This window comes from Solenopsis invicta, chromosome 8 (assembly GCF_016802725.1).
Source record: "Solenopsis invicta isolate M01_SB chromosome 8, UNIL_Sinv_3.0, whole genome shotgun sequence".
In the NCBI taxonomy this organism is placed as follows: domain Eukaryota; kingdom Metazoa; phylum Arthropoda; class Insecta; order Hymenoptera; family Formicidae; genus Solenopsis; species Solenopsis invicta.
In genome coordinates this window covers 1,498,057-1,635,915 of record NC_052671.1, presented here as the reverse complement: position 1 = coordinate 1,635,915, position 137,859 = coordinate 1,498,057, and the positions used below count along the sequence as shown (strand labels likewise).

The following is a 137,859-nucleotide window of genomic DNA, read 5'->3' as shown; positions in this document are numbered from 1 at the left end:
TTCACTAATTGTAATATATTGTCGAGATTCAATAGATCATTCAATACGCGTAAAGTATATCAACAAATCATAATAAAAGTCAAAGCTTGGTAGGCTAATTATAAATGATGATAATGACAAACTAATTGTGAATTATAAATGTGACCCGTAAAAATAAATAACTTCTAGTCTTTTCAATCTAATTAATAATGGCAACATTATCAATTAGACATAACTTTGAAATTTATTATAAAGTATTACTAAATATATTTAAGAAAACGAAAAATGTTATATTTATATATTTTGTAACTCTGAGAACTTGTTCTGCTATTTCATACGCGCACGGTTAAATTTAATTGCTATTATAAATCTATTTTTCTCTTAATTTCTGTTTTATGCACAATACATTAAAAATTAACCTTGTTATTTCGTGAAATATCATGATCCAATTTCGTATAGTTACATTCATTCCGGAATATCGATCAAACATAATTTACAGCCCCCATGTCAGTTGTGATACGAGGGAAGGGAAGAGAGTAACAGAAGGGAAGACTGGGGAAGGGAAGGTGGAAGATAGGATTGATGAGATCAATATGCAGTAAGTCTGAGCACGGCGTCCGGAGTTAATGGCGGAGATGCGTTGCGGAGAAGCTTTAACGTCCCACTAGGTGTGAAATATTTTATTAGCGATATCTTTGCGTTACGTTCAAATTGAAAATTTCACAACAATAAACAATGTACATCTGTAAAATCTATTCTTTATATTAATAGTAAAAATTGTTACATGAATACATAAGAACACAACTAATTGTGTGATTATAAATATATACATATGGTATAATAAAAGAAAATTTATAAAATAATATAATAAAATTTATTATATAATATTTTAACTAGGTTTTGTATTAGAAAGATTGTTTGAATGTTTTTTCGTAATTTAGTGGTATGTAAAGCAAGATTATATTTTCTTTCTGCAAGATAAAAATAGCAAGCAATGGAACTTTGAATCGTATCAAATTTAATTCAATCTTTATGACGTGAATAAAAAAAAAGATGAAATCTCGATTTTTATCGCTGGTACCAGAATATGACAGAACCGGTTTTACGATGCACATCCCGATAACATTCGATTTCGCAACATGAATATATGTAGAGCAAAAGCAACAAATTTTCATCAGTGAATTAAATTGGAACGTTTGTATATTGCAAATATTATATATGTGAGCACTTTTAATTATATCTTAAGAAACGGAAATATGTTCAAAAATATAAAAGCTTTTCTTTTTAAAAAAATGAATACAAAATTTTAATATCCATAATACTATTAATTTAATTTATTTAAATAAATAGAATCGTTAAACAATTATTTTGTTATACATGTAAAAAGACGTTTACATTAAAGTCAGAAACAAAAATCAAAATCAATGTGATTAGAATTTTCGTCATTTCTTAATTAACAATTATAATACCTTTTTAATTTGATTGAATTTCAATTTTTAAACAATTTTGAATTTATGGCAAAATACCAAAATCGGCTTTATATCGCAAGAAATAATAAAGCCTGATACTCAAACCGCAGTAGTAAAGCAGCCATTCAGCCATGAATGCGACAGTCATTTTAACGATTCTACTTTATCGTTTATTAATTATCTGAAATGCATATCGAATCAGTCTGGTTTAAAATGAAGCACCATATATTTAATTTACATTTACACTAGTCGCGATGATATAAATTAATGGCATTGGAATACTATCAGCGGCATAATAAATGCTAGCGTTATCGAACGTTATACACTCACATTACTCTGCCCTCCGTAGGTGAAAGCAAAGTAATTATCCCGCGAGCTTTTCAGCTCCCTACATATCGTTCAAAGCCATAAACAGATTTATAAAATATTTGCAGCGAATCGAATATGACAAGTTTATGGCAGATCTTATTTGTTCGTAGCAAGATCTTATTGCGAAGTTGCAATGCCTTTGATATTGAAATTTATAACTTATTGTTACATAACATTTTTCATAGGCGTAAATGAAATATCTTGAATTATTACCTCGTAATTTAACTATACAGTATAATTTTACATGGTTAAACCATTAAATTGTACAAAATATTGAGTTATGAAGCGCGCCTAGTTGTGCAATAAAATGGAAAGTCGTAGGCGATAACGCAAATTTGAGATTGTAATCTAAAGATAAATGTTTTTCATTCAGAATTGTTCAAAGTAGATTGACCGTTAAGTAGCCAGAACGTGCTTTAGATTTGGATCGCGCCATTAGTATCGCACTTCTGCTGGAATCGGCCGGCGGCACGTGTCAAAGGATGGGCGAAGTAAAAAGAGAAAAAGGAAGATGGAAAGAGGAAAGAAGAAAACAGCGCCGCCGAAAAGGAAGGAGAAGAAATCCAGTGGCCCTGTCTCGCGATACGCAGGCGCGGGATGCGACGGAGGAGCGAAAGGCGCATATGTGAGCGAGAGATAGGACGGGTACGAGAGTAGCCAAGATGGCCGTACCCACTTCCACGGCTTCCCTCACTCGGTTCTCGATCCGGACAGAATGCCCGCCGCGACGAAAACCAGCTTTGTACCGCCAAACGGAACGCACGCACACCACCGCGAGATCTCACGCGCGTATGCCCACACTTACCACAAACGTTTCCAAAGTCGTTTCCGACCTCCCTCTCCCCCCGACGCCGCCCTCTCTTCGACTCTTCATCCAGCACCCGGTTGTTAACGCCTTGACTTTCGATGATCTTGGCGATCCGCGACGCTACGCGAATTTCAAAATTGTCGTCACCGTTGTTCTCGTCGCCGTCGTTGATTTTCCTCGCGACACGCACGCTGACATCCCTGTATACTTTCGTTCGGAATGCCTATAATACTACGTTGCGCCGTTGTGCCGTTGTGAGACGAGTAGCCCTAGAGATGTATGGGGGATATATAGGCGGGCCGGGTCGAAATAGGGGAGATACGTAGAGGGGCATCCTGATGCTGTTTTGGCGATGCTTTACTTCGTTAAAATTATTGCTGGATACTTAAATCTAAATTTCACTCTTACAATTTTATTTCGCGGTATTTTTATCATTTACATTTTTTAAATAAAATCTCGAAATGGTTACTGCACTTTCTATTGTGTTTGACACATTGCAAAAATGGTTGATAGATACTATACAGCGTTAAGTAAACGTCAAATAAAGATTTATGCTGAAACGTAAAAATATAAATATCGAATTTAGCAAATACACGATAATCATCTGATAATATCAATTACTCAAGACAATTGCGTGCTGTAAGATAAAAGAGAACATTCTTAAATGGTGCATCAGTACAGATTGTCGCGATTGAATATCGCTCTCGAGATACAGAGAGGCAGACAGAAAGAAACACAACGTGGAGTGGAGGGAAAGAGAGATAAAAGACAAGCGACGGAGGCTGCGACACGAGGACCGCGCGCGCATGATGGAGGGAGTATCAGCAAGATGGCTGCTATGGAAGCAGCGGCGTCTACATCGCGTGCCGCGACAATCACGTCAAGTCAAGCGTTTCTTGAAGTGGAAGTGCAAAACGCGTCATAGTGCTGCTTTTCTACTTATTAATTCCATATTGATCTCGAAAGTTCCTTAAGTCATATTTATAAATCCAACAATAAAAATTTTTAATTGTTACGAAACGACCACGCCCAAGCTGCGAGCGGCCATCTTGTAATGTCAGCTGAGCGCAATGCATCATGGTAGTCACTGATGCAACCCTAGCAACTGACGCTCATTTTTACCAACCTTTATTGAAGTTTATCAGGTATTTTCAAAATATGTTAACATTTTTCAGCATTTTTTATTATATCCTTTCATCTCTGTAATGTATTTTTGTTCGTCTTTATATGTATAAAGACATTTTCTATAACATATTTATAATGAACGTTTCTTTAAAGATGCATATATTGCATTTTTAAACATCAAAAATTTTTAAATATAGATTGTTCTATTATTATTACGTTTAAATTTTTATGTAAAATTTAAATATAATTTTCTTATTGATTTAAAAGTTATTTAGTTTTTGCTTTTGTGTATGTGTGTGTGATTCTTATATAAAATCACATTTTATCGTAATAACATAGGTCTACAAAATTAGAGGGTTCTTATGCTTTGAACTTTGAATGACGTAAATATTTTAAATAATCGCAAAGACAACTTTTTGGAACTTGACTTTTTTATGAATTTTTTTTTATGAATTTTTTCTGGTTAAAGAAAAAATGATAGCGAGGTCAATTTTACGGCATTTTATGCAGAAATGTTCCCAAAATACAGAAAATATTTTTTCATAATTTATACAAATATTTTATGCAAACCGTAAACAAAAAACTTTGAAAAAATTGTAAAAAAATGAATTTTGAAATATAAAACCAAGTAATTCAAAAGAAAAAAATCTTAAAAAATATTTGATCATTTAGGCTTATAGCTGTATGTTTCTAATTTAAATTTTTTTCTGAAAAATTAATTTTCGAACATTTGTTAAAAAGTTGTTGAATTTGAAGCATAAATGCATTTCTCGCGCGGCGTTACCTACGGTCTACGAAATTTAGGAGAGGTCTTGTGTTTTGAACTTTGAAGGATGTTTCTATAGGATTTTGATGCGCTGAAAAATGACTACGTTGTCCGTTTTTTAAATAATAGCAAAAACAAACACCGTAGGTCACGTCGCACGCCGCACGATGCATTTAGGTTTAAATTCAATAACTTTTTAATAAATGATCGGAAATTAATTTTTTAAAAAATGATTTAAACTAGAAACATACAGCTAATTTGCCAAAAGTGTCAAATATTTTTTAAGATTTTTTGTTTTTTAATTAATTGATTTTATATTTTAAATTTATAATTTTTTACGATTTTTCAAAGTTTTTTGTTTACGGTTTGCATAAAACATTTTTATAAGTTGCGAAAAAATATTTTCTGTATTGTGGGAACATTTCTGCGTAAAATGCCGTAAAGCTGACCTCACTATCATTCTTTCTTTAGCCAGAAAAAATTCATAAAGAAATCAAGTTTGAAAAAAATTGTTTTTGCGACTATTTAAATTTAAAAAATGGAGAGTGATGGAAAAAAATAGACAACGTAGTCGTTTTCAACCCATCAAAATTTTATAGAAACGTTATTTAAAGTTCAAAGCACAAGACCCCCTCCCCTTAATTTTGTAAATCTGTGTAATTATTTGCAAATTTTATGAAAAAGTAACATTACGAATTAAATCAAGTTTTATACTAATAAAAACTCTAAGAAAAATTTGTGGAAAGTTTATTTAGCTACACTTATTTATTTGAAACTTCAACAAAATTAAGACATTTTCAATGTATAAAACTTTGTAAGCCAAATTTTTTTGTTTTTGATTTCTGTTTTACAATTGATTTTAGGACTAAATTTGCAACCAAAATTTTTTTATTCTCAATCATTAATTAATAAAAAAAATTTTTTAAAACTTGTAAATTTTTAATTTTGGTAACTTATACCCGCTGGTATTATAGAACCAAAACATCTATAAATATTAGTAATTGTCCACATAATTCATAATTTCATAATTATTGATATGACAACACATTTAATAAAAATTATATCATAATATGATAACAGTTATTAACAATATAAATGATTGTTTAAAAGATGAATTAAAATTTAATAATAATTTTTTTTTAAATTTAATATTGCATTTAATATGAAATAATATTTTCAAGTCTGTTAATTTTATTTTCATTAAACTGAATCTCTACTGCCAAGCTGAAACAAAAATAATATACGAAATTTATTTGTTATAACAAGTTCCTTACTTTGATTTATTTTTATATAAATTATATTTTGCTATTCCACAGTTTCATGAATATTGTTTGCTCTTGAATATTTATATCTGTAACTTACAAGTTCTCGTAAATAACTGACCAAGTTCTCCACCGTTTTTCACCATAAAAGAATACTGATATCATCGCATTTTAACAGATCACAAAACGTATCCACTTACACTTCATTGCCTAACACACTGAGTACTTTAGCTCGAGTTTCACGGTATGTTTCGACTCCGCGCACGTTATATAAACGTAGTATATATCAGATAAATGTTTTCTCTCCTTTCATAGTCTCCGCCATATTTGCTTACAAGTAGCGAAAAACCGAGCATAGTAAGTATTCTCAGATTTCTGATAAACTCGTCAGCGAAACTGAGATTGAATTATGGATTGTAAAATTCTACAATTTCTACCTAACAACCTAACTGATATCGTTTCAATGTGATGTAATCCAAAAAGGTAAATAGATTATAACAAATTTGACTAAAAATGAAAAACATAGCATACCTTGTGTAATAAAATATCAATTTCGTACTATAATAAAATATATAATATTGTAAGAAAATTTTTCTAAAATTCGTAAATATATTAATCATAAAGAAATCTGTACAAAAATAAGTAGAAGGTAAATATGGCAAGAGAAATAACAATACAGTGGGAAAAGTGATTCGAAGAAAGAAAAGAGAAATTTTCCGATTAAAAAAGACAAAAAGTAAGACAAAGGACAAATAAATACTTATCATCAGGTTGAGACAAAAATAAAAAATGACAAATATTGCTGAGAGAAGGAAAGAAAGGAAGTGTACATAGCAAAAAAGAAAAAAAGTGCAAAAGAAAAGAGAGAGAGAGAGAGAGAGAAAGAGAGGAATAAAAAGGATATGGCGTGTTAGGATAAAAATAGAAGGTGAAAAATGGTCGCGAGGCGATGCAGCAAAGATACCAAAATGAAAGAGAGAGAGAGAGAGAGAGAGAGAGAGAGAGAAGGTGGGAGATTACATTTCTAAATAAAAAACCGAAAGAGAAGCATTCCTATCGTCTTAAAACGTTTAAGAACGGAACCACGAGAAACAGATACAATGAACTTTTATTCTACATCAAAATAACTAAAATGAAAGTAACAAGAAAAATTGTCCGTGCAGAAAAATATGATTATTTGGAAAAGGAAACGCAAATGACGAAGTTAAGATTATAGAATACAGAAAAAAATAAACAAAAGAAGATAGAAGCGAAAGATCGTGTTCTCATTGGTTTCCCGCATAGTTCTCCTCTCGACTTGGTCATCTCGGCACTTCTTCAGAACGTGCGCATTCCCCAGATCTCGCTCCGTGGCCCCGATGAACTTATGTGATGAAAAGCTCCCCAGCCCACGTAGAGCTTTTTTACACTCTGTACCCCCGCATGACCCTGTCTCAGCCTACGCGCAGGATATCTAGGACTAATCCGCGACTTCTGTTTCATATACATACACACACACATTCACGTGATCTTATCTAGTTCCATTGTTCCTAAACTACAAAGTCTGTCTTACATACGCTTGGTCGTATAACAAGAATCGTACACGTACAATTCACTATAAAAACTGTACATCGCCACTAGATATTATGTAACAAGGAAGAAATACTTGATTCCTGATTTTAGCGCCCGTGTGAACTCAATAATATATGTAAATAATATACTATGTCTGCACTCTACATTTAGTTAGGATTATGCATTCAGTCACTGCACATTTTATATGTTTACGATAACATACATATATGTTATTGATATAATTGGACAAATCAACAATAATGCAAGAAATATCCAACGATCGCATTATTGTGTCCTTTTCGAAAAGACGCGAGAGTTTCAGCGCGATAAAGTTTTTTGTTTACGTGAAAATAGTCTATTCAAAGTGCATTTAAATAAAGTTTTCTTGGATAATTATTCTGCTGCCATTTCAGTGTTAAACTTTAATGAGATATGGCTGGAAATTCTTGTTGACGTAACCTATGGTTGATAAACCTTTTATCATTTGTCAAATGCGGCTACCGCAAAGTGTTATTATCATTTCTGACACGTTGCACATTTCAATTGATTTAAATGGTGCTATCAAGTGGTAATCGTTGTGTACCAGTGTGCTAAAAGTGTCAGAATCTTTCGATTAAGCTATCGTAAGTTTTCTGAAAAAATTTTATTTTTTTCACACCGATTTGTCACAGAAATGCAGCTATAGGATACTCGCTATCGTTTCTTCGATCGTTTATGCCATACCGTCACACTGCTACATTATGTTTGCCGGCTTTACATTATTTATACATGTATACCGGAAACTTATTTATACATGCATTTACTTATCTTTTTAATCTAATACGGTTTACACGTGCGCGTGCGTTCAGTCATTGGCCTGAACTTGTTAGCGCCTAAGGTTATCGTGTGTAATACCGTTTACGTTCATGCTCCGTCATTGCTTTAAGTAGGTAGAGATTGGCAGTAGTCGTGGAATTGGAATCTCCTCAGAATCTTCCCAGAAGTTATAATATTTTTATAATTATCAATTTGTGTTTATTCTGCTTATATAATAATTACAATTTGCATTTAATCATTCTTTCAAGGACTCTTTTCTGAAATAACAATTCTATTAAAAATAATTATAGAGTAACAATCTATAATTATGAATAACGCGTTGGCTTGTTATTCATGCTTTATGCACATTATTAATAATTTATTCTGTTAAATATAGTAGAATGATTACATACATTATTATATATACATATTATATAAAATATAACAGTTTTTTGATAAAGTTTATTTAGATGTATAAATGTTTTCTTTTTGTTTTTTAATTATATTTGTTTCTGATTTTATCGTACACTTAGAAAAAGATTAAATGGATGAAATCTTTCTTTAACTTTGTTTTATTAAGTTGAAGTGAAAATACCTTTGAAAAAAATAAAAATTTATTTGATTTCAAGAAAAGTTGTTATTAGTTTTTTTTAAGTAAATTATTTATTTAAATTATTTGTGTTATGTAAACAAATAATTTTTTAATTCATACAAAGTGTTAACAGAAATGTAAGAAATAATTTAGTTGTTCTTATTTTAAAAATATATTTTTTGAAAAGAATTTGCGTTACACCAAACTATTTCTTTAATTTTATTAAAAAAGACGATCAAAAAGTTTTTTCAAATCTGAAGTACTTTTTTTAATCGTTTAGCAACGCACAAATTTCTTTAATTCAAGCAAATATTTTTTGACTCAAAGAATTTTTTCTTTTGGTGTAATTAAATCAAAATAAATGACGAATATTTTGCTTACATAGCTTTTATATATAATTTGAATGTTCTATACTAAAGCTCATGATGATGCTGTGTTTCAAGTGACCACAGCAAAGCCAAGAGCTAATGTCGTTTATTTATGCAGCAGATTAGGCAAATTAGTGTGTACCTCTTGGAGGCAATTTTCTCTAGTATTATGCCTGTTAAGCTTCACAGTACGACATATCTATCTATTTATAATTCTTCAGTACAAGAACTATGATTATTTGAACAACTTCAGCTTTTGTTTTGCGATTGAGGACTAGATTATTTTGGCATGCAAAATTTTTCATAAAACTTTTGTTATTATTTTTGTCAATCAACATACTCTGACAATAATGATTTTGTTATAAAACGAGAATCTTGGTGCACAAATATTTTTATCGGCTAGTTAAAATCAAGTGTTTTTTGGAATTTACAATATAAATGGTATAATAAAAATTAGATTTTATAATTTAGTTGATATTTATGACATATAACAATTTAAAAAAAGCCGCTTATTTTTTACCACGTAATATATATAGGACATATAATGTAATTTTTTCATCATATACTGAAAGAAGAGATTGGTAATAACAATAAAGCTTTAGTGAAATAATATTAATTAAATGTTTAATTTATATAAATATACATTTTTAGTAATATTTTGTTAATTATATAAATATAATAACCAAACATAATAATAGTAATCAAAATTAAATATTTAGTTATATTAATCAAATATTGAATTGAAATTATTTCAAAGCTTAGTAATTATCCTTTAGTCTTTATTATTATTATCAAACTGTTTCTTCAGTGTACATTAGAGTAAGCAACTATTTTATTGAATACATCAATGATTTTGAATACATCAATAATGGAAAGACTCTCTCTTTACATATATATTTCACGATAAGTTATCTAACATATGAGAAACTTCAATTAAAGTGTAACATGACATATGATATCATTATCGTTTCTTATGCTTAATATAAAACTCAAGTTGCATTTTTCATTGCAACTATTTTGATATTAGTTTACCACGCTTGACATAATCATATAGGCAGAAAGTCGCATAATAACAGAGCGTTTACAGAACGGAGCATGCCGATTTCATTGTCCCTGTGGTTTACCAATTTACGGACCATTACGGCTAACTCCTACAGGCCATACTGGGCGCGAGATGGTCACGTCGTATCATCCATTATTCATCACCCTCTTCCCCAGACTTCAGTACAATTTTGTCCGTTGATCCTGCTCTCTGTCCATATTCTCTTTATAAATTTTTTCGCAGTACAAATTTTTACGCGTTGTCAAGCCTTTCAATTAGTGTCGCGGATCTCGCCATTATCGAAAATAAAATACAAAAAGATTTTGACAGCCCAATTTCAACGTCTTCAATAATCCTAATTTAACAAAATGTAAGAAGAAATATTTTACGAGATTAGATATGCGAAATGGAAAAACAAGATACATATAATTTACTTTTTAAGTAACAATAATATATTCATAGATATAATATATATTTTTTTGATGATATTTACGTCACATGCTAATCTTCTCATATATTTTATTTTAATCAAAAATAAATTTATACATTTAATTTAAAAATATTACGTTTTCCTGTTTTGTAAAAAATATTTGTATATACATAAAATATTTTTGCATTTTTATTACGTTTTTTTTTACTTTGAAGAACGAAAGAATGTGGAATTTTATCGAATATTACAATCAGCTAAACAACTTCGCAAAATCTTTACTCACATTTTAATCAAGGCAATATCGCATCTAGCATATAATTTATTCTCGTCACATGTTACTGTGCTTAATATCTCAAGATCAAAACAGATTGTCCGCCACGCCACGAGCGGAATGGAATGTCGAGGAACGTGTACAATTTTTCTGATGCAAAGGGTACCATATTTTCCTAGCCAGTTTTGACCTTGATGTCCACAAAAGGAATGTTGTGCAAGATGGTCCAAAGACTATTTCGGAGGCGGGGTTGCCGAGAAGGATTCCGGGGGTACAAATACCTGAAGTCACTCCCCTTTCTTTTAGAACGTCTCTCAGTTTAGGATCCGCCCGATCCTCCATCCTCTCCCCAATTCAAACAACCTTCATGAAAGAAATCATCATGGTAGTTGCGTCGAAAACGACTTTCGTGATGGAAGACACTGACCTAAATTCGGTACAGACCGCTTTAATAAAGACATTCTTCATTCAGCTTTTGTATTAAAACGTCGTTGGCTGTAAATCGTCGTCAGCTTTTGTAGATCTTACGCTATTACTGCTTTTGCAAGGGTTCTGAAGGGTTGCGTCTGACACATTGAACTTTATTACTAACATAAAGGTATTATATCCTACGCTGTTTCGTTACGCGGCTGACGCGGTTCTTCATGGAACGAATCATATAATCATATTCTTATTAAAAAATAAAGATCTGTGCTCTGTGTTCTTATATTTACAATAAGAAAATTGAAAGACGTTTAAAAAAAAACAAAATTATTACATCTATAATTATGATTTTACGAAAAAAAATTATGGTGTAATAAATAATATTCAATCATTTAAAAGTTTATAAAATGCGTGCATAGCACAAGTTTTAAGTTCTAAACAAAATTATTATGAAAATAGCAAATTTTGCCAAACTTTGTGTTCTTTGTGAAATAATTTTTGTACTGTTGCGATAATTCTTATATTTTATATATTTTTATATATTTTATATATTTTGGGTTCTCAGTTATTGCATTTTCTTTTATTTTCTATTTTCTATTATCGATTTATTCGTGTTATGTTCGTGAACGTTCAAATTGCAAATTCACACCGTTCAGTCAATTGTATAGCTCATTTTGCCAAAGCTCTGAGTTGCGAAGAAATGTGCGTTACTGCTACAACGCGATCTTCAATGATTCGACGAGATGAGTATTAATACACACGCTGTTACGTAATGTTATCTCCTGTGGTCTTGTTGCTACTAGATTCGCTGATTGAGACTTTGCAGATTGGTTATCTCGTGTTGTACGTAGCGCAGTTTCAGTTCATAGCGCTTGTGTTTCAACACATTGAGAAACCTATTTTCTATATTTCTTTATCGTAATGTATGTTAAATGAAATGAAAACTTATTATTTTTTATATTATCATGGATCTTATACATATATTGTAAAATGGTATGCGACACATAATATTTTTAATAAATTAGAATAAAAAATAACATGAAATAATAGTATATTAAAAATATCTTTAATTTAAATTATTGATAAAAATTACAATATTTGATTAAATGCTTTTTTTTATTTTGGCAGAAATTTGTATAAAAATAAATTTAAAAGAAATAATTAATGTTATAAAAAAAATTAATGTTATAAAAACTGAAATCTCACGCAACGAGAGCATGATCATCTGTGATAAGTGCTCCGCCAATCTTAATGTGACACATGATCAAAGCACAAAGAGCATCAGTGTTCTTATCAAACAGAATATCATTGTAGGGCTCAGAATCAGGCATTCATTATTCATTTGATACAAACAGCGAATTCAGAAGCTTATGCTTCGTTGATCGCATATATACAAAGTAAACGCGTTCAGTGTCCAGATATTCATAGAATATTACGCCATACACTTTTATATACCCATTTACAGTACAGTGTACTGGATTCTTTGTATTACCTTTTTATAAATCTTTTGTGGAATAGCTTTCTTATTAAGTATCTTTTAAAATAGCGTATTCATAATAATTTTATATAAATATTGTTAATGAAACATTAAAAGTTCAACATGTACACTAAAAAAGGATATTGATGCATCTTATTGCATTATTTTATGTGGCATATGTTTCTGTTTTCAGATTGGAGACCCAACTTGCTGATTTGCGAAGAGACGCCGTCTTTTTACATTCAACATGGTAACATTCGGCAAGGTAAGATATTAATATAAATTTTGTTAGCGTAATCTTATAAATTACTTGATATCTGCAAAGGATTTATCTATTAAAAAGAGAAAAATGTGAGAAAAATTTTATTTGATTCTAATCAATCGTGTTATAATTAGAAAAATTTTTTTTGACTCGGGTAATATTATTCAGAAATTCCTTATAGTGTTTTAGATGCATTATCAGGAACATTGTCATTAAATTACAATTTAATTTGCCAATTTAATTTGTTTACTACTGTAAATTTTTCTTGTAAAGTGTATATTCCATAACGGACAAATGTCGTTTATTACAAGGAAATAATGCGTGTTTTCTTACAATGTAGTATAATTAATGGTCCCCTAGCAAATAGCTTACCCGCACCCTAACATTAGCTCTAAGCTAATTTATAGTCTCATTCATTTCGTTTTATGTTTGAATTTATACGTATTTACACTACTTAATTGTCTTACACATAATAAATTTAAAAAATCTACTCATAATTTATATTTCATATATTTTAACGTCTGTATTTATAAATATTAAGTTTTGTAAAAAAAAATTACATACGTATATAAATGAGTTTTTAAAATATTTCTAGAAATCTATTATAGAATGTCAAAGATATCTAGAAGTATGAAGGACCATCAAAACCTCTGCAATAAGTTAGAGACCATTGCGTATCATTTAATTTTTTTCATTAAATTTATTAATATTTCTGCAAAGTGAACTACTTAAGCCAATATTCTATTCTTATTTTTTTCTGCAATTGACTATCGATTGCTTTGACATCAGGCTTCCAAGAACAAAGAGATTTTAAAATTGCTTTGTTAATTGCACTATCAAAAAAGAAATTTAATTTGTTTATTTAAATAAAACGTTTAACAATTATAAACGAACTACTATTTTTGATATTTAATATTTTAATATTTTAATATCGAAGAATTTCTGCAAACAGTTATCCTTTAACGTTTGACTCCATTTACGGGAGGGCTTCTCAATCGGTAAAGCAGCTCACTCTTAAGCTTAACGAGTCTTGAACATATTAAATAAATTGGTCATCAATTGCTACTGGATTATAATAGCTGTTCTCGCGCGTCTCTTTCTTCTCATTACAGTCGTTTTATTCTAGTAGTTTTCCAGTTTGTCCATACTCTACGTCTCGAAAGAAACTCGTTCATGTCTTCCAATCATTACCATATTCACAAATATCGATGTTCTCGTTTTATTTGTTAATGTGTATTATAGCAAGTAAATTTATAAATATACTATATCTTATTTTATAATTTTTAAATACATCTTTATGCATTGCGAAAATTGAAAACAACAATTGTGTTATTTATAACGATACTACAGATAGTTTGGACATAGAATTTTTAAGGCAAAGATTATTTAAAATATTTTGTTTATATTTGTATGCATCGATGATTATTGTAAAATTCCTATCGACTGCGAAAACTACAGAAAATTCGATACAACCTTTACAATCAAGTGATGACGTAAAATGCCGCCAGATGGCAAAGGAAGCATCTTCCAAATCCTTGCTACGCGATTTTATCTTTACTCTTGATGCGCTGCCGATCAATATATAATGTGCCCTAATGAATAAAAATTTTCAAAACTTGTAAATTTTTTATAGACATGAACATTAAATGACATTGTTTATAACTGGAAAACCTATCGTTAACAAATTGCCATTATTCCTTTTTGAGGGTTATTCCTTTCTGTGGATCAATGTAACTTAGTAAAAAATTATTTTATAGTTAAAATAAGTTGTATATTGTTAAAATTTTAGTTTTTATATTAATAATAAAATTTTTTTTTGTTTTTTATATTATAATGTCTTCAAATTAGATATTGTATTTAAAATTTTGTTAAAAGATTCAATAAGAGATAATTCGCTATTCTAAAGTATTATGTAGTTCTTTATTCCTTTTGTTTTTTCATTTTGTATTTTTACAAAATTAATTAATATAAGAAAGAAGAGCAGTAAAAATATTTATCATAAAATATCAATGTTTATTGATTAAATATTATTCAATTAAATACACAAAAAAGAGAGATACAAAAAAAAAGAGCGAATAGAAATCTACAAAACGAAGTAGGATGTTAATAGAAAAAGAAAAAAGATTCAACCAGAATGAGAGCCCAAGCAGTGCGTTGAACCATTGCTTGAAGGAGCCAAAGCTACCAGAGCGATGAGGAATGAATGCTGGTTTAGCAAGAGCGCAGATTTGCCAGACTCGGGTGCAATGGCCCCGTCGCTTTCGTGTTCTTCTCGTCGTAGCTATATCTTCTAATTCTCTCTTCGAAATTCTTGTCATTACAATAATTTTTTTTGGAGATCAATAAAGTGGATGTAGGATTTTATCATTTAAACAGATTTTAATCGATAGTTTTCTATGTTAAATGTCAGTATATAATAATAAACACGAAATATTCAATTTATACAGCTTGTAATTTTACAAATTCTAAAACTACAGTACACTATTATAATGACAAAAATTATCGATTAAACTTATTTTTATTGGTAGACTAATTAAATTTAAATCATTGAAACTATGTTGGCTACTAAAGAGATATCTTTGAAACTAGCCGATCGTTGTAAATGTCGTTTTAAGGAAGGCTTTTAGGCCCATTTTTGAGTATCTATATGGCCCGTTACACCTTCCCTATTCATACGGTAACTTTCCTCACGCCCCCACCATATTCGACACGCGCCCTTCTACGCTATAAGCTTAAAGGCCCTGACTTTTACGATTCTGTTCAAGTGGTCATAAAACCGAAGTTTATTGCCGTCATGATTTTCAAGCAAACTGGCTGCCACCTGTCGGAGTCTTGCAAAAGCGAAAACTGCATTGGGTCTTCATCAACGGCACTATCAAATTAAAAGCTTAATAAATTTTTATATAATTTGTAAGTTCTTTTCAGCGTAGCGATCAACGATACTTTTATACGTACATACTATGAAGATGTCTATCTAATAAGTATATATTTTAACGGCACGCACATTACATTTTTTTGTTTTGAAAATTTTACACTTTTTATTTATTATTATCTATATAATTTAATAACTAAAAATAGTATGTAGGTATAGTAGTTATTTGAGCTGATTTTAGCAGATTATTTAAACTTGTAAATGTTATTTTACCTATTTGAAATAACTTAACTATTTTACATTTATAAGATTTATGCATTTAAAACTCAAGTATTCGAAATGTTTTAATTTGTATACATTTTAATTTTGTTTATTTTTAAAGGAAAGTAGGTAGGCTAATACTCTAAGCATCCATAATAACAAGATCGAGTAAGCAAATAACTAGGGTCAGCAGCTTATGATGGGCATTACTCGGCTCGTTACAGAATAATTTACGAGGTGCGAACCGCGGGGACGATAATCCAACGACATTTACATCCCAATAAACACACCCGATACTAACGTGGCGCGCGCCATAGAAGTTACTCGCTTGACTACTGGCCTTGCGAAGCATACTTTTACGACATTTTAATTGTGCAATCGTCGTTTAATTGATTTGTAAAATAAGGATATGCCTCATAAAAGACGTTTACGGTATTCTTATCATTACATTCACTCGCATCATCAAATATCCTCGATATCGGACCGGTTCGATCTAATGCTGTATGAAATAATCGAGATGTTTCATAATGCTTCTCGTTCCTAAACCTGTTTACCTTCCCATTTAGCGTACGACTTGTCGATCAGTTTATTCTATGTCACGATAAATTTACGACGTTGCTACTGCAATAACGATAATCGCAAGATAGCTCGTTGATGTTGGTCGTTTGAATGTCTGAATGGATCTAGCGAGGTTAGTTCGCTACAATACTCAAAGGTGGCGGTGCACGTATCCCCACGAACAAACGCGCAGGAGAGAAAGAGAAGGTAGAAACATTGCGTGACGCGCGTGCCGCGCACGGTCTCTCTTTCTTTCTCTCTTTCTCTCACTCTCTCTCTCCAATACGCTACGGGCGCAGCGTGCCTGTATCCACCGGTACCTCGCGCGCTTTGGTAGTGGGGGTTCGGGGGGCGGTGCCTAGCCGCTCATGGGCGTCGTTCCGACTTGGAACTACTTTCACACGGCGTAGGAACTTTCATACCACACCAGCGCGGTATTCGTGACGAATTCAATTCTGATTGGTCCTTAAGTATAACCTCCTCCCTTAGCGGCACGTTCTCCCTCCTCGCTACTACTCGCAACGGCACTCGCTCCGCTTCGTCTCGCTCTTAGCTGTTGCAATTGCGCATAACGTTCTTTCTTTTCCTCTTTACTTCCCTCTTCCCCGCTTTCTTATCCGTTTCTGCTCATGTCTTTACGTGCTCTCATCCCTCTCTATTTCCTATCTCATCTCTTCTCTTTCTTTCGTGTCGCGACGAGAAGAGTTCTTTCTTCTTCCTACCTCGCATCGTCTTATCTGCTCGCACGTCTCAAATGTGACGCGTACGGCGAGCGAGTACGAATTTAATCTGGCGGTACGTCGTTGAGTTACTGGAACGCTCGATAGGAGGCACTGAGGAATCGTGTCGTGAGAAAGAGGGAGAGGACAGATCGAATGGGAAGGGAAAGGACGAATATCGTTGAGAGGTGGAGCGAGACAGAATCAGAGGGTGAGAGAGCAATTGTGGGGGGAACATTGGGGGTGGAAGAGAGGGACAACAACGACGGTAGACAGAGCGAGAGAGCTCGGTTATCGTACCAGGAGGGGGATGGTATACGAGGGACAAGGAGGGATACGGCACTGCGATCTCTCCGTTAGGACGTAGTACTCTGGAGGAAGAGTATGCGCGAGTGAGAAGCGACAACCGCACGAATGGGAAGGAGTGACCGTGACAGAGAGTAAGAGAGAGAGCGCATGGAGAAACCGTGGTTGGTGGAACGAGGAAGGAAACTTCGGGGAGAGTGCGAGAGAAGTCGACTGCGAAGAACAGAGACAAAACGAGGTGAACGAGCGAGCAAGAGACGGACGACGGTACAGAGTGGCGGTACACGGGGCGCGAGAAAAGCGGTAGTGTGCCGTGGACCACCGCACTGGCATACCGTGATTCGTTACGATCCCCATCGTCCTCTGACTCGTACCGGACCTCACAGTCGTCAGCGAAGTCACAATACGACAAGTGCTAGTGCAGTGCGGACTAACGGAGTCACTTTTGATTCCATGATAGATCGACCGGCAAATCAAGAGAGGCCTTGACCTGATCAAACGCAAATTTTGTTATTTATTTTAAAGAGAGAAGGAAAGAGAGAACCGCCCGCGAGGGTGGTTGTCGCGTGCCGGCTGACCGAATCGTCGTCGGGCGAGCACGCGGTAAAGGAACCCACAGGCAATTTTATAGCCCGTCTTATTACCTAAGTTTATTGCATCGTAACGGTTTAACGATCATCGCCTGTTTCCATAGTCGAGACCACCGGTTTATGCTTTGCCCGTAGCGGTAACCATAACAAGACCATAAAAGCCCTTGCCGCTGGCATGAAACCCATTCTGAATTACACTCTTACGACCTACTGACATTGACACTCTGGGTGTAACCAATTATATCTGCCGATGACTTTTACAACCTTTTAAAATTTAATGTTCGTTTATTTGTTTCTCGTCAATTCTATTACCTATCGCCATCCGTATCAACAGCATATCGCTTTTTCAAGTACGTATTTTATCTTGGAACATAATACAAAATCGAAAGTTTTATTTCAGTTTTATTCGAACAAGTTGAAACTGTATAACTCCGCATCCGGGCTGGAGTACGGACTAGTGAAATTCGACTAGCCGTTTGCACTCCATGTAATTGCGGGCCGCTTAAACTCTGACTTCGCTTTTTTTTAAGTGTCGGTGTTTTAGTGCAAGTGATCCAAAATACCCGGGATAATGAACTCGTACTTTGAGCAGACCGCAGGTGGCTTCTACGGAAGCCACCATCATCAAGCAGGAGCGACAAGTCAGCACCATGATCCAGCCACCGCAGCAGCATATCGAAGCTTTCCACTCGGATTAGGTATGTCGCCGTATGCTTCAGCGCAGCATCATCATCACTCAACATCCTCGTTAGGTATACACCCAGGTGGTGGAAGTAATACAAGACCACCTCAAGACTCGCCATATGATGCGAGCGTTGCGACGGCCTGCAAGCTTTATTCAACAACACCTGAGGCAACTGGTCACACTACATCCTCATATTCGACAACGGCAACGAAAGACTGTAAGCAACAGGATCAAACATCGACCCATCAAAACGGCTATGCTGCGGTGATGGCAGCGGCGGCGGTCAAGGACGTATGGCAGTCAGCGACCTCGGGAGCAAATAGTCAGAGTAATTCGGTCGTACGTCCTTCCGCGTGTACCCCAGAGAGTACAAGGGTCAGCAGCTACGGTGGCCTAGTAGGCGGCGATCCGGCATCGAGTCCTGGTAACAACAGTTCGTCGAGATCCCTCACGTCATCTTGGAACACCTGCAGTTTAAACTCGTCCGCGAGTCAACCGGTCGCCACACAACTGCATCAGCAACCTACTACCAATCATACCTTCTACCCCTGGATGGCTATAGCAGGTGAGTTTGCATTCATAAATGCTCTCTTATACGACTATTATCATAACAGCCGCGATGAAATATAGGAGCCACTATAGTTAGGGGAAACGTGGGGAGCGACGACCACGTGGTCGGGAAGGCGTGGTGGATCAGGCTTGCTCGTCTGGTTATACCAGACTAAATTGTTAAAATTGCTTCCACGCGATCAAATTACCTAGAAGTTGTGCGGGACGAGATTGCAGAATAGAGCGTTTCACACGCATCGAATAAATTCAAACGGATGAAAAATTTTCAATTGCATCCACATGAACAAAAGTTATTTCACCCTTCCTTTGTTTACAAAAAAAAAAACGGAAGGTATAGATATACGTTCTATACTCGTCGAATGCAGCTTATCATACTACCACGTCGAATACGATGAAATTTTTCACAAAGTCTATTTGTGCGCCGTTTTGAAATATGGCATGTCCGTCATGAAACCCGAGATAACAGATTTACAATCGTTGACAAGCTAAAAGCATTCCATTGCCTTCTGGTCGAATAAATACGATGACAAAAAGATTAGTAGCGGCTAAAGTTGACATGGGTGTGTATAAAAGCGATATTACATTATTACTAATATCAATATTAATATTTTGAAATTCTTCTTTTGTACCGTTTCTAAAGCAGCAAATTTTTTTAAGTTCTTAATTGCCATAAGAGCGCGTAAATTACCTTTTAATGACATAATAATATGAATATAATAGTAATAAATATGAGATTATGATCGTTTTTAAATTACTATAATAACCTTGTTCTACGTTTTTATACGTTTTTCCATATTAAATGTAAATTTTACAAGTTTTTTATTTCCGCGTATATGCAATGTCAACGCGCGCGGGCTATGTTGTGGAAAATCGGCCGTGTACCTTGGCAAAATTATGTCTGCTAGATAGGTAGAATGGAGTCAAGTGCGTGTAAAATCGTTGGGTACGTTGGATATAATGGGGAAGTCCTCGTCCAATTGGGGGTTCAAGTGCTTTCCCCACTGTACTCACCCCACCGGAACCCCGAATTCCGGTAGTCAGCTGTTTCTAGCGATGTCTTTGTCCTTTTCATTGCGAGAGAGATACTCTCGAATAACCTTCTGCCTTGCCGTTAGTAGATATATAATCAAGGCTTCATGGGTTATGTCGCACTTTTGGTGAGACTGTTTCCTTTACCAGCTCAGCTGAGACTAGGCCTCTGGCTAGCTAGCGGTTTTTTATGCTATCTTTATTCTTTTTCTTGGCTTCGAATCGCCTCTAGCTCTTCCTTCTCAACGGAAATCTTTTTATAGTTTTTTTTCGATCCGGTCTAAGGGTCATCTATTTTTTTCTTCATCTTAGACTACAATAGATATTTTACATATAAAGGAAGGAATTATTTTAAGGAATATTACCACTGAATGAATTTTAAGTGTATAAATTTTATAACCAATTACTTCCCATAAAAATAATTTTTAATATTTAAATGTATATCTTGTCAATATCACTTTGTATGCTATATTACATAATTAAGACGCTACTCTCTATTTTTCGATAATTTCTGATTATTACGATTTATAAATCCTAAATTAAAGTTTATTCCTTTAAACTTAAGCGTTTGAAGGAATGGTTTTTATTCATCTTTATTTGATCAATTGAATGTTCCGGATCATTGATTACGGGTTGTGAATTGCCTCGATGATACATGGAACGCAGTGTTTGTAGGAATCGTAGAAATGAGAAAAAGCATTTGATCGGTCGCATACTCGTATAACAGGTTCTATGCATTGGCGGATTGAAAGTCGTTGACTCATTTCGCACAGCAAGTGCTTTTCAGTGTTGTTGGTACAATTGAGCGTGTAGGAAAATTTATTGGTACAGGATTATAGATTAATTTGTCGTAGATTTGCAGTTAAATATAGAGCTATCAATGTCGACAATCATCTATCATCGAACACGATGAATGATTCTAGTTTATAGCCTCGGCTGTAGGAAATTAATTTTCATGTCGTAGCTTCCATAATATAGCGTATATTTTGAATAATCATATTTAGATTGGATGATAAATGTAGAACCATATATGATTTATGATTATTATATTGATATTAAAATTTCTAAATTGCATCTAATTGCTTTAATGTATAAAATTTCTAACGTTTTAAAAATCTTTTTCAAATGTATGATGCAGAGGGTGTAGCTGTATATTAGAATTAAATAGTACAACTTATATTATGGCACAATAATAATAGATAGTATTAGTCGTACTACTTAAACCTTTATCGTGGATATTACAAAATTCTAAAAATTAATGTATATGTATTTATGTCTATTGTCTCTATTCATTCTTTAAATACTTATCGCGGCGAAGGTAATTATATAGCTAGAATGCACGCTAGTGTGAAATACTGCATCTGTCGCTTAATTTATCGCGCGCTTTTAACTATACCTTTGTGTATCGTAAGTGTATGATAAACGATTGTGGGATCGATTATATGTCCAATTCATATAAATATGAAAGCAGCAAACATGGCGTACATAATGTAAGTCTAATAATAAACTATTTGATATTAAAAGAACAAGTTTACAATTTTATAACCCTTTTTATTTTTTATGGAAAATATTTCCAACGATATTATTTGAAACATACAAACATTTCGTTGTTATTTCTTTCTTGTTAATATTTATTTTGGAAATTGCCTAGAATGCTACTTTTGGCATGCGCGCACGATAAAATTAATGTATTGTAATTATTTACTTTTATCTTATCACGTATACTTTACATTCATGTATCAATATGATTAATTTAAAATAGATACGCACAGTAAAAAAATTCAAAGTGTATAATTATGTAGTCATTAACTTAAGTAAACAGTATTATTTAATATTAATGTTGAAAAAATTAATCCGTCAAAGACAAAAATGATTTTTAATTTTATTAATTTAATGTCCAGTTTTGTAGATGAAATCTAAGTAAATGATCTTAGTGAATGTAGCACTATTTGTTTTTAAATTTGAATTTCTTTTTCTAATAATTTATATAATGTTAAAATTAACTTTTTCTGTCTTTAATACTAAAAGTAGTCACTCTTTCCTTAAATTAGAAGCAATCTGCTGTTTTATCAGTAAATAATCCGCGATACTTATCAATGGCAATGAGAAATGTATCTTTCTTTATAGAGCCGATTCACTTTCTCGGGACATACCCAAACGCGAACAATATTTATCACTCCTCATTGAGGGGTGACTGCGACTACAGGATAATTAGAGGGCGCGACGATAGAGGCTGGGGTGCTATTTAGCCATCTCTTCATTCCAGCCTATTGAGAGCGAACCGCTTTTATGGTGCAAATCTAAAAAAGGATCCTTTTTAAAGCTACATTAAGGGCTGTATGATAACTTGATATAGGAGTATTAATCAAGATAAATATGCCGGATGGACATGCCATTAATGTAACTTTCGTTTCCGAAGTTCTCATTCTATACTTCCGATGCATTTAAATGTTGCTTAAAAAAAAATAAATATAATGCAATTTGCAATATTTACAATGAGGAATACATCAGTAATCTTCATTCTAGAGATAAAAAAGAAATAAGATGATAATTAATTTATATTAATTTATTTTTTAAATACATAAATTTTGAGGTGATGTTAATTACAAAAATAAAAACAACATTAGTTAGCGCGCGATACGATCAAAAAGGATATTCAACGAACCTTGAATTCCTTTGCCAGATTCCCGCGTAAAAGCCACGTGGTATTCGCGTCGCTCCCGAGTTGGAAAGGAGCATAGTGCTACTTTCTGCAATACGACGGTTGCGAGTAGGTAGGTGTTACGTACCTCGGGGAGCAACCTCGTTCAATATAAAGCAGCTAGGAACAACGCTGTAACCGTAACTTTGACGTTTACGACAACGAAATCGTGGCTCGGCTCGTTTATCCCTCCTTCTCGAGAACCTCCCCACTTGCTGCTATGGCCGTTTACGAGGTTTGCCGGTAATACAGCGCTCTACTCTCGTATCGGCGAAGATCAGCTCCGATCTTCATGAGTCGTAAGATTCCCCTTTTACGGAACAGAAACACTCCAGAGTTTTGCTTTACACGAATTTGGGCTTTCCTTCGTGAGATTTATTAGCATCATTATCTACAAAATGAATAGTATTTATTAGACAAAAATACAAATGATTATATAAATTATAATTGTTTTGTGGAATATCAAATTTATTATCAAAATATTTTACAATATTTTTATATATTCTGTGAAAATAAAAATATAGACGACTAAGATTATGATAAATAACAATAAAAACAATAGAGATAAAAAGCTTATCCGTTAAGGCCAAAGCACAGATTTTTGTGTAAGGCATAATATATAAAACAAAAAAGAATTAACCAATCGAAGCCTTTTATTTTTATCCTCGGGAGGGAAATCAAGAATTTTGATTGATTAATCCTCTTATGCGTTATACGAGAGTCTGTGCGTTGATCTTTAAATATAATTTGTTTACTTTTTCATATCATCGCGTACTTGTCGCAAAATTTATTTTTGCGTATTCTTAAAAGATTATGTGACAGATGTGCGTCGAGCGTAGGCGTGCATGTTACATACAGGTGATCAAACGGTCCGGGTCTCTTCCATGTATAAAGGTGTACGAAAACTCAGGCACATGTAACCTAGTCACTCACACTATGGCATCGCGACCTAAAGAGGCAGCCCAAGTGAATGCGTCCCTCGTATATGGGGAGAACCCTTTTCGTGTGTTGCTCCGTTGGCCCGGATGAAGTATGACGTACGAGCCTCTCCGTATGACTTACTACGCCCTTTTTTCCCTTCTCCACGCCCGCCGCTCGTACTGTTCAACCGAAAAACATTGAGGCCTCCTCAAAAAATGCGCGCTCTTCAGTTACAATATGCGCCTTTCGACGAGGGAAAGTAAGATTATAATGCAAGAAATATTTTTGTACTTATTTTTATTGCACATCATCCCGGATAGTTAGTGATGCTGCATGTTCCGAAAATTAAAATACAATGTTAAAACTAAGTAACATACTGGAACGTTACTTCATAATAATTCCAAAATCTTTTGTATCATATTTCTACTAATTCTCCTGTAAGTCACATACCAAATTCATTTTATTCTTTTTCTACAATTTTTATCACTAGGAATTTATAAAAATTAATGAACGAAATACGAGGATTAGCGGAAATAACAGAAAAAGATTAAGTATAATTCAAATCTGGTTACAATAAAGTTTAAGCTTGTTTCTCGTAACAATCGGTCTTATTAAGAAATATTCACATAATTATTTTATATGGATAAGTATATTTGTTATATCGTCTGTTGACACGGTGCTATACTCAAATAATAATATTTGATTGTACAATTGCACTTGATGTTTTGCCAGTCTGTTTTGCAAGACTGGCGGCATTAGTAAGAAATCATATATGATTAAGCGGAAGTGCAGGATGAAAAGCACACTTGACGAGCGGCGGCGTGACGAAGGATTAGCAAGAACACAATTTTCATAATCATTCCGGCATAATACCATCGCGAGTCGACCAATCGAGAAATTACTGTTGTACTCTGCAAGGTAGACTAGTTTCAAGTCCAACCTCGGCGCCATTAGCCGAGATATGTGCCCACAGGTACACATATACATGTGTCTCGTGGAACTTTCGTATTTTAATTTAAGCATCGCCTCGCATCCAATCACGCTATTCTCGCTATATATAACGTCCGACTTAAGGTATAATCTTTGATCGATCGTATCGCCTCCGTCCTGTCCCACGTCTTGCTTCTTCCTCTTATAACTAGTAATTTTGACCCGCATGGTGCTTCTCGAAGAACTTCGGTAAGCTTGTCATTGTTATTATATTTAGGTTTCGCTTTTGGTAATAAAATAATTAAAAACGCATTTACAACAGAAATCAATGAAGAGATTCGAACAAATCGTTCAATTTGAAGCAGATATATTTAAGTTCAAAAGGGAGTACAGTTTCAAACGAATTTGTTTGATCGATTCTCGATGTGTCTGCAGATTCGACTATTTAAGCAGGTCAAATATCAGGAAAATTTTGAACGAACACATTATTCTTTGCAAAGAAGAATAATTGTCTTCTGTTTATTTTCTTCTCACGATGCACATCGCGTAATTTTATTTTGTTATTTTTGGTTTGATTTTCTTAATGATATATTGTGTGATGAAAGAACGAAGAACATCCTGTTAGCTATTATCTTGACAAAAAGAATTACATGTGAATTTCCTGCGTCTACGAATTATGAAGAGAATGAAAAATTACAAAAATATAATATATATGTAGTCATGAGAGCAACACGCGGAGAGCGTCGAGGCGTTGAGGCGCTGATCGGTGCGTCGCACTGCTAGTATAGCGGCTGGGTTCTCAATTTGATGGACGAGCTGTTCGCATGTACAACTCGTGCGCTAGCCTGACTTTATATACCAACAGCAACCGTATGCTACCTCACCGTTTTGCAAATTTCAGACCGTAGAAATTATTGTTAGCAGTCAGTATTAATTCTCGTACATCGTCGTCAGTGTCCGTTTCGATCAATTAATTGAGCAAGGCATCTAATGTAAGAGACATGTATGCTTCCTGATGTGGACATTATTACAGGATTCTATCACATAGTAATGAACATTCCGGTTTTATCTCTTTAAAATTTGCGTACAACAAATTTATAGGCTTTTACATTTACATTAAAAAAAAAAAAGTATTTTATTTTAAGACTTTAAAATGTTTTATTTCTGCATCCTTTATTTTATTGTAATATTTAAAATTATTTTATGTTTTAATCTTAAACTGTATTTAGGTAAACACTAAAACATTCAGAGCTGCAAAAAGATAAGTTTCAGTTAATAAAAGAGCAAAAATAAAACAAAACACATTTTTATATTTAAAAATTAAACACTTTGAGTTTATACGTTGCTCATATTTTCATTATATGAATTCTTCAAGAATTTAGTTTGAATTAGAAATATTTGTCTCTCAAATAGCTCAACTTTTGATATTTGCAATTACAATAGTACATCACGGACGAGACGTCTATATATAGTTCAAAATTGTATATACATAATAAATATTGCTATGTCGCGCTTCGAGCTGAAATAATATATACTTTGGATCAGTGCTTCGTAGGTATGAAGAACGTGTTTAGTTGCTCGACGATCGGAACGACTACACCGCCAGACAAAGGCCATGTCTAGCCATGGCCGCGAGGAAAGATGGGTACATGGTAAAATAATTGATTCGAAAGCGTCTTGCGTACGTTTTTCACGGTTCTCGGCTGTCGGCTATGAATAAAAATATTACATAGCTACAAGGGTACATCCTTGATGTTCAAATTTGTTGATAAAATCAAAATTTTTGTAATAAATCTTACTTCCATGTAATCTTTTTAAATCACGAATATCAATGATTGCTTGATTGATTTATAAATAAAATCTTCATACAGCTTGTATTTATACATTAATTGAAAATTGTTATATTTGTTGTTTGATCAGCAAAATATGCTTCAACGGTTTTATATAACTCAATTAATGAAATTTTAAACAGTTAAAAGGACATAATTCTTTCTAATTGATGTAATGATTTACGTTTCACATTATCGTCGTGTTACTATTGAAGAATCACTGACAAGGTCGTTCGACATATAAGATACGCGTTGAAATCGAGTCACCGTACTGACAAACGCACGAAAATATTTTCGGAACACGTTTCACCTGCGTTTCTTCCTTATTCTTCTTTCATCTCACGTATCAATGTGCCTGCGAAGTAGGCTCGATGCGTCAATAATACGCGTTCAATTAATACGCAACGACGTAATCGAGTCCGTTGATACTGCCAAATAGTCTTCCACGTCCATAACTCACACACTACTTTTTGTATCAACAAACTTGTTTACCTCTCTTCCCGTCTGCCTCGATGGGCGGCCATTACGGACAGCACCTGCCACTCTGGCTACGGCCTGACCACAATGCCTTTCCTGCTATCCTCATTGGGGGAACATTGTCAGTCTTCAGCTATCTTACCAACGCAATTTAACGAATCTTAAGGGATCATCTGTCTGTCCTTTGTAACGGAGAAATTGATATTAAACTTTTTTTTTTATTTTTATGCTACAATACTTGTTACCATTTTTCTTATTTATTAATAGTTATATATATTTATTTTTATTTTTACACTTATATACATTTTTATATTTTATATTTTATTTTAATAAAACATAAAAGTATCGCGTATTTATATTATTTCATTTGTTACAACAATTAGTTTTTATCAAAGACTATATGAAGGACTATTATTGAGATTCATATTTGTAATTTATTATTTACAGAAAGTTTTATTTATTATCGAATAATTTGTTATTTTCTTATGTACATTAATAGAATTAAATAAACAATGATTAAATTTATCATGTGAAAATTTTGTGATTTATTTTTAAAACGTTGCGATTAAAAGATTTTGTTAAAAGAAGATAAATAGCAAACGAGATGTTTTTTCAATACATTTTTTTAAGAATTATATGTCGAAAACTCAAAGTGAAGACATATATTAAAATCGAGTAGCAGGCAAATAAAAGGACTTAAAAATTAAGAAGTTAGCGCTTGACATCTAAGCAATTCTTTGAAAGAACGGAAGGTTGCGGGCAGGTGAATTATGTCCGACCTATCTGTCCATTTGTCTTCGATCTTCAATAGCTGTGCAATAAATGCCTAAACTAGTTTCTAGCGGTCAGTTTTTGTGTATATAAATAGAAACATTTCTAAAATGAGCATTTAATTGTAGCGGAAGTAGTGAATTGTAGTTGATAAAAATTTTGTTAAAAAATGAATGACAAGTACAAGTACGAGAAACGTTATTACTTGATTGATAAAGGAAATCTTAGCTGACTCAATCACTGAACACATCGTTAAAACCATGAATGAACAATCAGCAAAATGTACTGAGATTCTAATCTGAAAACGCTTTTTGCTAATGAAAATGTACGATGCATGGACATTTGTAGTGAAATTACGTATTCGTCACGTGCACCTATTTTATCAGTATGCGTAGAGAGCGTTAGAGGTAGAAAGAGATACAGCCAGTCGGCAACATTGTGTAGCGATTAAGCGTTCGGGTCGAGCATTATGTAACTCAACGACGTCACGTTGCTCGACTGCCATGCATATGCTCGCGCATATGCACACACATACCTACATACACGCGTGTAAAAGTTATGACGTATTGCCTCCGCGACATATTTATTAAACGCTACGAAGATATTAGACTGGCGCGAACCGACATTATGTGCTCAAGTATGGACAGGCATTTGTTGTGCACCATTAGCTCCGATAATTTACGACTGCTATACTGTCTAGAGCTGTCTAGAGCTACTTTACCTACGCCTCCACTACTACTTTTTCATCTCATTTCTGCCTTTTGTCCTGTCTCAGGCATAATCTTTTACGATTGTAATAAACGGTACTTTGTAATTATTTTTATCATATTAAATTGCATGTATATATGATTCATACTATTTTTACTGTTATTGAGACAGAGAAAGAGAGAGAGAGAGAGAGAGAGAGAGAGAGAGAGACGCATATCAACAAGATGTGTATCTTCATTTTGTAACAATTATTTACAATAAAATGTAATTTTCTTCAGAAAACGGATACAGAGATGAAATAATCTCAAGGATTAAATTGTTTAAGCAGTCTCGATGATACAATAGTTAACCACGAAGCTATAGACCGTTCGTTAGAAATGGCCACATACGTCCGATCGAATTTTTACTTCACGGAGCAGGTTTTCTCTAGGAATGCACGCACACACTCATTTGTTTGATTTATATGCCGGCTAAAAGTGGTCTTGTATCCGAGTGTATACTATATATTTCAATAAATTCTGTGCTGAAGCAATTATGTGTTTAAAACTATCTTTACATTTTGTTCCGATATGGAGAAATCTCAAACGCTTTTAATAAAAATATTCAATAAACGGGGAAGCTCTTTTATAACTACGTAAAAATAAAACTTTTAAAAAAAGTAGGAAAATTTTAAGTATTAATTTAGCGTTAAATTAATTACAGTATATTGCATTAAGGAAAAAAGAATAGGAAGAGATGAATAAATTAGAACATTCACTAAAAGAAAAAATAGTTAATTTCAAGACATTGAAAATGGTTTAAAATTAAATATTTTTAAGTATTTAAAAAACGAAGACAGAAGTAAAACATTTTAATATCGTAAAATTAAATACTTTTTTTAAAAATTGAAAGTGTTAAACAATTTACGTAAAACTATAATAATTAAGTAATACTTTATTATTCTTGTAAATTTACAATAATAAAACAACGCAAACTTATTTTTGCATTTTGTATTATTGGTGATCTAAAGATTAGAATTTTTTCTGCAAATAGCATAATAATAACCCAGAAATTTACGTAAGATCTGAGATAGTACTATAATTCACCTTAGTCGGCAATAAAATTGGCGGGTCGGGCACGTCGGCACGTTCGTCCTTCAAATTGTCGTTTTACACGACAAGACGAGAAGCACAGGTACAAAACTAATACTATCAAGGCACATTGATACTACGGCTTCCCTGACAACTAAACAGTGTTTCCACGACGACAGTGGGAAGAAACCGTTAGGTTTTTTTTTTTACGAAAAAAGTCATAAAATAAGCGGTCAAAACCGACGACAATGAACATAACTTTTACTCTCTATCTTCTTTGGACCTTAGATCCACCCGAGACCGACCTGTCTACGAACCCGCCAGTTCAACTCAATCCGTCGACGATGCCTCATCGATAGCTACCTCTAACGGAACAATGTGTAGTCGCGAATTCAATCTATCTCAGCACTTTTTAATCGATTACGTCAAAGAGCTTGAGATTATATGTGCTTATGTGATGAAATAGTCGAGAGTGTATTTAAAGTAATTTTAATATTATATGCATATCGAGAAAGTGAAATTATACGATTAGTTTTTTTAGTGCAGCATAATTAATTTTATTTCTAAAACCAGCCGTAGCGTCACGTATTTGCGGTTATTCTTTACTTAATCAGATCGGATGTTTAAAAATAATGTGTAATTCTAAATGTGCTTGTTTAATCGATTGGTATATAACGAACGGCAGGGGGGGGGAATTTTTGGGGAGAGGAATTTTTGGAATGTTTACACGAATATCTGTCGCGCAAGCAAGGTTGATTGAACGCGGACCGAGCCACACCATGATCTTGGACAGTACCGACGCAAATACATTGCGCTCCGCCTACGTAGATTTACGACTCAACCCGGCATGTGAGTGCAGTGAATTAGAATCGCGCCAGTCAGCACATGCGCGCGAGAGAAGTGTGAGTCGCAGAAAAACGGGTTTCGCAAATGCGATTCGAATCAAAGTGGAGCTGCGCGGAGCGGCGCTCGGTGATAATCAGTATCGTTCATCGGCTTTGTTCGGCATACACGAATTCTCGCTCCCCCAGCCCGCGAGCGTCGCGGATCGTGCCTTACGTAACTGGGGTGGGTGGTCTGCGGCTCGGAAACACCTCTTTCCAGCTCCCACCACGCGAACCTGCGGCATAATCGGTGCCCGGTAGAGTATCCTTACGGCCTCGCGATGTATCTTCCAAGTAGCAATTTTCTCTTTTCGTACTTATCTCCGTTTGATAAAAATTAAAAACGTTGGACGCGGGCGCACGATAAAATCGCCCCACAGGGGTTTAACGTGCCGCGCCACGGCATGCAGATTTTTGCCCCTTACTTTTGTTAACGGTCTCAGTGGTAGTACACACATTGTACGCGCACACATTTCACCCTACCGCTACATTCCAATTTGTACTTTAAATCAAACGTATCTACGAGTTTGCCGATATTGCGTTTCGTAGGCAATACGCTGCTTGTTGCGTTTTTAGTCGCTAACCGACGGAGTATGGATGAATAACAATCTCAACGATATCTTTTTCCGGATATCCTGGATGACAAGTAGAATACTCGTGCGACAATGCGAACCCAACAAATATCAAGCTATATACAGTTATAAAACTGTTAGTTATAATTTCCCACTTAACAATATAACTGTTATGCAATGAATGTGTAATGTTATATAACTGTTACATTAGTGAGTGGAAAATCATAACCAACAGTTTTATAACTGTAACTTGGTGTTTGTTGGAAAAAAAAATGAGAGTACGCCGCTGTTATTAATGCTCAAATTAAATTGTAAACACTTTCAAAATTTATTACATATAAATTAAGTAAGAATGAAACAAACATTTCAATTCTCTTGGAGTCATCCTCAGCGTACCATGTCACAGAAATCCATTCGATCAATCGTTCATCATCAATCCAGTAACGATTGAATCACTAACAGGTTATCGAATCCGAAATGCCATCCTTCAATTGTAACGTGTAATGTCAGATCAGATGAAATCCTCCCCCCGAAAAGACCGAGAACGCTCGATATTCATGCGACACGCGTACTGAAACACGCATTGAAAAAATGTCATGTCTCGTGGCCTATTTCCCGTGTTTCAAGTTTCACACGAAAATTCCTCACCACATCCTGTAATTTCCCATGTATCGGGGTATATCGATGTACCCGAACGATATTAGAATATACGCGCGTATAACATGCGGTTACAGTGTTGCCCTATGCTGCATCATCGTGCATCGAAATTGGTATTCAGACTGTCGATCGCTCATTACTTACTCTCCGTAACTAAAATTACATCTCTCACGTTTTCTCTCTCCCCGGTCTCCCCGGTCGTTCGCGGTGGCGTTTACGTGTGCACGCGAGGGCGCGCGCCCATGCATACCGGGCGTTTTCCTGACACGCATGTATCTCGAATCCAACCATTTCGACTATCCTATCGACGTTGTTAATAACAAGATCACGAACTGGTTCGGCGCATACGATTCGATTCTTTTCTCTACCTCGGGGAAATATCGGGTCGGACCGTACCGTCCGAAATCTTCTCGCGGATACCGAGATTGAACACAGAGCTAAACGCCAATTTACCGGCGGAACTTGAAATTTGCGTGAAATCACTTTCGTAAATACTACTTTCGATAGGATGCGTTGGGCGCAGGCAGAGTTTCGTGAGTTTCGTTCGCCGTTGTTCTCTCTCCATAAAATTTCTTTAGTAAAATATGCTTCGAATAGCTAATCGCTCCTTGTTTTGTCCTTCGACGTTCTTATTTCTGTACGTAATTTCCTCCCCCGATCACCTGCCCCTTTCCTTCCGTATTATTACCCGTTTTTGCGTTGGCGTCTTTCCTTGGTAATTCCCCTGGGCGCCATCTTCCTCTTTCTCCATTACATTTTCGCGTCGTCGTTCCTTTTTGGTCGCAAAGTACGCTACTATAGGTTTTCTTATATCCTTTTCGTTTTTTTACGCCACTCTGTTTTGCTGTCCCTACGCCCATCCTCTCTCTCTCTCTCTCTCTCTCTCTCGTACACTTCTCTCGTGCACACTCATTATTTTCTCGTCTGCGTTTTGCTTTTATATTCGTCAATTCTGTATTTTCTTTTTCTCGCGGCACAGCCAATCCTTCTCTTCTACATTGTATTTTCGCGTCTCGATTCTTCCTTTTACCAACCGCGGTTCATCTCCCTCCCATTGCCATTTTTATTTCGTTTTCTCTCCGCCGCGCGCCAAGCTTCTCTCTACCTACCGCGCGTATCTGTATGAGAGAATCGAATCTTGGATGCTACGGAAAACACAATGTGTAGAGAAAGAGAGAAAGAGAGGGCGAGGTGGCGGAATGTAAACCAGTTATGCCGTGTACACCCTTTGGTTAAACCAAAACTGAGTGGTTTTATAGCGCCGATCTGTCTTGCCGTGTTATAACGAGTTCGTGACTCGACATAATATGATAACCCCACCCCGAAAGTGTCGGACTCTCGCACAGAATCGCGGGAGCGCGCTAGAAGAGGCAGTAGAGACCGGGGTAATAAAGAGTGCGTGGCGGAAGAAACGACAAACCGCCGACAGTGATTCTTCCTCATAGTAGGTAGAAAAATAGTGATTGCTTCGCGTTCAACGCTCATTGTTCAACCTTGAGATTTCGTCGGGCAAATTTCTCATTTCCCTATCAAATTCATTGAGTTTATAGGCTTTTTATTTTTAACATGTCCAGTGAATCTTGTACCGGGTGATATTATCATTTTAATTTGAATTGAAGGCTATTATAAATTAGTAGCTAATGATAAGTATCTTAATATATTGCGTTCGTGCAAGGTTGCGGAAATTACTACAAGAAATGGGAGGATGAGGGATGTGGGTAATAAGGAATGTATAACGGAAGAGAGGGCAAACCGCCAACAGTGGCTCTTCTTCGACGTTATCAACCAAGGTTCGAGAAGAATATTCTTCATCAATTCATTTATGTATCCGTAATTCCGTTTCTTATCGCTCGTAAAATTACCATTGTACTTTACTGTAATAACTTTATCTTACTTAATCAATGTGTTACACATATGCGATTGAATGTTTTTTTGAACTTAATAATTATAAATTATCTTTAGTTTCTCAACTGTCACAAGTCTCATTATTACATTGAATGTTTTTTGGTTTTTACACGATGTATATGATTATATTCTCTCTTCAACAAAAAATAATTGTATACACACTTAATATAATTATAGAATATACAATTCGTGTATGCAATTATTTTGTTGAAGAAAAATTACATTACTTAATACTTATTATAGCTGTGCATTATGTGGGAAATTAAAAAAGTTTAGGAGTGTGTATTAAAATTAATAATTGCTGAAAATTCTGGATTTATGGTGAAATTATTTATTTATGACAAAATGAATATTAATACTGCATGAGATTATTGAATAATAATGAGACTTCGTCGACTTGGATTTTTTTTTACCTCGTCTTTGTCTTGTAGAATCTCGTAAAAGATTCTTGTAACAGAACATGTAGTATGGTCCTCATAATATAAGAATGTCTAGGCAACACTCTTGATGATAATAATGACGATCATTACGGTAACAACACCAACTATAATAACATGTTATTTCCCAAGGAACTCTGCTCAAGATGGCTTCGATAAATGTTTAGGCTTTGTCAATACTGATGTAATGCAAAATATGTTATTTTCCTTAAAAAGTCTCATACATAATAATTTCAAATTATTGCTTAAAATGTTCATGCTTTATTTATTTAATTATGATAATTATATATCCATTCACATTCCACTGATGTTAATTATGACATCCTTTTACACAATGTAGTACATGGATGTTCCATAAAAGATCTTCTCTCACAGAATTCTAACACTGTGAGCAATAAATAATAAAACAATTTTGATTTTATTTGTGAGATGAATGAAAGATTGGGGGCGATTTTCATATTATCATTTCATGAGATAGCAATGCTAATGCTATATCGACGTGTAACTAGGCACACGTGTGCCGCAAAAAGAATACGTATACGGAGGATCTCGCAATCAGTAACTCAGTGAACGAAGGCGCGTGCGCGCTTTACAGCCGGCATACCAAAGAACACGGACATAAACATTGTTGGAGGATATGCGCGAGGGACAAAAGGGCACGTGGTGGCGGCAGGGAGAGGGACGGGAATTAAGATGGACGGTGCCAATCGTATGCTAATAGAGCGATCTTTTATTTTCTTTCTTTACCAGTTTGGGGAAGTAACCCGCGGACGTTCAGTCGCGCGCCGAAGCGGTCAAAGCTCAGTCTATATCGAGCTAAATATCGTACGAGCGTACCGGCGTGTTTTTTTCTGCAGAAGGAATGAAAGGAGTGTGTGGACCACGAAGAGAAATCTCGGGCGTGAAAATACGTGTGTTCCGATATGCGCGCTTTCGGATTTAAATAATTGCTAATATCTAATATTTATAATAATATAGTAATATAACAATGCATATTTTGTCATAAATCATGTTCTATAATTTAATAATTGATGTCGATATAGCGTTGTGTAAGTTAAAATTGAAATTTGATTCATTAAATTTTCCAAAAAGCAGACCATTAACATTTCACATTAACAGTTCACATTTGAACTCATCCATTTACAAAATATCCAAGTTTGAAAGGACAAGTAAAATTTCTTTCTCTCTTATATCTTTGTAGGGGCGCATTATTTCGTAAGTTAAACAGAATACATGCTTTGTATTAAACATAGTATTATCGTATTACACTGGGTCACGATCCCTATTATCTTTTATGTTCTTTTATATATCTTTTTTGGCGACAGACAAATTATTATAGCCATACCATTGCGTACTTTTAGGGTTAGATGACAAATTCCTTTCATCCAAGATCGCCTTTCTTAGCTCTTCAATTAATTATTACGATGATTCCTTTATATTTGTTTTTCTTTTTTATGAAATGTGAATCAGAGCTGATAAATTATCTACGTTTTATTGCAGATTTTGAGCGAAGTGTGGGAGAAACAATTTTTCACAATACTAATCGGTTTTATTTGTTATCCCATATAGGAAGAGCCATTAGAAGTTATGAGTCTAAAATATCGTGACTATTTATTTCTCAAACGATACTCTTTCCTATTCAACGTTTTTAATTATTCTAATACAAAGACGTATGCGCAATTTGTCTTGTTATATAACAAATAATACCGCGCAGTGAGCATACTTCATCTTGGAAGATTAAATCATCTTGATATTGCAAGTATAAAATTATATAATACTAAATGAACATTACATAATTTTTCATTTAACCAGAATGTAATGAATATAAAGACTATTTTTGTATAATGTAATAATCGGAGACATAAAATATAAAAACAGTTTCTTACGCAATCGAATTAAATAACATAATATTATTTACAAAAAAATATTTTAAATAAAAAAAATATATTAAATATATAAGAGAAAGAATGCACGCATATTCTGCTGTATTCGCTACGTTCCATATAAATGTCGATTCATAAACATAATTGCGCTCTTAGCCGCTGACTTACGATCTCATGCGAAATAATAAATCACCCTTGATGAACACGTTAATGATATGAAATGTTTTCTCATTTGAATGCCAGTCTCTTACGTGTAAAGTTATTGATGCCATCGAACCATCGGGGAAACGATCCGAGAATCCGTCCATCATTGATTTCCCCCACTAGCCGAGTCGGACGATCCTTTCTCCCATAAGCCTCTGGGTCTTCGAAGCCATCGACCATGACCAGACGCAGGCGTTCCTTTATCTTCTCCAATGCTTCATTGCAATTACGCTTTACACGAAAATATATTTAAGCGCATAATAACTTGCACCGCGCCGGCTGATTAATATCATTTAATTTCCTGTCAATCGAAACAGAAACAATTTTCAATTAATTTTTTGTCACGAAAATAGATACTATAATCTCTACTAAAATATTCGTTAATAACTCTCACTCTTTTATGTTTGAAGATTTAAGCGTTAAATAATTTTAGAATAATTTAGAGTATTTTCAACAACATTATTTATTTTATAGCTTAATAAGATTAGCGATTCAGATGAGAATCTTTGGTATTGATAAATTACATTTGTATCAAAATTTTTTACAAGTAAAATAAAGTACCGCGTAAAATAAGCGTAAGCAATTCAGGTCGATTGCAGATCCTGATCCGCACGCCACTTAAAATCGAACACGCATCTTATTATCCATGTCTGTGATATTAATCCTAGGTCTGGCCCATGATGCAGCTACACTTAACCTACCCCTTCATCTCTGGAAATGCGCTGGATGCTTTGCATAATTTTACCCTTATGCGGACGTACTATATTTTTCTTTTATTAGATCCTAACTACGCTATGATATCGATGCTTAGTTTTTTGCCGAGAAAAAAAATGTTTAATAAAATTTGAGTAAATTTAAAAAAATAATTAAAAAGATGAAAAAACATTTGCGATAAAAATAAATAATTTTGCGATTTACTTTTAGCATTATTATCCGCTTTAAGCTAACAAAATGTTTATTGCATAATAAGTATCTTAACATTATCGTTATCTAGAGAAATTAAATTGTGCCAATTTAAACCGAATTTCACCGCTAGATTTAGCATATAAATGAGTTTAAGTGGCAGGAGGAATGCTGCGAATGAATCGGCCAGACGGAGGTGGGAAGATTAATTTGTGACGATATCTGGAAAAGTCGCGTCCCTAGCACGGTGAATTTTCCCACAGACGGGTGGTAGTCGTAGAGTTGAAGCAGTATTATCAGCGCAGGCCGTCCCTTGTATGCCCACTAAATCTGCAAAATAACGGCCGGAATGTATGGAGGTATCTAATGTAGCTGGCCGTTCTTTGGCCCATATTAGGTTGCGTTCGTTGCCCTTCATGTGCGTGATATTCGGAAATTTTAATGGTGTTTGCTCCGTTAGCCCCGGAAACTCATCGCGTATTTATTTTTCCTCGGTAGACTTTCCATTATCTGAATAACCCACCGCACGAATTTACTTACACAAAGTTGCGATAAACTAGAAGATCTGAAATTTTTGTGGGATTTGCTGCTATCATGCGATTTTCGCACCGATATAACAAGCGCACATTACACGATATGCGTTTTAATTCTACAAATTGATTTCGCGTAAAGTTTATAATTTATAATATGATTAATGTCACTGGAGCATGGGAATATTTCTGAACATAAAAAGTACGCGAAAGAAACGAAAGTTTCAATGCACCTCACCCGTAAGACTCGAGCATGGATATTAACAGCTCGTTATCTGCACGTCCGGTTGGTTGATGCCTGTATCTGAAACGTGCATCAAATCAACGCCTCGAATAACCACGCTCGCGCTCGGAGGAACGACGTGACGGCGGAAAGAAAAATGAGACACGAACGCGCGAGAAACAAAGAGGGAAAGTGAAATGTGATACGTTATTTCTTCGGTCACAATATTAACTGCAACTTAGGTCGACGAGATTTAGGTGACTTCCCTCGTGGATGGGAAAGAGGTGGATAAATGGCTAGTAAGTGCGATCGTAGAGTTTAGAGGGGTAGGCCTTCCCTTTAAATTCGCTTAAAGCCGGCGTTGAGTTTATTAGGGTATACGGGGCATCTATGTGTACGGTTCGACAACCATGAATTCATTCTCGACTCGCGAAGCAAGCTAAATTTCTATTGTCTGTTTATTGCTATGGGAAAAGCGTATAACTTTACGAAGGTAAAAGAAGCACATGCCCAATATACACCGATACAAATGTCTTTTTCAATTTGATTCCAACGACCTCTATAAAAACTAATTTTTACTGGCCGATGTTCGAGTGACGAGTGTTATAAATTGCTTTCTCAAGCAAAAGATCAGCGTTACTGTACTGGAAAAAAGAATTCGACAAGGATAATCGAGTTTTGGTGAAATAACTTCAATTAAATATTTGATTAATATATTCAAAAATATTTTACGATATTTATAATTTATTAAATTAATGGAAATCAGATATAATAGTAGTAAGCACAATCGGTTACGAAACGATTACTAAATATTGTAAAATGTTTGATTATTAACTGAATGTTTAATTGAAATTATTTCAAGCTCAGTAACCATCATCTAGGCTCGATTATTGTTATTACTAAACTCTTTTTTCAGTGTACGAACCACATTTCGTTCCACCTATCAATATAATCGTTATTGCTCCAATCTCTCGAATTGTGAACTTTGGGTCGTCGAGAATTACTCGTACGGACAATGGCTGATGGGTCTGCCCTATTATATCCTTCCGATGCCGAAGGTTCCGACAACGGTAACTTTTGTGGTTAAACGCGGCTCAAATTGCTATAAGACCTGCGGCTTTCCTTGCTGCGGCAAGTTACTGAGCGTATTATCAGAAGAAGTACAGATTCTTGTTGGACATGTTTCTGCGTGGCGTAATGAGCGCACGTCGCACGTATACTACCGCGCAGAAAGCGCTTGTGCGTATCCGAACATATTACATCGGCCGCCGAGATAAGATTTCTAAATTTTTTCAATCATCCTCTCTGATCTTTCGTTCTTCCTCATGGAATCCAGAAGTATAGATTATCGGCTGTATCGGTAAATATTGCTTCATCGTTTCATTGTAGACGAGTCTATTACCATTTCATTCATCGCATTTGGCACGGTGCGTAGTGAGCGTAAAATTGCCACTATTTCCGTGCCCAATGTTTCTTTTATTAACCGCAGACGATCACGTTTCGCTTTCTGCTCTCTGTTGATATTTAGTTAATAAATATCAATTAGTGACAATTTGATAATTACGTAACTCTAGAATCCTATCCCTTCATGAATAGATACATAGATGGATCATGGATACAAAGTACGTTCTCCCATCTACTAGTTTTCTATCCATCGATCGTTCCAATCTGCATGCCGATTACGGTTAATTTAATTCAGTCAGTTATCACTGGATGATTACATAGCTGGAGTAATGCATTACTCCGAGCATAGCCTTCCTCCGTTTTCGGAAAATTACTGTCTTTGGAAACGTTCTACCGACCGCGTTTCCTTCGCACATTTACAACGGATAATTTAAGACATTTTTTAAATTTCGTAAACGCGAATAACATGCCAGGACAATCGAGAAGTACATGCTACTTGTCGGTAGTTAAAGATTTAATCGAAATAATGTAACGCTGCGGGCCGATGCCAAGAATATCTCGATGAATTTTAAAAAGAAGTGACTGGGTTCATGCGTTGGATAATAATTTGAAAAACTTGATTTTATGTAATATAAATTAATACATATTAAATGAATACCGATTTAATCTCTTTCTTTTATGTCTTATATCAAAATACCATGGAACGTTAAAGTGGAGTGGAATTTTTTTCAATTTGGTCAAAAAAGAGACTATATCACGATTACCAAAGAGATGCCGCGTCACACTGATTACAAGGTCGCACCGGCGTTTAGCCCAATTCCGAGAGTCGTGTTGTATTTATGCACTGGGCAGCGCGAGCGAGATTAAGCAGATTAGCCCTTGTCCAGGTCGGAGAAACCATTTACGTCACCAACTGATTTTGTAACAAGATTTGAGTGAAGAATATTTACACAATTTCGTTGAACTCTTACACAAGAAGAATTAATAGGAAAACTTTGAACAATACATGTGTTAAGTACCAATTCATTATATTTATATATTTGATTTATATATATATTACGCAAACAGACGTCATAAAATAACGGATGCAATTTATGGCGTTTTCTTCCCGCCAAAAGGCGATCGAGAAGCGTTTCTCTCGACTCTTTATTTTTTCGCATATTGATAAGCCCGTTAGTGATCGTTAGAGTAGTACGTTAGTCAGCGGATATAGGGCTACAGTCCTACGTCTGGAGAGACTATAGCGGCGCGGGCGTATCAACTCCTCTTGGTCGGGGGCCGTCTCATTATCTGTACTCCGATGGTACCACGCTGCGAGCTCGCAAACCCCCTATAGTCGAACTCGTATAGTCGTATTATATTCGTATCTCGAAGTATAAGTTGCTATGTTTTCGGCATCTGACAACAATTCATTGTCTGAATCCAGAGTTAGTAACAGCGCTATATTTATACGCTTTCTTGCCATTTAGTTTCATTAATGAAGAATTATCAAAGAATTATCTCCAACTTTCTGTCGAAAGGCAGTTCTGATTTTTCGTCTTAGTCTTGTTATCGTTTTCTTCACTTTACGATATTCATATGATGATATAACATCGAACAGATTATATAAAACGAGCATTACTTTTTACAAAAATTACACTCGATATCTAATAAACTAAATTGCGGATTATTATTATAATTTCAATAAACATCCACAGTTCTTAACATTCTCTCAACACTTTCTAAAATTATTATAATTTCGTTATCTATGCGCGCGGACAGAATTCCATGGCGCGTTTAAGTGCCTATAGGCAAAGCAACTATAGGTAACGCACCCTGTGGTGGCCTTTGGTTTCTCGAACGAACGAAGGATGATGCATGGCGATACACGCACATATCCCCCCTATTCTCCCTTCTCTCCTCCATCCTGCCGTTCGTGCTGCCGCCCTCCTTTCTGCTCCTACCTGGCATCGGGAACTCCACCTTTTATCGGGCTTATAACATCGAAGCGCAGCCGTCCAAAAATAATAACGATAATAATAACAATAAGAGCAACAAAAAACGAAGGAGACTAGAGAAACTATTCCTGTTACGTTGCATTCCTTCTACAGAAACTCGTCGGACCACCCCGAATACGATACTAACGTGGCATACATGGGACTTTAACAGGATATCATTTACCTTTTTTCATGTTTGAATGCTCCACTTGTCTCTCTTGTATGTAAATGTTGTGCGTAAATGTTTATTTTATTAATCCGTGTGAACTGATAAAGAGCAATGTGCCACATCTTCTCCGAAGAGAAGTATCGAAGAGAAGTTATGTCGGAAATTATTAGTACACACGTACACACACAAACACACTCACACGCACAATTTAAATCGATAGTCAACAGACAAACAGGGCCACTAACTTTCTAAATATCGCTCGTCTGCATTAATGGACTGACGGAATGCTTTAAGTGAGCTTCACATTTCGGAGGACAATTTGGTCGCTTTCCAGAAGGATTGGCGGTATTCCAACGTCGTCGAAATTGACAATTCATTCGGATCAGCGCAAAAATATTGTTTTTCCATGCCAATCTCTCTCTCTCTCTCTCTCTCTCTCTCTTTCTCTCTGAATGAAGCTCTATAATCTTTGTCTGTACATCTCACAGAATTTTATTTCGTTGCGATACTATCGACATTGACGCGAATGCAAAATTTATATTCAAAACAATGTGACGTATTTTGCATTCTCAACTGCTTGATCGATGTTTTCTCGGCTCGAGGGAAATACGAGGGACAGTATTGTTACGTTTAAATATTTTACATGTTTTAATGTATTTCGTTACGCTTCGAAGGGATATAAATATCCTTCTGTCATACTGCTCGTTTTTAAAATATGGAGACTGGTTTGCGCGCGCGCGCAATCTTGATAATAATATATTTTCTGTATTTCGTTTTTTACTGATACATCTCTCCCCACACTTTTTTAAATATTGGATGCAGTCTGTGTAGGTATGTGTGTGTCCTCAAGCGTTTATAATTAAAGTGTGGAAGTGTAACGGGTAACGCAATGCTAGGTGCATAATCAGTATCACCATTTGAATAATGCAGACCCGTGTTACATTGCACCTCTGCCCAGCGTATAATGTAATTTCTTTCATTAATACCAAGAATAAATACATTTGATTTTCAAATATTTTTTTTTACATTATCTTTATGTATGGCACTCAAGTTATGCTGTCATTGTTATTTGCTTGTTTATATGAGTAATTAATTTTTATATGTTTGTTATTTATAATATGTATTTTGCATATTAGATTTATATGGTGCAGCATTTAAAAGAATTGTTTTATTCATACAAACACGTTATAAGAATGAAACATGATACTTTTATATACATATGTATATATTTATATCTTAATATAATAATTATGTAGCGTATCATCAAACAAATAACTTTATTAAAATACTAGCCATCTAAATGTAGATAAGAAGAATAAGTAGTATTTCTTCTGCGTGTCTTACGTAACAGTTATAATTTTATTAAAATCTCTTATTATTATATTTGTGTTAGTATGCATATATAAATGCACTTTATTTTTTTATTTTTTTTTTTTTTTTATCTATTATACTTGTATTATTCAGACATAATTGCAAATTAATTAACTGTTCTCAAAAGGACGTTGATAAGAAGTTAAAATTATACGAGCACATAATTTGCACCGATATGCGCGTAACATGCTTGTGCTTGATTGATTTTTAACCGGGAACGCCAATGTGTTTCGCCTTTGCGTGAAACGAAAATGGTCGAATCACGTGACAGTATTGAGCACGTGTGCATGCATACGTGGAACACGGGAGGTAGGTACCGAGCGACACGCGATCGCCGCTTATAAGCCCTTACGGTATAAATTATTGTGATTTCTTTCGAGTAACCCTTGCTTATAGGGATGCGTCGGCCGATCGGCCGACCGATATGCCACAACATCAAAGGGCTCGCACGATTCTCCGGCCGTTTTCAACCGGATCTTGAGATTTCGGACGAAGACCTTCGCGTAACATTCGGTCTTAAACACATCGACGTTCATATATATATATATATATATATATATATATATATATATATATATATATATATATTTAGCAGTTTATTTATACACTTGGTATAAATAAATACCTACAAACTATAAGCAACACGCAAGTGAGATGTAAGCAAGTACGTTATTATAGACGCGGAAGACGAAACGACTGTGAAATAATAAGGAAGGATAGTGAAAGGATTGCTAGAATGAGCGTAAGGAGGGCGCAGAGAAGCGACACTACCACAGTATAATCTTATAAATTCAAAATGTCCGTGAATTACAATTTAATATAAATTTAAAGACATAATTAAATTATTAATTCAATATAAATTAATTTCAAATTATATGACACATGTAATTAAGATGTTATAAATAATTTTGTTATTTGCATACTACATATCATCGTTTCTCTCGAGTGCTCCATTGGAGCTACTCTCATGTTCTGCCAGTTCCATTAATCGCGAGATCGATTAACGGTGTTTCGATGAGTACCTGATGGGATCTCAGAGTAAGAAGCGCATCGTCGTAGGCAATAACTCGCCATTACAGAAACGATACGTGAGAAAAGGAACAAATATCCGAGGTGTACCTAGAATCACTTTCTTGCCGGAGAGAGGCGGCAGAGTGGTACACATAGAAGGCGGGCTTTAGACGGCTCACAAATCATCCGCATGCATCACGCCGCAATTACACGACGAGGGTTCATTTAAATCCGATAAATACTACGCCGCTCATTGTATCGTGCCATCTGGTGGACGTGTTCTATACTTTGTTCGTGTATCCACGAAATCGGCCCGGAGGTCCATGCCTTTTAAGGAGCATCCTTTAAACCCATATTTATTACTTTGCTACACTCAGATAATAAATCTCGAGAGATGCGATATGTAAAATTAAATTTATTACATTATTTTTATACATAAATTTATTGTATTATTTATAAAATTAAATTTTGGCGCATTCTTCAAATATTCTTCGTATTAAATAAGAAAAGGATAGTCGCACAAGACGCGCGTAAAACAAGAAGGAACTGTCGTACAAGAAAGATATCACGTCATTATCTTAAAATCAAAACTTTTCATTGATGATTTGAAAGATTATTAAATCGATTCTATCACTTAATATAAAGTTATAACACGCGCAATTGAAACCGCGTTAAAAAAATGATAAACATAGACTAAGGCAAATATCGGAGTATACACTTTTTGTTCTCCAACAGATAAAATTTCCGATAGCCAATCTGGTCCCACATGATTTCTTTCATCATCGGGCAATAAGTATCGGATAGCAAATAGCAGCGGAAACAAAAATTGGTGTTTCGATAAGAGATTTGATTTGCCCCGTGGAGCAATTCGTTTTGCCGTGACGCTCCAAACGTGTACCACATGGATGCCCATCGCAGAACGCATAGTGCATCGCGACGGGCGCGGATGTTTTTAAATCTCCCCGGAGCCTGCGTCGGAGATTTATCGCCGTGGCCAGTCCCTTTGGAACGTGCGTGCCTGCGCACATGCGTTAATTGCGCGACGCGAAATGCCGAAGGGTGAGGAAGGGTAAGAGAAGTTATTTGCAGTGGCGAAAGTACTCATGTGCACTGACCGGCCAGTGGCGAAACCTGCGGAAGGTCAAGGACTGGTTTGAGGATCACTGACCGAGACGTGACTATTTTCTAATTTCATTTATCGTCTGTAAATTGGGGTTAATTGCTTCAGACTATTTAATTCTTTCTCACCTGTTAAATATATGTTCAATATTATTTAAAGTGCAACGTAATTTTATTGACAAATAGATACGATCCTTTATTTGTTGTAAAATAGTGTAATCATTATAATTATATTACAAAATGGTTTTTTTTTAAATATAAATTAATAATATTATACATCTGATAAATATGAACGACACCAACGACTCTGGATTACATATTGGTTATAATTCTACTAAAATTTTGATTTGATCTTGAAGATAAGTTGATCAATTAAAGTTCGAACGTTAACGCCTTACGCACGTTACATTAGCTGAGGCCAATAAAATACCGTAGGAAAAAAAAGAGAAAGACACAGGTAAAAAAAAAGAGGAAGCGTAGATGCGTGTAGAAGCGAATATGGGTAGATAGAGAGCGAGGCTATTGCGGATGAAGTTTGGTATGCGTGAGAATTCTGGGTGCGAATGGATAGCCAACGTCACGCCACGCGGTCCCAGGAAAAGTTATAGTTACTGCTAGGCGATAAACGAGGGAGAGAGAAGAGTGTCCGCCTAAAAATAATATTACATTTTATGGACAGCCTAATTTTGTCGTAGGTTGAAAGCGCCGCTACGAAGGCTTATAAATGCCCATAACAACCTCTGTTATACGATCTCATCAATGAATTCTCTACAACCGGAAGGCACTCGGCAGGTCTCGGCGATTTCTAATTACCTCATTAAAGAAGAACGTTTACGAGATTAGAAATATATTGCTACCGGTTTCGATCGCAACATTTTTATTTTTATCATTTCTTAAATGCCGTTGATCGTTAATGGGGCTAATTAGTTAGCTCAAGTCTTTTACGACTGTTGAAATTGCATGTTCCATTTTGACTCTTTTATCACAATTGACCTTTAAAGGACATCACTTTGCTCTTTGCATTCAAAATAAAAACGTTTCCATAATCTGTGATTTTATTCAGGACATTTCAAAAGTATATATTTAGAGTATATATTTATCGCATATATAAAAAATTTTTATTTACATATAAACTGTTTCAAAAAATTATTTAAGTATATAAAATATATAAATGTTATATATGTGGTTATATATAATTGGCAGAGAATTAGATCTATTTCTATTAAATTATTATATATTTATTCTGAATTTTGTACAAAACATTTTTCATAATGATTTTATACCAAGGAAAGTAAGTCATATAGTTAAATAATGTCAAGAAAGAAAGAAGGAATAAATAGCAGACATTGTATATGTGTGGATGAATGTAACGGGTGTGGCCTGAGATATGGGCGCCATCTGTACAGTTTATCATGCATTATAGCAAACTATGTCTTCAAAAGTTTTCAGTCGGTAATATCATATGTAACATAAGAAAACACTTTCTTGAAATATGAAAAGAAAATTGTGATATTTCACATATAATTATCGAATTATTTACAAACTTGCAATTTTTTTTTTATCTTTCCTATATATTTCTTTTTTTTATCTTCTTCTAACTTATTTAAAATTATTGATGCACCGATTTATAATTCCTGTTTTAAAAATTTATATAAAGAAAACATAAATTATTATTATTATTAACATTTATGTCAATTGTACGTACATCTTCTGTTTATTAGAAATATATAATTAATTTATATTTCTAAAAAAAAACCATTTTTTAATGTAATTACAATGATTGCACTATTTCACAACAGAGAGTATGTATTTATGAATAAAATTACGTTGAATTAATTTAAATTGTAGATATTTAAATATATTAGATGAAGAGAAACTAGGTTATATATACTTTCTACATGTAAGAACTGATTGTACACAAGTTTTTATTTAAAGATATTAAACAACTAATTATAGAAAATGCGTTTTGTCGATAGCATTAGGAGAAACGTTAATGAGAATGTACCGAGAGAAAAAATTCCTAAATTTTAATACAATATTTACTTATGATACTTAAATATTTACTCTATAAAAAAATGATACTTAAATTAGTGATTCTTGTGATAAATATATATTTATATTTAGTAAATATTTCATTAGTACTATTTGAATAAATATTTATTAAAATTTAGTAATTTTTTCTTCTGTGTACAAATATAAAATGTAGCGATTGTTTAATGACGGAATATACTTTGAAATTAAAGTACTTGAGCCGAATAAGGCCTAGTACTAAATAAAGCTCACTTTTAAATTAACTATTTAAAAACGCGTTTTATGTTTGAAATATATGCTTAAAAGATATGTTATAGAAAGTAGATAAAGAGGAACTAGAAAATTAAAAACCGGTAGCAACACGTTTATTCAGTGCAACAAAAGCTTATAACAAAGTGGGTAAATCAGCCGTTTTTATAAAAATTTATTGTAAATTTAATAAGTATACATTATTTTATGATTTATTACAACATATTATAATATTATTTAACTTTCTAACTATAAAAAAAAAACAAATATATACATTGATTTTTTGAAATAAGAATACTTTTTTTTATAAATAATGTATTATTAAATAAAGCCCACTTATACATTTATTGTTATAGCCATTGCCATTTGTTTATTATGTATGTGGCTTGCAACAGAGTATAACGATTTTCAATGACGCTAACTTTCCATAAGCTAAAATTGCACTAAAATAGCCAGAATTTCTTAAAGTAAAAATATTAATTATAGAAACAAAATTAAAAATAATTGTAATGTTTCACAGTAAAATAGATCTTAAAATATTTTGTATTTGTGTATTAATAATTATTTTAACAGTGAGTTGGAAAATGTTTACTTTTTTTGTTATTTTCAATTTATTTTTAATTCGAGCCTTATTAAAAGCACAAGAATTTAATAAGGCCCAATGTCAGAGTTTAAAAAAAATTTCTTTTTTGTTTATTTAAAAATGTTTTATATAGAAGATAATTGTATTTTGGCAAGTGGTTGAAATAAACATTTTATTTCTCTTTAATTTATTTCAATATCTTTGTAAATAGAATTTATAAAAATAAAACAAGTTAGGTGGGCCTTATTTGGCTTGGATACCTTAATAAAATTGACTCTTACATGATTAAACGTCGCTGTTTTGCAAGAAGTTTAATGATATTATCGCATAGAAAGTGCAAAGTATCCATAGTATTATGGTTGCGCTAAGAAGGGTGTCATGATAGAGTTCGAAAACCCCTGAATAGAGAAGGGGCAGGCCTTTCATTCGTGGGAAACACCCTTACAGCCATACTTGTATCCAACATGGCTTTTCCATTCTTAATGGAACATTGTGGGTCCTCGAGATTCGTAGGTAAGAATCAACGTGACAGTACATCTCGAATCTTAACACGCGTACAACCATTGGGATTTCGAGAGGCGAGATAAGTCGCGATTGGACACGTGAGTAAGCGACATGGCGCTTCGTTAGTCCGGTTGTCTCGAAAAAACGTCCTCTCCGGGTACAAGATTTATATACGTACGTTCTAAGTAGTGTGATTGACTATCGTCGATTGTTCCGTTAGCGGAATGCAATGACCATCGCCCAACACTCTGATTACTATCGTATAATGTGTCTTGAAACAAGAAGAGGTTTTCTAACGCGGTTTCTTCTAATTTACCCATGATGAAATACAAGGTAATAAATAAGTAGCTAAAGAAAAAGAAATTGTCGAAAAATTAAAATATTTAATTCGATAACGTTGAACTAAATACTGAGTTGGTTTAGTTAATTCTTGATTGAAAAATTGGAATGGTTGATATGGATAAATTATTTGTTTTGTTTAACTAAATAATTATTAAATCATTCCAATGTTTGATTAATCGGAATAAATATTTTAATTTTTCTACCAATTTTTTTCTGAGTGTATTTAAATTTATTTCCTTATATTAATGGATATATAAATATAGAATTAATTTATAATTATGTACAGAAACCAAGTTTTTATGCAAAAACTTAAATTATCTGAACAAATAATTTTGACTGGGAAGAAACTTAGCAGAATCATTAGTAGCTAAAAGGCAATTGTTGTCCATTATTAAGCGAGATAATCGCTCGTTTCAGATGTTTGTTGTTTATTATCACTAGCCATCTTGGTCTGCTTTACGAGCATGCTAACTAACTAACCAATGAGAATTTACATTGCTAATTGCGCGGACATGTGAGTGTAATGGCGCCTAACGTGGACAATGCTTGAAGGGACTCAAACCCTCCCTAGAAGATTGAGTACTGAACGTTGCTGCATTTGATGATTTGAAATAAGTATTTACTTAGCAAGCGAGAGATAGCTTTGCAATGTTTATGTTAATGTACTAAAAAAATTGCACTATTAATTTATGGATCACACAAATGATTTTATATTATTACTGTATTTTTTTTTTTAATACATTGCTCTTCTGTGGTAAAGTAATTTTGTGAAAAGCGTCACGTGCGATTTCATTTAATTTAGTCTCCCTAGTGTGTAAAATAATGCGCCCATTTGGTAGGATAATTACGTTCGAAGAAAAGGGGTTTAGCTATATCGTACTCTAGGAAAGGAATGCTTATACCTTAGGGTAGGGAAGAAGACGCCCACGATTTACGTTACATAAATACAACATGCCTTCCTAACTTCTACATTCTTCTGCAATTAAAACGTTACTGAAAGTTGCATAATAAAGTTTTGATGTAACTTCAATTAAAAAAAGATTTTCCATTGAAATATAATTTTTGAGCACAATAAACTAGTATGAAAAGAGGGTTAATTGTGAACACAAAAATCGAGTATTTTATTTCTCAAAGAAATAAGAAAAATTTTTGAATTTTTGTTAAGAAATGAGGTATGGCGAGACATATAGCAGAGCATGTTGATAAGCATCGCGCACTTACTCTATAATATAACCGAGCTGAGAAGTAATAGTCTAGCTTTGGGAACCGATATGGTTATTTGATAGCGTAATAATCTTGGATGAAAGCGGTTCGTATCTGGAGGCAACCGAAGATGGTGCGGCTATATTCCAGGGTAAACAAGAAGACGCGTACAGTTTACGATAACGCGTAAATATCCCGGGCGTCCCCAACTTTTACGAACCCTTTCCCAAGGCGGTACGGGGGAGGAGGGGGTGAGAATAGAAGTTTGTGGTGACTGGGCACGGCCCTTTATACACTTCTACAGAGTCTAACGCCCGGTACTTACTTCGGTATATCTTTGCCGGCCGGCGGTAGATGCGAGCTTTAACTCTTCCACCGCCTGCAGCCGGGAAATAAAACATTGCGCGAAGAAACTTCGCCCCGGCGTGGCGCGTTTTACTCTTTTTTTTTTTTTTTTATAGAGGTGCATTATGCCTGGGTTTTTACCAAAGGCGACGGCGTTTCGCTTCAGCGAAAATTTTCAGACGCACCGGGATCGTAATTCGAGGTTGAGTTCAGTTGTTTGTGTAATCTGTGTACCTATATCTTTCAAATTATATTCGTTATAAATGTCTTTGGTTTTAATCGGATGTATGGGCTTTCAATACCTGTTCTATAACTCTTTTTATAATAATAATTGTGTCAATTTATCACGGGTTGAAAAATGGGACGCCGGCTACTAAAGAAACCGTTTCGTATGGAAAGCGAATTGCCCGGAGTAGACAAGAGGGAGGCATGCGATAAAAACATCACGGGCCATTAAAGATATTAAGAGTCGACATAATTTTGGCACGCGGCTTATTGCATACATATGTATGCCTATACGTATTTAAACACATACGGTGTGTTCGCGTATACTATGCGCCATAACTTTCAAATACGCTATTCGACGTAATATTGCAGGAGCGGTAGTGTATTATGCGCGACTAGAAGTTCCAGTATATAAAAGTCGGTTTACGTTACATAGAGGGGTAGGTAGACGCAACTTCACTGCCACGCGGTATATACGGCGCTTGAACAGCCTCTCGTCTCCATTCCGGCTCGCTCACCAATGGATCGAGCGTTTCGTTTCTTTCGCCGTTGGTCTCCGTACATTCGCGAGGTATAGAGTAAACCAAAACGTATAGCCGAATGGCTGAAAGTTCTGGTAGTAGACAAAAATGTATCCGGCAGTTCCGGCGTACTTATTTCCACGCGTAGCGGATCATGAGACAAGTTGGACAATGATATGCTGTTTCACCGTAATAGTAACAGAGAAGTTTGAAAAATTGAAGAAGACGTTAAGTTGAAATTTACATATAACGATAGCGATATTCAGAATTTAACATTTATACTTGATGTAGACGCGTTGCAAAACAACATTCGTTTTTTTCCCACGAGATGTTAAAATTCCGAGGTAAAATGGAATTATATGTGTGCTTCGTGCAGTTGGCACCAAATGTATTAAAAAACGTTTTGACGAGAAACGTTCTGCGGGTATTATTGTCACGCATTCAGTGACACAAAATACGATTTGAGCTTACGTATCCGTAAGTACGGTGGCGATGTTGCACAAACATAAACGGTCGGAAACGTGACTGCGCAGCTAACAGACCGCGTTGCACGTGCACCGTCTTTACGCATATCCGTAACATTAAGTGCGTTTCTGACCTACAGATGAAGTTATAATTAGACACGGGGCTTGTGCAAAAATACGAGCTGCTTCTCGAGCGTGCATTCAATAATAATTATACGTATATCAGCGATCTGCACGATAATGAAATTTTCTTCTGCCGTTTATTATCTACACTTTCCGATTTAAAAAATAAAGACGTGATTTGATGTTATGGCCTACCGGTTTAGTACCAATCGATAGAATTATCGAGATCATTTAAATGCACGTTGAAGGAAAATGTATCACCCCACTCGCGAAGACCGCAATAAAGGACGACGGGGGAGAATAAACTTTATACAAGGCGCAAGCGTACAAGAAGATGCTGGGGGTGGGACGGAGATGGATATAAGGAATTGCACGGGGTAGTAGTCACGAACCGCGACGTGTTACCAGTCGATCCCTTGCGAAGGGTAGGAAGCAATTATAACACTAAATTAAGGACGAGGAAAATTTGGTAATTAGGGGGATTCAAAAGGGATAAAGTTGGATGGTCGTTTTTCCTCCGCCAGATTCTTTAGAAGCTACCAGACATTAGGGTCTTCGGTAACTGGAAGTAGAAGAACGGGCAGGGAGAGGATGAGGGAGTCGATTTTTATGGGGGTCCTTATTCCGCGACAATTTTTATAGCGGTTCTTATTTTGCGATTATTTAAGAAATCATCAATTGAAAGAATGCTTTGTGTTATCTCTATCGTTTCTTTATTCGATGCTATTGCAATCATCTGGTATGTCAGATCCAGCCGGTAGAATGAGATAGCCGGTAAAACGCGCATTCTACACATTCAGACCACAGAATTGCGACGTTTTACGCGCTGACGCGCCGCTGTCCGTCATGATGGGCGCCGTAGCGCGAACCACGAATCCTCGCGACCGAGCCCCCGTAGGCAGCAGAATATATCTCCGTTGGATTACACCGGGCTACCAATAGGATAAACACAAGCACACGATGCGCTACAGTTGCAAGAGGAGGTGAGGGAGGGAAAGAGCGAGCGAGAAAGATGCCGAGAGAATGAAATGGAACGAACGAGAGGGAAAGAGACGGGTGACTTGTGTAGTGGGAATGTGTGCAGAGGGTGGTAGATGGCAGAGATGGTAGTTCGGGGGTAGGGAAATCGTTGAGCTACACGGGGATGGGGATTGGAGGTCGATGCGTGCAGGCATTGCGATCCGTCAGACCGGGTAAACCAAAAGCATAAATTTAATAGGTTTCACCCCCTTCTTCCAGCTTTATGGCGTCACCGAATTTCCCATTAAATAAACAAGCGCGATGTTCATTACTGGGCACCGATTCTCGCGTAATTCCAACTGATGTCACTGCGCGACACGAGAAATTGTCTCGAGAACAATTTAGAATCTCCCGACGTTCGACTGTATTTCACGAAAAATTACCCTAACGTTAATTTATAGCAAATTTTTCGGACGTTCGTAGCAGGGCATTCGTATTTTCACATAACTCGTCTGTAATTTATTTGTACGCAATCATTTTTAAATAGTAATTAAATATCTATAGCTTCCAATGCTCATTTGTGAAATAACGTTTTGAAAATATTATTCTTACATTTCTTGAGAGAACATTAAACATTTTTTTCTCGCGTAGATTTTGATCAAAAACAGACAATTATCGTCCGTGCGAGCTTTATGTGCGTGAACCACTGTAACTCCTGCTTGCTGATAATTAGCGCATCCATCAGCCGCAGCAAGCCGCCAGCTAATGCCGATCGTACGTTATCGTTATCACGGCCTTCCCATTTTGCCCCACTGTACTGCAGCACCTCCGCCAAAACCCCATCCTCCCCTTTCTCTTCCACCCCCCTCGGACTCGTCCATTTGTGCGTAGTGTGTACAAGAGCTACCAAACAGTGACACCAGCAGAACTGGTCTCCGATCGAGCCTATGCTCTCCAATCCTGTGCGGCTGGGCAACGCATGAGCTGTCGATACCGTCAATAATCTAATAACCGTTCACCGTCCAGATGCGTCGTAAGTCATCAATCTGTAGATTTTCATTGGTGTCTAGTACGGAAGCAATAACGCACATCTTTTTAGATTTTCGGTTATCGAGGAAGCGAAAAAAGGCCTATAGATCGCCAAGCGAACAAGACGTATCGCGCGATACAAATAAAAATATAAGCCTTCACGGCCGATTTACGACCTTGTCGCGAGCCATTCCGAACGATTAAGGTTGCCCGTATATAATATATATAAATGTCGCGATACGGAATGGTGTCTCGAGTTATTTTTCTTAATATATTATGTGTGTTTAACATTATTCATTTATTTAACGTCTTTAGTAGGAATTAATATTAATTTTTTTTATTTAAATTGCGTCGTAGAGGGCAAAAATTGTAAGGCAGTTTTGTTGCTACGAAATTAAAGAAGTTGGTTTGAAAATAAAACTTCGTATTATATGTGTTATCGACATTTCGTGTTTATGCGTTTCGAAAAGCAATTCCATGTTCACACAAAGCATACATATTTAAAAGTATCTATTTCAATCGGGCGAGATTGAGCTATTAATATCCAATACGTTTTTTTCTCATCTTAACAAGAATCTCGCGTACGTGACGGAACGATCCGTCATCGGGTTGCTAAATTCATTTTGCACGTAAATGGTGAACAGTGTTGTCGTCAATATGGTGAACTGTCTAGACTCCTAGCTGTCTTTTTTTTCGTCTAAACTGTTGACTCCGATGTTAATGAAAGAGATACAAGTCACCCGCAGAACGTAAATTGCGTGCGTCCACGAAATACGAAACAATTTGAGTATGGGCAAATTGCAGAAATGGCCGTAGTCGAAGTGTAATATAGCGGACCACTATTTTTCGCTCTCGCATTCGATGGCCTGTGTACGCGCTAAATTGCCGCAATCTTCTATCGTCGACATTATCTCCTCGCACGCTGCCGGACCATATCGAGTATATTTGCTCACGTATAAGGTAGGGTACGGCCATGCGTTCCCGGGAGTGTGCGCGCGTGTATGCGGATCCCTTTCACCCTTCCCCGCTGGTGGTGGTTACCTACTTAAGTTAGATATTATCGGACAGAGGAGGCGATTCGATTGCGTGTAGTGGAGCATGGTGTAGCGCTGATATAGAACTACTAAACAGGTCGTAGATCAGGCCAGTTAGTTATAACAGCGGTCCTACCCCTTTCTCTCTTCCTCCTCCCCTTTACCCCTGTCTCTCTCCGTCGCTGAACCAATTCCCGCTGGTGTTCTGGATCATTTGGCGGCCCGCGGCCGTGAGATGCGCGCATGCACCGGCAACAATGCGCTATCACGATCATATAATCCGCTCTGCGACAGAGTCCGTGATAACCGGAAAAACGAACCAGATCATCGATATAAAATACAGCCACGTCAAGCGTTTGCCATTTTTTTCTGCATTTTTGTCGAGTAATAATTCGGCGCTACGGACAAACAATGACAAATGGCAAGATCTCGATTCAAAGATCGGAACAATTTGTTGCCACAAATCAAAACAAAAATTATTCTAAATGCAAACGAGAAATAATTTTTACGTAATTTCATTCAAGCATCTTTTTTTTTTGTTGCAGGTAAGCATAATATTGATCGTATTGGACTTAATATTGGCATTCGGTATAAGGTGAGTCCTTTTTTCGGTTTATAATCTGATTAAGAATTCTTTCTGCCTTCTCCAAGCCTGGATTTATAAGTAGAAGGAAAGTAGAAAGTTTTTTTTTTAGTTAAATTTACCCTACTTAAATTCGAACCATGAAGATGTTATATTTCTCTTCCCGCTTTCAAGTTACGTTGAATTCCTCTCTGTCCCGGTCGACATGGGAGGAGAGGTCCCAAGAATAAAGAGTCATGGGGTGAGTTTTCATTGCGGAGAGACAGGCGGAACCCTCCCTCGCGAGATAGAGAACAGAAAAGAGTCACATAAGAACAGCTGCGAGTGCCTTAGCGATGTCACGGAAAGACGACGTCTGTTTTTTTTAAGGGTTTTCACGGGAACAGAGATATAGAGCGCGCGAAAAGAGAAAGTGCGCGGAACGATGCCTTCGAGGGTGATCAATAAATATTGGCTCTCGGGGGTGAAATTGGGGTAGCTGAGTACGGCTACGCCAATAGAGGGTGAAAGAGATGGAGAGAAAGAGAGAGGACAGTCGTACTGCTGCGGTTGCCGCCCCTTTCCTACGGCACACGACGTATGGCAGAAATAACCACTTGGTATAGGCAATGGAGAATCGCTCACGGATCGTAATTCCCTCAGCCTCCGTGATCGATACTTACTTTAAGCTGCTCCGCTACGAACCGAAAGGCAGGGATTGGCTCGATTTATGGAAAAGCTCGCGACCGCGGCTGCCGTAAAAAAATGATGAAATTTTAGTATATCGCGATTTTCCACGTACGAGCAGACTCGTGACTCAGCATTATTATCTGATATTAATTTCATGACATAAAAAAGAGATAATTTCCTCATCGCATTATGACATCATGTATAAGTTAGTTAACGTATCAGAAGGATGATTTCAAAATTGGCTTATAATTGGATTGGATTGTCATGAAACATTTTATGAAAAAACTGCATGGATTATCGATTGCATTTTTAAATATAGAAGAATAGTATTACTTAAAACTTATTTGCTATTTCGTTGAAGCTTCTAATAAATATGATAATAAAAATATAATAGATAACATATAACATATAAATAGACGCGTAATGTAAATAATTTTATTAAAACATGTTCAATGCCATTTGTACAAAGTGGTATCGTTCATATTTCCAAGATGGAAAAAATTCAGTATCTTGCAATTATTTTTTTTTTCCGTACAAGAAATTTTCCATGAATTTTTGTAGGATGATAATGTGCTCATTTCCTATCTTGCTCAATTGTCTCTACCATTTTCCAGTCGCTGCTAAATAGAAATCCTCGTACCCTGGTGGTAGAGTGGTTTCCGTGGATTCGGTTAGAATTTGGATGAGGAAGCTGGATGCTTCCCGAGGCGTGAAATGGCTGCGTTAACCGCTTGCACGAGCGCACCCTGCGCGAGGAAAGGGGCGGATACTTTCTGCTCTTCTTTCCCTCCCTACATGCCGCAACAAAACGCTTGCTCTGTACTTCCAAGATTTTCCATGAGGAATATATGCAAAATAATATTGTCTCCTATTTTGCATAAAACATATCTTAATCACAAAATTAATTTTCTAATAAATTTTAAGTGTTTGTATCAATTTTCACGTTATTTCTCTTTCTCTCTCTCTATGTATAGGGATTAATCAATATATATTAGCGAAACGATAGTGATCACTGCAATCTCTACTGACTGTCTATACAATATATCTTCAATGTTATTATGTTATATTTCAATTTTTTGCTCTTTTGTTAAAATGCATATTTACATTGTTCATAATCTTTTCTGCAAATATTTTAATATGTCTCTGTTAAAATCACCATTTTTCGTTCGGAGCGAATATTAGAATTTTAAAATATGTGCTTTTCTGGCATTGACATTTGGAAGATTTGGCAAGTCCCTTCCGAAAAATTGTCATTCTTCTTTCCTCCCTCACCAGCTTTCTCTGTTTCTTGCTGTTTTCGGGGTTCAGGGCTGCCCCTGAACACGTGGATAGCAATATCATCGTACGGATCTCACGAGGAGGTATAAGACGAAAGTTATGTGCTTCGCTATGCGCGAGGGAATCGTACATCAGCAGTTGGACGTCTGCGGGGACGTAGAAACGAACGTGAACGAAGAACCACCACCGCCGCGTCCCGCCAACCCCCGTTTCGTTCTTCCACGCTCTCTCTTCCCTAGGAAACCAGCCACTACCTCCTTACCACATCCCCTCTACCAACCTCTCTACATCGACTTCATCTATTTCTCTCTCCCATTTTCTCTCACTAACGTTCGCATCTTGCTGTCTTTTCGAATTCTCTGTGACCCTTATTTATACACGTACACAGATCTTTTATATAGCTCTCGGTGCGCCTGCTGATGTGTGCATGCGTTTCGATGTGCTGTATATATTATTGCTATTCCCTACACGTAAAATACCAAAGCAAACGCAAACGGCGACGGGCGCATAAGTATTGTATTTGTGTACACAATACTGGGTGTGGCAGCCGTAGCGAACTATTATTTCAGTCGATAAAGATATGTTATGATCCTTCAAGGACCAGAAAGTCAGAAGTACATTACGTATTCCTGTATTGCGAAAAATCGTCGAAATGCGTGTTGCACGATGCAAAAGGAGAGCTATTTCTTTCAATATTATATCAAAAATCAATATTTATTTCATGTATGTAGAGGGTATTGAGATAATATACAAAATAGATTAAAAGGAATCTTTTGAATCGCATAAAATGGGATTTTTCGAGAAATTGGGTACCTTATTAATTGTAATGGTTATTGGGATAACAAGAATGAAATTTATTTCTTTTCTTTTTCAAAGAAACGTTATCGTACTTCTAAAATCTTTCTAAAATTACATTACATTTTACGTCTTTCAAAATAATGTCGAAATTTAATACGAAAAATACAGAACGATTTATGGTCGCTAATTTTATGCGATCGAGAAAATTAAGAGTAGCGAATGCTGTTTCAATCTCACAGAGGACCATCCTATTTTTCGTTGGTGGCACGTGAATTAAGTCCCTTCGCTATCTTCAGTCCTCACGTAAATTACGCGACGCTCCGTGGAGAGAAATAGCCGCCTCTTCTTTTCCCCGCACCAGCTCTTTCTACTTTATTTACATATAGATACGAAAGCCATTGAGCTGGCAGAAAAGTACTTTCCTTTTTGTGGCTTGATTCATTCGGCATCGATAAAATTTGCCTAGTCGGAATTATCGCCAAGTTTGCATCAGTCGCGAATATTGTGTTGAACTATACAACGTTACTTTCAAATAATATGTATAAAGCTTGGAGTTTGTGCTTATTTATAATTTCCGTATTTTCCTTTAACTCTAATTTTTTTTTTAAATAGTAAATATTTATCTCAGTCATATTTATACAAAATGCTGGAGAAATATTATCTATTCTAAACATACAAAAGAATGTATAAAAATTCTTTGTGTAACAAAAATTTGTTAATAATCAGAATTAAATAAATTATAATTAAAGACCGACGTAAGAGGACGAATATTTTTAATACTGCCTGTATCAATAGAAAATTTGGTATTTCTGTATTAAATTCAGTATCCAAACGGGCAAGCGTATTATGAACACACACATAAACATCCCTTGGCGTTATCAGTTGTCGGACGCCGGGGTGCCGGATATTGTCGCATCCTCCGTTTTGCTCTCTCGACTCCGCAAAACGGAGTAAGGTAGATATGCTGTTGGAACAAAATATAGGAAGGCAGAGAATGGAATAGTGCAAACTAAGTCGCAGATTTAATTATCTGTCTCCGACGATTGTATTGCTAATAAGTAAGAACACTGGTGCAGGTGTATATAATTTATTAGTGACATTTCCATTATTTGTATAAAGTGTACGTGATGTATAATTTGAACGTTTATATATGTGTGTTTCGTAAATTTCCTCGGTTCTCCGAAAAATGAAATAAATTTGTTTTGTAAGAATTTTGTGTAGGAAAATACTTTATGAATAGCAAAAAAATGTGCGTAGCAAGAGAAAAGCATTTTTTTCTGAATAGTACATACGAAAATTCAATTAGCACTTAAATTATATATATATATTTTCTTTTTTTTACCTGAAAGGAGATTTCACTTGGGATGAGCAGACAAAAAACGTTCAACCTTCACTTTTTTTTTACGCTCTTAGAATTTTCAATATTTTTTCCGTTTAAGAGACACAAAGCCTTTTTATCAAAGAACCCATAAAAAACGAAACACATTTCCTGAGTGAAAGTTGCATTCTCTTTATTAGAGAGAAACTTCGCTATTTTTTTGTAAAAAAAAAAATTTAGTGTTGGAGAAAGTTTGGGGAGGGTTGGCTTTATTACTTTTCGGGTATTATGTTTTTGTTGGTCTCACGTTTGAAAATCGCATTTAAAATCACAATTTTATGTTTATTAAAAGTACTGTGTTTTCATATAATATATTACTAACTTTTAATACATTAAAATAATAATGGCACATAGCCAAAACGCTTTTTAAATAATTGTAGTATCCTAATCAAACTGCGGTAGAGTTATTTTATTATTTTTAAAAATCGCATTTTATCAATGCAATCTAAGAAGAGTCACTATCGTTTTGCTTCAAAGTTATACGTTTTAAAGTGTATATATTGAAACAAAAAACTAAAACTACAAATAGAATTTACAACACTCAATGTATCAAACAATAACTAAAAAATTAAAATCGATTTAACTTACATTTGTATTTGTGTGTATAATTTTTTGATTGTTCAATATTATTAATTGAAATTAACATTTTTTATTTAATTTATCGGAATGAATTATTCTATAATTTATATTTTGGCTAAATAGCAGGAAAAAAACTTGAATAAAACGATATAAATTGAAAGATTCCTAATTAATTGATATAAATTAATTAATTCTAATATATAATTTCCTGACAATTAAACTTTCTAAGAACGTGTTCCGAAATCACTCCTCTCTCCCCTCCAATATAATCAAGCGCAAGGATTATTTCATTTCGTGAGTATGTACGAAGCGTGCCGAAGGGTGGGCACACGGGACTTGAAAGAGTTAAATCGTGGCCGGTGTGGGACGAGTTAGCGACGAGCAAATAATCGAGTTTAATTGCAAAACCGTCGGAATGATTTAATTACGCTGTACAACGTTGTCGGATATATATTATGTACTACAGGCATGTACACATATATCTCCAATCTTCCTTTTACCCTTCTGGAATGCCTAATAATAAGTGAAGCGTCGTTCTACAGTATTGCGCGTTCATTTTCTCGTATATCATCAAAGTTTATTCCGAAAAAGAATAATATTAATAGATAGATCTTTCTCTAGATTATTTAAATATATTCTTCCTACATAAATACTATCTTTAAAAATATAACAATAATTGTTGACAAATATTAAAAAAAAAATACATTTTTCAAGGTATTTAATACCAGTAAAAATCGGAAATATATGAAATTTTTTGAGAATTTATCTTTTATCATTGAATTATGGACGTTTTTTTTTTAATAATTTTCTTGATAATGCAAAATCGATTAACAATAAATAGGGCATAAACATCTATGTATATTCTCGTGTGATTTGCGAATTTTTATAGAAAAATTAATAACATTAGAAAACAATACATCATTCTAAAAACGTTATATGTTTAAATACTTTTTCAATTTTGTTCATTTCTTAATTTAATATTCAGAATTTAAATGGCTTCTTTATGATTGTTTAATTAAAAAATGTTAAAATGTATATATAAATAAAATTAATTTATTTCAAAAAACAGCAGAAAACTTTTCTGGGATTTTAAATAAAAATCCTAAAAAATTTGAAACTACTCAGGGATTCTTTTTACTAAATTTGAATAAACACTCTGATTTTTTAAATATAAATTATGATTTTCTCACTTAAAAATTTTACTTTATAGCAAAAGATACATTTAAGATAATGAGAATAACGTTAATCGTTTCTTGTTAATATTTTTACAGATTATAGAATAATTAAGCAAAAAGGATTTTTTATTTTTTTGCCGGTAACGTTCTCGGGAGGGAAATTCTTAGAAAAGTTTTGAGAATAAGATTTTGCTGCTTATCCAACGTAGTGTCTTGCGAAAGAAACTCTACTCAGAGAATAGATGACTTGGCTAAATTTATGACAGCTTTTATGTATTCTGTTCACGCGCTTTGAGTATACGAGTGTATGTACACTTGACATCGAGTTGTAACGTAGTTGGACAATATCACGATGATCACGAGATAGAGGACTAGACTGCTCGGAGAATTTTTCCGGCTGAATTTGTTTACGTCATTGCGTATATTTGAAAACTGAGCATATTACGCGTCTCTCAGAACTCAGTCTCCTTCTGGCAGAATTGCGGTCTTATCTTCCGTTGCTTTTTGTCTGTAGTAGTACAGCGACACGCGAAGCAACGTTTCGCACGAGGCCAACCTGCGACAGGAGATCTCTACCCGATAGCGTTAATTCATAGCACGCGAGCTTAGGTTAAGGAAGATTGATAAGGGGATCCAGGAAAGTCCGCGTTCTTTATGGCGATTCTGACCTGGCGACATAGCAGTTCTATGCATCACGTCTTTCTAAACAACAAAATTAGTAATTAATACGATAGTGTTTTGCAGAACCGCTACTTTTCAGTAAATAACAATTTTTTATTTTTGAACTCGAAAAAAATTTTATTTCGGTTAAATTACGAGTGATTAACTATTTATGAGATCCAAAGAAGTATCTTCTTATAATAATAAATTTTAACACGTGGTGTTACTTATACATATATTTGTCGAAAACCAAATATACGTCACATAAAGATGTTAATACGATCAGTTAATACGATGATAATACGAAGATGTAATATAAGTAATTTTGAGAAGAAGAGAATTAATTGAAGGGGAAGAGAGAAAGAAACATTTTAATTTGATAAATCATATTTCCAAATGTTAAATTTTTCTACATTTAATTATACACAGTTGAAAAAATTGTGTTAAATTTACATGTCTTAAACGGTCTAAAATGATGAATTTTTGTGTTAATTTAACACAAGATGAATAAAATAAAAACATGAATACTATGTAAAAAATTAATTAAAAAATGTAACATTTTGACACAATTTGGAAACAAATTAACATTTATAATACGTTGACACGTATACCTTTATTTATTTGTTTTACAATTTACGATTTAAAATTATATTATTTTTACATTATTTGTTTACCTACCAATAAATGTTTATTTTAACATTAAAAAGTGTTGAGTAACGCAATATTCTAATAGCACAATCACATTATGTTAAATTAACATTTAAAGATACGTCAAAAATTTTAACACAAAAGTTTTAACAGAGACCGATTTTAATATAAATACAAAATGACTTAGACTCTTCTTGAACGTATTTTGAGAAAATAAAACTTTTGAGGAGTAGCTAGAATCCTATCAATTATATCAATATTCTGAAAATGGAGTGCTAACTTAACAGAAGTAAGAAAGTGTAGGAATTGGAAGAGAAAAGAAAAATGGCAAGATTTTCCGAGGTCAGCGTCTCGGAATCGAAATACATCTCCCGACTAAGCGAGCTTCGAATGGAACAGCTTGTCGATATGGTCAATTGCTTTCTAACAATATTCCAACATTATGTGTATATTATATAATTCTGTTTATAAAATTTATATTATTTGTACAAGAATTAAACTAATACCTACTATATTGATTGGACGTAGAAAATAAGCACCAGACATTTTTACATAAGATTTTTTTCTGCCAAAAATAATGTTTCCAATAATTAATAAATAAGGCTTTTATAATAATTCAACATTTAATCTTTGTTAATAATAAATACTTTAAATTGAAAACTTAACGATTACATTCAGCAATGTGTTGTTCAATCGACTCTAGACTCAAATACTCATTTATGAAATATTTATTATTTAGGACATGTTTTATAAAAATGTGACGCTATAATGTCAAAGAGAAATAGGGATGGTAATACGATCTTCCCGATTTCCACAAAAATAGATTTTAAAAGTTGGTTTTTCTTAAACACGATGTTTATAAAAAAAATATTACAAAATTATATATTTATTCAAAGTAAAGAGAAAATATTGCAAAATATGTGCACATATATTTACATAAGTACACACAGCCTTCCGTAATACCGTATAGACTGTAATACTGAAAATCTATAATACATGTAACGTAAACTACAGATTAAACAACAATTAAATAAATATTTGTGAAAACTTCAAAAGAGATATTGTATTAAGACTGATGTGGTACCAGCACTTTTAAGAGGTTACATTGGGAAAATTACTTGCTTTTGTTTAACTTTGAATAGCTCGAAATGTGTACAGCTAAAGAATAGGTATATATAGGTAAATAACGCTGAAGTGTACACATGCGTATTCATGAAAATACGCTCAGGTTTGAACAGAATGAGAAAGTAATTTGCTAAATTGTACCAAGAGAAAGTTTCAAAATGTTCAAAAGACCCTTGTAACAATTGTCGGCTATTGTATATATTGACACATTAGCACTACTGTGTAATAATGGGGTAGTAAACGAATGATTCTATAAGTAATCACTAAAATACGTCACCTAATAATGGAGACATTACGAATAGCCATAATATCACTTTACAATCATCTACATATAAAACAATTTATTGAAATACGACGAACGATAAAAGTCTTGTAAACGAACGTTATATTTCCGTACAATGTTTTCCGTACAGATAATTAACAATATTTGATAATTAATTCATTTCACAAATAATTCCTCACTTCGTATTAAAATAGACATAAGCGTATAAAATGCCATACAAAATAATAAATATAATAAAAACATGTTTGATTTTTGCAACAAGATAATTAATACTAACTTCAGCTTATACATATATAATATAATCTTTGTATTGGCAAAATAGTTGTTTTCTCAACCGAAGCTCTATCGCATTCTAATATCCAGATTTTCGCAATGCAGACGACTGGTGCTTCGAACAACAGCGAGTATTGGGTTTTTCATTCCATGTGCCGTTGGAAGCGAGCGGAAACTGTAATCACCATCTTTTCATTGCCCTATACATCCAACGTTCATCCTTTTTTCATTGTGAATCCGCGTAAATCTGCGGTAACAGCGATAAACCTGCAAAGCTGCGAACGTCCAACATTTATTATTGCTCTCGCGTGTGAAGTTTGATATCCCGGCCGTACATGTATATGCGCGATTGTGCGCCAGTGAATGTACAGATAAATGCAAAGGGCGACGCTACTGTTCCTGGTGGTGGTTTGCTGTTAGTGCGTAGGGGATGGGTAGACGTTGGGGTTGCGGCGGATCCGCTGGGGGAGGGAGGCTGGGAGAGAGATGGGGCAGGTAGGGGAGAAGGGGTGGGGCGTGCGCCCTGCACCTCATAAACTTAAACCCTAATTAACCAGCGCTACGACTACTGTTGCGCCCTACGTGCGTATGGTTCTCGTTCGTACACACGAACGCACTTCGACGCTTTTCTCTCTCGCTCCCTCACCGCGTAGCTTGGTATGTATATGTGTATATGCACGTTCGGCGGTATTCTCTAGTGAGAGACGCGATGTTTATTGCCCGACTTCACGTAAATTAGCTCCGCCCGCGAAACTATCCGGTGGGTTCCGTTCGCGGTGAAGCCATAACCGTTGTTTCCGAAGACGAGTCAGGTGCTCGAATTTTCGCTCTACATGCTCCGACATAGACCCAACGTATCCATCCTTTGGGATAGGTTTGAATTATTCCATCATATATTTTAAAAGCATCAAATATTTGAAAAACATTAGTTTAGCTGTGTGTAAAGAGCGTAAAGCTGTATATATATTAAAAAAAAAACGTACGAACGTCAAAGTTTTGTTTCATCGAACGAAATATAACATTTTTTTTATAAAAAAAAATAATTGCTTATTAATTTTAATAGGCCCAAATTCTGGAGCGCAATATATTCTTTATAACGTACGATTGTCTTTCAAAAGCTAAAATTTATAACATTACGATAAATTAGTTTGATCCAAGTATTCAAACTATTCAAATTTTCAAAGCATAATTTAAAAAGTTAATTTCTAATTCAAGTATTAAGTTGCACTAACAAAATCAATTTAGTAGTTATAATTAAGTGAAATCAAATATTCAGTTAATATAATCAAATATACAAGCAATATTTAGCAACTTTTTGGTAATAGTTTATTAACTGATTGGTTATTATTATGTTGGATTACTAATAATATAATTATTAAATATTATTAAATATTTGTTAATGTTATCAAACATTTAATTAAAATTATTTCATCAAAGCTTGATAATTATCATCTTTGATTATTATTATCAAATTTTTTCAATATTTAAAATCCGGATATTAAATGTTTTAGAAAAGTAAATTACTATTAGATATTTTATGGAGATATTTATATCGAGTTGAGATTGGAAAACGTTGCCACTGTGCGAGAATATTTATTCGTTGAAATCCGCTTACTCGAATCTGTAAATAATCTTACAATGCCTCTCGCGCATACTTAATGGAATGTCAGCTTAGCAGAAACCATGGTTTCTTCTTGGAATTTAAAGTATGTACATTTATAGTATAGACGGATTCAAGGCACGTCAAATTCGTCTTGTCAGATCTTGTTAACATTACATTGTTACATCAATAACAATCAGTCGAGTAAAACAGAACAAAAATTTATGGTTATAAATTTTTTTCTCTCTTTACTTTTGTCACACATACCCATACACTCACGCGTGCTCGCATACCTGTATGCACATACTTATATATATTTTAAAACTTTTTATATCAAAAAGTATCTAAGAACATTTTACGGTTATTGATGAAATAAATCTTTGTGCGCAAATTATATGTACATGTATATGTTATGAAAAAGGTTTGGTAATTATCAAGTTAAAATAATTTCAATTAAGTTTAATTAGTATAACCAAATATATAAGAATATTTATTAATTATTTCCCAGGATTGAATAACTTAATATCGAGATTAATATATTCTTCCACAAAATTTAGTTAAAGTTAATTTAGTTACGTTTACATGAACAAAAAACTAACTATAGTTAAAAGATACGTTGAGATTAAATTAAGTTAAATTAAAAGTTAATTTTGAAAAGCATTATTCATATTAAATTAGAGAAATTCACAAGTTTTTTATATAAGTTAGATAACACAAAACAATTATAATATGGATCTTCAAATTTAATACTTTATTTATGTAAATTAAGTTTATATGAAATAACAAAAAAATATTGTCTTTTATGTAAGTATATATTTCTATTACAATCCCTTTTTTTTACATAAATATATAAAATTTTTAACTTCGGAAAGAAGTTAGTAAATTAAAATTTATGTGTTTCAAAAATAACTAGTTAAAGTTAAAGCTAATTCACTTAAAAGTAATTAAGTTAAGGTAAAAGTTATTTAACTTTTTAACTTTATTATTTAATTTTTAACTTTTTAATTACTTTTTAATTACTTTAACTGCATAAACTTTAGGTATTACTGTTACTTTTATAGTAAATAAACATTATAATAATAGTGATCAAACGGTTACTAAATATAATAAACACGTGGTTATATTAGTTAAACGTTTAATTAAAATTATTTCATTAAAACTTATTAACTATTATTTGGGCTTGATTATTACCAAACTCTTCTTTCAGTGTTTCCATTCCGATAGAAGTACTGTCGTGCTTTTTTATGTATCAGACTTTTATTTAATGAAAAAAAAATAAAATTTTTTTCTATTTTTTGTAGAGTATTTAATCTTTATGAAAAAACGTTTATTCTTCTCTTTTTGATCAGAATTGTTGTTATATATACATATCAAGTTTTTATCAATATCAAATTACATTGAAATATTACACATGTGTTAAAAATATTATTAAACATCTTTATTATAAATTTATTATTTATGTTTATCTAATTTCTTTCTCAGAGAGCTCTTACACTAACATGTTTAAAGGCATTTATTTATTTTTGCTCTTTGGAAATCCTTTTCGGATCGAATAATCTTGCAACTGATTTGCAGATATGAAAGTAATTATTACTGCTTGTGTAATACGAAATTTCATCAGAGAGATTATTAGAGATTACAAGTTACACATATCCTCCTTATTATGTGTGTGTACGTCTCAATGGCGCAGGCGTAATATCACACGTGTAGAAATCATTTGTCCGATCTGCCGAGACAGATGCACATACCAGAAATAATTCTTGCCGATATCAGAGCGAGCGCAAAAAAAAAAAGATTCTACGTACAGTCTAGAAGCTGAATGAAGTCGCGTGCAAGGAAATTATTACGAGGGATTTATCAAGAAAATCACTGTGCAGACACAACACTTTCGGAGTCACGCACACTCTCGGGTATCTCTCCGTCTCGCTCTCACCACGTCACGGCCTTAACCACGACGCGATAGCGCCCAGATGGAGTTTTATAAAAATATCTTCCGTGCATGCGATCACACCGTATTACGAGAACACTAGCGACATTATTTTGTACGGGATTTTGAACGATTCGGAGTGATTGACACGTGACGTAGGCGTAATCCGTCGGACGCTTGGCCCGGACCAGCCGCCCAATCTGCGCATGACGCACCATGCCAATATGGCGACTCGTCCAGTCCACGGGAGAGTGTCGCGAGATGGGAGTGTGTTGCGTGGCTGTACCGTGATGGAGCTTGGTCGATGCGACGGAAAGCACGGGCCGCCGATAGGCGGCAGCGCGGTCGCGCGTGGCTCGCCGCGAACGGTCATCGGCGACTACTGCGGTGACGGGGAGTGGCGAGGGCCGTCCAATATGGCCGTCGTACCGTTGTAAGAGGCTTGTCTCTCGCGGCTTCAATCGTGTTAATTTTCTCACTGTTTCTCACGGTGATTTCAGAAGATTACCGGCTCGCCCGTGATGTCACCGGCTGGACACCGGCAGTGTTACGTAAGTCATTAATTGTTTGTGCGGATTTCCTATTCAAGTGCGAGACGCAACAGCTGTAGCCATCTTACCAAACGGTTCACGCCTACATACGTGTCGCGTGCGTACGCGCGCGCGCGCGCGCACGTGTGTGTGCCTGTGTGTGTGTGCGCGCGCGATAAAGCGTGTGTTTCCATATTAGTACGAAACGGAAGATGTATTGTTGACAAAACTTAGATCAAGACGGTATAAACCGCTTAATTAGCAGCGTGAAATATTAGTTCTTCTGAGCTCGTTTCACCTCCGGAGTAAAGTTGTACCTTGTAATTCAACGTGTTCGTGGTGTGATAGGGGGCAATTGAAATTATTTTAAGCTGCTTTATTATGCATTAGGTATTGTGCGAGCGCGCAAAAGCTTAGCAAAAGTAGGTACTCATGGCAAAAATTTATGATGCCGCAATTTGCATTTCATACGTAATCTCATATAGTAACAACCATTAACTTTTTCTTCTGTGGATTATGTCCACAATTTGTGTACGTGCTCCAGCATTTTAATTGCATAGTTATCGTCGCGCTTTCTTAAATTTCTTAATGTAAATGAAAACGCGTTCTATTTGGACACGCGGAATCGAGGTAAACATTCTCGGGCTATGTTTACACAATTAAATCGTTTCTCCCTGAATATGTTGATAGGCTTAACTGTGCGAACTAAGCAAATGGGTTTTTTTTTGTAATTTTCATAAATAAAAATTAAAATTTTAAATGAACATTTTGTGTATTTTTATTTTATCTTTAATGACTTTAAATTTTATGCATTTTTATTTTCTTGTAATTGATAATAATCGAAGTAGTGTGCCCGATGAATACTAATATTCGAAGAAATGAATAAATATTGAGTATAAATACGAGTATGAACACAAGTTTTTTTGATATTCATAGAAAATAAAAAAAAATATTTTTTTATTTGATTTAAATAATTACATTTACGAATATGATTGCGAATATTTTCGATTTCGCATTCACTTCGACTCTGCCCGATTGTCAGGACGCGGCTCACGCGAAAATCGAATTAATGCAATGCATTTTTATAGAGAGTCATTTATTACACTACTTTCATACTAATATCTGTTTGATTAGTTTTACTTTTTTGCTTAAAATTTGAATTTGGATCACGAAGATGCTTATTTTATTCTTAGCAAAGTTGACAGAGACTATCTACCAGCTTCTGGTACAAGCGTTTCTATTGAACGTACATTTTTTATGATCCTGACTTACGAGTATAAGCAAGCGTAATCGTTTAATTGCTAATACAGTACGTAAAATATTCTGCCTTCGAGCTTGGTTGAACTTTGTAAAGAATGATTATACAAAAGAAAAAATGCTATTGTCAATGCTTTTAAAGGATAATAAAACAACATATTAAATAATGTCATTTTTTATCGGATCTTTTTAGTTAATATTTTATATGAATTAATATAAAATTTATAAAATAAACATAAATTTTATATTAATGAAATAATCATAAGATATTCACAAATAAATGAATATTTTTGAAATAATCAATAAAATATTCTTAAATGAATATATTTGAAAACCTAAAATTTTGAATAAGTACATGAATGAATACTTTTTTAATGCGAAAATTGTGAATAAATAAATTTATAGCCTAATTAGGCATTTTACGCATTCATCAGGTACACTAGATCGAAGTAGCATAATACGAACATTAAATATTTGTGAGATTTTACAATAATTTGCTAAAATAAATTTTCTGACAACAGTAATTTACAGTACAGTAGATTATAAATTTTGTTTACATTAAGAATATATATATTACCCACATGTTTACACTAAAAAAAGTTCAGTAATAACAATCAAGCTTTGGTAGAATAATTTTAATTGAAATTAATTGTTGAACCATTCAAAAAATTTTATTTGTGTCAGATGTTTAACTTGGTTGTTAGAATGTCAAAACCTTTGCAGCAACGTTATCTTGCTGAGCGTTCTACATAATTATTTTGATGGCCCAACATAAAATTATTTTCTGATCTGTATCTTAATAAATTTTTAGATGCTACAGTAAAGTTATTCTTTCCGTGTAGTTTTTATTATTATTACTAAATTTTTTGTTCAGTGTACAAATGTGTAAATATTTGTATTTTAAATATTATACATACGTTTAAGTTGTATTTATAACATTTTATTCTTATAAAACAATACAATTTTATAATTTACATACTTTATTTGTTATTATTGTTTATTGTCATCATATAAAAATGTAATAAATAATGATAAACATCTTAATTCTTTTGTAAATATCTTAAGTATCCGAGACGATTTATATAAGATTCAATGCAAATATTGCGATTTCAAACTTAATTCTTCTGTAAATAAATAAAAAACATTTTGATTATTTACAGAGCAACTAATCTTTACGTTGCAAAATTATAATGAAACTATGTATATCATCTTAAATACTTAAAGGACTTATATAAAGAAAGAATTATTTTTTTTATAATTTCTTAATATCACTTCTTAATACCATTTCTTAATTTCATTAGTACACACTTCTATTTCTTGTTACAATTATTCTTTATTCAGGTAGAAAGTTGCTGCTGCATTTTTGATACAATATTACTTTTGAATGGAATAAAGAACAATCTGTATATTTTTCACAATTGTTTTGAAAATATTTTTATTTGAAAATAAATATAATGAATTTTTAAGCGATATTATACGTGTATTTCGACGTGTCAATCTATCTGGAAATTTCATGAACTTTTGCATCTTATTTATTAATCATCAATTTTGATATTCATATATACGAAACACTTGTATTTTAAATCCGGTACACTTCATCGACTTTGATAAATACGTACAATATTTATCACGTGTGTAATTGACGTGAATTTCTCTGATGGCTATTATCATTTAAATTGGATTTAAATTGTGCTAAGAAATGAAACATTGTCACTAATTGAAAGATAGTTTGATGTAAATGTGAAAAAAATAATTGGGACGGAATGAAATTTTTATTTTGGCGATAAAAATTTGCATGTTTTTACATAATTAGCAAAACCTTACTTTATTATCCGATATACAAATCACGCTTAGCGTAACATATGCGAAAATATCTTGATTTTTAATTACATATAACTTACACATAATTTGAACACGTTTCTGGAAAATTGATTCAAAATTAATTTAAAAATTTTTAACATAGACGCTTCGATCATATTAGATTTTTACGCAACATCTGTTTACTTTGTTTTATCTTTATTAATTTGAATTTTAAAGTTCACAATTGTGACAGTATCTGAAAAATCTGGAAACTAATTTCAAACTTTGTTTAAAATTAAAGAACTCTTTACAATATGAGTATTATCTGATAAATATAAATTTCTATTTAATTAAAAAAGCTAGATTCACACAATGCTTTATTATCGCAATGGGTTACTGTATATAAACAGGAAAAGTTGTCTGGAACTCGCTAAGCGGGAAAAGAAGGATCGATGTAGCAAGGCAAACGTATAATGGACAAAAGATACGCGAGGGATGCAGAGAGATAAGAGTTTCGGATCTTTTCCTTTTAGGGTTGGCGTCGGAATACCTCGAAATCTATTTAAAGAACCTACCAAGATAATATTGTTCCGGCAGGCTATTGATTTTTTTCCCTCCTATTTGATCGGGCTCCTCAGCAAATTGAATTTTTTCAACTCACCGGTTTTCTGACCGATTGAAATTGTTTATTCTTCGATGTAATACGGTTTATCGGATTCTCAATTTAATCAGATTGCACATCTTACATACTTTACATCCTTAGTTATAAATCTTTATGTCCTTAAATATTATAATAACTTCAGCAACTAACAAAAGCAAAAAGGGAAAAAAACGTTCCTTTATCTAAGCATGTACTTACGCAAATGATTCTTTTAAGTTAGAACAAAATGCATGTCACAAAGGTGAAGAAAGAAAAAGAGAAAGAGAACAGCGAGAAGTCTTCAGTATCCAGTATTGAGTTGTAAAAGCGTTCGTTCGCCCTCACCGCCGAGCGGCATGGTCACTTATGTAAAAGCCGGCTACACGCCGCGTGATGAGTGGACGCTGTTCTATGCGCTTCTTCTTTTTAACTCTTTGGCCTCGCTTTTGCACTCTTTACCTGTCGCTGGTTATGTATGCGGGAAGGCTCTATACGCGTTGTACTTACCTGCATATTTGTGCCCTTCCTCTGCTTGTAGTCCTTTCTTCTTCTTGGTTAAGACTATCACAGGTACAAAAATTTTAGTTGTAACCGTGGTAAGCTTGACCAATCAGTTGAGCATTTTAAAACATAAGATCACAATTTTGATTGTGATTGATTGATTTACTTGTCGTCTTATGATTACGATTAAAATTGTTTTACGGGTGATGGTTCTTGCCGAATAAAATTAATAATTTTACTCTTTTACATGCGTTTGTTGTTTACCCAAGATTATGAGATTTGAAATTATGATTAACGAAAGTGTGTCAAAATATGCCATTTTTCGCATATGGTTTTATATTGTGTTCTAACAATATAGACTATATTGTAATATGAAACGTAATATAAATTTAGTTCTGATTAAACAGAAGTTAGAATGACGAACTTTATAAGATAATAACAAATTATGATATAAAATAATAAAATATAGTTGAAATGTTCAGTTTGAAACCAATTTGTTTAAAATAATTTTTACACAGTACACTTAAAAGTTGAATTATATAAAAGCATTGCATATACATATAATAGCAAAATTATATGAAAAGATATAAAATATTTTTATGCATTTGCTTCTTTTCGTCGCAAATTACAATTATTCTCTTATTTGTTTTGTTTTTTTTTTTTTTTTAGTAACGTAAAACTAATTAGAGATTTATTTAATTCGTAATTATTTTTTCATCATATAACTCTTGTATTCATACTATGCGAGGATTTACGCTGTAAAAGTAAAAAAAGGTAGAAGTGAGGATAATATTTACATACAATCACTCTTTTATTGTGTTCATTTTTTTAACGAAACCATATTAATGAGTTGAATCGATTATTAACGCAGTAAATGGCGCAATTCTGTATTAAAATCTAAATACATAAAATGATTATAATTATTGTAGGGTGTGTAAAAGACAGTTTTAGGTATTCATAGTCCATTCTTATTTCAAGATCGTTTTAAGTAACGTCTTAAGATGCTAATACGGCTCTCTGATTGGTTGATGGCATCTGAAAGTGATGCTTAAGACGTTCTTATTATAAGTATAAGAATCGACTATAAATACCGACCATAACCACGTAATTTCGTGATACATGAGTGTAGAGGAATAGTAAAAGATAGCGTACAAAAAAATCGAAATATTTACTCCTGCATTCCTTGTTTGATGTCTTATACATCTCATTTGTCTGGGTACTTTTAGCACACAGGACTAATGCTGCAGTTCTTGCTCCATGATTAGGAAGTAGCGTTTGCGCTTGCGCAGAGCACACAAAGTGCATATATCTGCATTCTACTGCTATCTACACATTAACCTCTTCAATATTGCATTATTATTACTTTGTACATATATTTGCTGTTCTTCTTAAACTTTATAAACACATTTCATGAGCTATTATGTCATTTACGTCTTATTTATTTATTTGTAAATTATTTACGCGCTATATATTCTACACATGAATTGTAATATATTTCACTCCTACGGGATATATGACAAAAATGCAAGAGTTTAAAGTTTGCAAATTTAAGAAAATAAATATTTTGTATTTCTAATTTTTTATAGGCAGTATAAAATATTTATTGATATAATTTATCTTTTTTAAACGTATTAAATAACACTTGGTAAATTAAAATGTGGATACCGGAGTTATTCCGGAAGCATTGTTTTATGTGCAAAAATGTAGTTATTTTGTCAAAACAAAATATAACTATTTACATATTGATTGCAGTTAATGCGTACGCGAATCATAATTTTTTCTAAGATTCAGAATATTTGTAAAGTGATTAGACATAATAAAGCGATTTTATTTCAATCTCTAATGCTTTATCTCTAATGTTTTAGTAAATGTTTAGTAGACCTTTTGTAAAGCTGGGTTTCCAATAAAAGTACGGGACATTTTTAAACTCATTTGTTCACAATAGAGTACAGTGAGAATGACTCGAAACTGAGAATGAGTTTGTTTCGATTTAATATAATTGTTTATGATTGTCAAAATTAAATTATTGCATCTCAATAACTGCGCGTAACTCTCATTTGCCCTCATCTTTTATGTAGTTTTAGTAAATAATGTGGAATAACGTGAGTAATAAGAAATGGGGAACAACATATGCAATTGAGCAAAAAGATTATCTATAGTCTATGTGGAGCAGGTCAACATATTGTAGACCGGCGGTTAGTCGTGAGGGAGTCGGAAAGCACGATGACGAGAGAAAGACTGAACCGGTTATGGGCGAGGCCCTTCGATTCTTCGTCTTCTTGTATCCCATCTTGGACCCAGAGTAGAAGGAGGTGAAAAAGGAGGAGGTGAAAGGAAGCGGTTGGTAGAAAAGAAGACTATACCAAGTATGGTGGCAAACGGGATGATGGGGCAACGAGAATCGAGAAGAAGAGGCCGACGAGGGGTGAAGAGAAACGCGAAGGGGATGGGATGAGAAATTCTCGTTGGCTTCGCTTCGATGTCTTTATACGCGCGGCTCTTGTATGGCCATGGGACATATATCTGTCTTACGAGAGCGAGGGGCGCCGCCAAAAAATCAGATCGAGTGTAAAAATCGCATAAACTCGTCGTGCAAACTCGAGAGCTATGTCTGCCGGTTGGTTCCCTCTCGGAGCTTTCTCTCTTTCTCCTTCTGTTTTCTCTCTCGCTCTGTTCCTTCTCTTTCTTACACGCTCTTTACCTTAAGCCCGTTTGATCCTTTTCTCTTTCTCTCCCGCCCTTCTCCTCTTTTTCTTCACAACCCGGTCTACAAGCCCGCTTGCATGACTCCACCTCGAGGAAAGGCCGATCACCTCCTACATTTTCTTTTATTCTGCTTGTCTGCCAGCACGAAAGTTATGTGGTTAGTCGGGCTTATGAAGAATCCGCTCTTTATCGACAAGTAAAGCGGTCTCCGCCAACGTTTCGTGGAGCGAAAATAATTTTATTGGGGGATACCGATTACCACCTTGATCAACTGTGCACGCGTGAACACTTGACGTTAATAAAGTAGTCGGCATTAATAAGGCAATATTTTAACGTTCGGATTTTATCTCGACCTTAAGACTACCGGACTCTCGCTCTTCAATATTTTCGTGCATCTCGCTCCGGATCGTAAATATATAAACGAAAAATCTTATTTATTTCTTTCATTAAAAAATAATGGTTTCTCTCTAATCGATATCTTATTATTAAAAAATCAACATCTTCAAATCATATATATTACGACTTAGAAATTGATTTCTCTCATTCTCTCTTTCTTCATATTTCACAGATTCTGTAATTCTATTTAAAAAACTTAAATGGATACTTATTTTATTAAGGTTTTTTTGAAAATTTATCATTTATTTTTGAGAGGGAGAAGTATGCAATTTAAATATTTAAAGAATAAAAGAAGACAATAGTCTTTATTTGGTAATGTATATCTTGTAGACTTGATTAAAAAATATTATTTTATGTAATTCCATTCTGTAAATACGTTATGCGATTTTACGACAAAAGACGAAAAAAGAAAGCTCAAACATTGATTAGGCATTTGAGACAATCATCCTTTTCTGAATAATTTATATGATTACATGCGGAATCAAATCGTGTTTAAGTGTAATTTTGCACCTATTTGCGAAAAACATTCCAACAAGCAAGTCCAACTAAGTTGAGCAAATCGAAACCGCAGATCGACCCGGCAGTAGAATGTACCAAAGAGCAAAGAGTGTAGTCGTTGCAATGCACCTCTTAACGAGCTCGCTTTGTTTTGCAACGCATGCATGTGCATGGTGTATGCAGGTATGGGCTACATACAATATATAGGTATACAATGTATGCGCATACGGAATATAAGCGTGGCCAGGTGTACGGGGTGTCCTGCTTAAAGAATAGACTTGAGTATTTTTATCGCTAATATTGTTTATTCCATAATAAATATTGATGAAAAATTGTAGATAGTTTTTCAACCGTTTGGCTCACAAGTTTTAGAACAACTCTGCTCTGAAAGTTAAAATATTAAAGATCTATCGTTACGATATTTATCTTTTCGAAGAATAACTAAAACGAAAACTGAATAGTAAAATTAAGCTATATAATTAAATTAGCAGTTAGATAAATTAGTTGAAAAAAGTAGAGATTTATTTCTTAGTAAAAGACGTAAATAGAAAACGCGGCATTCTGGAATCTCAAGACGAAGCTTGGTAGTTTAATCCATTGTCTTCCCATCTTTCGCTTCGTATCCTGTTTATAGCGCATACAAGAATGTTAGATTTTCACAGCTGTCCGTATCGCGAGAAGAAATACGAGATACATGGGTTACACCCGGTATATTACCGCGGGGTATATAGAGGTGTATAGATAGGGAGACAGAAGGGAGACCGGTTCCATACATGGCTTCCGAAGGCTTCCTTTTCTTGCGCTAAGACCAGAAGAGAGACAAGAATCAGCGGCCGTCTCCACTAATGAGATGGAATTGGACGTGGCCGAGATTTTTCTAGACTCGTCCAGTGGAGCGAATCAACTGGATCCTCAAGCATGCTCCCGTCGCCATCTAGCTCGCGACATTCCCGTGAGCGCGATCGGCGGTCCTCTTTGATACGAATCGTTTAATTGCGTCCCATTAGCCTGGCTTGGGGCCTTAGGTGAATGCGGCCAGGAACGAAAGCTGAAAACCGCTCCAATGAGGGTCTGGTCTCTGCTTTTACTCTTTTGCTTCTGTCTTCACTTACCATCGTACGCGCTCTTGCTCTTCTTCATTCTATTCGTTCTCCACTTTTCTTCTGGCCCTTCTTCGTTCTCGTGAGCTAGAATCGGCGATACGATGGTACGCGAGAGGCATCGTCCAACTTTTTCTCACCGGCACGCTGATGGTTCGTTACACCGGGCGCGCCATTGGAAGCCACGGTACGTGATGTGACGCCGGCGGAGATGGCGACCAAACAGGCCCAACCTACCACTTTTTCCACCAAGGGACCAGAATACCTGCTTTCCGAAAGGCTGTGTATTCCACCCCTTCTCCTTCCTTCTGCTGCGCAACGCTGTCCTGCGCGATCCAGTTCCCTCCCTGAAATTGCTCGATACCGATCAACCTGGGATGGGTTTTCCTGAAACTGAAACTGTCAATTTTACCAATATCACTTGTTTTTTTTTTTTGCTCTTCTTAATAACAGGGCAACATTATGATATCCGTATTGAACAAGAATGATAAGTAAAGCACGAAATTAATCATTCTACAGAAAAATAATTTCTGATCATCTCTATATAGAAATATAATAATAATTATACTTCTATTATGTTGTTAAGCGCGAGAAAATATATTCGATGCAGTTTTGTTTTAAACACTATCGATAATGGATAGCCGCAAATAGAAATCACGATCAGCAGTGGCTCGTGCGGTTTTCATCTTTTATCTTTTTGTCGTTAACGATGCGTAACCAAGCTACTGCAATGAAGTTATGCGCTGTACGCGTAACGAGCATATCTATGATCAGAATGGATAATTTATTCTGCTCTATACATGTCTCATTAATCTTAATGATCGCTTAAATAATTAAATTAAAAGATTTACTGACATTTAATGACAGAACGTTTTTGAATATCTGATAATTTATCTTTTATTAAAGCTTAAATTAATACAAATTATTTTTTTTCTCACATATGAACATTTTCACATGTATTTCTTACCAAAATTTTTTTTTTTTGCTTTGCAGGTAAGCATTACATTTATTTGCACAATCATGCCACATGATGCTATCACATCTTGAGTAAGTAAAATTAACGTTTCTATATTTTTATTGCGAAATAAGACATACGAAAGAAACAATACGTTGCGAAAAGTATAATCTGACTTTATAATTGTTAGCTGTAAAAAGTGTAACTGATTATTCTATTTACAAAATAATTAATATTCACAAGAAATGAGAATAATACAATTTTTCTTAATACTAGAAGATACAAAACATAGCTTTGAAATTTAAAAAAAAATCAAATCACGGATTTCTTGACTTCACTGACGCAGATTGAAGAAACTTCTACCTCGATGTAGTTTACCTCGATGTAGTTTATCGAAAGAAACGCCGTGTAATGCGAATCAAGACAGTAGTCTAGACTTTATAAGGGCAAAGGAACCTAGTTCGTTGGTGTTAGGACTACAGTAGCTAGTGAGGATTTACGGCTGCCTCTATCTTAGCACGGTTTCGTTGAACAGCGCAACACGTCGGATCCCATCGGCAATGGGATTATATCGCATAGAAGGTGGTTGCTTGTATCGCATCAAGATAGGTAGATACCACTCCGCCCGCCGCTTCTCGCGGTGCACCAGCAACAGCAACAGCAGCATCAGCAGCAACAGCGATCGTGCCTTAGGTCGACTCACGCTGCATGAGTTCCGTGACGATCGTTCCCTCCGTCCTCGTTCCCTTTACAATCCTCCTCTTCCTCTTTATCTCTCTTTCTCTCCGTGCTATACTCCTTAGAGTTTTATTTTCACTCAATTCCGGGAAGTATCGCGCACCAAGGCGAAGGGATAACGGGCAGGTGGTGGGAAGGGAAAAAGAAACACGTACACAAAGTTAGCCGAAGGACAGGGATAAGAGGAGGAAGGTAGGTAGATATACCCGAAGCAAAACGAGGAAAGATAGTTGGGACAGTGGGGAGCCATAAAGCATCCTAGTAATTTAATTCTATGCAACACCGAATAATCTTTTGCTTTTCTGTAATATACAGCTCAGACGCGGCCTGGATAAATTAACGATTTAAAGAGTATCTTTGGAGATAAAGTAGTTTTACAAGACAGTTCGCTATAAAGTTGACGATAAATTGCGTATCGCGACGAATAATTATCATGTTTTACAAAAAAAAGAAACAAATTACGTCTTTGTTAAACTGAATTATAATTATTTTTGTTGACTGTAGTTACTTTGAATTATAGATTACAATTAGATGTTGTCTTTATGTACAGTAAAATTTAAATATTAGAGTTTTAGATAGATGCAAATAAACTCGAGCTATCCGATGAGTATTCTGAATACCGAATCCTGCCTAAATTTCGTAGACACCAGATAATTTGAACGATTGCCGGGGAGTAATAGAGTCATTTTCGCCGGCACGTCGGCCGCCGGTCCCGAGTTAATTAATGTCTAGCGAAACATTAGATCTCTGTCCGCGGGGCAATGCAATATAAATAATAATAATTTGAGCGAAAAATGCCGGAACATCCCTCCGATGATTATCTGCTCGTAAATCCCAGCATAAAGATATCGCGACTAAATTGCCGCGGAAGGGTTTCGAGGTGCCAAGAGGCGCGACGGAGAGGGTTAGACGAAAAGACGAAAAGGGGGATAAAGGTGAACGCACACGTACGAGAGGTATTACCGAGCGTTTACCTTGCCCTCACAATCGTGGCGGTATAGCAGTGTGGCGACGATGGTATTGCAATATAGACGGGGCGGTAACAGACCAATCACGCGCCGGCTACTAATTTGCTGGGCTCAAACAGCTGCCGTTCTGCCGCCTATGCGAAACCCCCGGTTTATACAGCAAGTATGTATGCCTCGAATTCTCGATCGAGGATTCGATCCCCTTTGGACTCATGCTGGGATACTCGATCGGCCATGGCCTTCTTCATTCCTTCTCGTGCTCTTATTCGGCTCGCGTCGCGCTCTTCTTCTCCTCCTTCTTGTCCCGATGCCCACTACCTACCCGTGGCTTGGACAAAACATTTCTTAATTGGGTTTCGTCGGAGGGTGATGTCTGTCCGTGCTCTTTTGGGAGCAGCCGGCTTTTACTTCTTCGATTATTTATTGAACTTCGTTCTTTCGCATTGTCTACTGAATACGTTTAACTTGTACATTATTAAAACTTTTATTACTGTTAACGTTCGTTTCTTCTCGCCACTGTTATCAAATATAATACATTTATTTATTATCGAGATTTTTGTCGCTTTTAGAGAAAAGCTGCTTTCCTCTTAGGGTGCGTTTGAAAGGATGATTTACATGATATCATTGTCTTTCCATACGGTGTGTGTAAACGCTTAGAGTGTACCCATTTATAATTAATAATTTTGCCTAAACGTTGTCAAACGTGACACGTGAATTGCATTTCTTCTATTCTGAACTTTGTAAAAATTCCCACGTCTAACGATTGTTAACAGTTTTGCACGTCGTAATACCCTCGTAATTTACCTTGTCTGACAGTAGCCCACGCAAGTAGAGATGCGTGAATAATGGCGTTGCGAACGTGGTACGCTCGCTATCACTATATAATGAAATCCCTGAGGCTAAAGGACTGGTCTTCTGTTCTTGAGTCTCCCTTCAGTGCTCTATGATATATGCCGTCCACTATACTTGGACTATACCCAAGAGTCAATAGGATCTTAAAAGACCATCTTTTCACTCGGCTGCTCATGCGCTAATAGTTCTTTTTATGTATATTATGCATTACTACCTAAACGAGAAAATTTTATAGGATATTAATAAAAAGTTTAATAACTTCGCATTGTGACTATTTAGAAAAGTATTCATATTTCAAACTAGATACGTCTAAAAGAAAGAAAGAAAAAAAGTAAACTACAATAAAATTGTGTTTACGAGCAACCTTGCGAATGCGAACAATTTCCGCGTCCATAACTTTAATTTCCATATATTTCTTCGCTTTGTTCACTATCGCGGCTTATCCCTTAATATTTTAAAATATAGCTTACAAACTTGTATTTGCATATTATTAAGTTTAGAGAGATTTATATAATTAATTACGCAAAGCTTAATTCGTAATTTCATTGCATTTGTATCATATTTCTATATAATAAAAGATTCTGTAAAGAAATATTATTAAACAATACAAACACCAACGTAATATTTAAAAGTACTGCTATATTCAAAATAATTTTTTAGATATACTTGACGTAATTCATATGCAATGATTTAAATCAGGTGATATCTTTGCGATAGCTATTATAATTGGATTAGTACCTTGGGTGTTTCTTGTCGAAGAACACGTACGCCGGACCATAGGTAATCCAATAAGCATCTAATAGCATCGATCTCTCAGACATTTAGTCCATTAGATTCCACGTTAGTTTATTGCTTCACATTTTACGGGTTTGCCCAAGAGTATTCTGATTCCCCTCTGCGTTAATCTTTCTTCCCTTAATTTCATTCTTCACTAATTAATGTTTATCAACATTTTTTCACGCAATACGCTGTTGTACATAGTTTACAAATAGCAGCTATTTTCTTTCACAAAAATACGTGCAAAGTTTTTCGATTAACTTTACATTAATATTTTTATTCTTTTTTAACAGATTATGTTGCGTCCTATATTTTACTCCTATATCTCGATACAATGTTTGTGATCCATTGTGTTGGATTGATACAAGGGCGATCTATACGCGAGGCGAGAAAAAGATGATCTTTAAGACTGTCAAATCATCAACATACATCTTTGAATCTGAACGAGTCACGACAGGTGTTTTTAGGCATATTGTGAATGGTTCTTACAGTTTATTAGTTAAATTTTGCATTTTTTTGTAATACATAGAGTTTTACATTAAATCGTTAATCTCCTAAATCAATTTATTTTACATATGGAAAATGTCGCAAGTAAAATCGTGGAATAGTGCTCAGGCGTAACGTATATGAATCGTACACAATAAAGCAAAGCTCCCTTCGCGCGCTTCCGGCATTCCGTCATATACATTCAATCAATGCCTATATTTTGGTTACTCTGAAATATAGCCAATCTCGAGAATGCTCAACCCTGACTTTAGACCCTCTCTTCCCCTTTCGTTCACCCCTTTGCCGCATAGAAACGGAAACGCTGTATTGTAATACTCCGTCGGATATGCAAATCAATCCTATGGTTTCCAATGATTTATCTACTGGACTCAATTCGTTTAAGTGTATCCCGATTCCATTTCAATTGAACGACCGCGCTATGTTTGTTTAAAGCATGCGAAATATATACTGTATCACTAATCCTTCTCTTAGGCGCTTACGTAAGTTGCGCTGGACGGAAAATTTCTGCGCGACTTAGCCAATCTTATAATGTCTAATGATTAATTCTCCGAGTTCAATTTCTCTAAGTGTGCTATAAGTTGGCCGAGAATTAGACAGTTACTTTGATCAAGAAAAGGCGCGCTTTAAAATTTATATGCATGCGCGCGCGTGTGCGTACAGTTAGACTGGGTATTTTCTAGACGGTGAAACATCGGTGAAACACATTCACTCACTCCATGCGCGAATTTAAATATAAGTAAAAGGCTTTACTAGCACAATCCAGGAGTATCGTCTTTCTTTCTGAAAGTTGATTTGCCTTGCATGAAGCTTAGAGAGGGCTGCTTCTGCCGGGAATTCGCTTCACGACGTACAGGTCGGTTTCTCGTTCCTTCTTTCTTTTCTTGGCAATAGAGGCAATGAGGAAAAAGAAAGAGAGAAAGAGAAAGAGAGAGAGAGAGAGACTTCGATCTTGGGTTCAACCTAGACGTCGCGACACCAACGTAGCTTTTTTAACTAATTTTTTTTTTTTTTTTTTTGCCTATTCTTCTTTTACGTGTAGTTTTTCTCTTAAAAAAAAAAAACAAGGAAGTTTTTGCTTGTTTTATTTATCAATTCACTGTACCAACATCATATTCGTTATGGGGAGTCAATTTGATTATTTTTACAATTATTTATAGTATATTTGATTATTATTAAACATGCTGTATTCGATTGATATTATGTGTAACTTTGTTTTTAATTTTCCGTTAAGTAATTTTTATATTCTTAATATTTAAATAACTGTCAACTGTTTAATTTTCTTATTCTCAGTGTAATTACACAAAACTTTGATTGAAAATGTCGGAATGTTAGGTTCACGAGGAGCGACAGTTATAAAACGATACCTTGTGTAATTGGCCTGACCCCATTTGATCACCATAATAGCAGTCCATTCTCAGGTTTAACCTTTTACCTTTTGTGAAGAAAAAACTTCTAGTTCTACACAATAATACACACTATATATACAATATCCTTTACTAAAGAAAGATTCTTTATATAATTATAAAAAAATTGAATTTATTTTATCATAATAAATATTGTTATTTATACAATGTGAGTGTGTTTACGAAATTGATGATAAATTGTAGAAAAAATAAAATAATATAATTGGATGTTAAAAATTTTTAATCTCGGTTTTAACTGTTTATACAGCTCTAGTCTCGTAATCAAAGTAACTTTCATATAAGTTCAAATACAGGAAATATCGGTATTGGCATTATCATAATCCGATGACAGAATGACGCTGTATATCTGTCGAATATCTATCGGGATGCTCATCCGAAATCCCGCAAATCCGTGCGGATGCGGCGTTATCCTGGGCGAGCAATTTCTCGCGAGTTTCTCATTTAATATCAGCAATTTAACTACTTCAACATCGCGCCGCAAAAGCCATAAATATCAGCTACCGTGGACCGGAGAACGATCGTTGTCGCGATAGGGATGCACTAGATCGTGGTTGCACGACTCAGCAATGGAAGCGTACTCTGAAAGGGAGGTAGACGAAGTTAGAGCGCGACAAAGAGACAGAGAAAGAAGAAGAGCCGAAGGGGGAGCGTCGGTGCGGGAGGGGACAGTTGTAGAAGGGGTTCGCGACAGGGGATGGGCGAAAGCGGAGGCAACGGGAGAGAAAAAGAGGTCGGATGAAACGCTAGGCGCTCGAGCTACAAGTACACTCCGTGCTCGCACGCTAGAAGCTATACTTATACCTATAGGCAGTGGTGCATGGTGTGCCATGATGGCAGTAACTCCAGAATCCCAGGGCTTAAACTCGCCTAGCACCGAGGATCAGTGGGGAAACTTCCGTGCGCCCGTGGCTTAAAGGCTTCGTGGTTGCTGCTCCCTTGCTTTCCGGGTAGCGGTAGCAACTTTTCGCCATGTTAATGGGTGCAATATGATCATACGTGGTGCGTCCGCGTATTTATACGCCGCGTTCTTACTGTACTGTTTTCACAGTTCTTGAACACGTAATTCTTTAGGGTTGAGAAACAAAGGCGGAACTAAGTAAAAGCCCGACAGTGGAACAATAGTAGTTAAACTATAATAATTCACTGACGGTAGTTAAACTATAATAAGTTTAACTTACAGAATAATGCGAAGGGATGAGTTGTTCCTACTTGCATATTAAAATGACAGTAATATGTAGTGTCATGCCGTATATGTCGACGACAATAACGTGGTGTATGATATAATACACGGTGTATGACATACACCAAACCTACTTAATTAACTGATTCTATCAGAGGCAGAGCGTACGCGTTTGCTTAATGCAGCTGCTCTTTTAGGTAACGTCACTCAATTGTTATCGGTGAATCTTGCATTACGTATATAATGACTTCTCTTTTGCATTTTCTCCTCGTAACCTGCCACGATTAGCGATGCGCAAGGTCGAAAGAGAAGTATACCGCCGTTAATAAAGACATTAATATTGACTGGCAAGTGTATCTAGATATGCCGCGAGGGTAGAGGCAATCCAAGTCGGGAATAACGCTTGGGAATAGAATGCTCGGTCACGACAGGAATAACGTTTAAGAATAAAAGATGAGAGCGAAAAAGGAAAGTACTTATTGCTTATTCATAAGAAGTCGGAAGAACGTAGTTTATGTCAAAATAAACTTGTGTGTATGTATGTTTCGAGATACTCAACAGAAGATGTAATAAATAATATTCTTTGCATAATTTTATAACGTTGACACATATTTATAGAAGATATATTTTAGTTTCGTAATTTTATTGTATTTTTTAACATAACTGAGATAACGCAGATGTGCACATTGCACGCTTTTTATCTTTTGATTCTTCTGATATTGATTTTTTTAATTTTAAAAGTCTTGATTTTATATTCAATTTTAAGGACTCTTGAAATTAGAAAACGCAATATCACAAAGGCCAAGAGCCAGCGCGCGGTTAAAGGTGCACAAAGCAAGATTAAAAAAACATTCTTCTATTAAAAGTTTTTTCTTCAAGCGTTTCGTACATGAACGTTATAAAATTGAAAGCATCTCGTAACACATAAAAACTTACAATATAACTTTATAAATAATATTACATTACAACTGTCAAAGTGCACAGTAACATCAGTTTATTACGTGAAGTTGCGTACGAAATGCAACACAATCGAGCTCCGAATTATCGATCGGCATTGCGAATAAAGGCAACAATATATTCAACTATTGATTTAGCATAAGTATAGGTTTTTTCCAAATAGAATCATTATAAAAGTATTAATTATATTTGTCCGTCAAATAATTTTTAATTTTTATTATATCAATTTTTTATCGTTTTAATTATTGAGAAAGAGTAAGTCACGATTTTTTAATTTCTAGAACAGCACCAGCGGCCATAATTCCCTTGCGTTCGAAATTTCGATCTTTTTCCGATCAGACCGCCCCTTTGAAAGGGTACCGCAAGATTTATTCGCCGTCTGGTCACCATAACGGACGACGAATATCACCAAAATGGGCAGCATATGGCGTACGATGACGCCATTCTGCCAGAACATCCGTAGGGATTTTCGAATTTTGTTCATAATGATTGCACTCATAAAATCTATATCTCAGTTGTGAGAAGGGACGAAAGCTTGATCAAAAATCACAGATGCGACGTATTGGTTTACGACAAATTCAAAATTCTTTCATATAAAATTTTTTAAAAATGTTTTCGAAAGAGGTATTAATAATTAACGAGATTTAAGCTGTTTTTTTCTTTTTTTATTTTTAAAATGCAAATAACGCGATTTTAAAGAGAAAATGGTATGAAAATGATATATTTTCTTTTTTCCACGTTGTTTTATATACGTGGCAGATGTAAGCATCGACATTCTGGAAACGTAGCCTATGGGGAGTTTCAGCTCCCCAAACGTTATAGTTGCATCCTCAGAGACGCACGTGGTACTGCGTATCATATTACGGTTCTTCCACGTGCCAATAGCATTCACATCCGCAACAATTTCCTTGATCAGTCTCTCCATCGAATTACAATTACCAATTTATTCGGAAAACTCGTAAAGTATTGACTGTGACAGTCAGAGTGTCTGCGTCGTATGAAAAATATGTGAATATCCCCTACATAGTTCTAACATTTTTTCTATAATTTCGATATATTTGTCAATCAAATAATATTTATAATATAAAGTTAATTTCTTTGCATTATGTCACTCTAGTCTGTTTCGATTGCCTATAATATTTTTTTTGATATTCGTTGTTATCGCTGTTTTTTATATTAATAAAAATATGTACATTTTTATTCTTAGGTAAGACGGTTTTTACTTTTAAATAAGTGATTAAAAATCAATTTCTTACGTACTGTAGTATTTTCTACATCAAACATATATTCTGTAGTGAATTAATAATTTATGGTACGTGATTATACAAGAAACATTACGCAGACGTAAGTTTGGGAAAATTTATTTGTCATTCATGTTATAACTTTGCTCGACAGCCATTGATTATGAGCTAGGCACGCCGTGCCTTATCTTCCCCTTACACGCCTGGGGATCAGAATCCCCCAGTCCGGAAATATTTCGTACATCCCCAAAATTAATATCTGTTGGTTCAATATCATCTGTCGGCCACTTGTATCTACGGTAGCTTCGTTTGCGACTTAATAGTGATGAACTGTAAGAAATGACGACATTGTATGTGTGTGTGTGCTCGCTTTATTAAGACGTATTTTCGAGATACATTGAGAAAACCGTTATTCCGTTATAAATCTTTGCTAAAAGGAGAAATTTACTTTGCACAAGTTATATAATTATCAGTTGTATCATTACTTTTGTCAATATAAAGTACGATATATAAATATCATATGAATATCGAATTGAGCACTTATTCTGTGATATTTACATATTATCGTTTATTTATTAAATATCCTTTAAAATTATTTTATAAATCTTGTAAACGTTATAGAAATTATAAAGTGTTATAAATGTTAACATGTTCTATTTAAATGTTAATAATCTAATAGTTTAACGAATAGATTATGAAATTATGTACATAACGCAGCATTATAAATTATTCGTATTTTAATGAAAAACATATAATGCACAATATATTTCCAAATTCATTTATTTGCAAAATCTATGGAAGTTTGCGGTTTAAAAAAATGTATAGCAACGTAAAACCTGTTTATGCTACAAGTGGGAATTTCAGGTACTTGGCTCAGTAATTTTTTAACACGGAGACGAGCAGAATACACAATGTATCAGGCAGTTTAATAACCGTGATACAAGAGTATTCGGCTCACGGATGACGCGACGATGATGATCCGCCATTTCGCCGCAACTTGGGAGGTCCGCTCTTGATATCCCCCCTTCCTGTCTTCTCAACTGCCCCCTCATTTCTTCTTCATGCTTCACATGTGCTTCACTCTTTCGCCTCGCGATGCCTTTCAGTCTTCTTTTCTCCCTCCATCGTCCACATGGTTGCCTTCCTCAACTGTTTGTCGTTCATCCCTCTTTCTCACTCTTCGTTTAGATGTCCTTTTTCATTGTATCCGGTCCTTCTTTATCCCTTTTCTCTTCTTCGTGTTCTATCTTCCGTGCCGTCCTCTATGTCAGGTAGAATCCTATTCTCCGCGTCGTATTTCGAATGGGACATGACCATTGGAATCTCGTTCTCTCTCTCTCTCTCTCTCTCTCAACTTATATTTTTTTTTATTAAGAGAGATAACACGTAAAAAATTATTCAAGATTATATTTGCGCGCAACGTTATAATATACATATTATAAGTGTTAAAATACTATTTTACATCAACTTTATAGTAATAATTGTCAGAATGGTAATTTAAACAATGCAGACTTTACATTTCTCGTACATTTTATCGTACAATTCATCATTTGCCAGTGCTTGTAATTAATACATAAGGGAACAGGAATACTAAGAAAGACGAATTAATGAATGAGGTAACACAAAGCTACCGCATCGACGAACGTAATAACTGCATGGATGTGATAACCAGTAATTTGCGGAAAGAACTTTTAAACAACTCGCGTAGCCATACTTTCGTGAGAGACCCGGAGAATGTAATTGCGGAAAGGGACGACGAAGAGGTGGAAGCGAAGAAAGTGAATAATAGTGAAGGAATGGTGCGAGCCGCGCTCGACTGATCGGAACGGAAATAATTACTACAGGAGTAGTTTACTCGCGCGTCTTACAAAGATTTTGTGATTCGATAGCGCTTACGTAAAATTGGCTATCGGTAAATGATAAAATTCCGTTGATTAAAAAAGATAAAAGCGCGGTACACACACATACACACACACACAACGTCACGTTTTGGTCGTCACTTGTTCTCTTTCTCCCGCAAAAAGAAAACATAATTACTGTTTTTCGCAAATTAGCGAGTAGCGATAATAGCCACGAGGGTAAAGCCGCAAGTAATGGGGCGAAGAATTACATTGCATTATGAAAAACAAGTAAAACCGGATAAATGGTCTCGTTTACTGTAAACGGAAAGGCAACCGAGTATGCGATAATAATGGTGGTACCGAATGCGTTAGAAAATGCGATCGGTGAGAAAACACTAAAGATAGCTTTACAACAACTCAATATACTGGATGTGGATCAATGTAATGATTAGCTACGTTGGATTTCTATATCTAGATAATTCACTGCGTGCTACTATGTTTAACTTAAACATCTACGATCGCTTCTTGGAGTATGTTTTATAGATACACATCTATCTTATATAGATATTCTTTTTATTTCTAAATGTCTTTTTTTTCTAAAATTATATTCTTATATTAAGTTTTAAACTTCAAAATTTGGTTTCTTAAAAAAAACCAAAATATTCTTGATTCAAGCTTATGGCATTAATCACTGCTGCATTATTTTCAGAGGAATTTTGATATTTTTATATTTATTAGTGTTTCCATATTTCAAATAATGAAAACTTGTTTTTTAATGAAAAATGTCATTTTTTCCTGAATTAGAATTGTGGTTTAACAACATTTCGTGCGCACAATATTAACGAGACTGCCGATGATCACAGCAAATAGCGTGATACAAGCAGCTTATCGTAGGGCTTGTGATTACAGCAGCTTACAGCAGTAATTTTATTAACGTTTAACTACGTATCGATTGAATCAAGTTACCTCTAGCATTAATAAAATTGACCGTCAACAGTTTTCATGTCTTACGTGCATTATGCTACTACCTAGTGGTTTGCATCTTTTCACAAGTTTCAAAGTAATGATATTGTAATGTCGCGCAATTCTTTAGGCACACAATCTTTCTAGTTGCTCTTTTCAATGTTTCGAGAATTTTCTTAGTAACATAGTAATTACACATACACATACGTGCGTGCTTTAAATAAAAATAAAAATTATCTACAAACTTGATCAAAGATTATATAGTTTAGTCATAAAACAATGTGTGGCTTTTTTGATGTTTATGAAAGTTAATTTAAATACAGTTTTCTCAATTGTCATTAATCTTGAATTACGTAGCATTTTGTATAGTGGCATTTCATTAAAAATTTTCACCATGTTGTAAAAACCCAAAAATTGCGCAATGCTAATTTAAACATCCTTTTGACATCATACATTATCGTTAATCAATCTGTTGTATAGACAGGGATAATATTCCGATGTAATTTATGTAATCCCTCCGGAGAGTAACCGTGGTGCGAGAGTGAGTAACAACTATAAAGTTGCCGCAGTGTCAATGATTAGTTGGTTTTCGATAGCACGAATCGAGTTCTTGTAAAACGCGCTTATCTAAAGCAGAACTGGAAAAAAATTGAGGAATTATTATCGCGGTTATGGAATGCAAGAATAATTAGTAAAATGGATTATTAATTAATAGACGTGCAATATTGATGAAAGAATTTTCCTCATTAAACTGAAAGCTACAAAAGTTTCACTTATTTGCGATTACAAACTGTCTATACTTTATTAACATAAAATATGCAAACTGTCCAATTTAAAACATGAATTTGAATTTGTAAATTCAATCAATAGTTATAAAGTATTTAACAGTGTGAGAAATATTACTGGATGTATATTTGTTGAGAAAATTGCAATTGCTAATATAATCAAACAATTTCCAATTAATTGCGCTTGTTACAAAACATTTATTAATTTTTATTCTTAATTAACCCAAGCATCCGAAGAAGCTTGCGTTTGTTAATTACCGACGCAGCCGATCGATGTGTTAAAATTCGACATTTATCAGACGAAAGCCGAAGACGAAATTTATCGGCGATACTTGCACCACAACCAATCTGGTTGGCAACATGGCGTGTTGGCGAAATAGAGGGGCGCGGTAAAGGGAATTGGTAGGTGGGCATGGGGGTAGCGCGAGAGGGAAGGAGGCAGGAAGGGGGTAGGACGAAAAAAGAGTCTCATCGCAAGGGCTGGCCCCGCGGGGACTAATTTTTATTTTCCCTCTTTTCCAGTAAGTGCTCCGCGTCCACCTATTTCTCATAAATTTGAATTAATTTACATGCATTTGAATTTAATGCACCGCCATGCTTTATCAAAGCAATTAAGCTTTTAAGCGCGCATTTGCATTAATCCAATGTTTACAATTACGGCACGAACCTCTTTTTCGAGCGCAGCCCGGGTTATTCCCCCCACCTTTGCCAACGTTGGCTACTGCCGTGAGACTTAAGATATAGATGGGTGTCCTATCTCTTATGTTATATTTCATCGACTTAATCAATTTATCACTAATTAGCGATCTCGGAGAGGAATAATGCATCGCGTTAAGTCATTGAACGTACTAAACGATTCATGTACGTGCATGACATGATAAGAGCTTCATAAATTATTGTTGGTATCTACTATTAATGTTGGTATCTACTCTTCGTATGGATGGCTTATCGTATATCTTCTCCGTGTAATAAATATTTGTAATTTATATCACGGCAACATATCTTCTATGAAAGTTGCAGAAAGGTAATTGGCTAACGCATCATTACAATGATGTAAAGTTCTGCTTCATCATATAATACAACGTCGTATTCCTATATTATTGCCTTTTTCTCGATTCGTATTCATTAATTTTCCTTTAGCTAGTTCCAAAGAATTGCTTTGCTATCAGTTTTCAAGAATTATAAGTATTTACTGAGGACTCAAAAGTAGTCAGTGCAACACAATATGATTTATATTAATTAAATGAATACTAATTCTAGCGAATATTGTTATAAATTTTGATAATTTATAAAACACCTTGGAGCATATCTTTTGTAAAATTCAGAGTATTGGATTGTGATAATAATGTAGTAGATTCTACTACACACATTATTATCAAATAGAATATCACACAATAATATAATACATTTTCTGGTTTAAAGCTTTAAAAGTATTGTGAAACTAAGCTTACATCTTTGAAGCGATATGGGAAAAATTGTAAAATAAGAAGAAATATATTAAAGGTATATATTAAAAAATATATATTACTTTTTTATATTTATTAGTACATGTATAGAGTTGCGCTTTCTTTTTAAATAAATCCATATTTTTTGAAATATGCCAATCGATAGTATTTTGTATTAGGGAAAAAACTTTTTGAAAATAAATTATTGAAATTTAAGATATATTTTTAACTTTGTATTTGATTGATCTTACTTTTCTCTCCACTTTTCGACACTCTTTTCCAATATACTCTCTTGAAAGCGGGTATATTGTCTTGTGGACATAGATGTAGGTATGAGGTTAGTATATATCTATAGATATAATATAGGGAGTGAAGCCCTATTCAAAGCGGATGATTCAGTGGCCGTTGCTGCGCTTGGATAAGATCTCGTAGCGTGCTGCCTCGTCCATCTTAACCGCGAGAGATCGGCCAACCTGCAACAGCTAACCATTCACCAAGCAACCGTACCGAATCTAACCCTTTTCGTTTTTTCGCCCTTTTGCGCGGAATCGCGAAATCTAGATAATCCATATTGTGTCCGGGGATTCGGGGAGTCGAAGCTCTGGACATCTCGATAAAGCGAAACTCATTACGCGACGCTCGATAACCTGATTTGTCTCGCTCCTTAACCTTCTCACGAAGCATCCGTTATTTCCGGATTCCGGGAGCCGCACATGGCGGACTTTTTAATATGCCAGAAAGGTTGCCGCGCGCCGGGGAACATTTTTGGCAGCTCGCGCTCGCGTATTGCGGATATATGCGTGAATGGAGTATTCCGCGAGTAGTTCGCTCCCCAACTTTCTTGATTTACGCGAGTTCATTATTATTTTCGCGCTACGGAACAATCGCGCCTCTTGCCTCTTCCGTATTTCCGTCTGTAACCCTCCCTCCTTTTCATTGGCCTACGAGAGATGAAAACTACAACTGGAATACGTTGAATAATGGAGCAAATTTTTTCTTCGCTGTAACTTTGCATTTTATACCGAATATTCGTTAGAAACTTAGGGACGCAGTTGCGGTAAAGAGAAGATAAATATCGTTGATTATAGTAGCGTTCTCACCTTGAATTTTGCGTCATATAACGATATTATATTCGAGTCCACTGTGCGTCATGGCGTCATCATCTTGCACTTTCAAAACTCGCCGAAATATGCGGCGGTGCAAGATTTTGTCTTTTTGCAGCGCTTTAAACGCGAGCAATACCTCGCTCCGTCATTATCGCGCGCGCCACGTTTTAAATTTTCGACGCGTCAAGTATAATTTGCTCTCCCTACAAAATTTCAAACCTGTCCGTAGCAATCATTAGTAATTGCGCAGTGCGATGCTATCTAATGTACCGTTTCCGAAAATCCAAATTCAAAGTGCAGTTGAAGCAGACGATAATCATAGTTTCTTGCGGGTTAAACGCGCGATGGCGTCTTATTCGTCGGAACCGGCTCTGCCCCCTTCCTTTCAGGCTGTGCTTGGACATACTGGTGTAGGCCCCCCGGGGCTTCGTCGAATCGCATGAACGGGAGACCTGCCCTCTATGTCTTGCTCCGCTCTGAAAGGAGCTCCCATATTGCAAAAGAACGTAAAAGGTTCACCGACAATCCGTAGTCCCACTTGCAAATTATCAAATCATCTAGTCCGATACTTATTAATGCGTTTAAGTTAAGTCATTACCCTGAGAGATACGTAGCCACGAGGGTACACGTAGGAGATTTACATCGCTCCCTGCCGTTCCTGTAGCTCTATAATTAGAACGTCAGATATCTCAGAAAGCTTCATCATTAAAAGACATTCTTCATAATTTATCAAGCGAGAGTGAAGCGATGTTCAGAAGCGGTGTCTACAGAAGCGGCTGATTAGTTAATTACTGCCACTTCATTTACGAACTAATAATAATGCATCCTATAGTCTGGAAGGGGAAGATTTACATCGCGGAATTACGCGGCAAAATTCGTGAAATTTCCGCGCGTTAATCCACGCAGCTTATTTCCGTGGAGACGGAATGCATCTGCACAGAATCCACTGCGATCTTCTCGAGGGCCATGGCCGTAGAGTTGGAAATAAGGCGGCAATAAAGCATATGTAAAATATATTCTTGAATTCCTTTTAGGACACAGATATATGTGGATGGTTCGTGGGTCGGTTGCCCGCTGGTAACCATGTCTCCCCTTCCTCTTACAACAGCGAATACGCACACGTACGACTTTGTGTGCGTGTTACCAGGCGTGTGAGAGACGTATAGATGCATGGCGATGTAAGTAAGACAGACGATCCGTTTCATTAGGTGTCGCGACGTTACCCACCTGTATTGGTCTCTCCAACATCTCTCGTATTCGAAATGTCCCTTTTGGCCTCTCGCCTCTTTTGGTGATTATTTACGCTCAAGAAAATACTTTTGCCAAGCATCCGTTTCGTAGTCATAAAAAGAAAAGGTAAAAAAACGTCGTAGGAAAATCGTAAATTCATTGCTAAATAGCGCCATTGTAATATCGATAGGCATTCCAAATAAACATGATGGAACAATGAGAGATATGTCAAATCGTAAACTATCGTTTCTCTTCGGCGAGATTTTCGCACGAGGAAACAACAATGACGATTCGGGGTAGGACGTCGTGGAATGGAAACCCTCGGCGTGGAAACGAAAAGCAACAAGAAAGGGAAAGTTGGTTGTTTCTTTCCCCCTTGAATAGGGGAAACGAGGGAGACGGAGAAAGATGTACACGGAGCCGCGAGGTGTCGCCTTACAACCGGCTCGGTTCGCTTACCTATGCCGAGCCTCCTTTGCATGCCATCTCCACCACCATCTCCACCATCTCACTTCGGCTTGCTCCTTTTGTATGTTCCGTCCCACAGCGTCCTCCTTCTCTTCCCTTTCGCTCGAGATGCACCGTTGCGTTCGGTCTTTGCATAATTATTACGATTACCGCGAGTAGCAGCTGGCTCGTTGTGGAGAAGCCACCTCGTATCCTCCCCCCCTTTTCTCCTTCTCCTCCTCCTCCTCCTCCTCCTCCTGTTTCTCCTCCCAGTTTCCTCTTTCTTCCTCTCGCCTCCGTCCTCCGTTTCGTTCTCGTACGAGTGTCAGGAAACGAGAGATGAAAAAGAGAAGAAGGGCGTCTTACATTCGCGTGTGTGTGTTAATTAAATTTCTTGAGGGAATACACGCAAAATTATCGTCGGGATCTCTGCCGGCCATTTTTTGCTCGCGATTAATTGCGTGCTTCGACAGACTGTCAGCCAATCAGCGTCTTCGTTCCATGTCATCGGATGCGTCGATGGATGAATTACAACGAATCACGTAACTCAGAAGCGCGTTAATGATATTCTGTCTACGTTCCGAGTCACGTACCCCATTAAAACGCAGAGGACGAGTAACATTTTGAACAATATATGAATGATGACATGGCTAATACCTGACCTTCGTTTTATTTTGATAGTGAATATATAAATAGCAATAATGTATTGATTATGATTACCAAATCATTCAATTTCAAAACGTGTTCGGTACATTCATAGATTGCAAATAGTCTATTGCTATTATATGATATGAATGAATGAAAATTTATATTGAATGATTTTGCATTAAGTAATTTTTTAAAATGTTATTAAGTATAAAAATATTAATAGCAATTAAAGTAATGTACAAATTTCCAAACAACTTTTGTAATTCGGAATTCGGTATGAAAATCTCTGTCATCTCTTTCATTATTTCCGCTTAGCAGGATGCTTCACTTGCGTGGGAGTAAAGTCGCCACCTTGCTCGCGGCGTGTTTACGCGCTTATTCATAAGTAATCACGCGTAAAACTGATATCTTATTCTCGAATAGATTATAGCTTTCTTCGGTTCTTTTATAGTATATTCCACTAGCTACTGGGGAAATTCTTGTTTGCTTCGCGTAATTTCTTCCAATACATTCTATATCATTTTATCGGACCGCGTACATAAAGATGGTTTTACTAAATCACATTGCATTCCCAAATTACACGAGGTCTAAAGATTATTCTATTTCACGCCATATACGATTCGATAATTTCCTTGACCATGCAAATATATTTTGAATCAATAACTTCTTTATACGTTCGTTGAATGATGAGTATTTTTTATAAACGGCTAATATCTGTGTTATTTTTACATCTTGCGCAGTTATGAATTTTATTACTTTAAGCAAACCTAACTTCTCTGACTACTTTTCTTTTTTAATATCTTATAATAATTTGGATTATTTGCTCGGCTTAATGCTGGCGCGTAAGAAACTTTAAGTTTATTACATTGCAGCAATGAGATGCAGCTAAATTCTATAAGCGTTTTATCTGACCACTAATCCTACTGGTAGCCGTAGAAGAAATATACGTCTTTGCTGTTCCTCATTTGCGAGTGTCAACCCTTAGTTTATTTATGCCGCCAGGTTTTTAGCGTGTATTTATGATCGTTGAGGTTTCCGTCGTCACACCCTGAGAGGTCGCGTTGCCTTTCCTCTAAAAGAGAGACGATGTCTCGGCAGTGTAACGCCGCGGTCTTCGTTAGTCTCCGTTGTATATAACTTATTAATTACGGTTGACTAATGCGCTCCAGCTGTGCCACGTAGCAACATCTTACCTTCTCCCTTCGCCCGCTAACTTTCTCCCGGTGCTTTCTCGCCAGCCCCCTAGGAGAGGAAAGAGAGTACGAAGAGAGAAAGAGAAGGAGAAGAAGCCCTGGCAGAAAACGAGATGAAGGTCCTGGTAGAGCGTGAAAGGGAAGGGGGGACGTGGGTCGGGATCTGGGAGGTATGGAAGAAGGTGGGAGAGAAGAGAGTAGAACGCGAGGGACGCTAGGCAGTAACTCACGCCCCCGAGAGGATTACCTACCTTGGCAAGGCTGGAGGAGGGTATATCCCACGTTGAGCTACGATCTTGCTGCGTAGCTACGCGTTCCTCATACCAAGTGTCCTCGGTACTCCCGTGCCGCGTGCAAACAGGGTTCTTCGAGAGCGTGAGCGCGTTCCGGATGGCACCGGAAGACCGAAACTGGTGATACGTGAACAGACTATAGCGTTTCAAATGAGACGGAATATTGTTATGGGATATGCTTCAAGAGAGGCACAGAGTATTGTCAAATAAAATAACTAAAAAGGAGCTGGTATAACTAATTTATAATACAGAAAGACGCATTAAGCCCACATATTTGCCTATGACCATTTTTCTCTTAAATTGATGTTTTTTTTATACAAATATTTTTTATTAACTTGCAAATCATTTAGCACAATTAAAAGTTTTTAAATTTTTAAGTTCAAATAATTACAATTAGAAACGCATAAATGCACAATAATAATACTTATAGGAATGTGGAGCATTTATAATCATTTAATTTTCCTGTATGAGATCTTTTTGTTTTCATCATAGTTTAAAAATACATTTCGATCTGATTGTATGAAAACATTGTGTAATGTACTCTTTCACATTGAAGTACCAATTAATATTTAATTTATAGAGGCAAGTAATTTAAGGAGAGATTCTCTACAATTGATTTATCGCTAGTCTTAGGTACAAAAACTGCCCAATGTTGCGGAAACTCGAAGGGGTAAGCCTACAGGATATATCTCAAGAGGAAGTCTGGGAAGTCCTTCATGGACCCAATTCACTTACTTTGATTTGATTGGTCCCATGTATGATTCGATTTCGTATATATATATACGTGCACGTATTCAGAAGGGAAGCGGAAAAGGAGTGAGGGTTACCGGAGGCAAGCTTTGGCATCGTGTTTTGCAAAGTTATACCGGCAAATCTCCGGCAGCAATCAACGTATTGGCTGTTCTTGTTAGAGTTGGCAACCAGTTAAGTCGCTCCCTGCCTCAGTTTATGGTCGAATACGTCGAAACTCAGCAGATCTCTTTCAACCGACATTCCCCTTCGCATTTGAAGCTGTTCTCAACAATCCGAAAAAAAGCATTTGATTACTTGGTGAAATTTTTTTCATTTAAACCAAAAATTTCAAGTTCGATCTTTTCAATGTATTGTTTTTCATTTAAGATACTACTTTCTTCTTCAGCGTATGCTTTCTGTGACAACACGAGAACATTGATTAGAATAAATCTAATTAAAATAATTATAAATTAATAAATACTTAAAAATTTCATAATATAATAAAATTTTTAGAAAATTTTTATAAAAGAAACAAGTTTATCTCCCTTATAATATTTCGTAATATGACAACTTTAAACTTTTTCATTATAACTCAGACTTTTGGAAGAACAATTCGTCGGACGAAGGTTTCTGCGAGGTTGAAATTTTTTAGAATATACGGGAAAACATTTTTCAAGAAAGGCGTGAATAACGACCGAAATATTTTTCGCTCTTCTAAACGTGCTCTACGGTTTTCCCACTTTGCTGTTCAGCCAGCCAATCCCTCCCGGCATGCCTTGCCGATCTCCTTCTTCTTTGTTCCTCCAAATGAAAGCATTTTAGGGTCTCAGCATAAAATTTATACACCCCTTCGGTTAAACAGCTATGCGCATCTCTTTTTACTTCACGCGGAGTGCGGTAATCTTGATATTTCATCCCCTAATTTCGTTTAGTACGTGATATTTCATGGATGAGACGTCATGCGGCGTGAGATTCGTAATACGTGAATTTGAAGCACGAGAGTTAATAATTATGAAGAAACGATAATTTCTGCATCAGTATAAGTTACGCATTTTTAAAAAATTTGTACATATATTTCTACATGTAAAAAATATTACATAAAAGAGAATTGTATTAGTAACTAAACAACAATTAATTAAAAATCTAAAGAATGTAAAATATCTCTTTTTTCAAGTTGTCTCTTTTCCTGTGTTTTATGCTTTACTGTTTCATGTTATAAACCTTACCTTTCTCGTGAGAAAAATGTTATTTGTTATGAATTATGTGATACACACGTACTCTTTAAAAGTAGAGTGAAAAATCCTTCGAAAATTGCATAAGTTTAATTCTCATTTTTTGGAGTGATGTTTCATTCTACGAAATTTGGAGAGTATATAAATGCGACAAGTAATATTACGGTGTTTCATATTGTTTTTATTTGTATACTCATATAAAAGAAATAGGAGAAATTAACCCAAAGTTGTCTAAAAAGCAATCTTTAAATGGTGATAGAATTGTATTATACAATATCTTTTTAAACAATTCAAAGCAACCTTAAGACAGACGAACAATAATATTGAACAATATTTAAATATTGTATAATAATATTGATCGTCGAGAAAGAGAGAGAGAGAGAGGACGCTTAAAATTTTATTTACACAGTTCGAAAAAGTCTTTCGCTACCTTGATCTACCGCGTTCGCGTTGCGGAACGCGTGCCAATAGAATACATGGAGAGAATGATTCTGCCGGGGATAATAGGAAGGTTTGATAGAAGATTCCGAAATGGAAGGGAACCAGACTCGATGGGGTCCGCGTGACAAATAACCGTTAAAAACGTAGCGTCGTAACTCCACGCCCCTCCCCGCAACGCGAGCCCGGTATGACAACCTGGCGTGAGAATCGTGGGGGTGTCAGAGGGTGACAAAAGGGGACTCTCGTCGGGTAGAAATATCCGGAAGGGTATAGTAGCTTGGACGGCAGGGCACTTGATTACATCGTGATAACAAACATCATGCTGATATAAACTTTGTTTCGCTATGATATGGATACAATGGCTGTCTGCGCACAAGTCATGCGCCGTGTGACTTTGTACATTTTGATAACAGATCAACAAAGTGTGATTGTGTGTGAAAACTTGAAGTGTTTATTGAACGATTTGATTTGTTCGGGGATGTTGTGATGCACGAGTCTTGCATATTTGAAAACAAATTGCTATATTGTAGACTTTTTACATTTTCGAAATTTTTGAAAATAGATTATGTCTCTTTCAAAAGTTATGTAATTCTATAAGCTTATTTAGGATTTAGACCTTCAAATTTTTGTCATGTTAAATATTTTTATTAACGTGCATTTGAGGTTTTTAATTTTTACTAATGGTAATTATCAGAAAATTTTAAAGAAATTATATTGAAAGACTATAAAATAATATGCATTTCTAGTCATTGATCAATTGCAGATCAATGGCAATTATTATCGATCAATTTTCAAATAGATCAATTGAAGTTGAACACGAAAGGATAGAGCGAAAGTCGTAATATTATGGATATTTATGCACTTGGGCACGCACCGTATGCGAGCAAAAATAGAGTAAAAGGAGGCTGCTTACAGCCGAGAAGAGAGGTCGGTTTAGGTAGGATACCGGTGGCAGAGGTGAAACGGGAGGGTTTTTACGAGGCAGTAATGGCCGATAAGGTGAGCTTGCGCCCCCACCGTCGGGGCTTACTCCGCTACTGTACCCAAGTGACTGTTCAACAGTACCTATTCGCTGTCGTATACTCCCTTACTTTCTCTTGGAACGACTCATGCCACGCTTTATTTTAAGCCGTTTACACATTTCCTTTATCGGCACGAGCCTCGTTTGTATCGCCGCGTCTGATATTCGCAGTCCTAAAGCGCTGCGGGATATCAGAAATTCGTTAGAATGCTCTTTTAATAAGTATCTTAAGCGGCAGCTCATAAAGATAACATAACTTGTTTTAGAACAAGATAAGCAGCAGGAAGGGTATGATAAGTCGATGAAATCTACACATTCAATTCTCATCAAATATTTTGCTAATGTGCATTTCTCTTATTACTATAGCTATAAAATTTATCATGCTTTTAGTATCGATTTTTTCTGAATTTTACTTTGACGACGTTTACGCGGAGATATAACTCATGTGCTGTTATTATTTGAGAAATAAAATAGAATTCTTTCAACGCGTTATCTCAACGTCTGTTTCAATGCGTTTCTATGACAAGAGTCAATTAATATATTTTTGAAAATTGTCATCTTCTCAATCGCTGTTTTATTAGGGAGTAACCGCAATTTTACGGGAGTTTGGTAGAACTAGCATGAGAAGAAATAAACAAAAACAGCTCGTTGCAACTCTGATTTCATTGTTCGTAGGGGCGAACGGAATGCGCAGGCGTGGCCGACAGACCTACACGCGCTACCAGACTTTGGAACTGGAAAAGGAATTCCACACAAACCACTATCTCACCAGGCGGAGGCGGATCGAGATGGCACACGCGCTCTGCCTGACGGAACGGCAAATCAAGATCTGGTTCCAGAATCGGCGAATGAAGTTGAAGAAAGAGATTCAAGCGATCAAGGAGTTAAACGAGCAGGAGAAGCAAGCGCAAGCGCAAAAGGCAGCAGCGGCAGCGGCGGCGGTTGCGCATCAACAACAAGGGGGCGGTGGGGGACCAGAAGGGGGCAACTAGGGGTACGCCCTGCATCGGAGCCCCCCTGACCACCCCACCGCCAATCCACACCACCCTCTACTAGCACCGCAATGTACACAGCTGTATTAAAGGTAAGTGTGATTTTTCTGATCATTTTTTCATTATTGTAACACTTTCTTTCATGGTTAACCGTTAGCCGTAATAGAGTTTTTGACTTTCACATACATTTGTAAGAACTGAAAAATCATCATAGAAAGATTACAATCAATATAACAGTTTTATATTAAAGTTTATTAAAATTAAGTTGCTGTGAATATGACTGGTGACTCACCCCTTTAGGATGAATAATTCTCAACGGTTAAAGAATACATAAGAATAAAATTTACGTTCTTTGTTTAAATCTAGTGTTTTAATGTTAATGCAGTGAACAAAAATAATTCTTCCATAAGAAAAATTATTCACTGAAATTGTTAACCAGAAGAAATGTTATCCTTGTTTTTGGAAACTGGGAGATTGCCCAACCGGGAAGCGTCTCGCAGAAGCGTATTCACCATAATTTCAGTATTAAAATATAATTCTTTTAAATGATTTATAATGTGCAATTGCAGAATAAAAACAAGTAAACTATTTTTTAATGTATTATATGTTTTTAAATATTTTATATTATATAAAACGTATTATATAAAACGTTTTATATGAATGTTTCATATGTATTATGAACAATTACATGTAAAATAATTATTCAGAACAAATTTATAAATACCTTTTTGTATGCATCCTGGGTTGCAAATAAAATGTCCGGGGTTTTTGGTCTCTAAGTTTTAGTTTTGAAATTTTAGATATGACAATCCTAATTTCATGAGGCATTTATACACGTAGATTTTTTAATATTAGATAATATTAGAATATAAAACTGCAGTTTAGCACTCTTTGTGGACAAACAGAGCAGACGTATGCGCTTGATGCAACAATTAGGATTATGTGCTACACACTAAAAAAAATGATAGTCGCATAAACGTTAAAAGCGGTGTTAAAAATGAGATTCAAGCTTTTAGCAGCAGCGGCCTTAAAATTAAGTTTACTCGGCGGGCTTAATGAGGATAAACCGCGTACAAGCGTGCCTTCATAATTTTCTAAGTTATGCTATTCGCGTGTGTTTAACTTGCGCTGAACGTGCATCCCGAGGGAGCGACGAACGCAAACTTGAAATATCGTGTCGCGTTTATCCTGTCGTTTCTGCCAGTACCGAATAAAAAACTTATCAGTTTTATCGCGCTGTGCTTGCTTCCGTTGCTCTAAACGATCCTGGTAAAATTACGACGTTTCGTATCGTGAGTTTTTTTTTTTTTTTTTTTTTTTTTTAGTCGCAGAATCGAAAACTGTCAAAGCATGTAAATTTAAAAGAAAGAAAGTCACTTAGAAGTGATAGATTGTCTGAAGCAAGTGTATGACGCAAAAAGAAAGTAGAAAGCGTAGATAGGTAAAAAGAGACCAAGACAATGGTACCAATTTCGCTACTCTATTACAAAAAAACTTCCTGTATAATTTATATTTCTACATGAAAGCCAACTATCCCTTGTCGGAGAATAGATCCTTTAGATTGTATTGTCGAACGAGACAATATCAACGGTAAAAAAAGGTCTCTACTTTTTTCACACTTTCACAAAGATCTTTGTCGCCGCTGGAAGACATTTACGACTCTTCCTATATTTGAGCTAAAAAAAATCGATCTTAGAAATATTCACACTACTTTGTTTAACTTTGAAAGCAGCTTGTATGTGATTCTGATTGTCTGTTGTATTGCGCGCCCGTTTTCTTTCTTGTAAATGTGAATATTTTTTATCGATTACTTTTTTAGTTTTTGGAAACTTTTTAGATTACTATATAAAACAAGAAGGACAAAGCTTATTTTAAGTATTTTTTAATGAAATATACGTAAAACATTAAATATATTGAAAACGCTGACAAAAAAAATAACTAGCTAATTTATTACATATAGTTCTCAAAATACAATATTTAAAACGTCTGCGGCAGAAATACGTAAGGCACAGAACTGCGATCGAAACTCCTTATTCTTCGGAACCTACTGGAGCGCTTAATATCTCTTTTTTCGGTATCTTCGGGCGACGAAGAAGTTCGGGCATAAATTTTGTCCCGATTGCACGTAATATTACGCCAGCGAAGCGATTCCTCGATTAACTCTCTGGATTGCACCGTAATTGTACGCCACTTGAATCGCGATTAAATAACTCTCCGCCAGTAATATTTATTTAATCGTGCTTATTTAATCGTCCATATCAGAGTAATCGCACTCTTGAAATAGAATAGATTTCTGCCATAATTATAGAAATTTAATAAATGATTTGTTTAACGGAAATTAAAATTTGAAAAATATTTTGTCCGTGACTGATATTTTATTATTTATTTTATTTTTATATCTTTTTTATTCTTTTTATATTTTTTAATTACATTTAATAAATAAATCAGGTAGAAAACATGTTTGCTGTTATAGTAAAGAATTCCATAAATGTAAATCTCAATTCTCCGAATGTGTTATCCGAAAAGAAATAAAACGTAGATTTGCTTCTGAGTCGATCTAGATATATGCGAAGATAAATTTTGTCTGTGGACATGAAAAAGCAATTTAGGAGAGTTTTAATGGCCAATGTATGGGTTGTGACGACGTCGATAGATTAACTCATTTATTGTTTTATCAAACTAGGATTGTCTGGATTTATTCTTATCACGTTTGTGTTAAAAAAAATGCTTATAATACTTTTATATTCTTAACACTATAGTGTACATATAAAAAACAAGAGAAAATTTTATCACGTAAAAATTTATTTAAATCTTTTAAATTAGAATTGTTCTAGAAAAAAATAATTCTATAAAATATAATTATTATATATAAGATACAATATAATGTTATATACATATGTATGTAATATACGTATAATGTATAATTTAGCGTATTGCGCACAGAAAACATGTTTATAGTTAATAAAAAACGAGCAAGTTATTTGTATTTAATTAATGTTTTCTTATATTTGCCTATAACTACAGTGATCAATTTTTAAATTTATTAATAAATTTTTTTTTTTTTTTTAATTAAGAAACATTAGTTTTTAAACCTTGAGCTCTTATTTTTTTTCATATTCTACATGTATGTGCACATATAATATATGAAAACCAATGGCAATGCCATCTATCGGTTTCAACAGTTTCTGGATTAAGTTATGGCTGCTTCAGCCTTTCGCGTTCGTGGGCGTGGCTAAGGCGTGGATATCTATCTTTTAGCGTTGGTTCATCATTTATAATAAAAGTTGATTGTTATTTTATTACACAAAATTATTAAAGTTTACATTAGTTACATTAATTATTAGGAAATGTGCGTAAAATGTGTGAAATATGAAAAATAACATTCAAAATTTGAATCTTTCCGTGTAATACTCCGCGGGGTACTCATTTTACATCCACTTGAATCATCTTCATGGTAGGTGGCAGCACGAAACGGCGTTACTCGGTCGATAATATTTTGCCTCTGTTACCGACGTCTCTGTCGGTATGAAACTTAATTTAGCGGTTGCCTCTACCTACCAAGCAGGATATATTGAGCGGTAGTTCGATGATCGCCCGTAATGCGCTTTATGGTTTGTTTTTATCGACGTGGTTATATAGTAACTCACGACCTTCCTGTTTCTCGGCGTGGTGAGTCGAATCGGCGCGACGCGCCCATGTGCGCGTGTGCAGGTATTGGTGTCGTATAAAATGCGCATCGTGCTGAGTCGGCAAGGCTATTCACATTTTCTCCGCGAATGCATTCTCGGAGCTATCGGTCAATAATCCAATAAACCCGCGATTCGCAGTCCCATGAAGAGAAAATAAAGTACGATGCCGCGTGATTTTATTGCGTAGTAAAGCGTGATTTCGACTGATCGATGCGCGATCACTGTCTCCTCTTCGCGCGCGCGTTCTGTTACTCACTCGCCAAACGGGTAGGTCAGGGATCTTTATTGGCTGTAAAGGAAGACGTTTTACGATCCATAAAAGCGTTTATAGCGCTCAAGTAGTCTTACCTCGGTTCTTACATCCCGGTTATATCCATTACCCCTTCCGCGGCCTTTGCAAGGGCGGCCACTGGCACGCGTTTTCTCTCTTTCTCTCTCCCTCTCTCGAATGCCTTTGAGATTTACAGGTTACGCTCCCGGTAACACCTCGTAAACTTGGCTTAACGACTTTAACCGGGCCTAACTGCTTCCTTCCTGCAATCAGACCCTGACCTATCTTGCACACTTGTCCTAGAAAAATTCCGAGATTCCAATTGCACGTGGTACTGTGCTTTGCGATTTCATCGAATGATCTTAACATGTTTCTGTACTTTGAGTGCTTATCGAATTGAAACTATTCCGCCAGTTGTATAAGTATTTAGAAATTGTAACACTTTTCATTAGCATATTTTACAAAATTATTTAATTTCCGTATTTTTTTATTACGATAAAATTATTAAGATTTATAATTATTAGGGCAATTAAAATATGTTCTAACATAATTTGGTTGGTGTAATAAATATATTTATACATATTTTTATACAAAAATATTAATTTAATAATTATAAAGTATACATAAATACATATATTATTAGGCCAATTAAAATATATTAAGGCATATTTTGGTTATCCAATAATTATATAATTTAAATTTTATTACAAATAATAGTATTTCCAACGAATAAAATATGTGATAAGTAATTTGCATTATTATATTTGCCTTAAGTTAATAATTCTTCTAATTCTAGTCTTATCATAATATTTATAATCATCATTGATAAATTAATATTATTTTAATTCTTGTAAAGGTTTCATTTAATTAGAGAATCACGTAGGATATTCGTATAGATGTAAACTAATCAAAAAAGTAATAAAGTAGGATGTTCTCTATTTAATGGTACAAGTCGACACAAACGTCACGTTTTACTTTTATTGCTCATTAAATACCAAAAAACATAGATTTTTGTATCAACTTGTGTCATTAAATGAAAATACGTTTACTCTTCGTCCGGGAATCTGTTTCGCGAAAAACTACTTTTTTTTCCACGATTTTTCCGTTTAACTTATAGATAAATGGAATTATTCTTTTGGAACAATATTTGGAACAACTAGAACCATCCATAGCAATAAGAAATTGTGTAATTTTATTAAAAAAAGGAGATCAACTAAAAGAACAAATTTGTTTATTTTATTGGAGAATTGTTAGGAAGTAATATCGCTTTGGAACAATGAGGAATAAAGTTAGAACAACCTGAAACAACTTTCAATATTGTAATTTGCGAAGAAGAAAGACTAACTTTATATATTCGTAGAAATATTCTGGGAATGCCTGAATTTTAATGCTCAGAAATGTAAAAAAAGGACTACAGACAGCTACAAACAGAAAGCTGAAAAACAGAGAATTGATTTTTTTTTCTTTTGTTTCTCTTTTTTTCTTTGTCTATTTTTTGTCTTATTGTCTTATATAATAGAGAGCCGGCTCATAAAATAAACTGCGGAGAACATTGTATCGACTAGAAAAAAATTCTCAATACAAAAGCTAAAATCCACATAATTTTTTTTTCTTCCTCTTTCGAGAAGCTACTCAACGGCACATGCAGCATATGTTTATTATGCCTGATTGATTATATCTGATACACATGACTTACCCATCTCACAATTAGTCATATGATTGCAACATTGCCAAGTTGTGTTACGCAATTTCTCTTTCGCCATATTTATAATTGAATATGTTTCGAAAAAGTGCGACGTGCTTTAGAATTTAATGAGTTTAAAGTGATTAACCTTAAATTTCTAGCGTATACATTGAGTTTAAAAATACCAATGTAAAATCTTATTTTAAAATTGGCATGTTATCTAATTTGAAACCTCTAATTCAAAGCCTGTTTTTGGCATTGTTTCCGATTGATTGTAAAATTAATTTAATAATTATTTAATTGTTTAATTAAACACAATAATTGTATAATTGGTTAATTGATTAATTGGTTAATTATTATAAATATAAATTAATCGGTTATAATTATTGAAATAATTACTTATAAATATTTATTAAATTTGTAAAAGGATCTCTGTTATGTTTAAAATAAAAAATAATATATTAAATCTTGGTTTATTTTATTATATTCTATCTTATATCAGATTTCATATTAAGTTAGAAAAATAGTTTTTGTGGCATAATATTTATAATGAATGTATATTAAATGATGAATTTTAATTGAAATATTATTGCACACCATGAAAATTATTGCACGCTGTATTTATACAGAAGGAATTAATAAACTATGCTTTTAGAAATTCCACGGATATCAGGTTGCTTCTCGTCGTGATAATATGAACTATAATGTTCACGAAACGTTGGCATTAACTCTATAAATCAAGACACGAAGACAATCTATAAATCTCGTAGCATTCTTGAAGCGAATAAACTATCTATAAACTCATTTTAAGTCGAAAGAAGAACTCGTATTCGATCTGACAACAGAATTAGATAACTTTCATGTGCGAATGTTACATTGTATCTATGTTATAAACTATCTATACTAATTAATTCGATCGCTATCTATAGATATATTCACTTGGATATTTCCGGTTTCTAGACAGCTTATTTATGCGTGCCGCGCGATATCACATTAGAATAAAAGTAGAACTAGTTGAATACATTTCTTGACCGTGCTTACGTGATAAATATCGTCCGTTCGATTTATCGTCCTTCCGTTTATAAGCTTTAAGATTCCGCGATGAAAATAATTTGAATTTGCATTACAAGATAACTTTCTTGCATGTATTTTTTTATAAACGAGCGTCACATGGTATATGTTATTTACAAAGAGACTAAACATATTTCCAGAAGTGACATAAGTTATGTGTTACGTAAGGATGCGATGAACTAAAAGTTCTAAGCACACATAAAGAAAGTAATACAATAATATAAGGAAAAAGTAAAAAGAAACAGTGAGAGAGAGAGAGAGAGAGAGAGAGAGAGAGAGAGAGAGAGAGAGAGAGAGAGAGCTTTGTTGTGCGTTCTTTGCGCACTTCCGCTTCTTTTAAAGTTTATATAGCCGAACAATCATCTCGCTCACCGTCGCGACTTCCCGCAGAGTGTATCACAATTAGCTGGCATCTTTCACCTCATACCATTACCGTACCCTCCACTCAACTTTCATAAAACCTTCCCCTTTCTTTATATAAAATCTACGGATACGCGAGCCAACACGGAACAAATTTAATGAACTGCCACGCAAACTTTTGAAAGCTTATTTCAATATTATGATGGATATAAGTGACTTGGCACCATCTCAGTAGCGCCAAAAAATTCATGAAAGGATATATTTAGTTACTTTACGGAGCACGTAATGGATTGTATAACTTGCAAATTGAGAAAAGACTGAATGGGCTATAATTTTTTATTTAACGCACAAAATATTGTAGCAAAAGTTAAACAACATAAATCAAATTAACGATGAAAATAAAGAGAGATTTCAAGGAAATACTATTTTATTCGAAAATATTTGTTATATACAAGCGAAATAATGAATATAATAACTGGAATATGGGCAATACAATGATGATTTGGATGTTGCACGCGATTAATTGTCATACTTTATATTAGAAGTGAAATCGCGAAGCGGAAGATATTTCGAAGCGGCGGATTTTGTCCGCCTCTCTGTACACAAACTTAAGAAGTAGATGCGGAAAGGAGGGGACATGGCAGCAACGTAGTTAGTTATACGCCGTGCATGCTAGCAACAGCGCCGGTGTGTTTTTCATTTTCTTTATATCACCCTTGACGCTCGTAAAACCATTACCCATGACCAAGCGAACGCAACTTCTGTATAAGCCCTATCGGTGTGCGCGTATAAACGCGCAGCGTCGAGACATTCTTTGATGATACTGGAACTTCTTTTACTCGCGCTCTCCTGTAGGTTCGTAAGACGAACCCAATTTCCTCGGCGACGGCAAGTCGACCCCTCGGATTTGTCCGACATGCCCACGGGAAGAATTCAGTTTTCTCGTTGGCGATTGGTTACGTCTTCTCGACCGTTATCTTTTCGTAACGCATTGTTTCCAATGATTTAACTGTCGATCGCTATTGCAAAAATTCTGTAAAACTTATCGACAATCTTATTATTCTATAATTTATTTTGGATTACTTGTTAATACAAACTGTTACCTAAATTCCCAAAGTAAGAATGCTGTGCATATTATACGTATTCGTTTGTTAATATGTGTTTGATTTCAAACGTGTATGTATATATTTCCTTCATAAAGTGATTGCAAATATTTTTAACTATTAAACTAGTGAGTTACTCCTCTAAATTTTATTACAATTAATGTCTAACATGTTCAAAAAACTCTGCTCTCGCGAGATCGAGAAAACGAGTCTCGAAGACTCTGATGTGTAGATAAGTTAGTTAGCGACTCGCTCTAGCGCGTTCCGACGTGGTGCGTTTTTTGCATGGGTATTTTCTTATTGCTCTTTCTTTTTCTTCTTTCTCTTTCGCTCCCACTCATTTCTAACGAGTGATTCATCATCAGTGTCGCCTTCTCTTCTTTCTCTGATTAACTGGCTTGCTGGCTGGCTGGCTGGCTAGCTAGCTAGCTAGCTGGCTGGCTGTTTGGTCCCTGGATCTTCCGTTTGTTCTGTTTTTTCTCCTTTCTTTCAGCTCTCTCTTTTTCCTCCAAGCTACTCCATATACTTGTTTTCTTCCTGCAGTCATATCAACATATAATTCTTTCTTATTATTAAGACAAACTTTTTTGCATATCCTAAAATTCCGTTATTCATTAATATTATGATTGCGCTGAATTTAAGTTTCATCTTAAAATAAAAATTCTAGACTTTTGTACAACGATACGATCACGAATAAAATATGCTTTTAGAGATAACAAATTTTGAAAAGAACGTATGACAAGTGTTTAATTAAAATCCCATGCTTTTAATTAAAAAAAAAAAACTTAAGGCGCCGCATATCTAAAACTAAGATTTGGGATTTTTAATGTGAACATGAAGGAACATGAAATCGCATTTTTACTTTAAGTTCTCTCCTTGTGAATACGCTCCAGCATATCATTTCAGGTTTACGACGAACGTACCTGAGCGTAAAATATTTCGATATTTTTTATTTTAATATTATCTTATTGTCATAAAGAGATTCAAAATGACATTTCTCTCCGAAATTTGTGAACATTGATTATTATTGTAATGTAAATACAATAGGGGCACAAGGAAGAAATAAAAATTAAATCGTTTTACTTATTTTTTCTGTATTCTACTTATTACCAAATTGTTTTAAATATTTTCCATTTTACAAATATTTAGTAAATAAAATCCGTTTTTTGATAAAAAAAATAAAAGTACACAAAAAACCTAATTCTTATTTTTTTAGAAGATTGTTGCTGTTATTGTTATCTTTTATTATTCTTTATTATACCATTTAGGTGTATTAATTATTGACAACATCGCATGTTTATATTTGTAAATCGCAATATCAGCGAAAATAAGTATTTTGAAATCAGTAATGTTCAAGACAATACTCTAGTTTACTCGCTGACGCTTCTATCTTATTCATTTCCCGATAAAATTCGTCATTTAAAAAATAAATCTATTTTATCCGGCGAAGATGCTATTGTTTTATTTGGTACTAATGAATCTTTAAGGGCGCGGCGCGAATACTGTTCAAAATATCCATGCATTTTGATTAGTTAGAGTATTGATGAACGAGCGTCGTTCGTTTCGAAAAGTCCACCTTCGGTCCGGAAGGTGAGATTCCAGTAATTCGGTCATGGAATGGATGGGCGACGACGAGAGAGCGAGAGGAACGATGAAGTGGGCCGGGTGAGGGGATAGGGCAGGGACGGGAGGGCGTTTCACGGCACCCTGCATGGGGTAGCTTGCAACCTCACGCGACACTAGAGCCATCTATATCCCGGGAGATTTATGAGTTCCTGGTGCAGCGGCTGCTCGTAGCAACTACACGCTACACAATATCGGTATAGTGCGATGGTAGTGCTGCCCCCTGTCGCGGGACGAGCTCACTGTTGCTCCACGGGGGTTTCGCGTACTCGCGTTCGCTCAACGCCGTCCTGGCAAAAAACTCTGACTCGATCTCAATCCAAGCCCCTCTGCGAGGTATCCACCGGCCCGTCAGCCACAGCCTCGACGATGTATGCATCCATAGGTGTACCTGTTCTGCCCTTGAGAAATCGCATATTTTGTACCACTATGGTTTCTATACACGGCGCGCGAATTAATATATCTTTTTGGGAGCTGCCTGCCTGACAAGCGTAAAATGGATAGAAATTTACTATCTTTTTTTTTTATAATATTTTATTTATCACAATTATTGAGCAATTTTTTCTCGAATAATTAAATTTACTAATAGAAGATGTAATAATAAATAAAAGGTATACCGTACTATTTAGATAATGTCTATTATCTGGATCATAATGTACTAGCAATCTTGTTTAAAAAAGTTTCAAATTCATACATGTTGTTATAACTACATATATTAAAATATATTTTTTATATAACAGTAACTTTGTGAATAAATTTTATAAAATATATTCTTTAAAAGGACTATAATTACGACATTTGTCACTTCATATGTAAATGCTCATATTTATTCGTTCCATCCTGAACAGATGAGAGTTGCGTCGAAGAATAGCACAGACAATTTCTACATATAATTAAAAGTTAACACAAGTAAGCACAAAGAGGCGGGGTATCAGCCTTGATTTCCATTCACGATCGGCCAAGCGTAGAGAATGGCAAGCCGAGATTTTCGAACAGCCCCCCAGACACAGCCGTCCATTCGCACTCCGCGTGATATTCTACAGGGGTAACCAATGAGTATGGCGCGGAGTGGGGGTTTACCCCTAGTGCTATGCGAGTACGGGACGATGACGACGATATGAGTACTGGTATCTACCTATCTACCTATGCTTCTACACTCCATCCCACTTCACCCCATCCCCTTGATGCGGCCGGTTTACGAGCAACCTGTGGTAACGAGAGCGATAGATAATAACTGCTCCGTGCTCAATTCCACTCCCTTCCTGTACCCCTTTTCACCCCTTCTATCTTTCTCTTTTTCAGACACGCATTCGCACAAAATATACGCGCGTGCGCGTTTTCATATACATAGAGCCAGCTGCAATCTTTTTACCTTTTGCGGTTCATTTCTCGAATGTTTCCTGCATTCTGATTAAATAGATCGCCTTGATATCGCGGAAGAAAAGAACCGGTTAAGATTTATTCGGACGGAAAAAATAGAATTAAATTCGTTTCTGTGATATATGCTTCTATGTTGATGTGATCAACTGATCGCGACTTGTGTTCACGACTTTCACAAAATTATAATTTCGACATTATTTTTACTTCTCGATATAGAGAAAGTGCCTTGGCGAATTATACAGAACGCACAACGACGTTGTTTTGCAGCAGAGCCATATCGAGAATCGTGTTTCTGGTTTTTGCGAGTTTTAAGTATGAGAATTTATGGCGGCTTAAAAACTCTAGTTTCTCCTTCGGAAATCCTGATAAATGCGCGCAGGAAGGACGTTTAGGTATGTACGCCAGACTCAGTTTCAGGGCGTCGCGTACTTCTGGAAAGGCGAAGTAATTCTAGGCCGAACAGCAAACGGCGGCTCAAACAAGATACAAGCGCGTGTAAACAATTTCCAAGTAACAAGGGTCGTAACGAGTTTGAAGAGAATTCTAGAGAACTGTTTATTGTCCAAAGTCATAGATATTTTATTAATCTTGTAATAATAAAAAATGAAATTTAGTTAGAAAGTGTTTGTCGTACTTGTTTAATAATAATACGTGTGTCACGAAGATAACTTTTGTAATACGCATTTGAAAAGTATCTGCTTATTAAAATTTGTGTTTTATATTTACATCTTGTGCAATAAAGTAAAATATTATTAAATGATATACGTGTAATTATTTTAATTTTTATTTATTATTGCCTTAATTTTTTCTCATCTAATACATTATTGATTGTATAAATATAAAAAAAAAACAGAATTAGTGGTGTAAAGTTCTGTTATCTCTCATTTCCTATGCAGCCTAGACTAACCCTTTCGCTCTTAACGTGAAGTATTGATATCCCGAGATACTAACACTACCAAAACTCAGACTCAACGTGCATGTGACCGGACAAGGCACCATGTGCATTCATTCTATTACAAAAGAAGCTGAACCAGCATTCGCGACCCGACCCATCGCGTCCCTAGCACGTTGTATATATAAATGTCCTTGTAAGTCGAACTCTCAAGCACAGTTGGCCTAACATGACGGTCTCTAAAAAGAAATAAAGGTCCTTTGCAACTTGGAAATTTTTTAATTTTATGTCGCGTGTAATAACATATGTAATGTAGTTTCTTCTGTACTTTGTTATTGCAAAATTCTATTTACTGCACATTATTAAAAATTTTATGTATCGTAAATGTATATGATAACACATGTGAAATAAGCTAACTCTCCGTCGTTTCTGTTTATGCTTCAGGTGAGTGGCAGGCTGCACCCGCTGTCTCTGCAATGCCAAATAGATGGTCGATGTGCGTATCTGTCGATCGTCAATTTATCGGTTGCGGCGAATCGGATGCTGCACCCGGTGAGTGACGAACCTTCCCCCACCATGGCTACCTCCCGTAGCTCACTTTGACCGATATGCTCCCAGACCAATCAGTATCCAAGTACACAGTATCATCCATATAAGCCTAGCTCTGTTGTAGTCGTTCCCCTTTCTGGTCTCTCTACCTGTAGTTTCTGCTTTGGTGCAGTAGCATGTAGATAGGGGGTTGAATTATCGAGGGTGGCCAATCAGCCAACGTCCGCGGATCCGGGGCGTCGTTTGCAAAAAAAATCGACCGAAAAGAGAGTCACATTCTCCCGATGTGCATTGCGATAGGTTGTATCCAACTTAGAAACTCAAATACGTAATAAAAAGGCTACAACTATATATAGGGTTAAAATATAAGACGTAAAAAAGGCATCTAACTTTCTCGACGGGCGAAATTGAGTCGATGTTAATGATTAGTTCGTGACGAGTTTAGCGAAGGCACGACTCTTTTTCGTAATTTAATGTACAAAACAGCTATTTGCACGGTTTTCCTCATCTTTCTTTGTTTAATATTTTTTCTCTCGAAAATGCGCACTCGATATAACCTCACAAGAATGGGAGAAAGAAAGAGTGAGAGAGAAAAAGATAGAAAAAGTAAAATAGGATGATTTTGTCTGTTGATGTTACGTTTTTGTTATTTTTTTTATTATCTGCAAAGCAATAAGAGAGTGCGTTTATATTGTTACCACTTTCGTTTTGCTAATGGTAATTTTTGCTCATCTGTTATAAAAAGACTATTTTATTTCATTTCGTTATTGATTAGAATTATTATTTGAAATCTTATACCAGTTGCAAGTGAGATTAATGACGGAAACGTACTTCTTTTGATTGGTACAAAAAAAAATATATATATCGATATTCGATAATTTTGTTAATATTGTATAGAAACGTTTATGATGTGCGTCTGCTTAAGTACCTGCTAAAGCGGTCAAGAGTGCGCGGTCTCGAGATAGAATCTTTTTCAAATTAAATTTGGAAAGGATATTCTATGGAGAGAGAAAGAGAGAGCGAGAGAGAGAGAGAGAGAGAGAGAGAGAGAAAGAGAAAACGTTTTTTTTTTATCAACATCGACCTGAGAGAAGCAAGACAAAAAGATAGATTACAAATGCGAATATTGTAATGTATGTATTCTATCTAGTACCTAGACGCCTGCTCTAAAGAGATCTGTGGCGCTATACAGTTACTCTATTCTAGTTAATGAATGTATACGAATAGTTGCTAAGAAGATGCGCGAGTAATACGTAAACGCAGTATTTCTAAGAGGTATGTAATGTTGATAGTTTATTTATTTTGTGGATCTCTCGGAACAAATACTTCACTGCTCTGCTGTGCTATACATTATCAATTAGGTACATAGTCCTGTTAGGGGTAGGCGTTACCTATGTATAGTGGTAGTTATTTGTGTAAATGTTCCGCGTGGGAAATTCTTCTTTTTTTGTAATATATTAGTTTACTAATTGTCTACAAATCTGAATCCTGATTATATGTAATCCGACAGCGACCAGGGCCGCACTAGCCGCCTGTGAGCACTAAGATTATACTTCGGCGTTTTTCGGGACGGTTGCCGTTTTTAACGCTATTGTAATATTACATTGATTATACGATTGCTAAAAAAAAATAAATGCGATGTAAACTTAATTACACGTCTTACGCTTCATTGCCTGCGGCCCTGGCCGTAGCAGTTTCGTCTCATACCAGATCCGTGATCCTTGATCCCGTCATTTGTCACCTTCCACGAATCAAATTTTAAGAATTACACGTAAAATGATTAAATCATGTCGCGATCTTTACAACAAAATCATTTTTTAACTGATAGTAAGATATATAGTCCGTTAATTCCGCTATGTATTTTAAACGAAAATATATCTTTTACGCGAGCGACATTTTCCGCTGCGTTAACAATTCCTTAACGATATCACGATGTAGAGAGACGTGCGGTGCTTGCTTTACGACACTTAAAGCACTCGTTAGGTGGTGTCATCGCGGTACAGGATGGAACCGCCTTAACGGGCGCCGCGTTGATCCGGAGTTGAGCTTTCCACGGACAGCCATAAGTCTCGCGACGCTCCGGGATATTAATATGTTATTGCGGAAAGTCTCCCTCATGAAAGTCGACAAGGACTGCAAAAATATGTCTCGCGCGTCTCGGCGTCTCCAGGGGTGGCACACACGTTCAGCATAGCATGGTGGATGTCGCTATCGTTCGCTATTCCTATATACGTGCGCTAACACGCACGAACATACACAATCGCATGTCCACATGTACAGACGGAAGCTCTCGTTACTACCGTACACGTAGCGGGGAGCGGTTGGAGGCAGAATTCAGCAGACGCCATTTGTATTAATGAAGCTCCCGACAATGGTGCACGCCCGATGAATTATGTACCTACGTTCGAACCGAACGAAGGTACATAACCGATCTAGGCGTAAGTTTGCTATTGGCCTCACGCAACACTTCCTATTCTCTGATCCTTAGTTATAACTTCGTGATCCTTGGTTCCTTAATCTAAAGATGAAACCGATCCTGCCATTCTTCGAAAATCACGTTTTGAAGATTCACACGTGCTTTCGTATCGAACGTTATTATCTTCAATCCGAGAAATAAAGTGATATTTCTTGAAAATTATTATGATTTTATTATTTAATAAAAATATATATCAAATTATACATTTTATCTGAGAGATAAATAAAAATAGAATTTATGTTTAATCTGATTTTGTACGTAATTTTTTTAATTATTAGCTTCACAATTGTATTGCATGTTTAATCAATAATTTATATATTGCGTATTTCGACTTTGTGTTATTATTATGTAGTTGAATGTATCATTTTTAGTCATGCTATATAAAATGGACCGTGTTCTTAGACATTTATCGTTAACATTGTCTAACATTAATTAAAAGCCGTATTTTTGGATCGGAAAGAAACATAATTTTGATCAAAACCGGGGGCATTAGCTGCGTAGCTGCAATCTATTACGTGAAAAGACGTAGCGAGGCATCCATCTCGCCATGGCGCGGATAAAACGACCGCTTTACTTTGGATTACAGGGGGAACAATTTACAGCAGGCACAAGAGCACCTGTTCGTTCTTGAGGAGATGGAAAGGTAGGGACGCGCACAACGCGAGGGGTAGTCTTTTAAGGGTGTGGGAATAGCGTGCTTTGCAGACGTTGCGGTAATTGAATCCCAGTAAGTCCCTCTATATAGGTGTATCCACTTAAATGTATAACACTATTCTCCTCCTTCCGCGCCATCTTTCTTTCGCTTCTTTAATCTTTCCACCTCTCTTCTATCTCGTGCAATGATTTTTCCTGTGGCCGAATATAAGAAATTTTATTCACAAGTTTCTTAATTCGGCGAGACGGCGTTTGAGCGATTTGGATTTCGTGTTTTCAGTTAAAATTTGTGTTTTGCTCCTTAGCCTTTCCTTAATCTTTATTCCTATAAATATCTTACAATACATTGTTTATTTGTTATCGAATACACGCGAAACATTTTACAATATATTACTTTTTCGTAATATTTTAGAAGATGAGCTTGCGCGTGTGCCACTTGTTAAAAATTCTTATCTTTTTATTTCACAAGAAGGAATCAGCAATAGGTTTTGCTGTGTGAAAACTCATTCTGCCATACTCCTCGAGGAGTCTACTATCCCGGCAACGAAATCCTGATGTACGAGCTTCACGTTTCAGCAGCTCCTTGGCTCGGGCCGACTGATATGAATGTGTTAGGTGTAGATGAGCCTAGCGTGCTCCGCCCTCATATAATTACTTCACGCTTCTCTCTCCGTAACCTGGTGCCCTCAGATACCTCCTCCCTTCTCTCCTCTTCCTCTTCCTAGTCTTCCTTCTCCTCTCCTCCTCCTCCTTCTCTCCCCCTCTCTCTCTCTCTCGTCAGTGATGTTCAAGCGGTGTTTCTATATCGTTGTGCTCTTGCAGGGTGGTTTGCTCGTAGTTGCATGCACCGCTCGCAAATACCATCGTATCCTGTGCGCTTCGTATAACAAGGGGGTTGGAGGAGAATTCAGTCGGGTTTCAGGGGGTGTTGTGCAAAGGGGAGGTTATTAGGCAACGCAGCACCTCATCCCTCATCCACGTAACCGCGCCGCAGCGTGTATTATGTAACAACACGGAAACGAACTGTGAGGTGGTTGGTTGGCCGAAAGAGAGATGGAGAATGGTCGAGTAGGATAGAGGAGGAGAAATGCAAAAGCCTCGCTGATGTTGCTCTTGCTGCTGCAAATATTACACGTATTTGTAACGATGCGCTCGTAACTCTCGGTTAGTATCTGTTATTTTCACGAGTGCTGAATCATTTTCGATTTGAGCACAAATTATACCTCGATGCGTTTCAGGAATACTCGTTAAGACTCGTTTACATTAGCCAAGCACTCTATACTTTGTATTAAGCTTCGCTAGTTTCTTGTCAGATTACTAACAAGTACATTCAGTATTTTCTCTTTCTCTCTCTTACATATTTTTTTTTTTTTTTGTTTGAAACATCAATACTTAAATAAAACTAGACATGTAGGTGTATATCTTAATTTATTATACTATAATTGAAAGATGTATATTAATATAATAAAATTTTCGTTATATTTCGTATTTACATTTATGCGCACTACACATTGCACATACCTAAGGCAATCTGATACTTATTCGGATAAATTCAGGGAACAAATCCTACTAATATATGAATCTAGAACTTTAATAATAGCTGCTAAGTTTGGAACACATACATCTCGCGGCATTATCAGAAATCTTAATTTACAATTGAGTTCTGGCGGTTTAACGGACATTTTGCGGCCAATATAATGTCTAATAATTCTAATAATTCGCCGGTTTAGAGATGAATGGTGGGAGGGAAGGGTGGCGGCGCGCATAGGGTGAGAACGTTCCCTGGAGCCGTGCCCGGGAAGGTAGAGAGAAGTGAAACCGAGATGAAACGAACGGAGTAGGAAGGGGGACACAGAGAGAAGGAGGTATAGAAGTGAGGGAGAGGCGAAGAAGGAACAGGTCGACCAAGGGTATGGGTACGGGCCGAGGAAATGGAGGGAAGGCCAATTAGAGGGCGGGAAGATTTATCTGCGGGCGACGGGTGTGCGGATAGTAAGGGGTAGGTTGGTCTCTTCTGCCTAGTGCACTTGTATTATTTCTTGGTTGGACAACCCCGTTCAAGATAACGGCAACGTCCACCTGCTATTGGCTGTTCCTGATCCTTTATGAATTAGTTGTTAATTTAATTTCCCGTTGTCATTTGCATTACATCGAATAGCCTACCAATTTTATATGCGTATTCTAATACGATTGTATTTAATTCATATAATTATCAAAGTAGTAAATTATATTTGTTAATGTTTATATATATATATATATATTTATTGTATATAAATATATATATATTTATTGTATATAAATATTTAATTCTTTATTTTGAGTTTTATTTATCTCTGCTTTCAGTTCTTATGGTGAACAGAATTCATAAATAAACATTTTTCTTTAGATATTAAATTATCGTGAAAGTCTGTCACAAAAGCATTTGATACAAACTATGAACAAAGTAAAATTTCCTGGTAATGCTTCAACGTACAAATCTCAAATTATTTTAATAAGGATCTCTGACGTCTTAAGTGTCTAGATGATGGGATCAAAGCATTTTCTCTCGTGATGTCAGTTTCTTTCAGTATTTACATGGGAAACACCTCCCAGACGAAAATATATGAGGGACAATTTTATCTTGGTGGGTGTTACTTTTGGAAGCGACACATCTCGATGTTTTTATAGATTCACGCACGAAATTAGAAGAGCAAACTCTGTATGGAAAAGAATCAAATTAAGAGATAAAAACTTTTAATGTCATATTTTTAAATCTGCATATTATATTATATAAAATAAATGTTATACAAAAATATTACATAAAATTATATATTAGAGAAACATATTAAACAGTTTATATAAAATAAAACATGAATATGTTTAAAAGTGATTAATGATAAAATGTTGATAATTGACAATAAGAAATGAAGCTTTGAATTACCTTATATATTTTAACAAAATTATCTTTATTTAATAGTTATTTTAAATGCATTATATAATACCAAAATTTTTATTCCAAATTTCTATTATATTAAAGTGTCTTGTTAGTCGTTCAGAAATTTATTTAGAAATTTATTGTACCATTAAATCAAATACGAAGCTACTTTTTTTAAGCATAATATTATATACATATACATTCATAAAGTATATGTGTATTTTAGCAGGGTTGAGTAAGTTAATACATTTCTTTTACTAATTTAAGTTAAAGTTAATGGTTTGTAAAATTAATTTAGTTACGTTAAAAATTACATAAACAAAAAATTAATTAGTTAAAAGTTACGTTAAGAGTAAATTAACTTGAGTTAAATTAGAAATTAATTTTAAAAAACATTTATATTAAATTACAAAATTGTAAATTTTTAAAGTTAAATTACTCCAAACAATTATAATATGGATCAACCAACTTTATATTTTATTTGTAAATTAAGTTTGTATAATATAACAAAAAAATCTTATTTCTTATATGAGAATGTATTTTTTACTTACAATTTTTTCCTATAGGTAGATAAATTTTTAACTTAGGAAAAAAGTTAATGATTTAACGTGTTTTAAAAATAAATAGTTAAAGTTAAAAATTAAATCACTAAAAATTAAGTAAGTTAAGTTAGAAGTTATTGACTTTTAACTTTATTAATTACCTTTTAACTTTTTAACTAGTTACTATCCAACCCTGCTTTTAGGCAACATGATTTGTAACTTCACGATTACTTACGACGGTAGAAGGACCTTCGAATTGAAAGATTTCAGTTATACCTATAATCTTTCTCATAAGATTTTCCATTACGAGAAACCTTGAAGAGAAGTTTGCAGGGAATGCACATTTTACTTCTCAAAATTAGGTGTGACTTAACGGGACCGACCGAAAATGTTTGCGGAAACGTAACAATGACACCGATGGGATCGTCACGCATTTAAAATTTTTTCTTAGTAAAAAAACGGGACTGCATTGACCGTTAAAGCTAGAGGGCAATAGACCGTACTGTCAAGGTTGTTCCATTTTTAACGTGGCTTTGAAATCAGCGGTGGATCTCGTAAATCTAGGACTACGTCGGAGATAACTTTGTGTCGGCTTGTTTTACGTGCCACAAATATTTTTTTTTCTTTACGAGAAAGAAGGAAGTCTGCTACACTGTTCTGTTCAGACAATTTAATTTCAACAATAAAGTTGATTGACTATATGTATCAGATTGTTTAAAATGCATCTTTTCAGAAAGAATTTTTAATAAGATTGAAAATATTCTCGACATAATCTTAATGCAACCTTATTTAATGTAATGAAATATTAACGTCATGTAATGAGATTGATAATAATTTTTATTCTCGTCGAATTAAATAAGATTAGCTGAAAGTGTTCTTTTTCGCTTCAAATTCAATGTTTAGGGCAGGAAATAATGCTTGTGAATATCATTATTATTAAATTAATTATTAATTTAATATCGTGATATCCAATTCTTGTTTAACTTATAACTGGGTCCAAAATCAAAAATTTGTTCGACGTGTAATTATGTAGATGAACTTGAAAAGTATATACGAGCAGGCTTATATAGTAACTAATTAAAAAGTTAAACAAAAACTTAAAAAGTTAATAACTTTTAACTTAATTTAGTTAATTTTAAATGCATTAATTTTTAACTTTAACTAGTTATTTTTAAACATTAACTTATTAACTTTTTTCTACGTTAACTTTTTTTATTTGTATAAAACATTAATACCATCCTCAGCACATGTAGAACGAATATTTAGTGCAGGTGGTTTACTATTGGTACGAATATTGATTGATGACTTACGAGGAAAATTAACTGATCATTGTGAAATAATACTCTTATTACAATTTAATAATTACTTTAATAATGATAAATTTTTTTAATAGGATTATATTTTATCGATATATAGTATCATATATAAGGTTATATTTTACATTATATACGTAAAATAATATTTTTAATAATTTAGTCATAAAATTGTAAAAGAATACAAAATATATGATTGTATAAAAAACAATATTTCTTTTTTATTTCACATAAACTTAAATTATAAATAAAACAAAAAAAATTATTTGATAATTTATACTATAATTGTTTTGCTATTCAAAATAATGCAATTTTAAAAAATTACGATTATTTTATATAAATAATGATTTTCAAAATTAACTTTTATTTTAACTAAAGTTAATTTAATCTTAACGCAACTGTAACTGAGTTAATTTTTTATTTATATAACTTTTAACGTAATTAAAAATTAATTTTAAGTGCCATCAACTTTAACTTAATTTACTTAAACAAATTTATTAATTTACCCAACTCTGTATATGAGTACATAAAATTACATAAGAAATATCAATACGACGATTCAGATGCGACCGAATAAAGCTTATCATTAATTAATTGTGTTTTCACATATCAATCTATATTCTTCTACTATTAAATAAAATTGACTTATTGTCTTAAGATAAAAGTAATACATGTAAATTTCAAATTATAAATTATATAAATTTTAGCTTATATATTTTTATACTATGAACAAAAATTTATTTGTTTATAATACACGATAGTTAACTATGTAGTTCGGGACACCACCGATAAGAGATTATGCAGACAATCATTCTCTCTCTCTCTCTCTCTCTCTCTCTCTCTCTCTCTCTCGTAAGAAAAATTCTACACGGTATATTATAATTAACATTCCACATCCGTGAAAATTTTTTTACCTATGCATAAAATAAATCATCTAATTATAAATATATAGAAAAATGAGATACATTTTACAGAAATGTATATTCAGTCTTCACAGCCAAATGATTTTACAAACGTTTCTGAATATTTAAACTTTCGAAAACAGATTATAAAATGGCACATTAACACAAAACGGGATATGAAGCATTATTGTACTAGTTTAAAATCGATATGAGAGTGTAAGAATAAAAGTAGATAGTCTTCATTCAACCTCCGGGTTGAACACAGAGAAGTAACTGCAATTGTGAAACAAAAGGCACGATAATTGTATTCACTCCCTGGGGAGTGAGAAAGGGTGTGCGAGAAAGAGGGACGAGAGACATAGCGGGAGTTCATATTAAAGCGCGAAGAAACGTCACGTTAATTTGTAATCGCTTTTGCGGTTGGCTGATAGCCGCGTCTCTATTGAGTGGTCTGGAGTCACGGCAAAAGGGCCGGTCTTCTACCAGAATGCTTTATAGGGGAGACACCATGATGGTTATGCAGATCAACGTAGGGTAGTGGCGGTGGCTGACAGCGGTATAATAACTTGCCCCCAACATGGCATCGCATTTTGAAATAACGTTGAAATAAACCATAACCCTTTCCTCCCTTCCCTTGTGTCTCGTGTATAAAATTTCATTCGTGCAACTGCTGCGCCGACCGTGACGAAAAGCGCGACTATTCTCCAAATTAGAAAATCGCGCGTAACAATATGGAGTTTCGCACGAGTTTAAAATGTCCACGGTATAACGAATTTTATTCATCCGGGAAACAAATGACACTGGGGGCTGGAGAGATGGCAATTTTTTCAATTCTTATCGCAGAAGCCTAAGAAGTAAGAAGTTTCAATCTGCGAATAGATGGCAGTTTGCCAAAAGAGAAAGGAGAAATGTTCGTTTGGTGAGTTTGGAGTTAGATTTCCGTGTCTGCTGAAGGAAAGTGGAGTGGGAGAGATAGAAAGTCAACTGGCAACAGCGTGCACGTGATGTATCGCAGCATCGAGCATTCGAGCATTGGCCAGAGAAGAAAAAGATCGAGAAGCGAAAGAAGTTAAAGTAGAGGACGGTGAACCGGGTCCGGGCGACGAGGGCGGGGGGGAGGGGGAGGATAGTCGAGTCGATCCTGAGGGGTTGGAAGAGGGAGGCAGCTACTTGGGCCACCGACTAGGAAGGAGTAAAATAAGGGGTTGCTCGGCGCCGCCGCCCCATGCTTGGCTTGCAAACCGACTTCCGTCCTCCGCGCGCGAGTATTCAGACGCCGGCGGCGGCGCGGCGTTTTTACCAGAACGAAGCTTGGACGAAAAAAGAAGCGGAATGTATAGAGCGCGCCTCCCGCGCTCTAGCGTCGGGTTTTGGGCTTGGCTAGAGCCAGCCAGCTATCACGGCCTCGTTCTGTATACGCTCGTACGCGACGGGACGGAGTCTATAATATATCTCCCGCCTTATCTGCCGCACGCTGTTTACTGCCCGATAGACTTCGCAGATAGGAGGACCCTGTATCACCGCCCCGCGAGAGAGTCGAGTCACTTACTTTTATATATGTTGTTACTTACGTCAGTGAGAGAGGGGTGGGGGAGAGGGGGGCATGCGGGAGGGAATCCGTGAGACAAGTTGGAAAATACTGATGGCTAGGGTGAGATACGGGCGACGACCGTCGCCGTCGCGGCTACACGCGAGCCGCGGCCTTTTCGTGGAAGTCGCTCGTTCGTCATGAAAAATGATTTAGCCGATCTTTCGTGTATTCCGGCATAGAACTCTTTGAAGACATCTATGTATTCATCCGTCGACTCTGGCGACGCTCTCTACAGGATTCACAGATTGTTTATTAATCTTTTTCATAATCCGATGCACAAATAATCTGATGTCCGTATTTTCATGGAAATTATCTCCGACGACAAAATGTCGTATGCGTCGGAAATAATATTGAATAGCGCAGCTTTTATTTTTCATTGTAGTCTTTCTTAATATGTTTAAACAGTGATTTGTTTTTTTTATCTGAATGAATAAATATATCATTTATTTTAATACTCATTATTTACAAGTTCCACTAGACCGTATTTCTCGAATTTATTGAGAATTTAATACCGGATTGAATTTTGGTTAGCGGTACTTAATCACTGTTTTAGCCACCAAAGTTCCGCCGTTAATCTCCAGCCTTTCGACTGATACGATTCAGCGTTTTCTCGTCGCGCGCGATGTAATGAGACGTACGGGATTGTATACTGCGTCTGAAACTATCGCAAATAGAGAGAGAGAGAGAGAGAGAGAGAGAGAGAGAGAGAGAAAGAGAGAGAGAGACGAAGCTTCGAACATCGTGTATATTCGCGAAGAAGGTATCAAAGATACACAGCGAGAGGACAAGCGTTTGTCCTCGCACCGGAACTTTCTTCGTTCCGGCTGCTGATTGACGAGCCAAGTTTTCTCGTCCCTTGAATTTGGGTCGGGATACACCACCTCTTCTTTCTTTCTCTTTCGTTGCCATCTCTCGCTTGGTTTTCATCCTACTTCCGCTCTCCACCCTCTTCTTCTACGTTGTGGCATTCGAAGCGAGCTCTGACACGGGGCTCTTGGTAATTTCGTGGCAAGTTTTTCCTGCTCGACGTATCGTTCGGTACCTCATGAAAGTTTGATGACGAAAGCAGAAGTTAAGAAACTACGTCGTACCGTTCGGAGGTGTACCAGTGCCACGTTTCCACGCAACGAAGTGACTCGACTTTGTAACAAGTCCTTTGCGTCGGCGAATAACTTATTTGTGCAGTAAGAAACGGCAATCTTTTTGTCACGGCATAAATCGTCGGTAGAACGTTTCGCGGATATAAAATAAGAATGTAGTTAAGAATGATTACTAGCGACGATATTTTACATAAAAATATGTATACAGAATTAAAAAGTTTCATGATGAATCTCTCAAAGTCACACCACGTTTTGCGACGTGAATTTAAATCGAAATTCAAAAGCCATCTTCGCGACAGACAACCGCCATATTATTTGGCTCAGGGAGAAAGACAGGCGTTAGGGTGAGAAGGGAGAATCGTTCCGTTTCTCCCCGTTCTCACCGGAAGAGCCACTCGGAGCAGCTGTTATCCCCGCTGTCGATCGCACTTTGTTAAACCAACGGGGGGAGCCCGAAGCAAGTTTTCCCTATCTCTCAAAACATTCCCACCTTTTTTAACTGTCGATTTTTCGGAGGATAACCTCAGTATTACTCGAGCATGCGGTCAAGTCTTTAGTGCATCGTGATTTCATTTCTTGCACCCTATGCGCGCGTTTAGTTTTTATCTTTTGCAACCTTCAGCTCTTTAGGAGTTGAATTTTGTGTGCCCATATCTCTTCTCTTTCGTTCTTATAGGGTGGTGTTCTATCAAGTAATAGTACGTTTCTGTTGAATATATCCAATGTAGATGAGTAGCACTGATTTGGATTCAATGCGATGAGTAAATAGAGAAACGAAACTTGCAGTGTACAGATAACGCAGGGAATTCTCTTTGAGCTAACTGCTCTCCGTATTTACAGAATGGCGCCAAGGAATTCTGGACTCTCCATCATTAATGAATCATCACCCATTGGCAGTACCAGAGAGAGAGAGAGAGAGAGAGAGAGAGCTTCTGGAGTTAAATAAAATACAATTCGATTAAATAATGGTCGTCGTAGATTGTAAAATTAATATATTTGTATATTGGCGAGAATTATATATAGTAAGTATATTTTTCTTCTCAAGCACCAGTGCATCAGTGTCGTACGAAAAGAAAATTAAATTAAAATAAAAATGTGTCTCGCATTATTATAAGTTAATAAATTATTATAAATCAATAATATATTAAAGATAAATGATTTCTTGTTTATGCAACAGTATCAAGTTTTATTTTATCGAATGACATTGTCACTTAACTACTAGACGTAGAATCTTCTATAACTTTTCTCGCATCTTCGTTTATTAACGCTATTACGTCTTGACTAGATAAAGAATGGATTGCGAATAACTGAAATATGATAATAAATGTGAAATATCATGAGGACCGCAGAAAGTGCCCGGGTAGCTTGCGATCCCTCATCGTACAAAGCCTTCGATAAGGCCGCTATTGGAATCTCGATAGAGCAGGTGGAACGAGGGAGCCGGCAGGGGAGGTGGAGTTGAGCTGGAGATCGGATTTGAACCGTCTCGAGGGAGAAGGGCGAATAGGGACCCTCAGGATATGAGAGGAGTGGAGAAGAAGGAAGATTTTGACGGTGTTTGTGCACGTTTCGGCTCGTGTGTGCGCTTGTACGCGCGTTTCTGCGTAGGTGTCTTGGTTCTTCGGAGATAAAATGTAGATGGATGAGCCATAGATTTATACCAATCCCCGTAATATCGTATCTACCCAGAGCAGAAGAGAGGGGATAGCACGCGGACGAAGGGTGAAGAGTAGTTAGAGGGGTCTGTCAACGCTGCGCCATGATGCATTGCGATCAGCTGCTGATAGCACACCAAAGATTTATTAAAGAGCTATTTACGGTCTGTTTCTGCCGCGAATGGTCAACAAGAAGGAAAAGAACTGCGCATACATGTAGCTCATTTTCATATAATTCCCCGTCCCAAGTCTATCACTGTGAAATGCAAATTATAACAACATCAAAATTTATCTAATTTTTCTCTAATTCAACAACATTTAGATGGATATTAAGCTATTTGTTAAATCGCTAGATATATTTATATTATTATATCGCGATGGAAAAATATACCATCGCGAAACGTAATACCCAGAGCATCGTAAACGATCCAGTATCCTTTCGCTTCACGTATTGCGGAAAGAGTTAGGGAGTCATTGAAAAAGAGAGGTTTTGTCAGAATACAGGATATACCGGCGAGGATTCGGTCGGAATTGTGATGAGGTGGTAGAGGGGTAAAGGACGGAGGAGGGAGGAAGTTAGGGTAGGGATGGAAGCAGATATATATCCACGGCAATGCGTTACGGGTTCAGCTAAATCCGCCATGATGAATGTGTTGGCGGGAATAAATCCGCAATGCACACCCCCACCACCTTCATCCTCCGTTGTACCACCTCCCCCTGCCGCCGCCACCTCTCACGACCCCCTCGTACCCCCTTACGCCATCTTTCCCGCCCCTTAACGACTCGTTCTCATACACTCTCCAATTGCATCTCTCTCTCTCTCGCGTGATTTTAACTTTAACTCTTCTTTGTCTACTTCCCTCTCGTTTCTTTGCTATTCTGAATGCATCCTCACATTGCTGCAAGTATAACTGAGCTCATGTTACCCCCTACTGCGATTTTATGACAAAGTTGCGCGAGAAGAGACCTTTTTTTACACAACGCTTATCACTTTTTCACGCAAATATTTAATTTCAACAATTAATATTATATACAATAGCGAAATGCATAAATTAATTGCAACATGAGTGAGATGAGTTAGATACTTTCAAAGTTATTTGCTTTGCTTTAAATGTTAAAATTTTTATAACTTATTATGATCTAATTTATAACTCATTAAAGTTTTCTTCAATTAAAAATAATGTGCATAATATATTCAATTGTTAGAATGTTACGACACATCTTTATTTTTCAACAATAAAAACATTTTATATATTACAAAAAGAAATATATAAAATATATAATATTATTTAATAATTGGTCTGATAATAATTTATGACACAATTACTATCTAACATCTTTTTGTTTTTAAATTTTTATTTTTATGTATCAAAGATTTTTTTGTAAAAGATCTTGAGCCCCGGCTTACTACACAATCAGTGTACATACTGCTATATATCGTATATTGTGGCGCCCATGATGAAGCTGTATAGCATGGGTGGATGTAGCGCATGCGTGTCAACGCACGTGACCACGCACACACGGAGAGAACGCGCTTGATCACGCTCTTTGCGCGCGAAAAAGAGAAGGAGAGAAAGAGAGAACGCCGTCGTTTTATTTATATATGTCTGTACGGGGCAGGTAGACATTTATTAGGATTTATCGATCGTATTATTTCACGCCCCGGCATGCCTTTTTGTGTACTCGCTTTTAGTATAAGATGCAATAAGTGCGACATGATAGAAGAAATGTAAATCAGAGCAGCAATGTGTTGAACAAGCATAAGACGGTAGCTGAATATTGAAGATACCGATGGTGCAAAATATAAATCTCAAATAATAATTGAAATATTGCAGGATTAAAGAAGAAAGAAATACTTTTTACAAATACAAAATAAGAGTTATCACTTGGAAGTTTAATGAACATCTTACTTCGAGCATTTATATTATCGCATTTAACTATCTACCTACTGATATATCGCACCTCTAATACAGCAAAAATTTATTTTTACTTAATGTTTTTTGATATTACAGATCTTTTATTGATGTATTACTCTGTATATATTGAAAGATATTAACAAAACATTTTTGCTAAATTAGTAAATAATGCAATATGGAGGATATTTTTGACGAAACGATTGAATCGTATAATACACGCGGCAAGTAGGCTTATTTAAAGCTAGTTCAGAGAAAACAGCAGGAGATGGTCCAGAAGGAGAAGGAGAAGGTGAAGAGAATGAGGGGAAAGCCGGAGACGCAAGCTCAGACACACCGGTCGGGTTATTTATTGTAACGAGGACTTATGGCGACAGATTTAGGAATTAGGGTATCGCAGCAGGCCCGGCCCCTAGCAAGGGTTTCCATGGAGAAGCCGTGCGATACAAACACGTAGGTGTATTCCATAGCATACAAATACGACGTCCTAGGGCATCCTACCCGTGAGCACGTATGGACCCACGTGATAGCGCAATAATCCACGAGGATTATCCTCCGTGTTCAAGCGAGCAGGCGGCGAGTGAGGGACTATTTGGCCACCGAACTGGCCGAATATTCGTAACGTCGCGCCGGCGGATACTGGCCGGAAAATCTGGCCGGAAGCATTCACGATATTCTGTCTGCACAAATATCCTTTTTCTAACTCGTATGAAACAGTGACCATTTTCCATCAAAATATATGAATATCCCGCCCGAGAAACCAAAAACTCGACGCCATGCCAACGGACCTTGTTAATCCCGTTGGGATTTAACCTTCAGAGAAAGTTTAATACAAAGTTTTAAATCAGATAACTGTGAAATATATTGCCTGCGAGAATCGTAAATCAACACTTGTCTCGTCGGAAAGTTAAACCGATACAATTTTGTAACTACGAGCGACGAAAGCGGAGACTGTGTAGGAGTGCGCTTCCATTATCCTTATTATGACGCGGCAACTACGAAAATAATCCTTGACTTAGCATCACCTATAGTTACTTAGCATCTCAAGTTATTCGTAAATTATTACTTTTGATACGTGCTTACTGTGACCAAAATCGAATAACTGATTTGTAGTGGCGCAAATAACGTACGGCCGAACGATGTGATCCATACGAAATTAAAGCGCGACATTGCTCGGAACGTATGACTCATCCATTACAGTGAAGAAACTGCGATATGATGATGGCGGTGGTACAGAATAGGGGCCACGAGAGAGGAGAAGAAGAAGGCGAAAAGCACAAGCGAAACAGAACCGCGAGAGTCTTAGGCCGAGAGCTGCATGCACGATGAGTAGAGAGGATAAATAACTGACTGCAATAAGCCCGCGTGAAATTATGAATCCCTGTCAGCCCTGGTCTCCCGTCTCCTACGTCGTGTATCACGGGACCAACCCTCTCGCTTATTATTTTTTCGGGGAAAGATGGCGCGTGGGCGATGGCTTAAACGGGGATGGGGAAGATTACGGTGCGCGTCACGTGCACGAAGTGCCATCAAATAATGAGTTCCGGGGAATGCGGTAGATTTTAAATCGTGTGAAAAAGTTTAATGAAAATGGAGATAATTACCTACGTACATGTATACAGGCACGTGTTAACGTCACCGTTCTAACGTGAGATAATCGAAAGCGGGCGGCGTACGGTGTGCTCTCTCAATATTTCAATTCAATTATCAAGGAAATTCATATCGTACCTACATCTTGGATATATGATACTGACGAAATGTATATACCTACACGCGGAAGCACAAAAAGCATAGAAATACGTATCGCGCCGATACGGAGTTTTACACACGTACGAGCGTGCCCGGGTCATGGGACGTGGATGCTAGAGTATAAAGCTGATTTATACAAGTCTCGCAGGATCAACAACCCGGGAACTGTTTAGCCGATGCATCTCATATTTATTTATTGGTGGCTGGAGTGGTCGTAGTCGCGGGATTCTGGCGAGTGCACCCGGGTGAGGGCAACGCCTACCGACGACGCCGGCAGTCGGTGTACATTTCCTTTTGCTCCTTTTTCAAGGCTCTGCGATTCCAAGCGGCAGCCTGAATCGAGATAGGAACCGCGGAACCGGCGGGAACAGTTGCGAGACGAGACGGGGCGGAGGGAACAGGGAGAATAGGAGTAAGGGCGGAAGTGACGCCGGCGCCTCGACGGAGCCGAAGCAGGGCGCCGGTGCGCTCCGATGCCTTCTATCGCGCTTTCCTCTTTCTGGCAGCACTATGTCTCCGTTACGTCATCTCTTCGATTCGCTTCTCTCTCACCCCTCTCCGTTGACCCTCCGTATAGCGGAGAGACTATTCTCAAATTCGACGAGAACGGATGTATTAAATGTGAAAACGATGAGAAATTCGATTGTCGCGAAATACGAAATCTTCTTCGTATGACATTTTTTTTTTTCTATAACTTTTCTCCACTGGTATAAAATTGAAGATATAATTTTGAAGCTGATTTGAATGTCGAGAATAACTCTACTTAATTTATGAAACATCTTTTGTGGAGAGTTTTGAAAAAAAGTGACGCGAAAAGACGTAAAAATGACAGTCACCTGAATGTTTTTCTCGCGACGAATAATAAATTGTCATCGGCGCCACGATACATCAAGCTATAGCACACTAAAGTGTTCGTGATCGTGATTTCCTGGCTCGATACGTGTTTATGAACGCGTGCTCGCATGAAGGCGCCTTCTTATTATGTACGGCCGGCCACCGTCTGCGATTTCAATTACCACGTGTCACGGCGATGCGAGGTGTCGAAGAGAGATAACGTAACGATTCAACGCTTCTTGCAAAACTGTAAATTATCACTTCGGAAAGACACATTACATTTATCTCACGTACATAATATTTTATGAGTCTTTGGACGAAGCAATAATTGAATCGGATCCTGCAGCTATTTCGTTGCGCATCTTATGACCGTTAAGAGAGATTCCCTTTACAATTCGCTCACCAAGTTGGAATGCCATTCCTGCACGTGACATATCTACCCATGTCGGCGCGTATGGCAGTCACGAACTCTTGGCAGCCGCGCAGTTAGAAGTCGCGTCGCGCAAAGATGCCCACTGTATCGATACGGGAATCGTCCATGTACGTACACCAAGAGTCCGCATCAGTCCACACGCATCTCTCTGCTTCTTCACCTTCCACTACGTGTCGTTTGTACCGTTTGACACATGGAAGATTAACTACAGACACGTAGTCTCATCTGTCTATCTCACAGCGTGTAATCACGTGTACGCGACTAAGTGCATCGCAAGAGTAATCAGCGTCGGCAACCGACTCAGCTTTGATTAATTGAATCAGCCCTAAGAGACGTGGGCATACTTGTTAGCACGCACGCGTATTTATCCATGCACGAGGAAACAAAAGGTGTACCACAGGTGTCTCCCCTATTTCTCTTCCCATTCATTAATATCTCGTTATTAATCGCTAATGGAGCGCAGTTGATAATATTTATTAACAAATGGATAGAGATACAATTCACGTAATTTGTTCGAGTCAATGTAACCAGATTATACTTTTATTAATATAATGAGATAATAAATAATGCTTAAAACGCATACAAATATAACTCATTAAGCTTCAGCGGGAGCGGGCGCCAATTAATAGTCAGTGATTATATTCACTATTTTATGAGGCGCGGTTTGACGCTCGTATTTTGGAAAATTTAAGTAATACAATGAATAACATCAAATTTGAAATAGCACGAGTTCAATTATCTATTGTTTGGGATCTTAAGCCATTTTTTGATTTATTAGAAATAAAAAACGAGCCATCAATAGCGGTAACATTAACGTTATAACGAACATTTGTTAGCCGAATCGTTTGTTTGTCTCCCAATCACATTACATGGTTGGCCCGGTTCGCTGGTAATTAACAGGTAATTATTTATAATGGAACAATGGAATTTAAATTAATAGTTTAGTTTCATTAATAACTGCGCGTAATTTCAGCCCCGTGTGTGTCAGTGCTAAATAAAATATATGAACCGGTGAGCCCGACGCCGCATTACGGTCTGGTAATGTGCGTGCTGCATCACAAAACAGCGCCTCCACCGCCTCCGACCACCTCCAGCCATCTCCACGCGAGCCCGTCGCGGCATCCACCCCCGACGCACACGCCCCGCTAGAATATAACCACTCTACGTCACGTCTGTTATAAACGCGTAAACACGTGCTGGTGCCCCTGGAACCCTTTGTCCACTATCAAGTAAATAATGGCGCATTAAGCTTTTTCATTCGTATTCGGGTATACATGTGTCGGGGATGCAACGCACGCGTACCGAGCTTGCATATGCATATGCGCGTGTGCGTGTGCGTGTGCGTGTGCGTGTGCGTGTGCGTGTGCGAAAGATCGTTGTGTTTACGCGACCGTCGTGTGAATTGTGCGACGCGCACGCCAGCAGGTTGTTCAAGTCCGCATCGTCGCACAGCCGAGACTAAAATCTGATAGATTATCGTCGAAAGATTAACGGATTGTTACGCAACGTTTTATTATTTTAAAGGTTATGATAGTTATATTTTAATCAAAATGTACCAAAGTAACGATGAAAGGTGCGTTTTATCTACCGATACTATTGTACCGATGTAATTTGAATTTAGTTAACTTGCACCGTGTCTGGTTAAGAATATAGATTGCTTGCGCGTGGCTGAATCTTATATAAGGCACTAATGCATTATCCTGACTATGCCGAAAGAGGCTCGCCTGGGTACGGTGCATGCAAGCTCGCGGACCGGAATGGAGTCGTAGGATAGCAATTTCGACCGAGCAGTAATAAAGCACGTCTGCGCGCCGAAATCCTGATGAATGGGCGCGCTTAGGCTTGAAATGGAGAAGCGACGAGCCCTCGCACTTATTCATTCTGCTGTACTCTCCTCTCTTGTACCCCTCACTCCTACCTCTGTCTCTTTTTCGCTTCTCTGTTACACACATATATATATATTCCACTTATATTTAAACCCATTATTTTTTTCCGTTTTTTATGACCTAGCTTTGCGCGTTTCAAACTGTGCTTAGTTATAATTTATATTCATTTATCATCGCAAAATTCTTCATATTCATTATGAAATTGATTATTTTTATAAATTAGATTATTATTCTTCTGTCTGTTACTTTATTTAGTTCAGCACAATATTACAATTTTTTAAATGTAACCCAAGTAATTTACAAAAAATTTCTTTTGTTTTATATAATCTGCGCCATGTGTTTTCGGCAGGTAAAACCCTAAAAACAATTGAGATTTATATACATACAGATACGTGGTGAAGTAGAAAGATTGTCAAGGGAGGTGAACGGTATTGGACGCTGTGAAGCTCAATAAATCTGTTCATCCCGAATTGAGAATGTAAAATATATGCAGTTCGTGTCTATGAGGACGCGCGCGAAAATTTATCAGTACCATGCTTTCGATGGGCAGATACTGGTCCTAATTTATTCGTCCATTTCGCGGTCTTGAGCTCGATAGCATTCACGCTTAATCCTGATTATTGAACTGAAATAATGTTAATCAACTATCTTGTTTACACATGCATATATGTTATACAATATATTATATATATTATATTAATATATATATATATATATATATATATATATATATATATATATATATATACTGAGAAAAAAATTCCTAAATTTTAATAAATGTTTATTCAAATAGTACTAATAAAGTATTTACTTACGATACATAAATATTTACTTTATAAGAAAAACTTAAATCAGTGCTTCATGTACTAAAATAATATATACATTTAGTAAGTATTTTATTTAGTATACGAATAAATATTTATTAAAATTTAATAATTTTTTCCTCAGTGTACATCTAACTGTATACTGTTCAATTTCTTCCATGTTAAACAATATATTGATAATACTATATCGTATACATTCGTGTTGTTATCCATTAACTTTGATGCATATGCACTATATATACACGTTTTACAAAAAGTATAAGTGGACTTGGAAAGTCGATAAAGATTTCGCAATATATCCTTAATATGATATTAAATCACGAATTCTAATTTTGTAAGGGTATAATGATTTTATAATATAATCTTGTTGACAATAACTATTAACAAAAGATTAAGGTCAGGGTGTGAGAAGAATTTGGTAATATCATTAATTGTATTCGAGATTTTCACATATAAGACCCATTAAGATACACTCTGCAGCAAGTTCACCTGGAGGTTACAGGCGGCAGCTAGTACCTATAGCGGCAACTTCTGGGCCTCTAAATCAGCCTCTGTGTCGTGATTCATGGAGGGCAACCTCTTGCCCCTTTCTCCGCTCACCCCTCTTGAGCACCCCTGCCCCTTTACCCCTTCTGTGTTTCCTCCTTACTCCATCCGCTTTCCTCGCCCTCTTACGACTCCTTCGGCAGTGACCTCTCGGACGACCCTTTTACCACCATGTTTCTACCTTCCACAGCTTCTACCAATCGTCCACGATCTTTAACTTATATGTCCGTACAGTTTTTCATCTGTATTTTTTATATTTTTGTTTATTTCTACATTTTAATTGAGTTTCAGCCTAAAATTTAAATCCTATGACAATTTCATAAAACAAAACGAATAGAGAAAAATATTAAATATTACATAATTATTGATATTAAAAAACTAATTTGCTGTGTAACTTTAAATTTTAAAACTTTATACGATTTTTATTAATATTATACTCGTAAGTGGTTGGTATTCGTCTATGATTCTATGACAATTTAAATTAGACATGATAATACACTACAAAATTAACGCTTGAAAATGCAGACGCGAGATATTAGAAGTACAGCAGGTGGTGCACCTTCATAAAATATGCCATTCCGTGAAATCCCACGAGATATCTGTAGAAGAAGGCTATTTTCGAGCTCATTGAATAGACAGCCATGATTCTATGACCACAGAGCGTGCCAACTCCATTGTAGCGCTCTTCACCATTTTAGTCCCTTATTCTCTTTCCTACTGAACGCGTACTCATATATCTCAGCATCGTATTATAGCTTTAAGGCCTGTACAATCTAATGACAACGATATCTTCTGCCATCTCTCTTCACATAGTGCCGAAAATTAACTTGCTTTTTTATTTCATAATCCATTTCTTATTCGTTTTATAGTTTTTGTTGTCTTTTATTTAAGTATGTGATAGTTCTTTTGAGATTTTTTTTTATAATTTTTTTATAACTTTTACAAAAAAAATTAAGCATTGTGAATTTTTCAATTGCTGTATAATTTTAATTTAATTTTCTTTAAGCTGACTTTAAATTAAAATTGTTATTGTATCAAACATCCTTATACTTTTTTCATAATTATATTTATTATGATATCGTATCATAATATGTGTAAGTAAAAAGTTAGAGATTATCAAGATTATCTCTTTAATATAGCGTACAAGAGAGAGTTTTTTAAATCTGAAATTACCGTATAGCTATCAGCACAACTTTCCGTTATGTACAGTGTTACATATAGTGAAGATACATTATGTGACGGATGTGACGTAACCACGAGAGAGTACTTTCTAATTAGCGGATCTATTTATTTAGCGAGCAGACTCAATTATTATCGATATCGCAGAGGCGTAGAACGCGTTCGATCCAATTCCGTTCGCGCTTGTATCACGTCGTTGTGTGCATAAGTGGATATGTACACGGATATACGTTGAGTGCGTTTACGCGCCCTTGTACATGTATACGGCTGGAAATACGTAAGGAAGCAGGGCATGAGCAATGGCTGGCAGCGCTCCGTAATAATGTTGTCTTCGTCGGCTCGTTTTATTTGCCCACGGCACAAGAATGTAGCCTACAGTCCGCCTCAAAATTCATACCTGTGTTGCGCAACGCGATTAGTCGGTCGGGATATTTCATGCTTGTCCGATTTCTTCACGAGGACTTTACAAGGACGCATACTTAAATAGTCAAATTTTACAATTCGTTTCGAGAAAGCGTAGAACGCTACAGGTATCTTAAATGTACCTACGAAATTTATAAAACATCAAGCACATTGGTTGAACGACAAAATATCGCAAAAGAATTTTTAATTAATTCAAATTATTTTTGTTACCATTAAAAATAAAATTTGTAGTCTTTTATTGATGTAATAACAGTTATATGAAATTAAAATTAAAAAAAAAAAATGGATTTAATCGACGTGCTCATGTAACAATTGTAAAAATGATTATTATAGCACACATCTGTAGTCTCAAACCACTTTATACGACAAAGTAAAATAAATAAAGGTGAACATAAAGATCTAGCAATCAAAAGACCCTAACCGCAGCTTATACGAAGGATAACAATGAGAATTGGCTCTTGCAAAAACATTAAGCGGTGTATCAGACAGGAGGAAGGGAAATGGTAGGCACGAGGAAAACGAAAAGTGGAATGGGCGGGCTGATATCGTTGCGGTATTCCAGAACGGGCAAGAAGGCAAGGAAACGAGCACCGGCAGGCAGATAAAGTGGAAAAATCGTCACCATTCCTTTCGTCTCCTTTGGAGTTCTCGGAGTAGACGTAGGTGGGTCGGGTGGAGCAGCACCGAAAAAGTATAAATTTCTTTAATGGTGCTAATAATTTCATATCGCATAATTTACTTACTGCGAAACGTAACGCCAGTAGCTACCAGAGGCATTAACGAGGAGCCTAATATTTATGTTGGTACTCCGGTCCTCCGCCACCCAGATAACACCCTTGCTTTCAACCCCCTCTCCCAACCCCGTGCTATCCTCCCGGGCATCCCTCTACCTCCTTGTACCACCGGCAGAAAGTCTCCCTCGGTCGGTTTGCGACGCGCCTTCGCATCTTCGTAACTAGATAAAAAAAAAAAAAGGAGGAGGAAGGTGCTCCCTTTTCCTTCTCGAGATAAGTAGAACCTGCCACGGCTTGCTGGTTCTACGATCGACCAAGGACAAAGAAGAAGAGCAACGGACGAAGTACCG

General features: G+C 35.6%; 1 protein-coding gene across 2 annotated transcripts; it reads left to right on the top strand.

The window, feature by feature from the left end:
• Positions 1–17,964: 17,964 nt before the first annotated feature.
• LOC105192848 (homeotic protein ultrabithorax) lies at positions 17,965–126,384 on the top strand. Of its 2 annotated transcripts, none has more exons than XM_011157107.3 (3): positions 17,965–19,545; positions 100,903–101,311; positions 126,174–126,384. In XM_011157107.3, exons 1-2 carry the CDS (start codon positions 18,867–18,869, stop codon positions 101,217–101,219), a joined length of 996 nt encoding a protein of 331 aa, XP_011155409.1. In that variant the 5' UTR covers positions 17,965–18,866; the 3' UTR covers positions 101,220–101,311; positions 126,174–126,384. The 2 variants fall into 2 exon arrangements, with proteins under 2 accessions (XP_011155409.1, XP_011155408.1); XM_011157106.3 differs by lacking the exon at positions 126,174–126,384 and adding an exon at positions 113,737–115,491 and having other exon boundaries at positions 17,972–19,545.
• The last annotated feature ends 11,475 nt before the right edge of the window (positions 126,385–137,859 follow it).

What these genes read in the sequence shown, in the direction of transcription:
- LOC105192848 (XM_011157107.3), top strand. Translation starts at nt 18,867, where the DNA reads ATGAACTCGTACTTTGAGCAGACCGCAGGTGGCTTCTACGGAAGCCAC. An exon ending in CCCCTGGATGGCTATAGCAG is followed by an intron (nt 19,546 to 100,902) that starts GTGAGTTTGCAT and finishes CATTGTTCGTAG; the next exon opens with GGGCGAACGGAATGCGCAGG.